The sequence below is a fragment of the Mya arenaria genome, chromosome 1, assembly GCF_026914265.1.
Source record: "Mya arenaria isolate MELC-2E11 chromosome 1, ASM2691426v1".
Lineage (NCBI taxonomy): Eukaryota > Metazoa > Mollusca > Bivalvia > Myida > Myidae > Mya > Mya arenaria.
The window spans coordinates 47,085,877-47,230,055 of NC_069122.1; the positions used below are offsets into that span (position 1 = coordinate 47,085,877).

The window sequence follows — 144,179 nt, forward strand, 5'->3', positions numbered from 1 at the left end:
TCTTCAGGTAATCTTAAAATTCCTATTTTGATATTGTTGTTCTTTTGTTTCATGTCTTAACTTTCCCCAACTCACAAACATAATAATTTATTGATTTAAACAGTACAATTTCAATGTCAATATTTTTGTTCTTATTCTATATTGTATGCGTTTCTCAACATCCTTCTGTGTGTATGTTGTATGCAAATGTGAAAACCCTTCTTTGCCTATGTTGTATGCGTTACTCTATTTCTTTGTTGTATGCATTTCATACTGCGCCTTTATTGGGTCAAGTAATCCATAACCTTTATACGTCTCATATTTGACGTTTTGTCTAACGAGCATATTCTGGGTCCTCCAACCACTTGTTTAAGCAAGCATTTTACTGGTTGTTAAACGGTCGGTGGAATTACCGAAATCCCGAAAATCCCCGTAAATACCGAAAATCCCTTCCATTCTCTGAGGTATATAGCGTTTTCTTTAATACGCCCGGATTTACTACTTTATTGTGTTCGAATGTTGTATGCCGTAATTGTTGGAGGTTGGAGAGGGGTGGGGAAGCCTGGGGAGGGTGGGGGTGGGGGTCGTGGTGACTAAAACCCGGGACCCCCTTTCATTTTCAAAAGTTCGTACAAAAGAAGAGTATGCGAGGAGGTTCTTACGCCGTTCCTTCAAAACTACATTGTGTTTTAGTGGGTTGTATGCTGTATATCTTGGTGGTTGGAGAGGGGTGGGGGAGTCGGAGTAGTTGGGGTGGGGCAAGGAGTGATTAAACCCCGGGAACCCCATTCATATTTCTAAGTACATACACAAGAGTATGCAGTATGGTTTAAAACTGTATTGTGTTTAAGTGGGTTGTATGTCGTGGTTGAGGTTGGTTGGAGAGTGGTGGGGGAGTCGGAGGAGGGGGTGGTGGCTACGAAGAAGTCTCAAATACTACTTTCACATATCTCATTTCAAATTGTAGAGGTAAGGGAGGGTAGGGTCGTACCTTACCGTATACAAAAAAGTATGCGAGGGTGTGTACGCCGATATTTAATACTTCATTTTGGTCGTCCTGCCAAAGTTGTTGGTGGGTGGAGTGGGGTGTGGAAGTCGGACGAGGGGGATGGCTAAATCCCGGGAAGTCCTTTTAATTTCATATATGTTAATGTTTTAACGACTAGTTCAATATCACATTTTATTGTGTTTGATTGCTATTCGTATTTTAAGTATATCGTATATTGAATGTTTTAAAGGTGTATTATTTGTTATTGATATTTCCTGTAATAAGTTATCCGTTTATTTCGTTGTAAAGCGCCTTTGAACGTGTGGTTAAAAATGGTGCTGTATAAGTTAATCGATAAATAATAATTGTGTATTGTGAACAAGTTGTGTGTCGAGAAAGGTGAATAATTGGTATCAAGCGGGAGTTGATTATATCCAAAGTCAAAGTCAAACACGGTTTATTCTCTCATACCATAAACATGGCAAATGAGGTCATATACAAAACATATATACATGGCGGCAGATATAATGTAAATTTCTAACTACAATTCATATGATACCCAATACGAGTATCGGACGGTCATTCACATGAAGCCAGAAAACATTATAGTCAAATCACAATGAATAAGGTTGTATCAATAGTAGAAATATTACCTTTGAATCACTTGTACATAAGAAAGAGAATATCTAACAATTGTGTGCCTAATTTAAACAATTGTTCTTATGTGTATCATAACGATTTGTATGTGTCTCAACTGTTATGTGGAATCGCTTGGTATGTTTCATTGCACAATCTCGCGAAGAAAGAAATGCAAATTGTACAATTTCACATAAATACCATCACTGTACCTAAATAAGAATCATCAACATATTTTAACATTTGTCATGACAATGATAGGAAAGTGTATTTAATGAATAAAGGCTTAATATTAGATTTAATATCATAAAGCATACTATTTAAATTCATACATGAAATATTCGTCTCAATATCGATATGGACATGTCATTGTGAGATATTGGTCAATGTCTGATACCTATCAGTAATGACACCCCGCTGTGACAGATTCTTATCGTGCGGTCAGTACTTGGAACCATGCTGTCACTGATGACTATAATACGATGTGTATTGAACCCCAATGGCGGTCAGGTTCAAAACGGGATGCTCCTGTGAACCAGAAATTAAATCTTGTATTTACACAAAGGAGTATTTGAAGATTAACTTTAAATATTGACTTATAATTATAATAGTTTTGTTCATCTTCACCTGATGTGAATATTTTTTTGAATGTATTTATTATTCTATTTCATATTATGTATAACCTATGTCATACCATGTGTTTGTTTATTTATTATTCATTTGTGGTTAAGAAGATGATGTACGTTGTACAAGTCTTAATAAAATATCTGTTCTGTTCTATTTACACGAAGGCAACAAGTAAGAGTACGCGGTGTATGAGAGAAACATCTGAAGTCGGAATATTTATTTCTTAATGCAATGCAGTTCAAGAGTACATTGCACGTCAGCGTATATATATATATATATATATATATATATATATATATATATATATATGTATGTTTTATCAATTATATTCGTATTGTTCTTGGTATAATAATAGTACAATATAGATTTAGTGAATACATTTTAGGAAAAGCGTTGTAAGCATTTGCTTTTAAAAAGAAAGGCGAGGAATATTTGGGGAATAGTTGAAAGCGAATATGGATTTTAAAATTGGTTAATTAAAGTCGGAACACCTTGAGAACGTGATATGTTAAATTTCACGTGTTTGGTAAAAAGGTGTGAATTCGCAGTACCTAATGAAAGCGCTTGTTGATATATCAAAGTTAGAACCGTGTAATGAGTGTTTGTAGCAGAATTAACACATTGGCATGGCTTGAGCACAATCGTCAGATTGTCAGTATATATAAAGGTGTGTTCAAATATATTGCATGTATGTTGTGTTCACTCTTGTTAATGTCCAAGGCAAATAACACAAGTCAAGGCCCCTTACGCAATGTCGCTGATCAAACAATTCACCTTGAAAACATGGTTGCTCAAAATCATCCATTTGTTCGTTCGGTCATTCATAGCTCCAATAAGAGTCCCTCAATCATACTTTACACTGACGACCAAATGCAGGATTTAAGGAACTTTTGTTGTTCTGGCCAGACTGTCCTTGGCATTGACAAGACATTCAATTTGTGCGACATGCACGTTTCTGTTACTTGTTTTAAGCAGTTGTCAGTGGCACGAACTTCATCCAATGAGCATCCAATCTTCCTTGGCCCTATGTTCATTCATGACAACAGCGACTTTGCATGCTATTGCGACTTTCTTAACCACATCAACGTCAAATTGGACTGTAACCTCGATAGGCTGTTAATAGGTTCAGATGATGAGCGTTCGTTGGTCAACATGACATGTTACAGGCATATTTTCCTCGCGTTTCGCTTTCGAGTCTTTGAGGTACGCATGAAGTAACAACTGTACTTAAAAAATGAAAAAAGGGTGCTTATGTTTTCAGCGATGTAACGGAAAAATCCGATGATGATATTTTCTCCGATTCGACCACGGACTAGGAATTAGGCCGTGGCACATTGAATACGTACTCAAGTGGAACCACACATGTAAACATTGTCACGTGGAACATTGGTGGACTAAAGAAATATAATGATAAAATTCGTGTAAAGCGGTTTTTAAGTTCATTTGATATCATTTGTTTATGTGAAACATGGAGCATGATAACAGGCGAATTCGATAGTTTTTTAGATTCATATTTTCATTTTGATAGTGTTAGATGTATGATAGGTAATGCTAAACGTAATAGCGGGGGAATAAGTGTATTTATTAAGCATTCTCTGTATACATTGAACATATTCAAACGCTTATTTAAGCATTTTGAAGATTGTGTTGTTTTACATGTCAACTTATCGTCATTATATCAATGTAATGATGTTATTATGTATTTCGCATATGTTTCGCCAGAGGGTTCCACATATTACGATAGGAAAACTGATAAAAATGGCATATTACAGTTGTTTGAGCATTTCGAAATTATTAGACACGACTATGCAGATACTTTATTATTATTGTCAGGTGACTTTAATTCTCGTACTAAAGACTTCTTAGATTTTATACCCAATGATAATCTTAACTATGTATTTTGCGATGTAGAATATGAGGGGAGTTATTTTGAAATGCCACGAAACAATAAGGATATGATTCGGGGGAATAATTTTGAAAAAAAACTAGTTAATTTTTGCTGCATTTTTGACGTTCATATTCTAAATGGTAGATTCCCGAGCGATTTAAATGGAGAATTTACATGTTTTTCAAATGATGGTGTCAGTACAGTCGATTATATGATAGCTTCCTCGGACCTTTTTCAATATATTACAGATTTTAAAATGTTAAATGCAGATGATTCTGATCATTTTCCAATCTCATGTGTGTTAAACCTGAAGTCCAAGGAATTATCGCAAACTACGGTTATGACTGATAGCATAAATGCGACTAATGATAGATACAAGTGGCAAAATAATTTGTGTGATACCTTTATAGAAAACATACGTAACTTACTGCATGCTCGTAATGCTCTTATTTTACATTCAATTGACGATGATATAAATCAATGCATAGAAGTACTGACAAAAATATACTATGATGCTGGAAATTGTATGAAAAGCAAAATTAAATATGTGTCAGACCAACCTCCATGGTGGGACGAAGAATGCTATCAACTTAAACAATTAAAAAACACTGTCCTACGTGCATTTCGTCATTCTAATAGTAGCAATGACCTTAAAATATATAAAGATAAGCGCAACGCGTTTAAAAACTGTTGCTGTGTGAAGCAATACGATTATCAATGTAAGAATAGATTTAAATTAGTAAACAGTGTAAACCCAACATCATTTTGGAAGCAATTGAAACTTGGTACAAAGAAATCGAAAGCTGTGTCTAGTATTGCTGCCAATGACTGGCACGATTATTTCAGAAGCCTTCTCTATGATGAAAATGCAGTATTGGTTGATCCGAATAGTGAAAATATTCATGATTTTATAGACGAAAGTGCTAGCACACTTAATGATCCTTTTACTTTATCGGAGGTAGAATCATCTATTTCCAAACTAGTAAATAAATAAAAGTTGTGGGTTAGATGGAATTCCGTCTGAATTTTATAAATATACATGTTCTGATATAGGACCTTTTTTCTTGTTATTATTCAATAAGATTTTGTCAACAGGAGTGTTTCCACAATCTTGGGGACAAAGTATTATATGCCCTGTTCATAAATCTGGGTCAAATACTGTACCAGGAAACTACCGTGGTATATCAATTACAAATACCATGTATAAGATATTTTCTGGTGTTGTAAATAAAAGACTTTATAATTGGGCTGAGCAAAATAATAAGATTGATGAATGTCAAGCTGGGTTTCGTCGAAATTATTCCACGGTTGATAATATATTTTGTTTACAAGCTATGGTTCAGAAATACCTTTCAAAAAAAGAGGACGCTTTTACTGTTTATATGTTGACTTCCGTAAAGCTTTTGATAAAATTAACCACGTAAAACTATTTCAATCACTTCAAAATTTAGGTGTATATGGTATTTTTTTAAGAGTCTTGAAATCTATGTACTTTAACCTTAATTCATGTGTGAGAACAAATGGTGGGGTAACTAATTCGTTTCCCTGTAATATCGGTACGAGGCAAGGAGATAAATCAAGTTCGACAATCTTTATCCTCTTTGTAAATGAGTTATCTGCTCTTTTAAGAGAGAAGTGTGGGTCTGGCATTTTCATCACCAACGATATACCAGATATAATATGTTTAATGTTCGCAGATGACATTGCAAATTGCGCCGAAACAACATTAAAACTACAGCAGCAGCTCATTACGATAGATGAATTTTGTCTTAATTCCGGTATGGAGGTGAACCTTGAGAAAACAGAAATTATTGTATTTAGAAATGGTGGACCTCTAAGGAGCTATGAAAAATGGCAGTTTTGTGAACTTAACGTTAAAACTACTTCAGTTTATAAGTATATTGGACTTCTTTTTACCCCACAATTGTCTTGGACATCAGCTAAAGAAAAGTTGTCGGCTCAGGCACAAAAATCTATATTTGCAATTAAACATTATCAAAAGCCCTTCGGTTATTTCCCAACCAAAGAACTTTTTAAGATATTTGATACCATGATTAACCCTATTTTATGTTATGGTTCTCAAATTTGGGGATATGAGTTTAGTCCAAGTATTGAGTCTGTACATAATGACTTTTGCAGGAAGCACCTTTGGGTAAATAAGACTACGAACACCTGCATGGTTCTTGGAGAATGTGGTAGATTACCATTGTGTACATCATATTTTTCTAATTGTATGAGATATTTTTGTAAATTACTAAGAATGACCAATACTAGATATCCGAAACAATGCTATTTAATGCTTAAATCTCTTGATGAAGTTGGACGAACTTGCTGGGTAAAAAATATTATAAACATGTTGTTTACATATGGATTTGGATATATTTGGATAACTCAAGACGTTGGAAGTGTTAACGTTTTTTTTAACAATCTTTAAACAGAGAATTATTGATTGTTATAACCAAAACTGGTTTGAATCTGTAAATAATTCTGGTCGCTGTTCTCATTACAAAAACTTTAAAACACTGTTGAATGTTGAAAGATACCTATCAGTAGCTATACCATTTAAGCACAAGATAGCACTTTCAAAATTTCGATGTTCAAACCATAAATTGAGAATAGAAACTGGTAGGCATCAAAACATACCAAAAGATGATCGTATATGTACTTTTTGTTATGATAACGATTATAGATTATGAATATCATGCATTTTTTTGTCTGTAGAAAGTATGACAATATAAGAAGACAATATTTGTTTAATTGGTACTCTGCTGGTATAGATTTAAATGACTTTTATAGCCTTATGAAAACAACTAATTATGAGACTCTAAGTAAGTTGTCTTTCTATGTATATCATCTTCTTTTAGAAATTAAAAATTAAAAGGATATACTCATGTTTGGATATATGCTTAAATTCCTTTTCTTGACACAACTCGTATATTGTTTGTTTTATTATGTATGTCACGTATTTTGGGCCGGTGGCCTTTGATTACTTAATAAATTTCTTGACTTGACTTGACTTGACTTGTTTTCAGTTTATGTCCCCCTTTAGGGAAAGCTGAGACATATGCATTGACGTGACATTCAACAGTACTGCCAACAATGTCACACCATTATACCTATCTTTCTAGCCATGGGTTCTTTGTATGCTTTGATTGATAATTGACAGTCATTATACAACTGTTTTGTCAACTCAGTTTTACATCTTGTACATATGTTTTATTTATTTTGTTTTATACACTGAATGTTCAGGCTATCACATGTGTATTTAACTGCTATTATTATACATGCTTTACATTTGCCACAACCCTTGCGCGTTAGTGCTACATTGCTGCTGAAGAGAGCCATTACATAGCTCTCTTACGTGGACTTAAAACATTGCATTTCTGTATGATTACTAACCCATTTAAATGCTGGTGTGCCTTTATGTGAATAGTTCTAAAACGGGATATTAAGGTTTATAGAAAAATGTTTGTAAGCTAGATAGGTCTATATAACAAACAAGGTACAGTTCACGAGTACTGTCATAGTGGCAAGACGGTTGTTAATTACCTTTAATTCGAACATATCACTTTACGGTCATTCCCGTGAATGTTTCGGCAACCTAACTGTTTTCGCAGAATAGGATGATTATTTCAAAATAAGTATTGATTTCGTTCGGGATTAATTGTTGAATGTTTTTAACATTGCATAAGCAGTCCGTCTTAAAATAATACGAAATGGAAGTCCATAAGGGAAGGAGGTTATTTTCAATTAGACCAATTTTTTATGATTTTTTGAAGATGCTGTTGCATTTCAATGTTCTCTGAAGCTGTAGTACGTAACAAATTAGGAATGTGTTGAAACTTCTTCAACTAAATGAGGGTAGGTTTTGGGTGGGGGTGGGGGATGGGCCATGACGAGAGCGCCTCCTCGTGGTGTGGCCTGGATATGGCACGGTGAATGAACAATCTGTTTTTCATCTAAATTAGAAAAATATATATATATAATACAAATCTTTGGTCCAATTCAAGTCCACATTCATCCTGCCATAACTGAACGCTCTCATATGGTCGAAAATTAGCAATATCTATGGGTAAATGGCCTGTCCTTATTATGTCATATGGCCCTCAGTGGTGTATTATATTAAATTTCTTTAATATCGTAAACACTGTTCACGTGCAACGTACTCTTGAACTGCATTAGACTAAGAAATAAATATTCAAGACTTCCGATGTTTCTTTCATACACCGCGTACTCTTACTTGTTCCCTCCGTGTAAATACAAGATTTAATTTCTGGTTCACAGGAGCATTCCGTTTTGAACCAGAACGCCATTGATTGGGGTTCAATACACATCGTATTATAGTCATCAGTGACAGCATGGTTCCAGGTACTGACCGCACGATAAGAATCTGTCACAGCGGGGTGTCATTACTGATAGATAACAGACATGGACCAATATCTCACAATGACATGTCCATATCGATATTGGGACGAGTATTGCATGTAAGTATTTAAACGGTATGCTTTACGATATAAAATATTAGATTATGCCTTTATTCATTAATAACACATTCTTATCATGACCAATGTTAATATGATGTTGATGATTCGTATTTAGGTGCAGTGATGGTATTTATGTGAAATTGTACAATTTGCATTTCTTTCTTCGCGAGATTGTGCAATGAAACATACCAAGCGATTCCACATAACAGTTGAGACACATACAATTCGTTATGATACACATAAGGACAATTGTATAATCAACTCCCGCTTGATACCAGTTATTCACCTTTCTCGACACACAACTTGTTCACAATACACAATTAATTATTATTTATCGATTAACTTATACAGCACCATTTCTATATACACGTTCAAAGGCGCTTTCAACAATATAAACTGACAACTAATTACAAGCAATATCAATACAAAAGCTATTAAACAATCAATGTACGACATATTAAAAATCAGAAAATCAATAAAAAAATATAATGTGATATCAATTGAATTAGTAGTTTGAAGTTAAAACATTAAATATCAATATCTACGATAACAAAATAACTCCAGCCCATGTAAAGTACACAACTTCTGTGTATCTTTATTACCGTCTGCTGTCTTATCAGATCACACATTTAAGTGTCTTGCTGTGCGGTGTCATCCAATACAGTACAATTTTCATAAACGAAACTGAATGAATAAATCTTGTTATCATACTTCGTTGGTTTTGATTACGTTTAAGTCACCCCAACACCCCTCCACCGACTCCCCTTCTCCTCTCTACAACCAACTATGGCATACAAGCGATGACACTAATAATAAGTAATTACTCCCGGCGTACAAACCACCTCGCACACTCGATGTAAAATGAAAGGGGGTCCCGGGTTTTAGTCACCACGACCCCCACCCCCACCCTCCCCAGGCTTCCCCACCCCTCTCCAACCTCCAACAATTACGGCATACAACATTCGAACACAATAAAGTAGTAAATCCGGGCGTATTAAAGAAAACGCTATATACCTCAGAGAATGGAAGGGATTTTCGGTATTTACGGGGATTTTCGGGATTTCGGTAATTCCACCGACCCGTTGTTAAATATTGTTCTCAAAATTACGACTTATTTATCGCTTTAACACTGTTATCCACTGATCCGTGTAAATCTCACTCACATGACTGTTATTTTTTATTTGAAATCTGCGAGTGAAGACTTTTACAGGAATAACATTATTATTAATCATTCAGCAGCTGATCAGATCAGATCAGATCACTGATTCATTGATGATCTTGAACTTTGGTGTTGTATTTTTTTTAACTGATACTGGGTCACAGTAAGTAACTGTCATCCGATAAGATTTTGTGTCTTGTTTAAATATACATGGAACTGTTGTAGAAACTGAGATTTGCCCCGTGCATAATGATCTTGTAAAGAATGTAAAATAATTAAGGTTTAAGTAATCACCTGAATTTAGATTTAAACCAGGTCTTTGAAATTGGAATGAAAATGAGTTCGAACAGATTATATCAGTCTGAGAACTCAACTCTCATGAATGGATTAAATGTTGACCATCAACACTATGGCAGTTCAACCCAGCATGATGCTAACGAGAGTGAGGGATCACAATACACTGAATTACTACGAGGAAGTGTTCCCTGCCCAACTTGTAGAGGTGTTGGAAATATACCAAAAGGTAATAAAAGTTGAACTTGAATACCTAACTGATGCCATTTTAAAAACTTATTCAACCCCAGAATTGGTGCAAATTGTTGTGAGTGGTCTAGTGGTATAGGTGTCCGCCTCTCACCCAAGAGGTTGTGGGTTCGATCCCCATCTGGGGTACTTTCTCATGGCCTCTCATAAAGGACACAGTAGTGGTTTCTGCTAGGGAAACAGACTCGAGAGTGATTCTATAAGCTAAGCTTTCGTCACAATCTAGCTAAAATAAATTTGTATATAAAGATATTCAATTTAATACACTACCAACCATGAGTTTTTTTGTGCAATAATTTTATTTAACATGTTGCCTTATCATTAATAATTTATTTACATTAACAAAAGTTAAACGAGGGCATTGGTAATTTTGATTAGTGCAAATAAGATGACAATAGCTGTCTGAATACTTTTACAGCTGCAAAGCATAATTTTCAGGGAGCAAACTTTGTTTTGACTACGAACCAAGTGATTTGTAGATTACGAGTCAAGTTTGAACGAGTTTAATAAAATTGACAAGAATTATATTTATAGGAAACAAGCCTTTCAAAAATTGACAGCTACCTTGTAAAATTTTATCTTTTTATTCTTTTTTTCTCAATACCCTGCTCTATAAGCATATCCCACACTGTGTTCATTATATTAATTTTGGAATACAACATACATTTACAGCCAATGAAATTGCAGATATGCAATCATTAAAGCATTAGTGCCACTTAGGATTTATTAATAAGAGAAAAAAAGTGAGTATATAACTGATAAGAGTCTCATATAACATCTGATAAATTCCGGAGGTCCACAGGATGCCTTGTCAGGCTTCCCACTGGTGTTGGGCATTGAGCCAATGTGGCGACAATTTTTCAAAATTGGTGAATGTATGATGACAACAATTTTTTTCAAAATATTTTCTTTAAATGATACATGTAAGCTGCGCATATGTAACCTGCATTATAATAGATTCAGTCACTGCAATAAATCAAGCACATGCGCTGTTGTGACAACAAATTCAATAATTTGGGCATGCAGTCACAACACAGTTAAGTACTTCAGAATTTTATGGCTTTTGTGGATTAACGATGACGTCCTTTAATTATGATGGCTCATAGTGGCAAAAGTGTGACATGCTATTTTCAGTAAATCTAAGTCTATGTATAAAATGCAAAAACTTTCTCTACAAAATGTTTAAGGCATTAATCTTAATCAGCAAATGATATATATTAAGTTCTGCCCATTTTCCCTCCTGGAAAAGTATTTATATTCCCCCTGCCAAGGTAAAAAAAAATCCCCCTTATTTTTTTTATTTTTTTGAGGAGCATTGAATTCGTAGGATTAGGTTAGTTAACAAGTTGAAAATAAGAATCATGTTACTATTTTTCCCCAAAACGACAGTATTTTTCCCCTAGGCCTAAAAAAAAATAATTGTTTGGCTTTATATTATAAGAATGCCATTTTCATCATTGGAAAATGGTGTTAAAGTAATCTTCTGTATAAAGCATTCAAGGTTTTAAACTACATATTGAAAATCATTTAAAACAAAAAAAAAAAATTTTTTTTTTTAGTTTTTCATTTTTTTCTAATTGACTATACAGTAGGGTCTGCGCCTATTTGGTAGGTTGGGTCGGGTAACCCGAACCAAATGTATTTTATTTTAAGGCCCTATCAAAGGACCCCACCGTTCCCTTAAAAGTGAAAAAAACACCTGATATTTATTAAAAATAGGCACTCAACCATGCAACATGATTTTAAACTGTAAAATGACTTGCTTATTTTGGAATACCGGCACAATATATATACATGTATAACTTTTGTTCTGTTACAGAGCAGGAGGGTGAACTTGTGGCCTTGATACCGATGAAAGACAAAAGGCTTCGACCTCGCAGAACGTAGGTATTATTTACCTATATGAGTTTATAACAAAAATCTACACCCTAGCGGGAAATGGTCAGGTATAATAGTTTTGTACAACCATTCTACTTAGCAGTCAACAAAATAATTGATACATGTGTACCAGGGCTTCTTAAACTTTGGAACCTCAATCGGTCCGGACCCGGCGACGACCCCCCCCCCCCCCAAAAAAAAAGAAAAAGAAATCCCCACACCACCCCCTCAAAAAAAGAAAGACCTGTTCAATAGTCCAATTTGATAGAAATGTCATACATTTTCGCGACGTCTTTTCTGTCAATATTTTTTGCGATGTGGCAATTTGTAAGAGGGCTCTAGAGCCAGCATAGCCGATTCGTATAGTCATTGATACAAGTTTAATTCATATGAGATTCTCATCGAGTTCTGCGGCGTTTCCAACAAGAAAGACTGCGATCGTAATTAACTGTGGCTGTCGGGAGGCGGTCAGACGACAAAAAGTGAAACAGTATTATGATTTATTTGCTTAATGCTTCTTTAGTGGGTCAACATTCAACTGATAATCTTGAATTATAGTAGTATATCATCTAGATTTATAATCGGGGCAACAAGCTTAAAGTGTGATATCGACAACAATTGTTTCATTACTGCGAATAAATATGACGTAAGCGGCAGACTCCACTGTCAGACTATGTAGTTAATCAAGCGTATCGCTGTTGATATCCTATATATTATTACGTTAATTAATTCGGTATTTTAATGCTTTCACGGATTAACAATGACATGCATTTATCTTTAAAGCCGTTTTTAACCAGCAATGGTTCTTTATAACAATTTAAATTTAACCGTTTTGTAATCAACAAACGGATATCTTGTAATGATCAACGACGACATAGCATATTGCCATGTTAGTCTAAAATGATAGACGTGTTATACGGGATTCTTCAAATCCCTAACGTCTAAACGGGAATGTGCAAAAAACGGGGAAGTTTTAAAAATATTGAAATTGTTTTAAGTGAAGTATTTTATGGTTGAAATTGATCATAAAGAGTTATATTCATATTTTACCATGTTTTAAGTGAAATGTTATTTTGCACTAAACAAGCATTTCATGCATTAAAACAAGGTGTTTACCTTTCCAACAAAACGAAAGTTGACTGACACTGACAACAATTATGCGAAGGGGGACAACTCGTTACAATCGTAAGAACTCTGCCGCCTCCGACAAAGCTTCGAGAAAGACCTCGTTATACAATCGTAACAACTCGGCCATGGCCGAAATGTTCCGAGCGATTTAAAACTGTGCCCTGAAGCCTTGCAGGTGCCCTTCATGTATATATCGTTATGTTTTGACAGAATGAAAAGAAAAAGCCGTCAAACTCATAATTATAAGTTGGATATTTATTTTTTGTGTACTGTATGGAACTAATGTAAAATAACATTATCTGGTAATATTTCTTGTTTTTATGATATTTTATAGAGGCTATATGCTTCAACCCGGAATCCTGATCGGAACAACGAATTACGGACACTACGGACCATGGACATTACGGACCAGACACTACGGACCAGATTTAGGGACATTACGGACCAGATTTAGGGACATTACGGACCAGATTTAGGGACATTACGGACCAGATTTAGAAATTTACGGACCAGATTTAGAAACTTACGGACCATGATTTAAACACATTTTTTTTTTAATTATTCACTCATTAGTTTTTAATTTGTTAATAAATACTTGAATATGAGTGCTCAGTATGACGTTATATCTTCCATAAAACTGTGAAAAATCGCGTGAAGTTCGAATAGATCGGCAGTTAAATCAGTTAAAAGCAACAGAAGATATATGTTCCAAAACAGTTTATTTACCAAAATAAATCGAGCACATATAAGAACACGTGGGTGATACTGGCGGCTGCGGACATCTGGCTACCCTCAAGAACACTGTCTGTTGTTGGCAGTCGCATGATGTGGTCGGGTGGTCGATGTGTGTTTGTTGCAATTCTTGCAAACTGATTTTTAAAACTGGCAATTTCTGTTGCCTTAATTAGTTATAATTGTACCCGTAATTATTGGCGGTATATTACAAAAGAAACAAACATTACAATGACAACCTTTAATTGGCAATCATAAAAGTGTGAAAACCCATTGTAACGGCGCACTTTCAATTAAATCAGATGAAACGGAAAACAAACAAATATGACTATTCAAAGTTTATTTCAGAAAGCAATCGATCACATATGAAAATATTAATATTCACATTTACAATTATAAGATAAACACATATTACGTTCATTATTATTCATTATTATTCGAATTATCATTATACTTTATTAAAAATACATTGATGTTTAACATTGGAATTTCATGGGATTTTTCAGTTACATTAAAGATAATTGTCATACTGAGCACTAATATTCAAGTATTTATTAACAAATTTCAGACCAATGAGTGAATAATTAAAAAAAACAAATGTTTAAAAACAATATAAATCATGGTCCGTAAATTTCTAAATCTGGTCCGTAATGTCCCTAAATCTGGTCCGTAATGTCCCTAAATCTGGTCCGTAGTGTCTGGTCCGTAGTGTCCGTGACCCGGAACAACTACCCACTTTTGATACTAAACAATTTGTACGTGAAGGATTTGCCATATCAAAAATCTAAAAAAAATCCGTCAACGTACAATTATTTGGACTACTATTTTAGACTAGTGCTACCAAAACGCCATTAAAGTGAAAGAAAGAGAGTATGCCTGAACAGGGGTTTTAACCCCACACTTTGACCCACAGTTGACACCACATCTGCATTACTTTAAAAGCTAGCTCAACATTGAGGCTGTTGGAAGTGCCCTATTCAGTTGACACTACATTTCCTTTGTGGAATCTTCATCTATAATATGGACCGATTTTAACAATTAATCAGGAAAGCTGCAAGCAGATTATTAACACATAGTTTGTTTAATTGTGTCTTCTGCTTATACCAAAACACGTGATTAGACCGATTGCAAGCGTCTGCTAATTAACAGATAGGCTATAGACATTCGGAACTCCTCGGCCATTTTTTTAGAAAACAACCGTTGTTTTCAATAAAATGGCCGAGGAGCTCCGAATGAGGCTATAGAGTGATCAGCGTAGCGGAAAAAGCAGCTGGTCGCATCGGTGTCATGGTAACCAAGACACTTTTATGACCTATTGGATGTAGTTTTGAATGTGTGAATGACCCATGAATGTTTGTGTATTACAATTTCTACATCTTTACTGACTTGGTCGTTTTGGACCGAAATTCCATTTTTTTTTAGAAAATTTCAGACCGATTTTTTTTTTACACTTTTTGAAGCTGATATCGGTCTGGCTTGGTCAAAATCGGTCCAGACCGGCAAATTGCCGGTTTTTAGAAGCCCTGATGTGTACCTCTAAAAACAACCAACTAGAGCCCCCAGAAGGTATGTATTAAAGTAAGATTAAATTAATCTTGTGATTTAATGCTTGTAGGGCCTCAAAAAACCCCTGTATGTTCCAAACCTTCCATGTGGGGGGGGGGGGGGGGGGGGGGGGGGCAAATAACTGTCTATGAGAGCCCAAAATAGGTGATAATTGATTGTGATCATTAATAATCAGTCTCTTCAAACTATTATTTTACTAAAAATACATGTGTATAAAATGATTTCTTGAATGTAACATTTATCCAAATGTTTACTATGACAGTACAACAAATAATTCAATTTTTAGCTTGCCGGTCTTTTTTAATATACTATTTGTTTTTGTCGGCATTGTGAAAAACACTTAATGTATGCTGCTTGTGTGACTGAAGAAACATAAACAGACGAGCATTGGTACTCCCTAAGCTGAGCTCTTGTTAAATTAATTTCTCTGTCATTCAATATGATGTGCCATTTGAACTATTTGAGGCATAGAAGTTGTTGAAATAAACATATAAACTGTTTATTAATATGTTTATACCAATATATAGTATTAAAAATACACATTTGTTTTATTTTCGTTTGGTTGTGAAATTTATTAATATGAAATTTGTCCTTATCAAATGAAATTTGTCCTTATCAACAAATCCACATTTTATAGTACATGTGCTTATTCCCAGAAATGCTTATTAAAGCAACATTCTGTTTGGACTTAGGCAGTTAGATATCTAGGCTTTCAATCTCCCCTCTCTCTCCCCAACCCCACCCATCAAAAAAAGAAGAAAGAAGAAAAATACTGATAATGGCACTGCGATACCTTTTTTTCTCAGGTGAATTATGATGCTGAGTGGTTTGGAATTCAGAACTTCTTATATTGTGCTTATTGTGATAACTTTATTTCAAATACAATATATAGGTTGGTTTAGCCTTGCTTTTTGCTGGCAGTTATCTTTCACATACCCTCCCTCCCCCCCCCCCCCCCCACCCCATCTCCCTCTTGATGATATAGCATATTGGTTGTTACATTCCAGGTACATATGGGTGGGTTTGGCCGTGCTTCTCACGCTGGTATTGGCGGGACTTCTCATCTTCTTCATCATGCCACGAAGCGTTGATATTGCATCCAAACGTCCTTATCTGCGTCCTGTTGGAGCTGTGTATGTGAACACTACAGAGGATGTTGTCAACTTTACTGTAACAGTAAGTTCTATTTTAGTGACACAAAACAAAGTTTGGTGTGGGGGAGTATATCGGGTAGAGATTGCCAGTCTGTCTGTCAGTTTTGTCCAGAAGAAAAATCGGTCATGGAAGGGTCAACAGATTTAAATAATGTTTGGTACACAATTTTTACACCATAAAATAGAGGTCATATTAGTCTTTGTTTACAAACTACCAATTTTAAATGCATTTGTGGTCCCTTTTCAACTTAGAATAGGCCAAAAATACAGTGTTCAGACACAAACTAAAAAATTTGATTGATTTACATATTTTCGTTACACATGTTAACACCATCAAATCCAGGTGAAGTTGAACTTTGGTTAAAACCACCAATATTTTATGGTGGTATGGCCATGTTTCACCAAAGAATGCCACACACTAGTGCAAAGGTTAAAGCCTGTTTTAGGGCTAGTACTACTAGTAGTAGACGATTTCAAACATAGTAGCGTTTATGTTAAACATAGTAGCATTTATGTTAAACATAGTAGCATTTATGTTAAACATAGTAGCGTTTATGTTAAACATACTCGTAGTAGCATTTATGTTAAACATAGTAGTGTTAATGTTAAACATAGTAGCGTTTATGTTAAACATACTCGTAGTAGCATTTATGTTAAACATAGTAGCATTAATGTTTGGTGTGCTTCCATTTTATATTGTAAGGATTATAAAAAAATCAGGTTAGTGCTTGATAATCTTCATCTAATCTCACTATTTTTGTTTTGGTGTACATTGTGTAATGTTCTTTAAATGATTTTGAGGCTTTTAAATGAAATTATGTTAAAGGTTATGATAAACTAGTTTAAGGGCAGTTGGCATTTACATTTAAAACTATAGATGGGCAATCAGCTGGATTGTCATTATCCATTAAACTGACTGACAGACTGGCTAAATAATTCGATTTCTCAGCAATTATCATAAAAATTAAAAAAATACATTTTGTGTCATTGCGCATCTAGTAATTAGGTACTAGTAAATAAAATCACACTTATTGCATGGCTTAAGAATAAAATTAAAAAAAGAAGAACTTTTTTGTAGACTTTAACTTTATTTCTGTTTCAAACAAACAGACAAGCACATATATATGTCAAATTGTAAACAGAACAATCAAAAACAAACATTAGATAAACTTTGTGTGAACTTCATGTAAGTCATGTAAAGTCACAAAACTGAATATTCAACGGCCAGCATGATGATTCACTGCCAATCTCTGACTTTAATTAATTAAATGATAACAGGCTCATAAGTGTTTTTACACTATCAGCATGAATGATTAGAAGTACTAAGAACTAGAAATTAAACAACATAATCTGAAGGAAATCTGAAGGAAATGAAATTGACAAATTGTCCAATACTATATTACTAGATAAATTGATAATAGATATAAGAACTGCAGCTTAGCTATCATTCCTCCTCATTTTCCAGGGTAATCCTATGTAACTTCATTAATTTGGTCATTAAATATCCGCTTGTTCAATTGATATTTCGGTGTCCATTCTTTTTCTGGTCAATTATAGTGATTACCCTTGTTTATCTAGGCAAAAGATATTTGAGTGAAAAGAGAAATATAATGAATGGAGATATATTAAACGCGGATTCAGCACCAATTCTTTGATAAATAGATATTGGCAAAATGTCATCCCCAATTGTTGACTTTTAGCCCACCATGATGATAAATCACTTTCGCCCACCACTACTTGTAATTTAATACCAGCCATTCACTTCATACTTAACGCAGTTGTTCAGGACCATCACACAGTCAGGTTACATAACTCCATATCATACTGAATAACTAAACTAAAAGTTTTATGGCAATTTGGGATTTTTACTAATGACTCCTGTACCCTTCATTTAATTGACTTCATACTTCACACAATTGTTGATGGCCATTATACATATATATAGATTACATAACTCCATGTTATCCTAAATACAAATTATGGTCCTTGATCAACTTAGAAAGTTTGGTTAAAGTTTTAGGGCGATTTGGGGTTTTAACTCAGATCTCAGTACCATTCATTCAATGTTTTTCATACTTCACACAGTTGTTCATAGCTATCACACAATTTGGTTACATAGCTCCATATTGTCCTATATTCAGAATCATCTTTTTGGATTCAATATTTATTGCGCTGTCATTAATAATATTATATGACTGAGTATTTATTGAAAAAAAAATCATGTTTAAACAGACTTGATCTACTCTGTAAAATTATTTTCAGAATCGATTCAACGTGTCTAACCAAAACTTCTTCGAAATCAAAGTAACAAGCGTTAAACTGACGGTCCTGTATGATACTCAGGTACGTATGGACTCACTGTGCCATGCCATTATATTTTACATGGAAATTTCATCTATTGAAGTATAAACCTGTGAATGAACTAACAAAATATTTTCCTTGGGTATTATTCAAAATACTGATCTTTTCTCCCGCTACTCTCATAGCTGAAGACCATGAGCGGGATTTATAAACTTATACTTTGTTACAGCTTTCTCATCATTGTAGGTATATCTGTTTGAACCCATAGCTTGTTTATTTTTTAAAGAAAAAAACTGGCCTCAATATTATGTACCAGTCAATTGTAACCATGGCTCCTCCAGGTCCGGGAAATAGCAGGGACTTTGACTTTCAGTCAAGCCAACCCCGGGTAAAATCCCCGCCCTGCGGGGACGAACTGATGGTAAAATCCCTGCTAAATGCCCCCGCACCCAAGGGACCTAGGTAAGGCTCATTCCCCGTTATATTGAAGACAAATTATGAAGACAAATCCACCGCATTCACCCGGCACTGCGGGGCCACCTGAAAGGTAAAAACACGGCCCATTTCCCCAAGTATCCCAGGTATACCCCCGGACCTGGGGGGGGGGGGGGGGGGGCGTGGTTACAATTGACTGGTGCATTATGAAAATACTTCAGTCTTGTCTGAACTGAGAACAATATTTAAATCTTATAGATAGTGTTAATCTTAAAGGTGCCAATTTCTCGAAACAACTTTAGTCTGTTATAAGACGATTAAGCTAAGCTCACTATTTTTGTTCTTGAATAATTTGTGAAATATTTATTAATTTGGAAGGTATTTTATTGTTAATTCAAGTTATCCGTCTGATAATCACGAAAAACTCAGTTTTATTGATCAAAATCAGGTTAAAGTAATAAATTTTGCTAAACAAAATAAGCTACTTAAGTTTGTTAGGCTTAAGAAGTTTCGAGAAATCAGGGCAAGTTGGTTGTTTTAAAATCTTATTTATATTTGTATTTTAATAGCAATATTCTTTAAAGAAATGATTGATTAACCTCTTAATGAGTTGGAAGTTAGGAGCCCTTGCTCCTATGCAAGGCTCTTGTTTAATTTTAAATGGTTGAAATTAAATGGATGCATATTTTTCATTCAGGTTATATCAGAATCGTCAAACTTCACGAATTTGCTTGTACCAATGCGAGGTCAGCGTCAATACTTCATAGACATTCCCATCACCTTCAACTTGAAAAACCAGATGGGATACATGGCGTATGTCAATATTTTATCATAAGAGAATTCTAGATCAGATGTTTTTTAAGGCCCAAGAATAGTATTTGTTTGTTTCTGGTTGATTTTAACCCTTGTTGACATTTAAACACTTAATACTTGATTTACCAAACTTAACTACATAAATAGTATGCTAGGAAAGATAAAATGGAGCGGAAATGTGCCAAGAAAAATCAGGTAAAATCTTATTTTATTTTCAAAATACTATTTCTTGGGTCTTAAAGTCGGCCTCAAAAGAACGTGAAAAAAAATGTCAATAATATTTCTAACCATATACTGTAGTGATTAACTGCATACAATCGACACTGAAATCTGGCAGTGGCGTAGCTACATAAAAGCCTTGTAGGCCCGGCCTACAACTTTTTTCAAAAATTCAAAATATGAATACCCCCAAAATTCAGCAAAAACTAATTGCTACTCAAACATTTTGAACAACTCAAAAGTTTGTTTTATTTTCAAGCAAGTTTTTTTATTTAACAAAGCAAGTTTTGTTTTATTTAAACAACATGCAGGGTGTATTGCTTGGTTTTATTGTAATCATTGCAAGTATTATTGAGTGTGTGCATATGAAAGTCCCCAAACTTCTATGGAATCATCAGGCCTACAAGATTTTTAGGCCCTAGATACGCTCCTGTCTGGTATCAACTATCCTATATCATCTTAAGCAAGGAATACATTGAATTAAAGTTGATATGATAGTATATATTATACTATGCATAGGTATTGCTTACAACAGGTGTATGATAAATAACTTACGGGTTTTCCAGAAATAATAGTCAGATACATGAAACATGATCTCTTCTTTAGCTAAGCTTCTAAATGCTAAGCTATGTGCTATGTCTTCTAAACCTAAAACATTTATTACAAGAATTTAGACAATGACCAAAACCATAACATGTTCAGTTATACAACAAAGTTTAGTTTAGAAAGGCCAAAATCATAAATGTTCAGAACTACGTCAAAGTTTCGTTTTGAAAGGCCAAACTCATAAAATATTCTGAACTACAGCAAAGTTTGCCAGATGGTATTGAATATAATGAAAAATTAAGTAAATATTTTATTGTACATGTATATTCATGATAACAGAATGTAACCTTTTGTGCCCTTTGTTTACAGGGAAAGCTGTTTAAACTCGATTAGATGGGCGCATGAACTGGTCATGATGTTTGAGTGAGTGCTAGGTTTTATGCTGTTATTTTTTTTTTTATTATTAAGACAGTAAGTTATTGGAAAAAAAGTTTCATGAATACAATCATTGCTTAATTGTCTGATATTATTGATAACATATCCCTTTGGAAAACATGATGTATTTTACTGAAGGTGGTAGTCTGGGCTAAACAATATCACCATATTTTTTGTTGAAAAAAGGGCATTACTCATAAAAAATTAAAGTCAGAGTTACAGATCTTGCTATACATGTGTGTATTGTCTCCAGCAACATACACATACTTTATATTAAACATTCCAATAACAGCCTTTTTACTTGCATTGTTTTAAGAGTTAGGTAAAACTGGATTTCTTCCCCATGACTGTTTCATTCTTATGCCAAGCTGAACTTTCTACATGAACAGTTACAATTAACCTTCTCCAATTTTGTCACTTGATATTTTCTCAAGCCTGACAATTTCTCTACCGTTTCCGAACAAACTTGTGAAAAAATTATCATAAATGTTAAAATGTTAACACAGAACAAATAAATATATTGAATATAATGTTATGTTTGTAAATAAAGCAATGTCCAAAACTGTTCCATCCTTATTTTCAGGTTCACCTGTAACTATGAGGTTCTTGGTCACACGGAGCAGTCAACACTTCAGACATTCCAATTTGTTAGTTGCTATAGCAGTGAAAAACCTTCCACCATTGCCCCACCTCTGACTAAACCACCACAAAACACAACAACAACGGCTACAACAACTACAGCAGCAATAACAACAACAACAACCAATGTTACTACTGCTAAAGAACCAATGAGAGTAACTGCACCTTCATGAAATTCCACTTTAACTTGAGTGTAAAGTTTCATTTGGGTATTTGTTCTATCACTACTTTGTAAATAAACTTGACCTTTACAAAAGAATGCTTTAATCTCATGAGGATTGATTTTTGTAAATAATAGTGATTTCATCACATTGCAAATTCAAAACTTTTCTGTGGAAGCATTTTATATTTCCATGGAAACAGGAATTATACTTGGTTGGTCAAAGAAGTCTGAACACAAAAATCCTGAAAACAGAACCTCGATAATTTAAATCAATTTGCAGTAAAACATGAATTATATGCATTTTTTAGCGACAACTTGGATTTAACATGTATCAGGGCTAAGCATTATTTGAATTTTTGATATGAGCAACATTAGGAAATTGCAAAAACAAGATCTGATGAGATAAACTTTGTTGTTACTGTATATTTACATATTGCATTAGTGGTCATTCAATATCATGTAATTAGTGTTTTCCGAAATTGATAAAAAACTAGCCTTGGTAAATTTTTATTAACTTATAACAGGTTTTGTAAAGTATGTATTGAATGATCATGACTGAAGTATCTTATTTATATCATTTTTATCAATTTGAGTATTGACAGCACTATATACATAAAATGTTTAAATATATATTGCACGCATTTTTAATGCTATTTATTTAAGACGTCACATCAAAAATTACGACACTAGATATGTATAAATAATATCCACAAGATGTTTTTTTAAAGCTTGGGACTTACCGTAATTAATATTGAAGTTCATTAATTGTGGAAATGGTAATTTACATATATGTGTATTCATAGCAACACATCACTTTACATTGAAGAGATATAATGATAGCTATTATACTATGTTGGTTAGTCTTGCATTCTAGTGTTTGACAATAAAATTAATACTAACGAAATGGACCGAATTAGCCTGGAAATTTACATTAAACTGAAGGCAACCTGTCATACACGTGCGCTTCAGTGCTCATTTTAAGCCAGTTGTTTTGTGTTTCATGTGAATAGAACTCCCATATATTTATTGGTAGATCTCGATATATGCTGGTCAAATTAATGTTTTTTTTTCCTTTTGAAACTGTTTTTGCTTGTGTATTAAGTGTCCTACTGATTGTGTTATATTTATTTTACTTTTCATCTCTACATATATAAATGGTTAAAGAAATATAATGTAAGTCAAATATTTTTTTAATGCTACTTGAATGACAGATTTGTGAAATTAAAATATTCAATGTGTTGCTGAAATTATATCTGTTGTGAGATGATTGCTTACGGTACTCTTGTCAAAAGTTACTTTCATATTAAGAAAATCTGTTATGGTCATTTATTGGATAAGCCACTGTAATGGGCATACAAATGAAAAATTGGAATGAGGGTTTAAACCAAGATTGGGCCCCTATGGTGTTTTCTGTGAAGTTCATCTGACACTTCGGGATAACTTTATCCATTGTCCCAGTCCCTGTTTGCGTCACACTATTGTTTCCATTGAATAGCGTATCAACGACATGGTTTAGAGTCTTCTAACTAGTTATGCACATTGATCATTGCCAGTATATGACTCCTATTGAGTCTAGGGTGAAACAGTCAAAATCATGGTGACCTTTACCAGGACAATTATGGGCACTTTCATTCCGATCAATATCTTTGGAACAACTGGGTGTAGTCTTAAAATTTGTTATGGTCAGTAGTAGAACCCTTCTGATTTTCGGTGTCAAAGGTCAAGGTCATGGTGACATTTAATAGCAAAATTTAGGGCACTCCAAAATGGTGACACATAAGATTTGCAATATTCTAGTCTATTTTGTTAACAAGAGTTGACACAATGTTAAGGAAATGTCTGCATTTAATCAAAAGGTTCAAAACTGAAATCTTTGTAGAGCACATGTTCATGTTAACATGCATACAAATATTTAGCAAGTTCCAAAGTATGATAATAAATAGTATTTTATAAGTTCATTGCTTTTCCGGGCGTCATGTACTCTTTCTGTACCCTTTCCTTTGTTTTTATGGCATAACAAAATGCTACAAGTGGTGCTTTTATGTATATATATATATATATATATTCTTCATTTAGATTTACCGGTATTGTTTATTGTTGTTTTTCAGGGGGGGGGGAGTCATAGATATAATTAATATATTCACATACAAGATCTGCTTTAATATATTCACATACAAGATCCGCTTATATGAGTCGTTCAGTACAAACACAGGGTTTCAGCTGCAGGGTTATGGTGCTGCACCCTGTCCTTCTTCAACAGCACCGTTCTGCCCTCATGGAGACCAGCATGGGTACCGGTACCCTTCTGCCTTCATAGAAATAAATGCTCAAGACAGTCAAATATTTTTTTGTTTTGTTTAAGACTTATAATTGAAACCTAATATAATTTTCAATTAAACAAAATTTCTTACATTTTTGCGAAATTCATAATGTTGAAATTCATCATAGCCCGATTCAATGTGTCCTTTTTCTACAGCACCCTGTACTTTTTAAATTGTTTAAAACCCTAAAACAATTCTATGTTATTAGTCCCATCACTGTGTATTTTTCATGTACACTGATTAATGATCTTGTTACTTATTTGTGCAGATATTCCCCGGAATGTTATTGTTTAACATAAATATTAAAGATGCACTCTTACTCCCAAATAAGCTTTACCACAATTAATACAATTTTTTTTAATATACCAAAAAAGAATGAATAAATGTTGAAAACAATGAAGGATACCGAGTTTAATTTGAAAGAAAGGTGCAGAAAACAAGGTATTTCTACCTTACGAGACAATAGTAGATCACAGTAAATTTTTTAGCACTCACCAATCATATATTTTTCTTGTTTTCTGCTATTGAATACACAGTTACAATCTTGTTATCAGTAATAAATAGTTTCCATAAATGCATTATCTGGTAAGAAGTTAAGGTTTATCACTCAAAATTTATGTTATACATGTGTATGTAGTGATTTTGATTAAGAGTTTCACTTTAATGAGGAATCATTTTAAGATTCTCATCCTGCTTGAAACTGCTGAAACATGCATTTTTAGATAAATTTTCAGCCTTGTTAAGAAGTGGTAAAATTTTAGCCAAACTGCACATATCTAAATGTACTTTTATAACAAGATTTAGCTAAGCAGGCTATTTTTGTTTGGGTATAATTTAAGTAATATTTCCATTCTTAAGAGTGTTTGGACTAAGTATTAATATTCTTAAGAGTGTTTGGACTAAAAAATTGAAATAATCTATATGGTAGTAACAATATAATCTATATGAAAATCTCGATATGGTAAAATCAAGTCTAAATTTGGTTTGATGAAATAAGCTACTTAAGCAGTTTTCGGGAAATTGATGCCAGGCCCCAATTTCTCGAAAGTTCTTAAGTCACTTATAACACGATTAAGCTAATCTCACTACTTTTGTAGAGATTTAAGACTTTAAATAAATAGGAAATATGTTTTATGATAGTCACAATAAACAATTGTCCATCCATCTAAATTAAATTTAAGTATGTATTTTGGCTAAGTGAAATCTACTTAAGCCTGTTAAGCTAAAGAAGTTTCGAGAAATTGATGTCTGGTGACCTCATATAATTTTGGTTTCATTTGAAAGATTATTCCTTCCTAATTACTAAAGTATAGAATATATATGTCAAAAGAGTGAAAATCAGAAACTCAATCAACAGAATATAAACATTCACTATTTCATCAAAACAACGCAATGTTTAAAACATCTAGATCTGTCTTTCTTATATACAGATGAGAAACTCAAAACTGTTTTTCTGTGGCTTGATTATTATATCATCATGAAGATATGAATGGTATGGCCAGTTTCATGATTTCATGACTGTGATATATATGTATAGTCATTTGTTGAATATTCAGTTTAAGCAGATTTTGTTATTTATGTATAACTTGTGTACATTATTTCTTGTATTTTGCATGCTATGAATGAAATAAAACAAAACAAATATTTTGGGAGTGTGAGGGATTTAATATCTTAGCACAGTCAGGGAATAGGTTGTAAATTCAATTATAGAGGAGTGTAAAATGTTAACAGCTGTATTTGTTCTAGATGAATCAAAACAAGCTCTTGAAACATGTTAACCATGGGTTGAGCATGTGAAAGAAAGAAACACAAGTCTAGGTATAATGTCAAGGTCACAACTCGGGCAAAATATGTGTAGGTACAACATGCAAGTCTAGGTACAATGTCAAGGTCACAGCTCAAGAAAATCATGTGTATGTACAACATGCAAGTCTAGGTACAATGTCAAGGTCACAACTCAAGAAAACCATGTGTCGTGTAGGCACAATGTCAAGGTCATAATAAAGGGGGACTATGTGTAGGTATGCCATGCATGTTCAATGACAAGGTCACACATAGGAAGACTGTGTGTATGTAAGACATGCATGTCTAGGTTCAATGTCAAGGTCACAACATAGGGAGACCATGTGTAGGTAAATCATGCAAGTCCAGGTTAAATGACAAGGTCACAACATAGGGTGACCATGTGTAGGTAAGGCATGCAAGTCTATGTTCAATGACAAGGTCACAACATAGGGAAACCATGTGTAGGTAAATCATGCAAGTCTAGGTTCAATAACAAGGTCACAACATAGGGTGACAATGTGTAGGTAAGACATGCAAGTCTAGGTTCAATAACAAGGTCACAACATAGGGTGACCATGTGTAGGTAAGGCATGCAAGTCTATGTTCAATGACAAGGTCACAACATAGGGAAACCATGTGTAGGTAAATCATGCAAGTCTAGGTTCAATAACAAGGTCGCAACATAGGGAAACCATGTGTAGGTAAATCATGCAAGTCTAGGTTCAATGACGCGGTCACAACATAGGGTGACAATGTGTAGGTAAATCATGCAAGTCTAGATTCAATGACAAGGTCATACAATAGGGTGACCATTTGTAGGTAAGACATGCAAGTCTAGGTTAAATGACAAGGTCACAACATAGGGTGACCATGTGTAGGTAAGGCATGCAAGTCTAGGTTCAATAACAAGGTCACAACATAGGGAAACCATGTGTAGGTAAATCATGCAAGTCTAGGTTCAATGAAAAGGTCACAACATAGGGTGACATTGTGTAGGTAAGACATGCAAGTCTAGGTTCATTAACAAGGTCACAACATAGGGAAACCATGTGTAGGTAAGGCATGCAAGTCTAGGTTCAATAACAAGGTCACAACATAGGGAAACCATGAGAAGGTAAATCATGCAAGTCTAGGTTCAATAACAAGGTCACAACATAGGGTGACAATGTGTAGGTAAGACATGCAAGTCTAGGTTCAATAACAAGGTCACAACATAGGGTGACATTGTGTAGGTAAGACATGCAAGTCTAGGTTCATTAACAAGGTCACAACATAGGGAAACCATGTGTAGGTAAGGCATGCAAGTCTAGATACAATGACAAAGTCACAACATAGGGAGACCATGTGTAGATTAATCATGCAAGTTTAGGTAATATGACAAGGTCACAACATAGGGTGACCATGTGTAGGTAAAATACACATGTCAAGGTTCAATGTCAATGTCACAACATAGGGAGACCATTTGTAGGTTAAGACATGCATGTCTAGGTTCAATGTCAAGGCCACAACATAGGTAGACCTTTGTAGTTAAGACATGCAAATCTTGGTTTAATGTTAGGGTCATAAAATAGCTTTACTTTGTGTAGGTAAAACATACAAGTATAGATTCATTGACAAGGTCACAACATAGGGAGACCATGCATAGGTAAGACATGCATGTCAAGGTTACAATATAGGGAGACCATGTGTAGGTAAAACAAGCAAGTCTAGGTTCAATGTCAAGGTCACAACATAGGGACACAATATGCAAGTTTTATTGTTCAAAATTGAGATCATAACAAAGGGACACCATGTTTTGATACTACATGCAAGTCTAAGTTCATAGTCAGAACATGGGGAAAGCATTTGTAGGTACGACACACTAATCTAGGTTTAATAGCAAGGTCACAACATGGGCCGACCACGTGCAGGTGCGTCAGCAAGTCAAGGTTCAAAGTCACAACATAAGGAGACCATGTGTAGGTAAGACACCAAAGTCTTGAGGTTCAATGCAAAAGTAACAAGCTGGATTTTGAAATCATAATTGGTGCAAACTTTTGTTGAAATGGAAGGACTATTTATGTCGAACCATGACTAGCACCATGATTGATTTATCAGTTGGTGGAAGGTGATATTTTTCTAAATGCTATGGATTTGCTTCAAGACAAGTTCATTCCTTCTAATATTCAAATAATCTGATATTTTCCCCTAATTTTGTTTTGATAAACCAAACAAGAAATGGATTTTTGGGATGATGTGTCAAAACTTATAAGTCAAGGGCTATAGGAACATTAACAAAGGAGTTTATTTCCTGAGCTACTAGTGATACTGGAAAATGGCCGAAACTATAACCCAATAAAAAGTAAACTTGGTACAGCGCGCCGGAATGCTGAAGATCAAGGTCACTGTATTTTTAACAGGCAATACTTAGTCAAAAAAGTGTCATTGACTATCAGTTACTGAGGCAGTTTACCTTATGTTCAAACTTTACCTAGACAGAATGCCCTAAAACACTGTCATCCAGCTCTATCGTGTTTGGAAATTAAATACTAAGTTATTGTCTGCACATGATATAAACCTATTTTTTCAATGAAAAAGGAGCATAACTCGAAGTTACTGCGGAAATTGACCTTATGTTGATGGAGACATATTGCCATTAAATGCTGTCACCTAAGTTTCATCAAGCCAGAGTACACCTAAAGGTATACGTTCTGCTTTTAGTAGGGGTTCAAACATCTGATCATTATCAACCCTTAAAAATAAGCCAAGGGTTAGGATTACCCCTTTTGCAATAGTTTGCAGTCATTTTATGGTACTTCCTACTGTTTTTGATGCAAATATCTGAGCCTATACAATCTTTACAACTGTATTTGTAACTATAGTCCAAAGTTAAAAGCTCTAAATCCGGCTTTCAGGATTAATCCTGATCCCTAGAACCCGTGTAAGGCTACCCAAAAAGCAGGTCCTCCTCAGCTGCAATACCAACCATACATGTACCTTTTTTTCATTACAAACCAACCTACCTCTTTGTAGAATGATTATAGGTACAAAATAATTTGCTTTTTTTTCAGTAGCCCAATACTGTTTTATATAGAACCACTTAACTTCACTTGTACAAAATCTTTTAATAGTATCTATAAAACATCTTACAATGACTGATAAAATATCACACATACATTTCGTACTCATGTACAACTAAAAATCATTATTCTTTGAAAGAAAAAACCAGAACATTTGCTACTGTAAAAACATTAAAGGTGTCTTGATGGCAATTTTTGAAAGGACGTAAATGTTAAATTCACTAAGTTTCCTCTATTTGTAATATATATATATGTATTCCACATTTATGAGAACAATGTGAATTAAATAGAACTACAATACAAATATAAATGCAGAGGTGCAAAAACTGTAAATGATCTCAGTTATACAAAATGGGTCACAAATATCAATAAAACAAACAGCATGATGATCATAATCAAACAGATGTAATAGATTTCCTATCAAAACACGGAACTTTCATTTTTCGACTTCGAGCAATCTACATGAACACAGCTCAGTAGTTAACCCAATAATTTTTATCAATGTGACTGTGCCTTATATGATCAAAACACAAGTATGGTCATTGTTTGTTGGATTAAATCACCAGTCTATCTACGACCTCGTTCAGGATTCAAATTTTCCCAGAATATCTGTATCCCGGAAAAGGAAGTATTCCTGAAACACAGACAACAGTGAAAAATGATTAATAAATGAAAATAATAGTACACAGCAAGGCTCACAATGACAGAATTAATCCCTCTGCTTGTACATGTATGCATTTTGAACCATGACTTCTCTACTTGGTACTAAGCTAGGGTAGATGCACAAAAGAATATTAATTTCAATGCATTTGAATGTTGATCTCATTTTACTTAAATAATCAAAACAAAAAAGCATATAATTTGAGTACAGATTAAATAAAAAAGCTTTTATTCATTGAGTTTCAATGAATAGCTAAGTCGCAACATATTCTTAAGTGAAAAAAGTGCCAAAATATCACTAATATTTTCTTTTTAATATCTGAACATAAATCGTTTATATATATATATATTTAAATCATAAATGCTTTTTTTTAATAATCCATTTAAATTAAAAAGACCCTTTTGAGCATCTAGCTTGACTCTGTACCTTTACATTTGAATGCTTTAGACAATCCTTTTTTTTTTGGTTCTTTATCCAGAGGGCTATGAAAGACATCGAGATATATATATGTCATTGCTCATTGATTTGACCTCCTATGGAATCAGACTTATAAATTGAAGATAAAATGAGACAATCACTGGACAATAGTCTGTTACCTACATTTCATTTGAAACCTGTGATAATAGACATTTAAGTTAACAAAAATAATCATCTACAGCTCTGAAATGGCATGTAAAACAAGTTACCTGCTCTTCAATGTTGACCTTGGTGCCGCCATATTCAGGCAGCAGAACTTTATCACCTACTCCAACACTCACTGGTACCATGGAACCATCATCCTGAAATTCCAAGACATTCTCTAGCTGTTTACCTTTGAATCTTAATTAATTGCAATGACTATACTGCAATAATTTTATACTAAAACTTCCAACTCACCATATTCTACTAATTTCACCAGACTAGTTCCTGATTCCAGGAGTATGTAGTACTGAAATTCTTGTCCTCAAGCATTACCTGATTCGTGTTACATTATATTTCTTAAACCCAAATCGCTAATGAATAATAGGCATTAATTTTGTCAAAGGTTATCAATGTGACCAGTGACTAGTGCTTCCTTCTGTTGTTAAACAGTTGCGAATATTCATTTTCAGGTTGTTTAATATTATGTTAATTAGTGACAAGCAAACCAATTATACAGTCTTATAGCATATATGTAAAAGGCTAACCTTCCTACGCCCTGACCCAATTGCGACCACGGTGGCCTCCAGAACTTTTCCTTGTGCCTTCTCGGGTATCATCAACCCAGACTTAGTCTTCATTTCAGGGGCAAACCTTTCAACAAGAACACGATCAAACATAGGCAGGAATTTCTTGAATGCTCGGGCCTGAAAATAGTGCACAGAACAATTATATGTAAACATCCAGTCCCAATTTTTTTTATTGTTCGAATCCATTTCAGAGCGGGCTTACCAGCAAGGTCCCGTAGAAAAAGATATAATTAAAGGCAATATTAGTCAGAAATAAAATTTACTTGGAACATTTTGTGTTAGTTCATGGGCATGGCCATTAATGTCTTGTAACATAAACATGCATTGTGAATTTGTATATTGTCACTCAAAGTTTCATGTTAAAATCAGTAACAGTTATTAAACAAAAGCCAAGTTTAAGTTTTATGGCCAAACTATCAGGGTCATAGCCAAAGTTAAGCTGCTTATGGATATCTTAACATATTGCCAATATAGCAGCGTAGAAATAAAAAGAAATGATCTTGAATGGTTTAATGCAAATTATGGATGAGGGTTGAATATTTTGCACTTAAATTATAATGATGAAACCAAGGCTATGAAAAATTGACAAGCTAAAAAGTTTTATTAAGTTATTACATCACGAACCTATAAACCATGGATTGGCAACTCTCATCTGTGTTAATGCGATTAGCTCAAACTCACCCGTGCAACTTGATTTCATTCTGAGATCTTACCATGTGGTCATATTCGAGACGTCGGACATATATACATGTAGGAAAACATTAATTAAAATTTACTCAAATGCGCAGTACTTTCATTTGAGTTGATAATAGTCCAATGCAGTCTGATTATAAACACAGTTATTAATTAAAATTAAATCTATAACGAACAAGGCATAACTGTGAGGTTGATTATAGGTATCTCCGTTTGAAGACGAACTGGCTTTAAAAGGACGACTATATGATCTCTAAATAATGATCGATACATCAATTATCCTAATTAATTATTAATTTAATAAGGCACATATTAAGTCTAGTCTAAAATTATAGACGTGTTTTACGGGATTCTTCCAATCCCTAACGTCTAAACGTGAATGTGCAAAAAACGGGGGTGTTTTAAAAATATTGAAATTCTTTTTAGTGAAGTATTTTATGGTTGAAATTGATCATAAAGAGTTATATTCATATTTTACCATGCAAGTGAAATGCTATTTTGCACTAAACAAGCATTTAATGCATTAAAACAAGTTGTTTACCTTTCCAATAAAACGAAAGTTGACTGACACAGAAAACAATTATGCGAAGGGGAACCACTCGATACAATCGTAATAACTCGGCCTCCTCCGACAAAGCTTCGAGATAGACCTCGTTATACAATCGTAACAACTCGGCCATGGCCGAAATGTTCTGAGCGTTTTAAAACTGTGCCCTGAAGCCTTGCAGGTGCCCTTCATGTATATATCGTTATGTTTTGACAGAATGAAAAGAAGAAAAGCCGTCGAACTCAATTATAAGTTGGATATTTATTTTTTGTGTATGGAACTAATATAAAATAACATTATCTGGTAATATTTCTTGTTTTTATGATATTTTATAGACGCTATATGCTTTAACCCCGAATCCTGATCGGAACAACTACCCACATTTGATACTAAACAATTTGTACGTGAAGGATTTGCCATATCAAAAATCTAAAAAAAATCCGTCAACGTACAATTATTTGGACTAATATTAAGTCCTGATTAATACTTCGATAATTTGAGAAAATACAATAACGACAAACTACAAACATATTACATTCGACATGTCAGTGTTATAACATAATTATCAGCAGAGCCGACGGAAATAACTGAAGATCGCCGTTAATCACTGATCAGAGATATTTGCCGAGCGCGCTCTAAGGATTGTGGGTAAATTATTATTTCTTATCCTTTCACCGATATCGGGCAGTTGCCAATCCATGGTTTATAGCTTCGTGATTACATTATATATATTATTGCTATCGACAGTCTCAGTAATTTGAGTAAAACTAACAATGTCACTGTCCGGGAAAACTTCATATTTAATAATTATAATCGAACATATTTTAATGAAAAACAATAAATTTTCAGAACCACAACATTATCAATGTCCAGATAGCCTTAAATTTACCACTTTATGAATTAATTGCATGTGGTGTCGGTCAAGTTGGTGCGAATGACATTGATTACGAAAGCAATGACACATTATGCTCCAATGTTCTTTGTTCTAAATAAATATATACTGTAATAGAATGTTCTCTATTAAAAGCTATCATCACTTTCAAAAATAAAAAGTAAAAAAGCCACAACTCACCATTTTGATTCTGTATTTGGAGCTAGTGACTTGCAACTGACAGTTGAGAATTTTCTAGCGAGCACGTGGTTTTGCTTTGCCGGCGATATGACCTTGAAGGGGACTAGTTTTTAAAATAGGACAGGAAATCGAATTAAATGTTAATAATTATCAATAAGAAACGAATAAGTATAAAATATTATCAAATATAGTATAAATGTTTTAAGAGGCGGGTGTTAAAAGTAAAAATCCTAAATTATATGTTACTTTTTGTTCAAAATTAAAATTATTAATACTTCATCCCGGTCCTGACTTCGATTGCCCTAATTACGCATTTGCAAAACATTGAGTTGCGTCAGGAACAGATTTTAAACTATCGTAGATTGTCATTTCGAAATTATGCATGTTTTTATTAAGAAATATTACCAGCATAACATCGCTTGCGTTATTTGGAAGAATATTTGATAGTTCTCACTTTAATCCGAGGAAAGATCAGTGAGTTTTATATATGCGTTAGCATAAAGGTCAAAAGGTGAAAGTCATGATTTAGGTCATCCTTCTTCTGGAGAGTTCGTAATAACATCAGCACACATTTTCAACAAATATCTTTACTTCTTACATAATTTTAACTGAAGATCTTCTTATTTGTCGCCGAACTTAAAGCAATACGTCCAGGCAAGTATTTTACATTTATTTTAAATGCCAGTTGTATTGTAGAAACGTTAAGAAATAGCTTTTTGAACATGTAAACTAAATTTTACTTGAAGCACGTGTGTGGCAGCCACTACCTTGAGAATGGGCGTTCAGGAAAGTTTTTATCATTGGACATTTTTATGTCTCAATGCAATGCCACAATTCTCAACTGTTAATTTCATGCAAAATTATATAAAGAACTATTTAAGCTAATATTTAAAGTTAATTAACGAACTAGTTGATTAGTGTCACTTGCCAACCACAGGCATCTGAATCATTGTTTGTCACTAAAATATTGTTTAAAACCATTTTGGGTACATACAATGAGATAAACAACACATCTGAAGATATTTAGTGTCTTTGATATACAAAAAAGAAACAAGGTATGTAACTCAAAACTTACCCGATTTCACGGTAGAGTCCAGTTTTATGTAAATTTCTCAACCAACATATAAACAATCTACAGTGAACTCGACAGTTCCGGGTCAGTAAAGAAATAAACGAAGCGTGTCTGTTGAAAAGGAAACAATAGAAAAATTAAACTACATAAATTGATGAACAAATACTTAAACTAGACTCTGATGCTATGAAACACTTGTGTTTCTTTGTTGAAATGATTCATCAGTGTCTGCAAATGGAAGCTGTAAATATGACAGTTTCGGGTCGGACTCGTCACTTCCGGGTCACGTTAAAAATACACATTTCTAAAGGCAGGGGTAATCTCAAACAATGTTTATAATCAGCTGTGAGTAGGATTATTGGTCTCAGTAATTAGCAACACAACAGTTGTTAAAGGAACGGGTCATTTATTTAACATTTTCTTTGAAATTTAAAATTATAACACATTTATTATTAAACTACTGAAAAACAACAAAATATAACTGAATAAACGAACACATTATTCTCTTTACATTTCTCAGTAACTTTTCAAAGATAAATAAAAATAACTTGATGAACAACATCTTTAAATGTATAACTTCATAAAACAAGAAAAACACAATGGTATTTCAATATAGTAACATTATGTACATTTCTGTTTCTGTTTTTTTCGTTCTGAAAAAGTATTCTACTTTAATACAACCATCATTCCAGACCCATGATTCTACCAAAATGATGCATATTTTTTAAAAATGTTTAAACAACGAAAATAGGAAACTAGATACTATTTGCACTTATTAGTCTAGTATGAGATTACAGTATGCATTTAAAATAACCACTGCATTCCATACAGTTAAACTCATTATGGCACAAATTAGTATGCAAAACGATTGAAATTGTATAAATTAGCACTTTTTAACAGTGGTGTATCGTCACAAGCAATAAATCAATAGTAAACAGCTGTCAAAACCTATTTTGCAATGCGTTTACAATTTTGAGAATGTCCCTGATGCTGACCCGAAACTGTCACAGGCTAGCTAGGTCAAGGTATTTGCTGCATTTGTCAAACAAGTTTGACGATGCTAATAAAATTTATGACTCTTATTCAAAAGGAAATTACCTTAATAATAACATGTAAATTATACCTGGATTCCTTAAATTACCAAGACAAACATCGGTTTTTGTTGCGCCTTGTAAACAAAAATATCGCGCATACAGTTTATTTTTGGAACGCTCCAGTCACGCGTATCGTGATGACGACTTCCGGTTTTAAATGACAACATCCGAAATTAAATTGAAATTAGCGAACTGATTGGGAAATATGACTATATATTCAAATGATAAAAATCCTGTATTGTTTATGAATTATAAACATTTTGTTCTCGATATGACCCGGAACTGTCGATGACCCGGAACTGTCGAGTTCACTGTATTTTTAAATTAGTGACATGGAAAGAAGAGTCAATTTCCTTTAAAATGGTGTGAGATATGTTGGTATAACTATATTGTCTTTAGACAAACAAGCATAATTCAATGTCTAATTCTCATGTTTTTCTTTAGTCGGAAAGAGTACAGCAAATTAAAATCTTCAATTTTCCCCGTGTAAACAGTACTGAACACAGACCTATTAACGTTATTTTATGCTTCAGTGTACAGATAAATTAATTCCATGCCATAATATCACGAAAAGACTAACATCACAATGTTAGAAACAACTGTATCAGTCTTTAAACTAAATCCTCTTTAAATTTCGTAGGCACCCGGCCATTTTACCGACAAGCGCCCAGATGATGTCATTGACATGTACATTTAACATCTTTGTACCGGCTTGAATGTGAGCCACACAAGCTTGGATGGGTCAAATACTCTTCTTTGGAGGTTGATCAGAAACATCTGAGCGCTGTCAGGAAAATGTCCGCCTCAAACAAAATTGTAAAGTGGATTTAATTTAAAGACTGATACGGTACTTTCTTAAAACTGTGGTGTTAGTCTTATTGTGATATAAAGGAATGAAATTAATTTATCTGTACACTGAAGTATAAAATAACTTTAATAGGTCTGTGTTTAGTACTGTTTACACGGGTAAAAAATGAAGATTTTAATTTGCTGTACTCTTTCCGACTAAAGAAAAACATGAGAATTTGACATTGAATTATGCTTGTTTGTCTAAAGACAATATAGTTATACCAACATATTGCACACCATTTTAAAGGTAATTGACTCTTCTTTCCATGTCACTTATTTAAAAATGGATTGTTTATATGTTGGTTGAGAAATTTACATAAAACTGGACTCTACCGTGAAATCGGGTAAGTTTGAGTTACATACCTTGTTTCTTTTTTGTATATCAAAGACACTAAATATCTTCAGATGTGTTGTTTATCTCATTGTATGTACCCAAAATGGTTTTAAACAATATTTTAATGACAAACAATGATTCAGATGCCTGTGTTGCCAACCACTCTTTTGCAGACATTCAATGATTTATACATAGAAGAGATTACCTTTGTCTGGTATCAGCAACGTCTGGGTTGTAACTGGCCTGTGCACCATCGGAATTTAAAATAAATTGGCCTAAATGTATATGTTACCCACAAAATGCCAGCATGTCGCAACACCCATGTCTGTTAGTCAAAGGTCAAGATCCCACTTGGGGGTCATTGTTAAATTGCTTTGTTTATATTTGTTTTATACCACAATTTTTTTTTATACTGCTTCAATGCTTATTTAAAACATATTCTTTACCCTAACTTAAAACTTTCCTTTTTACAGAATGTATCGTCTTGCACCAATTACCCGTCTTGTAGCCACTCAACGCATGTCTCTCGTGCGTGGATATGCTAAGGACATTAAGTTTGGAGGGGAGGCTAGAGCCTTGATGTTACAGGGAGTTGACATACTTGCAGATGCAGTGGCGGTAACGATGGGTCCAAAGGTAGTTATTTGAAATATAAGATAAAGTTTATGTTGACCAAGTTGTTTAAATTTTAGACAACAAGACAATTGATACCAGTTGGAGAGTAAATCTGGGACTCTTTTAACAAAAATTGATGATACCTTTCTAATCTGTTTAAAAATTTGATACTTTTTTTCTAAGCAGTAAACTTCAGCTTATTTTAAAATAGACAAGAAAATATGCTAGATACTGAAGGCTGTCTGTATTGCCATATCACATAAATTCTATTGTTGTGTACTATAAGTACTATACCTTTTTGTATAGATGTATTGCTCATGTTGTCGCATAAAGTGGCCGGAGATATTCATTAAATAGTACCTGAGACTTGTACAGACAGGTAAAAAACTGATGGCTATCTTTCTTACAAGGCCATCTGGGGGAATTTGTCACATCTCTTGTTTACCAATGTTTGCAGTTATGACATTGTGATCTTGGCCAAAACCTAAAAATCATAGTAAAATAACCTTAAAAAATTTAAACAGTCTACAGTATGATCTTCCAGGGCCTTTTTCATAACAGTTGGAAAGGTGCTATTTCAAATATTGTTAGGGAAATAATTCTTTTTAAAAGGAGTTTGTAAAAATTGGTAAAAATATACTTAAATTTTGGATTGAGAAGAAGCTGAATTTCAGCATCTGGTTAAGACGGTGAAATGACTCTGACTTTCCATTCGCTGAATTTCAGTATCTGGTTAAGACGGTGAAATGACTGTCTTTCCATTCAATTTATTTATGCATAGTTTTTATGTAATTTTCCAGGGCCGCAATGTGATCCTGGAGCAAAGCTGGGGAAGTCCTAAGATTACCAAAGATGGCGTCACAGTGGCCAAAGGCATCGACTTGAAGGTTACTGGTTGTTTCATTTGATTTCCTCACCTTTAACTTATGTCCCTGTTGATGACATAATATATCTGTTTTTCAGCAATGCACAATTACAGCATCACGTGGCCATTGGCACCAGCCAAAAGATTGCTGTTTATTTCATTTCTTATGTTTAATCGATTCTCTCTGGCTTTATATATTTATTTTTTTTGATTGATTTAGATAGTTGGATTATTTAAAATATTGTATAAACAGAGTTACAGATAATGTTTTTTTTGTGAAAATACGCAATTAATATCATAGAACACTCGATGACTTAATAAAATTGGCGACTAGCAAAACGCATAAGAAAAGGCAGAATTTAAAATGGACGAGTTATGAATTAAGTAAAAGTGCTATTATTTGAATAGATAAATTAAGTAAAAGTGCTATTATTTGAATAGATAAATAATCCAATGATATTGTTTCAGGACAAATTCATGAATATTGGTGCAAAGCTAGTACAAGATGTTGCCAACAACACTAACGAGGAGGCCGGAGATGGGACAACTTCAGCTACTGTTCTTGCCCGCGCCATCGCCAAGGAGGGCTTTGACAAAATCAGCAAGGGAGCTAACCCCATTGAGATCAGAAAAGGTAGCAATGTTATTCAAGGTTTTAAGACAACACATATTAACTGTAGGTTATGTACATATACATGTTAAGTGTAGCTAAAGTACATGAATAGAAAGTCTAGTTGAGGTACACATATTGCCAGGTAAAAGACTTAAATTTCTGAAAGACTTAAATTTCTGATCATATGTATACAATATATTGCATGAATGTGTAATTTCAGAAGATTTGAAGATTTCAGAAGATTTGAAGAGGTAAAACTCGGCAAACTGTTGAATATTGTTATAATTGTTATAGGTGTTATGATGGCTGTAGATACAGTACTTGCTGAGCTGAAGAAAATGTCCAAGCCAGTAACCACACCTGAGGAAATTGCACAGGTAAGAAACACAAACACTGAAGTTATTAATTTATTTATTTTTTGCTCATTGCAAGTTGAACAATTAAGTTTTAATAGCCGCGCCAAAAGAACTTACTCAGATAGTTGGTACACATGACTACCGTTCTGGGTAGAATTGCCAGAAGTATTTTTCATTAATGGACATTTCATCTTACAAGTATTGTGCCCTTGAATATGAGTTTTCCACTTGGCTATATTGTAGTTTGTGGAGTGAACTACTCCTTGTCTAAGAGGTATCTCTCTTATACTTGTCATTACCACCAGGATCGGAAGTAGTGCCTACCTTTCATGACCTACGTCTATTTCATCTTACAGTTATTTTTATAACAACTGACAGGCTTTGTGTTTAACATTTCAATGTGGTTCCAGGTTGCCACAATCTCGGCCAATGGTGACAAATCAATCGGAGAGCTCCTCTCTGATGCCATGAAGAAGGTTGGACGGGACGGGGTCATTACCGTCAAGGTGAGCAGGGGAAATTTGAGAAAATATTGTTTTGTTATTTGTAAGGCCATCTTTAAAAACGGACTTACTGAATTGTTCAAACACATGAACAACTTTCACACTATCTTCCAACTTCTTAGGAGTAAATAAGTTTTTTTTTATATGCTGTTCTCCTGTTAAGAATAAGGTCCTCACTTATTCTGAAGGAAATAATTTCAAACTTTCTGTTGACAAAAGGTTGTATAAATATATATATGTAATTAAATATATATATGTAATTATGCCCCCCTTCGAAGAAGAGGGGTATATTGCTTTGCACAGGCATGTTGGTCGGTCCGTCGGTAGACCAAAGTTTGTCCGAGTGATAACTCAACAATTCCTGGATGTATGGTCATCAAACTTCACATGAAGGTTGGGCCTGACCAGTAGATGACCCCTATTGATTTTGGGGGTAATCGGGTCAAAGGTCAAGGTCACAGTGACCTTTAATAGTAAAATAATTTTAAAGCTTGTCCGAGTGATAACTCAACAATGCCTGCACCCATGGCCCTCAAACTTGACATGGAGGTTGGGCCTGACCAGTAGATGACCCCTATTGTTTTTGGGGTCATCAGGCCAAAGGTCAAGGTCACAGTGACCTTGAATGGTAAAAGGTTGTCCCGAGTGATAACGTGACAATGCCTGCACCCATGGCCCTCAAATTTGACTTGGAGGTTGGGCCTGACCGGGCCAAAGGTCAAGGTCACAGTGACCTTGAATAGTAAAAGGTTTTCCGATTGATAACTCGACAATGCCTGCACCCATGGCCCTCAAACTTGAATTGGAGAATTGGCCTGACCAGGAGATGACCCCTATGGTTTTTGGGGGTCATCTGGCCAAAGGTCAAGGTCACAGTGACCTGGAATGGTAAAAGGTTGTCCGAGTGATAACTCTACAATTGCTGCACCCATGGCCCTCAAACTTGACTTGGAGGTTGGGCCTGGCCAGAAGATGGTCCCTATTGATTTAAGGGGTCATTGGGCCAAAGGTCAAGGTCACAGTGACCTGGAATGGTAAAAGTTTATCCGAGTGATAACTTGACAATGGCTGCACCCATGGCCCTCAAACTTGATTTGGAGGTTGAGCCTGGCCAGAAGATTGTCCTTATTAATTTTAGGGGTCATTGGGCCAAAGGTCAAGGTCACAGTGACCTTGAATGATAAAAGGTTGTCCAAGTGATAACTCAACAATGCCTGCACCCATGGCCCTCAAACTTGACATGGAGGTTGGGCCTGACCAGTAGATGACCCCTATTGATTTTAGGGGTCAAAGGTCAAGGTCACAGTGACCTTGAAAGCAAACTCGACAATTCTTGGACCTATGGTCATCAAACTTGACATGAAGGTTGGGCCTGCCCAGTAGATGACCCCTATCGACTTTGGGGGTCATCAGGCCAAGGTCAATGTCACAGTAACCTTTAACGCAAAAAAGTTAACAAATCTTCCCCCACTGATATCTCAACAATGCCTGAACCACTGATCATTAAACTTGACATGGATGTTAAGCCTGACCAGTAGATCACCCTTATTGATTTTAGGATTCATAGAGCCAAAGGTCAAGGTCACAGTGATCTTGAATGGTAAAAGATTGTCCTAGTGATAACTCAACAATGCCTGAACCCATGGCCTTCAAACTTGACTTGGAGTTGCATCTGACTTGTAGATGACCCCTTATGATTTAAGGGGTCATCGGGTCAAAGGTCAAGGTCACAGTGACCTTGAACGAAAAAAACTTGTCTTGTGATAACTTGACAATGCCTGCACCCATGGCCCTCAAACTTGACATTTAGGTTCCTGGTGACCAGCTGATGACTCTGGATTTTGAGTTCATAGAGCCAAAGGTCATGACGGTCATAACACACTTTATCCTCACACTTTAATGGTCATAATCTTAAAACAGCAACAAATCAGCTGTCATTTCGGTCCATGCATATTTCATTTAATTGTCCCTATAATCCTGACAACATGGCGCTCAGGGGGGGCATAATGTTTGACAAACATCTCTTGTTATAATTAAAGCGCTATAATATTAAATGAATAATTCCAACAATTCCAACTACTTCAGTTTATACTTTCATAAGCGCAGTTTCCGTGTACATGCATTTGTGTGTGTGTGAATGATTTAATATTGAACTTGTAACACTTTCAGGATGGAAAAACCTTGAAAGATGAGTTGGAGCTGATTGAAGGAATGAAGTTTGATAGAGGCTACATTTCACCATATTTTATCAATTCTTCAAAGGGTAAACTTGAACACAATATAATATATATGTATAGTCCATATCTCTGCTTCAAATATTGTTGACTAATGCCCTTTATTTAATGAAAAAACGACAACGGATATCGGGATAAGCATTGACATTCACTCCATGGCGCTCTTATTTTGGTTATTTTGGTATATGCTAAAAGATAAATGTACTATGATAAAGATAAATGTACTATGATAAAATAATTGAATGAAGTTCAGATAGCAAACTTGTTCACTGATAATCGTATTTGAGTTTAATGGACTCCATAATAGTTATTACAAGTAGATTTTGAAGTTTGCAGCTTAGTGAAATTGATGAATGTTTTAACATGCAGCTCATCTGTTTATCTAAGGAAAAGAGTCTTGGTATTGTTATAACTCTGGTATCATCAGCCATGAGCTAGAAGTTCATATATTACTGAGAATGACTAGGTTTAGAATTTTCAAACTTAGTATGCATTTTGGTCATGGGCTGTAGATATTGGTTTTTGGATAAATAGGTCAGTGGTCAAGGTCACATTTAAGGTATATAAATATGTATATAAAATATGACCACTGCCAACAGGCAACACATTTGATTTACAGAATTCCAGTTTTTATTAAATTGAAAAATCATTGTTATAAATTTCAAACGTTTACCTATTTATACCATTTTATTCAGGAGCAAAGGTTGAGTACCAGGATGCACTTGTTCTACTGTGTGAGAAGAAAATCTCAAGCGTTCAGACAATTCTCCCTGCTCTTGAACTGGCAAACCAGGTGACTGTGCAAGATATCTTCTATTTATGTCAGAAAAATATGTATTAGTAATTCGAAAAATATGTTTTAAAGGATAACATATTTAAAGGAAGACAAACTTTAATTTTCACTTCACAACTTCATTAAATCTTCATCATTCTAGTAGTGGATTAAAGGTTAATAAATATAAGACAGTGAAAATTATTAAATAACAAAGCGTCTCTTGGCACATGTATTGTATATTTTTAATTGAAAACAATACTTTTGAGAGCTTAATGAGAAAGTTTATACTAGCAGAAGTTAGTAATTTATTTAAATCATGATTTCTTTCATTGTCTATTAATATTATAAAGAAAATAATTTACCTTAAAAGTACCTATTTTGGAGAGAGGATTGACAGTTTAAAAACTATCTTTCAAGTGTCCCTCTAGCTCGATCTCTGATTTTATGTACCCAAATGAATTGTAATCCCTTTTTTTTTACCAGGCCCGTAAACCTCTTGTGATTATCTCAGAGGATATGGAGGGGGAGGCACTCAGTACCCTTGTACTCAACAGGATCAAAGTTGGTCTGCAGGTATGTGCATATAGTGTTGGTTAAGTTCACCAAATTTTGAATTGATCTCGATCAACTTGTTTTAGCTCCATTGTAATTAGCTTGTGGCTTACCTCGCTTAATTTTTCTCCACTGCAGGTTGTATCTGTTAAAGCACCAGGCTTTGGAGATAACCGTAAAAACACACTACGAGACATGGCAGTCGCCACTGGAGGAGTTGTGTTCGGGGATGACGCCGACATGTTTAAACTGGAGGATATCCAAATGAACGACTTCGGACAAGTAGGGGAGGTCACTGTTACGAAAGATGACACAATGATGATAAAGGTCAGTAAAAAGTATAAAAATTGCTTTTCTATTGTTTTATTTGTGACCTTTAAGTAGCCGTTAAAAGATAAGTACCATGTTGTAACAGTTTTAATAGGACATTTTTTTTTTAAAGTATAGTTAAATGAAACAGGTGGTTATTAAAGCTAAGGAAAACTTAATTTTATCTTAGAATTATGTCAATTATGCAAACATAGAACTAACATATCAAAATTGTAATCAGAATTGGGATTGTTCATCTGATATTACACCTGCAATACCTGAACATTGTAATACTTGAATAAATGTGTGTACAATTATTATATGATAACAGATACAATGAATACTATTCAAATAAATATTTTATAGTATAATGTATCTATTAAACTCATATATATTTAATTATACTCCCGCTAACAAGTTTTGAACTGCGGTATATTAGAAGTTACAATATGGTTGGTCGGCAGTCGCTCTGTCTTTTGCAATAAGTTTGTCATTGTGGATCAAACTGCTTGTGCAGTTTTTTGACAGAATGTTCTGAATCTTGGTACAAATGCTCATCATGAGGTGTAAGCGTGCCGTAGATATTTTGGTCATTTGCTGCAAATTCATTTGTGTTATGGCCCTTGAATTGATTTATTCAAAATCAAACCTCACCACAGGGCAAAGGAGACTCAGCGGACGTTGAAAAGAGAATCCAGCAGATCAGAGATGAGATTGAACTATCTACATCAGAGTATGAAAAAGAAAAGATGAATGAACGACTTGCTAAACTCTCAAATGGCATTGCTGTCCTTAAGGTAAGAATTTCTTTTATATGATGTACTGATAAATAACACATCTATTCTCTTATGTTCTAGACATTAATAATAGGCTACAATTTTTTTTTGTAGTTTTTGTTGTTTACAAGCCAAAAATCAAATAAAGAAACATAAATGAAAAAGGAGGAAAACAGCCATTGTATTTGGCTGAAAAGTTTGTGGACCTTTTATATAAGAACATATATTTTGATATTAATTTATAACTACAAAAAGAATAGTAACCAGCAACTCATCTTAGTTTCAAAAAACGTCTCTATAAAACAAAAAGATTTGGTTTCTGTGACAACAGATTGGAGGCACCAGTGAGGTTGAAGTGAATGAGAAGAAAGATCGTGTGACAGACGCACTGAACGCTACAAAGGCTGCTGTGGAGGAGGGTATCGTTCCTGGGGGTGGCTGCGCTCTTCTTAGGTGTATTCCTGCTCTTGATGGGGTAGCTACAACAAACTCTGACCAGAAGACAGGTATGCGCTGGTGTTTATAGTTTGGCTTGTGTTTGGACTCTTGCAATGCTGTCTAGTGTTTTTAAACTTTATTGGTCTCGGCAACAATCTTGACCAGAGAACTGGTAAGATCCATATGAAGAACTAAACAAGCTGTTGTCTCAGGTAGCCAAGGGACTATATTTGCATGATTTTTGTGCCACTTTTTGATCTTATCGCTGGCAATTTTTTATTAGATGATCATGCTGGTCTATGGTGTTTTGGTGTTTTTGGTGGGGTTAAAGCAGCATTACTGTATATTTGTTTCTTTCCTCGTAAAATGATATAATCCGACATCCATTGTGTATCCTATAACCATTAAGTCTTACATCAGCATTGAGACTAGTGTTTTATTTACTTCCGAAACTAAGCATTGATGTGTTTTCTTAGGTGTGCATATTATCAGCAATACTCCCTGCACAGTCCATAAACTGTATCACAGGCATGAGCCTAGTGCTATACTGAAGAAGGTTACCCGTACGTCATAAACTAAATATATATATAGAAAGTGTTTTTTTTACATCTCAGGTGTGGATATCATCCGACGTGCTCTGCGTATCCCAGCACAGACCATAATCGCTAACACCGGCATTGAGCCTAGCGTTATACTGGAGAAAGTTATAGCCGAGCCGGACAACATGGGTTACGATGCACTAGAGGGCGAGATTACTGACCTTATGAAGAGAGGAATCATTGATCCCACCAAGGTTTATATTGTTTTACATGCTGTAGTGCAAAAAATCTGTCAAAATAAGGTTTCAGGTACATTTCTTGAATAGTGTGGATGGTTTAGATTGAAGATCGGTGTGTGGATTTAGGACTGCTCTCGGATAATTGAATAAAGTATACATTTAGTTCGGATTACCCGCCCCTACCTTCGGAATAGGCGCCGACCCTACCGTTTTTATAGTCAGTTTGAAAAAATATAGTCAGTTTGAAAAAAAAAATGAAAAACTAAAAAAAAAAATATATTTTTTTCTTCTTTTTTTTTAATGTATTTTCAATATGTAGTTTAAACCTTAAATGCTTATACAGAAGAAAGCTTTAACACCATTCTCCAATGATGAAAATGATATTCTTATATTTATTAAAGCCTAATAAAAAAAGCCTACCTACCCTACCTATTTTTGAGAAGGATGTAACCCTAACCAAACAATTTCTTTTTTAGGCATAGGGTGATTGTCTGTCGTCCGTCCGTTGTCATAATTTTCCTTAAAACAACTTTTTCTAAACCACTTGGAACATTTCAACCAAACTTCACAGGAATGTTTACTTGGGAGGTTCTCTTCCAGATTCCTTAAAAAGTGGGTAGATGAAGAACTCTGGTTGCCATGGCAACTAAATGACAATTAAATGATCCTCTAACAAATTTCTTCACTCCAAGTTGTTTCCTAAAAAAACGACCAACAGGGGGCAGGGCTACTTTTCCCTATATATGTCTAAATGGAAAACTACAAAAAATCTCGACAGGAACTGATGGCCCAATTTCAAAATAATTTCACCCTCTCTCAAAAGCCTTCACCCCATGTTGATTCATAAAAAAAACATTGTTGCCAGGTGCAGGGCTATTTACCACTATACGCCTATATGGAAAATCTTCTATTCAGAAACCTGATTGCAAAATATTTTCACAGAAATGTAACTTGGGTGCCCTTTTTTTTCTTTTTCTTTTTTTATAATTATTGTTTTAAAATCATTGAAGGTACCAACTTCAAACTTCATGAGCTTATTCACAGCAAATTGTGATTTTTTGTGAAGAGTTATTCAACTCTAAACCTAGATATTGTAAGAGCATTTTGTATCTTTTTAAACTAACACATATTTGTCATGTTTTTACATGCCTGTTTAAAAAAACTGGACGTGTAATAGTTCCACCTACAGTGTATGGGAGGGCAGACAGGCACTATCTACATGTAGTACGTTGTCTGATCAATAACTTTAGAACCCTTTGTCCAATCATGACCAAATTTGGTCAGAATGTGTATGGATGTGTTTTGATAACTAGCAAATTTGCTGTACCCACCCGAGAGTTATTGCCCTTTAATTACAAAAAAATCTTAAAATTGCTCTTGTCCTATCAATAACTTTTTAAGCATTTGTCCAATCATCACCAAATTTGGTCAGAATGTGAATGGGCATAATTCCTCAGATGCTGTTATTGGCCTTTAATTATCAAAATGTCTAAAGCAGTAAGTTTTACTCAGCTGAGCACTATAGGGCATTCTTGGCCCTCTTGTTTAGTTATATACACGGTGACGTTATTTCCAAATGAATCTTGGTAAGAAATGAATGATTTGACAATGAATCTGAATACATTTATATATATATTATTTCATCAACTATTTGACTTGTTATTCATACATGTACAACAATCTGAATAGTTTATCTCAATTTTCTAGGTTGTCCGAACAGCATTGCTAGACGCAGCTGGAGTCGCATCTCTTCTTTCCACAGCTGAGTGCGTGGTTACAGAAATGCCTAAGGAAGAGAAAGAGATGCCGATGGGAGGTGGAATGGGTGGTATGGGTGGTATGGGGGGAATGGGAGGGGGCATGTTCTGAAGTGGGAAAACCCTAGAAAAATAAAATAGATATTGTGATGCTATATATATAGAAATCTGGAAAACCAGAAAATCATGGAAAACCAGGTGTGATATCTATGAAAATAAGGGGACTGGAGAAAACAAAACTGAACATAGAGGAACAAAAGGTGGGGACTCGTTATGTGTTCAAGTTATTGTTCTGGACATATGAACTACACAGTTGCTCTCGATTTCTACGATATTAATTGATAACTGTGAACTTATTGCTAGTTTTTAGAGATAATATTTATGAATGGATGTATTCACCAGAGTTAATAAAGGAGTTATTTAAAAAATCAACAACAGAAGACAGAAAACTTGATCAAAACTTAAATCCATTGTAACCAACTCATTTCATATGCACCATCATTGCCATTATTTTGTGTATTTGTTACATGATTATGTTAGTGATTGACTGTGTTTGTTATAGAATAGATGCATGTTTTATTACACTTGTTTAATACTACAATTCTACATTCGAGGATAGCTGAAATATTGGAAAAGTTGAATATTTGCAAGGTTATCAAAATGTGTTAATAATTAGTATTTATAGTGTAGATTTCAATTTTCCTTTTTTTAGTGGCATTAAATGTAATTTATATGTATGTGGAAATAACATCTTCCAATTTTGCTTTGGTCATATTTTGTCATACAATTCACGTAAAAATCTAGTTAGTTTGACAACATGGGTTGTAGTATAATTGTCAGTATGATTTTAAATGGTTAGGTCAAATTTACAAATGCTGTAGTAGTCTTTATTTCAGAAAAACAACAAAATGCTGTCAGATAGTTGCTACCTTTGGCAAATCCTGCTGAGTTTTATTCAATGTATACAGGTACCCATCCCATTGGTCAATTTTGTCATATTTTGTGTTAAATATGTAATGACCAATTAAGTAAAATTGAGATAATTACTGATGTACTTTTTGTATGCACATTGGCTCAAATGCTGGATCATAAATGTTTTTGAATGATTTTATATTAAAATATGAGTTTTGAAGTTGACTTGTATTTGTATTATTTCACCTGTATGTGTGTTGGTCGGATGGTTTTTCGGTAGACCATGTCTTGTCTGCACAATTACCCTAGAGCTGTTTAAAGTAGGGCTAACTTCAATGGTAGGTTGCCCTGAACTAGTAGATGACCCCTAGTGATTAGGTAAGTAGGTCATGGTCACGGTTAACCGAGTTGTATGCTAACTTACCGCGCTAGTTCCCTGGACTAGTAGATGACCCCATTGTATTTTTGTGTCAGAAGGTCATGGTCAACAGTATTAGGTTAGGACCATCTAATTTCGGTGATAGGCTGCCGTTGACTTGTTGAATAAGCTTGTTTCATATATATAATTAGCTGAACCAATTGGTGTACTGTTTTAAACGTTTGATGTTGCCCGATTAACGTCAAAATATGATGTCATGATTAGAGTATCGACGCTGGAGACCGTCGACCGTACATTTTGTTGTAGATCAATCGCTAAGTGACATAACATTTGTGGAATTTGGCTTACGCATTGGTCATATATAATATAACATGGTTTCGATGTTGGCCCTGGCAGGTATACTAGAAAGCAACTGGAATTGTCTCACTACGGTAGTTCATGACACGTTCTCCTGGTTTCTTACCAGGAAACGGACTTCCGCATGATCATTTCTATTTATACCTAGTATTTCTATTTTGGTAGAAATATTGCAATGTGCGTTGTTCTCCTTTTCAAAAGTTTGGAGACTTTTTAAGTAAAGCAGTGAATCAAGGTTAAGATAAATCATTGTTTGTTCAGTAAACATTGGTTTATAGGTCCGTGGTGTTTCGTTCAAGATATGATATATTCAGGTTGTTCACAACACAATGGATTTAGTTGAAGTACATTATAATTTATGTATTGTATGCGTTCCCGGGTTTATAGTGATTTTATCAGTGAAATCACGGACCTATAAACCGGGCATAAGTCCGTGTTGAAATTAATATAAAATTTTATTTTCCCTGTTTTGAAATGTTAGCCCGCTTCCGTATCCCAAATCAATCGGCGTCCGTGAACAGTTCAGAAAACTACATTCAACTAATAAGCATTCATGGCTATAAACAATGTTTGTTTCATTAAGGGATCACAATAAATGATACAAGCAGTATTCCCGCCCCGGTTGTTCATTTAGCATTTAGAACATTCATTTGCATAGCAGCTCAAATATCTTTTATTTTTTGTGTTTATCTTTCAACCAGTCAAAAACTAGCACGGAAAAAGAAACAAAATGAATTAGCAAAATTAAATCTAAAATTACAAAGCGGTTTATACAAACCGTATCCAATTTTGACTGGGTTAATATATTCGTATCCAATTTTGACCCGCTTAAGCTATACGGGGAATTTATAGCGATCAATGCTTGAAGAGAACACTGTAAATATTGTATACGAGGACTCATGTAGACGTCGGGCAGGTCTAAGGACACAGTTTATGGGGACTTTTTATGACTAACACTCTATGAACTACATATCTATCTATACGGGGCCTTCCCCAGCACATTTTTTCGTACGCGAACAACGCTGGGGGTGCGTACCGGGGAGGAGGGTGTACGACACCCGTCAGCCTTGTGAAATTGTTAGGCTTTGAAATTATGTTCTGGTGCTATCCAAACACATCAACTGGATTTGTTCGATAATCAGTGAAATACAAATTAGGCGTTTTACTCACCACAAGAACCATTGTTTTCACGATCCGATAATGATTATTCATAGAATCAAGTTTTTTTTTCTTCTGGCAAATCAATGAGATCTCAGTAAAAAGTTTAGTACTGACTAAGACTGTAAAAAATGATTTTTATTAAAAATATGGGCGTTTCCAATTTAAGTCATTTTTGTTTAATGTCGAAAAACGGTTCCACAAATAATCACCAACGATTGAAGTTCCGAGCGGGGATCGATGTGGGTAAATCACTAGTTGCATTTTGTTTCCGATCAATTCACGGCTCTCAAAAGCACCCCGCCACCCCTTTTCTCGAAATATCTTATGCAAAACGAGCAAAACATTTTCTTATTTAAATTAGCCAAATTACTTAATTACTTGGACTTGATTTTACAAAATATTTATCGGGTTTCTAAATGATCAAGGATCATTTTGATCTATTTCATTGTATGTTATAATTATTTTGAATGTTTGAAATGAAATAAATTGAATATGTTTTTTTTCTGTTCGGTCATCAAAAAAGTTTCCTTAAAACTCTCAGAATGAGAATTTTACACAAATTATACCATAACAAAAATAGGGATATAAGGGACTTGAATTTGTCCAAACGAGTAATCTTAGCGTTTACTTATAACAGTTTTGTTTCATCGTCACCGTCAGCATTTTCTAGATAATACAGCTTATCGAATTAACAATTTGCAGTATATATTCATTAACTCGACGACCTCTATGCGTGTTTAATATACGACAAGCACTCTTTATCATTTAAAGCGCTTGTAAACCATGGCCAATACGAAACAGGGCTAGATTTTGACCCGCTCTATACACTATCGATCTATCGAACAGGTTAACCGTATTTGTATTCGGTGGCTGTATTCTTCATGACATTAGCTTTAGCCATGTTTAACAATAGATCCGATTAGTTAGGCTCTTGGACACTTCATATAAAGTGACATTTTATAAATTCGGACCGCCAGAGAAGTCACCATGAACAACGGTAGGAACTATATTTTATTTCTGATATTATTATTGTTTTATTATAATTCGAAACTGTTTAAAGTATTCTAATATTTATGGTTTAATCGGTTATGTATCGAAATGAAGTGCCTTGAAGATTTTATAGAACATTTTATTTTAAAAATCATGTGCAAAACAAATCATTGTCGTTAAATGTATGTGCGTCTTTTATATCATATGATATAATTCAACTTTAAAATCAATACATGCACTTGTAATTACAAACCTAAATTTTGAGTGATAAACCTTTAACTACTTACAAAATAATGTATTTATGGGAAATACTGATAACAAGATTGTATAACCGTAAACTTAATAACTGAAAACGTACAAATATTTAATGACTGGTGAGTCCTAAAATAAGTTACAGTAATCAACTAACTATCATCAGGTAAAATACCGTGTTTTATGCATCTTTCTTTTAAAATTAAACACGGCGTCCTTCTTAAGAAGTATTGGTTTCGATATTTATTCATCATTTTCGTTAAATTAAAACAATTGTATTAATTGCGGTACTTCTCATTTGCGAGAAAGAGCGGCATCTAGTTCAATATCAGTGATTTGTTGATAAAGTGAGACATTTCTGCATGCCGTCGTAAAACCGTTGTTTTTATGTCACTCTGTAATTAAATACTAAAACCAGTTAGAATACTTGGTTTAAACATGATTTATAGTAAAGTGTAAGGGTTCATAGTCATATCAATTTTCGGCTTTAGTTGTCAGATTATATATTCGTGGCGAGAAAAAATATAATGCTGCTTTACAATCAGTTCGAGTACTTGGTAAAACACGCTTAGTACTCTCTATACATGTTACCTTTTTAAATGTATGCCTGCACATGCAACTGTACTCAACCGTGCTTACCTGTATTTATTACCATCCTCAATTTCACCCGTATATATTACCTTTCTCAACCTCTCCGGCTGTACCTGTAACCGTTCTCTTCCTCTTCCTCAACCTCTCAGGATGTACCTTTAACCGTTCTCATCCTCACCTGAATATGTTACCTTTTCAACCTCTCCTGTACCTGTTACCGTTCTCATCCTCACCTGTTACCGTTCTCAACCTCTCCTGTACCTGTTACCGTTCTCATCCTCACCTGTTACCGTTCTCAACCTCTCCTGTATCTGTAACCGTTCTCATCCTCACCTGTTATCGTTCTCAACCTCTACTGTACCTGTAACCGTTCTCATCCTCACCTGTTACCGTTCTCAACCTCTCCTGTACCTGTAACCGTTCTCATCCTCACCTGTTGCCGTTCTTAACCTCTACTGTACCTGTTACCGTTCTCATCCTCACCTGTTACCGTTCTCAACCTCTACTGTACCTGTCACCGTTCTCATCCTCACCTGTTACCGTTCTCAACCTCTCCTGTACCTGTCACCGTTCTCATCCTCACCTGTTACCGTTCTCAACCTCTCCTGTACCTGTAACCGTTCTCATCCTCACCTGTTACCGTTCTCAACCTCTACTGTACCTGTAACGGTTCTCATTCTCACCTGTTACCGTCCTCAACCTCTACTGTACCTGGTCGGTACATGTGACCGTCTTCTACCTCACCTATATATGCTACCTTTCTCAATCTGGTCGGTACATGTGACCGTCTTCTACCTCACCTTTTCATGTTACCTTTCTCAACCTGGTCGGTACATGTGACCGTCTTCAACCTCACCTATATATGTTACCTTTCTCAACCTGGTCGGTACATGTGACCGTCTTCTACCTCACCTTTTCATGTTACCTTTCTCAACCTGGTCGGTACATGTGACCGTCTTCAACCTCACCTATATATGTTACCTTTCTCAACCTGGTCGGTACATGTGACCGTCTTCAACCTCACCTTTTCATGTAACCTTTCTCAACCTGGTCGGTACATGTGACCGTCTTCAACCTCACCTATATATGTTACCTTTTTCAACCTGGTCGGAACATGTTACCGTCTTCAACCTCACCTATATATGCTACCTTTCTCAACCTGGTCGGTACATGTGACCGTCTTCTACCTCACCTTTTCATGTTACCTAATCAACCTGGTCGGTACATGTGACCGTCTTCAACCTCACCTATATATGCTACCTTTCTCAACCTGGTCGGTACATGTGACCGTCTTCTACCTCACCTTTTCATGTTACCTAATCAACCTGGTCGGTACATGTGACCGTCTTCAACCTCACCTATATATGCTACCTTTCTCAACCTGGTCGGTACATGTGACCGTCTTCTACCTCACCTTTTCATGTTACCTTATTCAACCTGGTCGGTACATGTGACCGTCTTCAACCTCACCTATATATGCTACCTTTCTCAACCTGGTCGGTACATGTGACCGTCTTCTACCTCACCTTTTCATGTTACCTTATTCAACCTGGTCGGTACATGTGACCGTCTTCAACCTCACCTATATATGTTACTTTTCTCAACCTGGTCGGTACATGTGACCGTCTTCAACCTCACCTATATATGCTACCTTTTTCAACCTGGTCGGTACATGTGACCGTCTTCTACCTCACCTTTTCATGTTACCTTTCTCAACCTGGTCGGTACATGTGACCGTCTTCAACCTCACATTTTCATGTTACCTTTCTCAACCTGGTCGGTATATGTTACCATTCTCAACCTCATGGATATATGTTTCCATTCTCAACCTCATGGATATATTTTACCGCCCTCAACTTGGAATTATTACATAATACATTAGGCAATTTATCTAGTTGCAATATTAAATAATCGTGGCTAAACAAATCATGTACAAGATAAATATCACACAAAGCCTAATAAAGGTACAATCAATTCAGGCAATAGGTTGTATCAACTCGAAAATGTCTAACTTCCTGTAACGCTAATATGGGATTCCAGCGCAAATTGTTCTTGAAAACCATTCTATAACCTCCTATAGAAAACGACAAAATGAATACTATTTTGAACAATGTTAATATTTTGGAAGTCTCTGAGAAGCTCTTGGGAAACCTATTAACATTAACAGCATCAACTTGCAACATGGGAAGAGTATGTCTGGGTAACTAAGAAACCTTTGCCCGCCCGTGTGTCATCCCTATTTCCTTATACCGCCAGATGTCGGGCCTCATCACCCATAAGCTCCTAAACAATGATGTATAGAAACACGTGCGATATCGAGTTGTTCAAGTGTATGATATCGCTATATGTTCTTCGTAGATAACAAATTTGATCATTCATATGATGAACTTACATAATATAGCAAACTTTCACTCCAAACATTTTCTTGTAAAATTAAACAATCAGTTGAATCGATGTTCATCATCCTCGGCCCCCAGCGTATCATAACCTACACGTATATAATATCATATAGGTTATGATACGCTGGGGTGCCGAGGATGATGATCATACTAATACTATAAAATTTAACTTTAAATTTAAAATTTAATTTGTTTGCACTATCAGAGATTAAATCTTTTGACAACTTTTGTTATGTGTTGTCTTGGAACAAGTCAATTTGTGCGAAAATGCATGGTAACCAATTATATAATACTCACCAAAAAATTAGATCGCAGATTTTTATATATAAGTTCAAAAATTGATGTTTTATGCATTTTTCTTAAACCGTAAGTAACGGTTTAAACCATAAAATATTAATTTTCGAACGGAAATACGAAAATCTACGATCTACGATTTTTTCCAGCAATCTTATATCATTCTGATATGTTCGGGGATTAGATATTCTTAGAAACAACAGATGACCGTTCACTAGCTTTATTCATGATAGTATATCTTCCGGAAGTCCCGGTATCATATTACATGCACATACATATAGAGTGGCTACTGAGGACACAACATCCCTCCTCAATTCAGATTGAATGTTATTTGAAAAATATTAATATAAAAACAACAATCATTAACTAAAAGTAATACATGTATGTTATAATTATAATACGAATATATCAAAACTTAATATTGCAAACCACATCGATAACTTTGCAATTGATAATTAGATTATTAACATACTCTGGTGGAATTGATTCTGTGAACTTAACTATAGTGTTTACGGGTTTACAGATAATAACGCAAAAATTTGCTCTTTCCAAGACAAAAAATAAAAAAGTTGTAAAAATGGTAACTCTGTGAGAGTGCAGCTTTAAGAGGCGAAGTCTTGTTAAAATATGTGCAAGATAAACCATTAAGGCGCCAAACTACCCACATTCTCTCTGTACGAATGTCACTTTTTGGAGTGTCACGATTGAAATGTCTTATACAGTATTAACTGTCTGGTTGTGTCGAAATCAGGGTATGCGTTTTCATGAAATAAAAACATAACTTAAATAACGTGCTCGATGTTGACTTCGCCCTCATCCGATAAATTCCACCGGATTGCCGGCAATCGGAACTCCTCGGCTAGTATCAAGATATGTCTATCTCGAAGCTTGCCGGAGATGGCCGAGTTGTTACGATTGACTATTCTCAATTAACTATTTATTTCCGGGAACTCGATCTATTTATATGGCAGTATTGATAAATTGCAAGTTGAAAATTGTGCTTGATGTTGAACTGGTAGGCTGATTTACGTCACCAATAAAATCGAGGGTGGACGATATATATGCATTTTGTAGTGATAAGATGTTATTTAACTATCAAACCATACGAAGGAAGTGATATTATGATATCTAAATTCTGAAATAATTTAGATTTTTACTAGTTCTGTATCTGAGAGGATTATATTCAGGAAAAAAATCTCTGGTCTCAAGAGGTAGGTAGAGGTAGAGAGAAGGGGGTGGGGGATAAACATGTTTATAAAAAAAGACAATACTGTAATTAAGATCAAGGGTTGTATTCATAAAGCAGCTAAGTGGAGATTTAACTTAGTGTTTTTTTTACAGCGACTGCTTTATGCATCATTTAGACCCATTGTCATATTTTTGTGTACTTTGTTAATTTATACATCGAACGAGACATGGCCATGTTCGTCAGAAAAAAAACGCCCTATGGTAATGTTCCTTTAATTACATGTCTCCTTAAGGCTTTGTCTTTGATAAATGCCATGTATTAACGCATTGTCGGTAGATTTAACCAACGAAACCCAATCGTAACAACTCGGCCATCTCCGGCAAGCTTCGAGATAGCCATATCTTGATACTAGCCGAGGAGTTCCGATTGCGTACACATATGATATCATATAGGTTATGATACGCTGGGGTGCCGAGGATGATGCTCATACTAATACTATAAAATTTAACCCTTTTTGATTTGTTTTTAAGAGATGTAGCCTTGTTAAAATATGTGCAAGATCCACCCTTAAAGGCTAAAGCGCCAAACTAGCCCCATTCTCTCTGTACGAATGTCACTTTTTGGAGAGTGTCACGATTGTTCAAAATGTCTTATACAGTATTAAACTGTCTGGTTGTGTCGAAATCTATGGAAGGGAATATCCGCCAGGACATTCATACTGCTAAATGACATTGTGATGTTATTAACTTGCTTATGAGTTCTGCAACATGACAACTGCATTTTAGTTTCTTACATTTGATGTACAAGCAATTCATCTTTCCTGCTTCTTATTGTTAAGGAAACAATCCTTTCATGAATATCATTCATTCTTGCATGATATTGACAAGTGCATTCAACCTTTTTGCTTGCTTACTGCAATATTGAAATGTTTATTTATACTATTCATAACTGCATTCTATGTTTTTCTTCGCGCCTACTGAATGTAACGAGCAATTATTAACTTCCTTGTGGATCTTTCGTATTTCTTAACTTGATTGTTACTGCCTTTTGGAATTTACATTATTCATGTTTGCAGCCATTTGGTTCAATACAACGAAAATTTTATTCTGGTAAGTGCATTATAACATTACAGGGAACCAATAAAAATGTCAAATTCTAGCGCAAATTACTATATACGGGAGACCACTCTCGACAGCAAATTCAGGTGTTCGGCAGTTTCCGTGGGTTAAACGGTGAGAGAGTCCAAACTTACCCGTCTACTTCCGTACTTGTGTTGTTACTGGGTGTGTTTTCGTTGGAAATGATGATGCGGGAAGTTTTGTCTTTAAATGAGTTATTATCAACAAACGAATAGATCGTTCGATTGGAATTACAGAACATACACTACTACTGACTGACAGGGATATATCTTGTCGGCAAAGGTAATTTTACAAACTTTAAAAGCCTTTTCGATGCCTATTTCTTATTGACAATTTCTGTTTTCATACGGAACACATTATAGAAAAAAAAAAAAATATGATAGAAATCAATGTGTGACGTTTTATGAGTAGTACTACTCTTACCTTAGACTTAGTCAGTTCGTACCCTAGTCATCTCATATGCTGTTTGGTCAACTGTTTCTTGAAAGTTGGATATATGTGTGTTGATTATGCACCAGTCAATTGTAACCACGCCCCCCACCCCCATGGTCCGGGGAATAGCAGGGACTTTGACTTTCGGTCCAGCCAAGCTTAGGCAAAGTCCTCACCCTGCAGGGACAAACTGCTCGTGAAACCCCCGCCAAATGCCCCGCACCCAAGGGACCCTAGGAAAGGCCCATTACCCACTATATTTGGCGGGAAGACAAAACCACCGCAGTCACCCGGCACTGCGGGGCCACCTGGAAGGTAAAAACACGGTCCTTTTCCCCGGCTATCCCCGGTATACCCACGGGCCTGGGGGCCCGTGGTTACAATTGACTGGTGCATTATTATGTAGTGTTAAATTATATACCCATGTACGTGTTAAATAAACAATGCATTTCATACTATTAATTATAATTAAATTTGTTATTAGGAGCTGGTCATGGACCTTTGCCGTCCTTTATCCAGAGCCTTCCACAGCGATGGCAGATATATTGCTGCTTGGATCAACACTTGACCACGCCGTTGAGTCCAGGATCTCAGTGGCAGCCATGACAACATCAACAGAATGACATCTGCATACATTTTGCACCTCTTCCTTGTGTAAGAATAAACTTTCCAAGACCTCAGCATCAACATTTCTGTATTTAAAACTAAAAATAATAACCTGTTTAAAACATATTAGTTTATAAATAATTATATACAGACAAAGTAAATTATATCATTTGTTTCATAAATGTGTTTTATTTTAAATGCTGTAAACGCCATAGCTTCATACCTGTAAAATTACTGTTTAATGATAGTCTGTTTAATCATTTAATTGTATATGGGCAACATTTGATGTAACATCACTTAATGGAATTTTTTTACAAAAAGTCATTGTGAATATGAACAGTTTTCAAATGAGTACATTTAAATTGCAGGCTGTCAGACTGAAACATCTCTGACAGAATGAAGTGAATGAATCCCCAGGATTGTTCCTCAGGAAAATCTCTTCAACCAGCTGTTGACAGTTTGCATGCTCTTTGGATGGAATTACCTTAGCTTGGCTTCCAGAGAATCTGTTATTTAAAAAAACTGGGCTGCTTTGTGTTATTGATTTATTGACCTTAAATGTAATTTATATGTATTTTGCCACTATTGTAAAAACAATGGGCATATACACTAGCATATGTTTGCAAACAGACACATTTTATTTTTGTAAATATCTTGAAAATACATTTTGTAGGTTGACCTCAGACCATGAAAGATTAATGGTAGGTTATCTTTGACCAGAACATGACCAGTATTGTTTTTAAAGTTTGTTGGTCAAAGGTGATGGTCATGGCAAACAGTGGTTATTCTGCACAATGACTCTTAAATTATTTGACCTAATACCATTGATATTTAGTGATTGGTATATCAGTCCAACACATATGTAACAGGGTCCTGCTGAAATTCAGCAAGAGCTTATAAGCATTGCAAATCATTATTTGTGCATGTAACTGTAAATACTATTACGCTTTGTGTCAGAAACTTGACCATCACAAATTAGGGTCATTGTTGATCTTATCTTGTTTCATTATTTTGCATGTTTTGTCTCAGAAGCATCCTTCATTTAAGATTAAACAATAGAACAGATCTCAATTGTGTGAAAAATTGCTGAAAATTTTAATTTTCTTAAAGCCTCTATAAGTAACTTTTGTAGCCATAAAACATCGATTATCAATTCAAGGGGGTGAAATAAAAAGGTTCTATCTGCTTCTTTATTTAATGTCACTTGGAACCTTTTTGCATTCGCCCATGTTATTGGAAATTTAAGAAAAAACTATCTGATCTTTTGACAGCAGTCATATATATCACTGTTTTCTAGACATCTAGCAAAAAAATACCTCATTCCAAGACAATTAAGATGTCAAATCAGTTGATCCGGCTGTGAGAGAGCAGCTTTAAACAAAGACTATATGATATGTTATGTTTCAGAGCCAATGTTTTTGTATAATTATATAAAAAGTTTTGCATTTACATGTTATTAAATCTGTGTAATTTATTCAACTTGCTTATTATGTCAATATTGTAAAAAGGTTATAAAATAGGCTAAATATGCACTATGCACATGAATTGTTTAAAATCACCCTGAGCCTCACTGCAAACATTTAAAACTGTATAATTTTCATCTCTGAGAGAGAGGCATGTGTCAAAAGGTTGCGCCCTTAATCATCCTCTCTTATATCAATTCCTGCTTGTATTTAATACAAGGAAATCACTGGTATAAATTAATAGTAAAACATTCTTTATGGTCAAAAGTCAATATTACAGTCATTGCTTTTTAACCAAATTATTTTAATAAATTTATGCAAGATCTTTGCACATACTGACAGATAATTGTCTTAATTAGTTAAATGAACAATAAAAGGTTAAAATGCAGTCATATTTGACTGACTTTTAAAAAAGCCCAGTGTACAGCTAAGGCGAAATGTTTTTTTGTTTGTTTCCACAAACCTGACTGATCACTATTTTTTCTGCTGGACCTACACTTTTTTGCTGTAGTATGTATTTGTTTTCTTAATTTCCCCCAAAAAAACGTGTTTTTTAGTGAACATGTAAAATTTTAACCATGTTGACAAGCTTGACCATTTGAAGAATAAGGAGGCTGTTGGTGTTCAGTTCAAGGTTTGGGGCAAGTTGGCATTTTCACTAAAAACTCCAATACCTGTTACACAGTTGTTTAGGACCATCACACTACATGTACACCCTATAATCTTCAAAGATATTCCAGGTAGTCATGATCAACTCTTCAAAGATACCTCAGGTAGTCATGATCATCTCTTTATAGATACCCCAGGTAGTCATGATTACATTTTCATAGAAACCCCAGATAGTCATGATGAACTCTTCATAGATACCCCAGGTAGTCATGATCAACTCTTTATATATACCCCAGGTAGTCATGGTCACCTCTTCATAGATACCCCAGGTAATCATGGTCACCTCTTCATAGATACCCCAGGTAGTCATGTTCACCTCTCAAAGATACCCCAGGTAGTCATGATCAACTCTTCATAGAAACCCCAGGTAGTCATGATCACCTCTTCATAGATATCCCAGGTAGTCATGATCACCTCTTCATAGATATCCCAGGTAGTCATGATCAACTCTTCATAGATATCCCAGGTAGTCATGATCAACTCTTCATAGATATCCCAGGTAGTCATGATCAACTCTTCATAGATATCCCAGGTAGTCATGATCAACTCTTCATAGATATCCCAGGTAGTCATGATCAACTCTTCATAGATATCCCAGGTAGTCATGATCAACTCTTCATAGATATCCCAGGTAGTCATGATCAACTCTTCATAGATATCCCAGGTAGTCATGATCAACTCTTTATAGATACCCCAGGTAGTCATTATCACCTCTTCATAGATACCCCAGGTAGTCATGGTCACCTCTTCATAGATACCCCAGGTAATCATGGTCACCTCTTCATAGATACCCCAGGTAGTCATGTTCACCTCTCAAAGATACCCCAGGTAGTCATGGTCACCTCTTCATAGATACCCCAGGTAGTCATGGTCACCTCTTCATAGATACCCCAGGTAGTCATGATCACCTTTCAAAGATACCCCAGGTAGTCATTATCACCTCTTCAAAGATTTCCTTTTGTAACGATGCAGTTGTGCAAGCATACTTTAAGACTACGATCCAATAGGCTGGTCGAGGGGAGATCAATGCAAACTGTACATGGATGGTTTGTGTGGTAAGGAGCCCGCTTTTTCAAGGGAAAGTTCTGTGATTAGTTAAACAACAGGTCAAATTGCCGATGGTGTTAGCAAAAGTTAGTGTTTTTTCGATGTATGAAGTTGAATGATAAGCCATAGCTGTTAGACTTTAAAGGAAATTCACTTGGTGGTTTAAGCCTGAACAAACGCCAAGATCAATCAATGCTTCAGATCCTTGATCTAACGTGATTTGCAAACAGAAGTGTATAATAGTTACTGTGTACTTTCAGAAGAATTAATTTGTGACACAATTTACATTAGTTCCATTTTATGTTGGTATTTCCATGCAGATAAGTAACCATACTTGTATGAAAAACTATTTCTTAATTTCACCAAGCATGGAAAACTACCTACAATGGAAGTGTTTTTTGTCACAGATCAATCATGTCATCAAAAATCCACACAATTCTTTCATATTGTTTCAATCTTCTCTTCAACTTTGGCCCATTTCAGATGAACTTTTTTCAAAGCACAGTAAAAAAGACCTTCATCATATAGTTTCTTGTAATTCCTCAGATGAATCCAATTCTGTTTATCTAGTAGTTTCTTCATATAATTTCAATATTCTCTTTAATTTTGGCCCATTTCCGATGAACTTTTTTTTTAGAGCACAGTAAAAAGACTTTCACCATATAGTTTCTTGTAATTCCTCAGGTGAATCCAATTTTGTTGATCTAGTAGTTTCTTCATGTAATCCAATCTATTTTTGTAGATCATCTTCTTAATTTGATGTTCTTGTAATATCTCAGGTTAATCCAATTGTTGATCTAGTAGTTTTCTTCACATAATCCAACCTATTCTTGTAGATCTCTTTCTTAATCCAATGGTTTTCTAACATTTTCTCTACATGTAATTCCATTTTCATGTTTTTTCACTAACTTAAAAGTTATCTGTTTCTTTACACAACCAGTTAAGACTTTCTTTCAAGTCTTTACTGATTCTAACCATATTTCTTACATAAATCCTGTGTATTATCTGTAGACTTCAAAATCAAGCAACATTATTTTAATTTCATAGTTTTTTCAACTGAATCAAACTTAACATAACTTTTGAATCCAAAATCCAATCTTAGGTCAATGATTCCAGGTATTCAGTTGATAAACTGCATTTTTTAAGATTTAAAACTTCACATCAGGGGTCATCACCATAACTATTCATATGAAGACATATATACCAAGTTTTCTAGATGCAGTCCTTTAAAGTGAATCGCTTATGTTTTTGGACCAAAAAATTAGTTTTCTCGGTATTGCATCTGAAAACACTTATTTTATCATTATTTTATGATATAAAAATTGCAGAAAAAAATACAGTGATTAAAACAGTGTTTCGGTTTAAGTGGGGTTCGAAACCACGCTGGTAAAACCAAGAAAACAGTAGAAAACAGCTGGCTAGTCCACAAAACCACCAGGACTTTAACAAAAATGGTGGATATGTTGACCTGTTAAGGAAACATTCATAATATCATGTGATAACATGACTAATGCGTTTGAAATTGTGTTCATCAAAACGATATTTGAGCAAATATCAACATTTGCTGAAGGTTCCAGCTTTTGGTAATTTTGTTTTAACACTCCTTATGATTTGCCACTCTTTATTTCGGAATTAATTAAAAAAAAAAGTGCATTTAACTAATCATGAGCAGGTCACTTTAAAACATATCCCCTAGCAATGGTCACCAGTATAGAAATAGACGTCGGCAACAATCGATAGTGAAATTAGAACAATCGATTATGGAAACAAGGGACGTAGTCGCTACTGACTTATTTTCTTTTTCTGGTTAATTCTAGTTAATGTTGAAATGTAGAGGTGTTACTATATGCTAATTTATTTAGTCAGATTCTAAACAAGGCAGTAAGTCACTACAGACCTTATTTCAAATTTTCTTTGTAACTTAACTACTAAAGGTTTGGTTCTCAACTTCTCATGTTAATGGTTTAATTAAAAGAGGTTGTAACAATTTAGTTTTCTCAGTTTTTTGAAAGAAAATTTCTTGCAAAATTTCTTGCAAAACATAGAATATTCAACTGATTGTTGTTATTCTTGTTACTGACTGAATAATAAAGATTATTATAAAATGAAATAATATTATGCACCAGTCAATTGTAACCACGCCCCCCCCGGTCCGGGGAATAGCGGGGACTTGGACTTTCGGTCCAGTTAACCCCGGCTAAAATCCCTGCCCTGCGGGTACGAACAGATGGTAAATTCCCCGACAAATGCACCAGCACCCCAGGGACCCTAGGTAAGGCCCATTCCCGGTTATATTTAAAGCGAAGACAAATTTACCGCATTCACCCGGCACTGTGGGGCCACCCGAAAAGTAAAAACAAGGCCCATTTCCCCGGTTATCCCCGGACCTGGGGGGCCGTGGTTACAATTGACTGGTGCATAACCTGTTAGTGTATCATGTATGGCTATGCTCTACTGAACAGATTATTTGCATCAATGGCTTAATTTGGTAATATTATGCACCAGTCAATTGTAACCACGCCCCCCCCCCCCCCCCCCCCCCCCCCCCCCCCCGGGTCCAGGCCCGGGGAATAGCCGGGACATTGACTTTCGGTCCAGCAAACCCCGGGGACAAACTGATGGTTAAACCCCGGCTAAATGCCCACACACCCCAGAGGCCCAATCTCCGCTAAATTTGGCGCTATGACAAAACCACCGCGGTCACCCGGCCCTGTGGGGGCACCTGGAAAGTAAAAACAGGGCCCTTTTCCCCCGCTATTCCCGGTATACCCCCGGACCTGGGGGGGGGGACCTGCATTAATAACAAATATGAAAATATGTGATACCGTTCTTCCAAAATTCTTTGTACTCGGACACAAACAACAATTTCTTGAATTTCCAACTCCTGTATTTTCTACCCTCATCACATGTGTAGTCACAGAAATCTTTGACGTAATTATGTAAACAAGCATCTGCCAAAATACACACTGTCGTTTACTTAAATCCACACTGTCTCTAGTTATTTACGAAAACCCTCAACTGTCCGAATTGGGGTCCGATATGTTCACAGTGTTTAATTATCTGTTATTGATACTGAACATATTTCTCTTCCTGACTAGGTTTTAACATTATTGGCACAATTAAATTGCATGAATTTTGCCAAATGAGCTTACCTAAATACTGATTCTTGATTGCTTTCGGTTTGGTGTTTTCGGTTTGTTGTTTGGTTGTGGTCGAATCCGTCTGGTATTTTTTTTCTAAGACACCGCGCATGGTTCATCGATTTTACGGAAACTGCCGGAAATTCTGGTTCCCAGCGTTATATGAATTACATATTACAAATGGTAAAGGCTCATTTGATTAACTTCATGTTGCTTAGTGCTTACTTAGTATTGTTTTCGCCTTGCATAACTTTCAATCATTTAATGCCTAAACTACTATTACTTGATATCTAATAAATATATACGTATAATTACATCCAGCATATCAAAGAGCACAGCTACGCAAGTGAAGATAGCAAAAGTAAGAATCCATTTGACAGATTTATGAATTAACAGGGACCTATATACAAAACAACAACAACGGGCAACAACTAAATGTTAACATGCATGTGTCAGTTTTAAATAATGGAGGAACGATTTAATCAATTTCACAAAGTAAAACGTACAAAGCAATAAGAACTTGTTCGTATAAACATTTTAAGATGGCACAGAATGTATGCATTTGCCATTTACACGCAAGAATATGTGATTCACATACATCAAATAACACAAGGCAATATGCAATTGTCATTTAGCAGCATGCATGTCCTGGCGGATATTCCCTTCCATAGAAATCAGGGTATATGCGTTTTCATGAAATAAAAACATAACTTTAATAACGTGCTCGATGTTGACTTCGCCCTCATCCGATAAATTCCACCGCACTGCCGGGTTAAGTTTCTCCATACTATTCTTAATAAACTATTTATTTACGGTAACTCGATCTAGTTATGGCAGTATTTATACATTGCAAGTTGAAAATTGGGGACCGTGAAAAGTGTGCTTGATGTTGAACTGGTAGGCTGATTTACGTCACCAATAAAATCGAGGGTGGACGATATATATGCATTTTGTAGTGATAATACGTTATTTAACTATCAAACCATACGAAGGAAGTGATATTATGATATCTAAATTCTGAAATAATTTAGATTTTTACTAGTTCTATATCTGAGAGGATTTTTAACAATATATTCAGGAAAGAAATCTCTGGTCTCAAGAGGTAGGTAGAGGTAGAGAGAAGGGGGTGGGGGATAAACATGTTTATAAAAAAGACAATACTGTAATTAAGATCAAGGGTTGTATTCATAAAGCAGCTAAGTGGAGATTTAACTTAGTGTTTTTTTACAGCGACTGCTTTATGCATTATTTAGACCCATTGTCATATTTTTGTGTACTTTGTTAATTTATACACCGAACGAGACATGGCCATGTTCGTCAGAAAAAAACGTCCTATGGTAATGTTCCTTTAATTACATGTCTCCTTAAGGCTTTGTCTTTGATAAATGCCATGTATTAACGCATTGTCGGTAGATTTAACCAACGAAACCCAATCGTAACAACTCGGCCATCTCCGGCAAGCTTCGAGATAGCCATATCTTGATACTAGCCGAGGAGTTCCGATTGCGTACACATATGATATCATATAGGTTATGATACGCTGGGGTGCCGAGGATGATGCTCATACTAATACTATAAAATTTAACCCATTTTGATTTGTTTTTAAGAGATGTAGTCTTGTTAAAATATGTGCAAGATCCACCCTTAAAGGCTAAAGCGCCAAACTAGCCCCATTCTCTCTGTACGAATGTCACTTTTTGGAGAGTGTCACGATTGTTCAAAATGTCTTATACAGTATTAAACTGTCTGGTTGTGTCGAAATCAGGGTATATGCGTTTTCATGAAATAAAAACATAACTTTAATATCGTGCTCGATGTTGACTTCGCCCTCATCCGATAAATTCCACCGCACTGCCGGGTTAAGTTTCTCCATACTATTCTTAATAAACTATTTATTTACGGTAACTCGATCTAGTTATGGCAGTATTGATCAATTGCAAGTTGAAAATTGGGGACCGTGAAAAGTGTGCTTGATGTTGAACTGGTAGGCTGATTTACGTCACCAATAAAATCGAGGGTGGACGATATATATGCATTTTGTAGTGATAATACGTTATTTAACTATCAAACCATACGAAGGAAGTGATATTATGATATCTAAATTCTGAAATAATTCAGATTTTTACTAGTTCTATATCTGAGAGGATTTTTTAACAATATATTCAGGAAAGAAATCTCTGGTCTCAAGAGGTAGGTAGAGGTATCTAGAGAGAAGGGGGTGGGGGATAAACATGTTTATAAAAAAGACAATACTGTAATTAAGATCAACTTAAGGGTGATATTCATAAAGCAGCTAAGTGGAGATTTAACTTAGTGGTTTTTTTACAGCGACTGCTTTATGCATTATTTAGACTCATTGTCATATTTTTGTGTACTTTGTTAATTTATACACCGAACGAGACATGGCCATGTTCGTCGGAAAAAAAACGTCCTATGGTAATGTTCCTTTAATTACATGTCTCCTTAAGGCTTTGTCTTTGATAAATGCCATGTATTAACTAGTGATGTTCCGATGATCGGTTATAATCGAAAATCGATTGGTTGGGCCTGAAATCGGCGGCAATCGATTGTATTTGGTTATAATCGATCATCGAAAAAAAAAAATTGAAAAAAATATAAGTAGGTGTTCAGATGTTATCTTTAACAAAATGGCTGATGAAAGCCACAATGAGCAAGTAAAAATGAACTATTTTTTATATAACACTTAATAACTTTAATCATAGACATAACGTATATGCATAAAATGATTAAGAGTTTAATAATGTGCATTAAACTAAACTTCACTTTAGGTTTTATCTAGTATTTAAAAAAAACAAAACGATTGTACTATCGATACTCGGTTACTTGAGTGGAACCGATTATCGATAGTAAAACTGGAACCGATTCCCAACACTAGTATTAACGCATTGTCGGTAGATTTAACCAACGAAACCGCGCAGTGTGCTTCATTCGGAACTCCTCGGCCATTTTTATTAGGTTGTTTTCATTTAAAAGGCTGAGGAGCTCCGAATGAACATGTGACAATTCCCGCAATTTTATTTCCGGAAATGACGTCATACTGAGAAAATAAATCGAATTAATAAGTAAAATGTAAACACAAACCAGCAGTTGACTTATTTCGGAACATTATCTATAGGTTACGTTCCTGAAAAAATGCTTATTGGTCATTTTAATATCATTTAAACACCTGAATAAACATAAGTATGTGAAAGGTAGTAATCATCACACGCTACTCGCATGCTACGGGAACTGCTGTATGATTTAAAATGTCCAAGCAATGGTGGAAAAAAACTTGATAGGCTTATGACAATTAAATAGAAAGGTCTACAAATATCATTAGAATGAATTTAGGTATGTATAACTGTAATGTAGATTGTTAAAAAGGTCAAACTGGTTTTTTAGAAATCGTACATTATCAATTCATATAATATTGAAGGCTTATTTCCGCCCCCCCCCGGTTTGTACTGTACTCTTAAGTTGTTAGTCCATATAAACAGCGGCTTCAGAGTTTTTGACAATTTTTGCTTTAGTGTTTAGAGAACAGAATGAATATCCAAAGGTTAAAAAAAGTTCCTTCATTGTGCATTATTGTGGCTACAGAAAAAAAGTTCCATACTGATTTGATTTGATTTAGCCAATAAAAGGATTTTGAAAGTATACATGCATGTATATGGCATAAATGCTAACCACAACAAGCGGACACACAGAGCACATCTGCCAATAGAATCTGTTTTGCGTTATCTCAACATAATAGTAACATTTTTTTTTCATTTTCCACGTTTATAGGACGCGTGGGTCCAATGGAGGTTGGGGAGAATATTGAAGGTGAACAGGAAATGACATCACCAATTAATGGTGGGAATGATATTCAGGAGTCAAACACAGAAGCGAACGGCACTGTTGTCGAAAAAAAGGTGCAGAACGGTGAAAGTAAACAGATGTCAACAAAGAAGTCAAAAGACGAGACTGCCGTTGTCGTGGCAAACGGTAACGGACTTCCGCCTAAGAAAGGGGAAGAGTCGGGTTCAGGCGGCTCGAGTGACACTGGAAGTGAGAAGTCTGATGAAGAAAAGAAAGATGAACCCATGGTCGGCGTGTTTGAACTGGTAAGGCGGTATTACGTTTATATACTACTGGTAGTCTCAATACATGTATGTCAGTGATTGACTGTGTGGTAGGAAAATGGTTGTTTAAAACTTGTTAAAAACCTGAAGGGAAACAGTATTTGCTGCTTTCAATAAATTTACTTTTTAAATTGTAAGAGATGATGAACAATTCTGCATGTAATGTGTTGTATAAAAGCCAAACAGCTTTATTTATTTTATTATGTCAGGCTCTCCATAAATGCCCTGATAAGAACTATTTTACAAATAAAACATGCCTTAAGCAATATTATGGAATTCTTAAATAATATTCGCTAGATATTTTATGCAACTATATATAACACCTTTTTTATATATTTTTTCATCAGTTCCGTTACGCGACAAAACGTGATGTACTTTTTATGATCATTGGGACGATCTGCGCGTTGGCGCACGGGACAGCGTTCCCTCTCATGATCATAGTCTTCGGGGAAATGATTGATCTTTTTGTCAACTCGGGGTTGTTTAGTGGCGTAGTTCAACAGCTGGATGACTTGGGAATTTTAGCCAACCTTACCTACACGCAAGCTCAAGTTATAGAGGATCCAGATCTGCTACAGTGAGAACACCTAGAAACTTAGTAGTACTGTTAAATCAGTATAGTGACAAAAAAGTTATATATTTAATATTTTAATCACTTGTTATTCGTTGACATACGTTAAATGTCACAAAATGGTTATACCTGTAGTTTTACAAAATCATGATCGCATATATACAGGTCTGTTTTTTTTCCAAGGCAGTCAGACCGTCTTAGCGAAAAAATAAAAGAATGTTTTTTTCAAGATAAATCCAAGGTCCACTAAGGGTGCTAACCAGTATACATCAAATATTTAAATTTCAGATCTCATCTGACCTATATAGAAACCACTGATGTCAACAACACCATAAATATGCAAGTCATTCAAGATGCCATCGACAATGATTTGTTAGAGGTCATGCGGAAATTTGCCCTTTATTACATAGGTGAGTATCTGAAACTTAGTTACTCCCCTTTTGTTATATCAACCCTTACATCAGTTGTTTCCCTTAGTACAGATAATTCTATTGTAGGACAGTAAATGACACACAATTTAAAAATAAAATGAAAGTATCTAATTGATAAAATTACACAATTATGTTAACTAGTGTAATTATTTTGGCAACCAGTAATACTTTTAACAGCTGTACCAGTACAAAACTTGTTTTGGGAAAACATGTTTATGCCAACTTATTATGTTACCATTTCCTTCAACAAGATTTTATTTTATTAAATATCATATGTTATGCAATAGTAACTGACTTGGCTCATCGCCCAAGTTATTGAAATAATACAGGAGCCTGAAGCTTGAAGTGACTTGTATTATTGCAATAACGAAAGTTTTGCAGCTGTGTTATTACTGTTTTGTTCCATAATAGTCATGGACATCATTCAGTAAGTAGCCTGCATGTAAGACTAGGTGAATATCGTTGTATTTAAATTATTTAAATTAACTTGCAACTAATTGCAAGGTGAGGGATCTGCCAATGAATGAACACAACATAGAAAATATTCTAACATCTAACAAAATGGTACTTGTAAGTGTTTTAATTTACCTTTCGGTTTATTTTTTCAGGTATTGGGTGTGGTGTGATTGTGTTAGGATATTGTCAGGTCATGTTCTGGATGGTAGCATCAGAACGCCAGACCCATCGTATTCGCACCAGTTTCTACTCGAATATCTTGCGGCAAAACATTGGATGGTTTGATACCAACGAATCAGCAGAGCTAAATTCTAGATTAACCAAGTAAGAAGTCTTGAATCATTCATACATTTAGTTTGCAGGGATGGATGCAGGATTTGACATTGCGGGGATGTGTGTGCGGGGTGGGGGTGGGGGTGGGGGCTTAATTTTGGGGTGCAACTCAGAGTTACATTTGATATGAAGGATTTTGGAAGGGATACAAAGGAAGAGTCCTAGTTACAACCGCCCTTGATGATAATCTTCTTTGTTTTAACAAAAGATTATTTTAAATCGAAGTCAAAATGCATTTGTGTATCCAGGGTTACCTTGCGACTGAAATAGTTTAAACTTATTTACCTTACAACGATTGTGAAACAAGTATTCACAACATCATATTATTCACTGTCGTTGTCACGATGTTACATGAGAGTGTGGTCTTGTGTTGTGGGGTGTACCAAGGGGGAACCCACTCTGGCTAGGTGACCACAAACCAAACTCACATGCTCCCAGGCCAGGACTCAAACATGGGTCACCTTAGTGAGAAGCGAGTGCATTAACCACTGTGCTAACCAGACAACCTTAACCTAAACGCGACTTAAATATTCATAGTTTAACAGTATATTTAAATCTGTGTGGCTCAGCATCATGTCAAGTAATGTAGAGACCAAGCTTGAAATACATGCATTATTTAAACTTCAAACAGGCCCCCTTCTTCACCCTATCCCCCCAAAAATAAAATAAATGAAAATAAATAAATAATATAATATACATGTTCAACAATGCTATTATCCTAAACAATATGTCACTATTGATTTTGCGTTTTAATAGCTAAAACATAACAAAGCTAACCTTTATTTTCAGTGATATCTCCAAAATACACGATGGTATAGGCGACAAGATCGGAGTGTTTTTCCAGTGGATGTCTGCATTTGTTGCCGGATTCACTGTAGGCTTCGTGTATGGCTGGAAACTCACTCTGGTTATTCTCGCAATCAGTCCTCTATTAGCCGTTGCAGCTGCTATCATGTCCCAGGTTGGACTTTCATTATTCACTTGTAATTTTTAAATACCTTAAAGCTGCACTCTCACACTTTTGACAACTTTATTATTTTTTGTCTTTGAATGAACCGATCTTTGCGTAAATATTTGGAAACCAGTGATATAAGACTGTTGAACAATATCTGGTCACAGTTTTTAAGATTTACGTTTGAAAATTGAAGTTTTGTGGCTATAAGTGTTACATTTCAGAAAAAAATATTCTGAATAAAACATCAATTTTTTTAACATAAAAATGAAAAACTGTGATCTCATCCTAAGACAAAAAATAAAAAAAGTTGTCAAAATGGTTCATCTGTGACAGAGCAGCTTGAAACCATTTTATAGTAAAAACATAACCATAAAAAGATATAAAATTAAATCATACCAGAATATTAAATTTAATATTTTCTCAAGTATATTGTTGCTTAGTCATTTTGGATTTTTTTTAAGCATTAGAATTTTTCTGCCATTTCCCATTATTCTTATGTTTTATATTTGTTTATGCACATTTTTATTTCTTGTTGTCTGCTTATGTTTCTTGCATTGCAGGGCTTTGCCTTGATTCAAAATAGAAGTTGAAACGGTTGTTTTTACAATTCGCCTACTTCGCCTTTTTACTTCTTGTTTGCTCTCTTGAATACATGACTAAATGCATGTTTTGAGTTCCAGGTAACTTCAATAAGGTGTTCTAAAATTGAGGACATTTGCATCAAAAACAGTAGACAGTACCCTGAAATGAAAATAAATGACTTAGGCAACTATTTCAAAAGAGGTCTAAGCCCCTAAACCCTGCTTTTGCCATGAATCCCTCATACTCAAACAGATCCTCATTTCTTTTCAGGATTGACATTTATCAGCTGTTCAAGATCACATGCCTTTTTACATAAATCTTATATGTCAGTCACTGACAGTGATTCCAAGACTAAAAAGCAGACTCCAAACAAATAATGGATCACTCACATATTATAAAGTTATTTTGGGGGTCAAGATCCTGATTTATTTATGTTACTATGATGATGATGAATATCATTTCTATTCTCTAGCTTGTTGGTATGACGTCAAACCTTGAGCTAAAGGCGTACGCCAAAGCTGGAGCAATTGCAGAAGAGGTGTTGGGTGCCATACGCACTGTTGTAGCGTTCGGAGGGCAGAAAAAAGAGTGTGAAAGGTAAGCCAGGTAGTTAATGGACATTAACATGGTGGCTTGAGCTAGAACACACCAGCAGCCAATTGTATAAAACTCGGATAAGTTGTCCACAGGTTATATTTCGGCTAGTGAACACTTTTCAATGATTTGATTGGTTAGAAAAAATTATTGGATAAATATTGACCAATCGATAAACATTTCGGATAACTTTGACCAAACCAAAAAGATAACCGGTTTTATACAATTGGCTGCTGGACTCTTGATTTGAATAGAATCTGAAATTTGATCATTTTGATCAAATGTTTTTCTTAATGGCCCTTAAACCCTTATTGGCATCATACTATTAAAACTGCAGGGACAAGCCCAGCGATTAATCCAAGCTCCTTATAATGCTCCATGGGAGTCTAAAACACATCCGTAGCGAAACACAACAGTCTTGTGTCTAAAGTTCAGGCACACTAAATGTTTTGGCAAAACAATGTAGAAGGTATCATGTTTTAAACATAAAATTTGTAAGACCAATACTTTTGTATTCTAAATTGGCTTGTATTCGAAAGTATTGGAAAGTATACCATTTTAATACATTTTAAAACTTGTTTTGTGTTAAACCAATACTTTTATCATCTCTTTAAAAGTTTCAATTACATATCAAAAACAGCATTTTTCTATGACACTGTATTGCCTAAAATCATAAAGGACAAAAGAGTGCCTTTTTATGGCATTTACACGATTGTTCTTCTAACCCTCAGATATGACATACACCTCGTAGAAGCACGAAGTCTGGGGGTTAAAAAAGGCCTGATCAACGGCATATCGCTCGGGGTTGTATGGCTGATTATGATGTGTGCTTATGCTCTGGGCTTCTGGTACGGAGCCAAACTGACGAGAGATGAGCCCGAAAACTATTCTGTGGGAACCATGACCATTGTACGTATAATGCCAAGATGTTACAGTAAAATGGTTCCGTCTGCTTCTAATGAAAAATATCAGTTTACCAATGTTTACTATTGTTTAAATTATGTTGTTGTTTTTTAATTTTAAACATTTTAAATTTGATTAGAAAAAAGGCCTTTTGAACTTAAACAATTTGAATTAAACACAAGATAGATTCTCAACCCAGGCCTCTCCCTGTTTAACATATCTGTTTGCCATCTAATGTACATGATTCTATTTTAGGTGTTTTTTTCTGTTTTGATTGGTGCGTTTTCTCTTGGCAATGCCTTGCCTAATATCCAAAGTCTTGCCACGGCAAGAGGTGCTGCCTACACAGTCTACAACATCACAGCTTTGGTAAATAGACAATTGTTTATCAGTGATCTCTAACATTGAATTAATCTTGTTAAAAGTCTATTCATTTGTTCGGTCCACAATTAATAAAAAGCTTGGTTGGCGTTTCCATACCAACATTTTAAGGTGTGGTAAGGTAAGTGTTTTTTCTTTCTTGCTCCATAATTCCATCATCAAAAATCATAACAAAAATTATGACCACCAGAAAAATAAAAATAACTTTTGATCAGGAAACACCTAAAACTATTTATAAAATTGTGGCCTTATTCTAGCGATTGATGTAATTAGTATGAATAATATGTACAATTCTGGGGCTTGGCACAAGATGGATGTAACATGTTATGTCAGTCCTTGATTTACTAATGATAGATGTTCTTGTGTTGTTGAAGTGTCAGTGATAAGGATATTGTTATAATGGTATGCTACATGTATCACATTCAGGACCCTCCAATTGACAGCTATTCAACGGAAGGGAAGAAGCTTGAAGGTTTCCAAGGGAACATTGAAATACGCGGAGTGGAGTTTCGTTATCCCTCAAGGCCAGAGGTCAAGGTCAGTGTGTTGATTTAAGTTCAGAATCATATTTTTATCATTGTTTTATTTATGAATAAGTATGTGATAAACTTTCTCTTGGTTGATAGGAATTCCTGCTCGTGACTTATAATCAGCTCAGATTCAATGGCTTCATAGTCAATAATTGTATGGTACTTGACATGATGCATTAGAAGTGGCTTTAAGTGGCACTGGTTTGTCAGCAAGATTAGATTATTATTTAACCTTACAGATTCTCCATGGGGTGAACCTTGAAATCAAGCGTGGTCAAACGGTGGCACTTGTTGGGTCCAGCGGGTGTGGAAAGTCTACAATCGTACAGCTATTGCAGCGCTTTTATGATCCAGAAGCAGGGCAGGTAGGTTAAACTGTGCAATCACCAATAATTTGAACACAGCAACTGCATCAATAATGAAGTTGATCTCATTTTTTAATGCTGTGAGAGCACAGGAGGCAAGTGCTTCATGGGAAATTTACTTGCATGCTCTCCTTTGTTCACACTCAAATCAAATGAAAGTTGTACTTATATTTATGTTAGCAATGTTGTTAATTTTAACAAAGCTCTAAACAATTTGCCCCTTGATAGCTATTAAGTCCATGTCTCTGTGTTTTGTTTTGTAACAGTTATTGATAGATGGAGTTGACTTGAAGGACATAAACATACAGTGGTGGCGAGAACAGATCGGTATTGTTAGTCAAGAGCCAGTCCTCTTTGGCACAACCATTGCAGAAAATATCAGGTACGTGTATTTCTCTATGTCTTTTAAACATTCTTACTCTATTTTTTCTTCAAATTTTACAATTCCAGTAATAGATAAAATGTACTTTTTCAGAAAAAACTATCTTAATAAAAAATATTTTATTAACCATTCATACTGAATATTGAATTTAATTGGAAGGGTTTAACTTAAATGATATTTCATGAATCACTCAGGTCGAAAATATGAACACAAAATCCATAAAATTGACCAATTTTTACGAATGATTAAATAAGTGTGTGACAAACTTTAATACCTTGCAAAATTTAAACAATCGACAGGAGATTTACAAATTTAGTTAAATGTATGTATACACAGACAGATGGAAAGAAGTTCTTATTCGGAGCTCTTGTTGTAGATACGGGCGCCTGGGTGTCAGTCAGGAAGAGATTGAAGATGCTGCAAAAGAGGCCAATGCTCACAGCTTCATCTCGGAGCTGCCCGATGTAAGAGTTATAGATAATTTTGATCCATTTAAGTCATTACTGATCAAAGACCATTTTTGGGGACAATCTCTTTGCTAGATATCACTTCTCCTAGACCTTAAAAATGCTCATCTAAATCAGTTGTAAAAGGAGACTTGTATATGGAATATAAAAAATAAAAATAATTCTGACAAGAATGAAGCATTACCAGACAGAAAGTAAAGTTCATATTTACATGTAATTATCAACCAAGGAAGCGAAGCAAGACTATTTCGTTGAAGGTTTAGTTTGCTACATATATTTATGCAGCCTGCGAGGCTTATCAGATAAATAGGAATCACAGTGTATTTGGAAAAAAACGCCAAGTGTCTGCTCAATATATGAAGAACACCTTGACCTTGTTGGACAGTTGATCATGAACAGTATATGACCACTATTTAATTTAAAGTCAGTAGGGCAATGGGCTATAGTAGCCCCTTTTACTATGAGGTTTGTTTCTATTTATTAGGGTTAATTTTATCTATTGCCTTTGAAATATTGAAATAAGTTGGATAAAGCCCATTACATGTATTTTGTAGAAATATGAAACCCTAGTTGGTGAAAGAGGGGCCCAGTTATCAGGAGGACAGAAACAGAGAATCGCTATTGCACGAGCCCTTGTGCGTAACCCCAAAATACTTTTGCTGGATGAGGCAACATCTGCTCTTGACACAGAAAGTGAAGGAGTGGTGCAGGACGCCCTGGAAAAGGTGAGTGAGCATATATAAAACTCAATGTTTTGAGGCTCTGTTATTAAATATATGCATATGAAAAACTAATAAATCTTGAAACTATTCCGAGACGCTGTTGAAACCAGTAGTTATTTTTAAGAACTCTGTTGGAAAAATTGTTTAGAATTTGGTTGGAAAATATCTTTAAAAAAAGTGAGTTTAAACATTTTGTACATTATTAAATTTAGAGATATTAAAGCAAATTCATGCACTTTGTATACAAGCTTAAAACTGCCTTATATTGTAATATAAATATATTCTTGTGAACACCAAATTTTTCTCATGGCTACATAACTTCTGAAGTATTTGGTGCTTGATCTAAGTAATATATCATGATTTTACATAGAAATAAACAACCTCTTTATATATTGTAAAAACAACAATATTCTGTTAATTTCCTTGTTTTTAATTTTTTTAAAGGCAAGTCATGGAAGAACAACTATAGTGATTGCCCATCGCCTCTCCACCATCAAAACAGCTGACGCCATTGCTGGTTTTAAAGATGGCCTCATAGCAGAGAAAGGCACACATAGTGAACTCATGGCAAAGAGCGGCATCTACCAACAGCTAGTGACACGACAGGTGATATTTTGGGTGCATTTTTCTTAAGAAGTTACCCAGTTGTGTTGCTCAATTAACAACGCTTAATTCTGGTAGTTTTTAGCTTGTCCGATGCAAAATGTACTTATTTAAATTGTAATTTCTAGTATGTCTTGTATATACATACAACAAAAGATACATCTTCGCACTGTCTTTTAGAACCATCATTTACTCATTTTTTAAAATGATAATTTTTTTCTCGATCTTCATATTGGGAAAGCTCAATATTCATATCTGGACAGGTCGATCTTCATATCGGGACATCTCCATATTCATATCGGGACAACTCGATATTCATATCAAGACAGCTCGATCTTAATATTAGGATAGCTTGATCTTCTTTTCTTCATATCGGGACAGCTTGATATTCATATCAAGACAGCTCGATCTTAATATTAGGTTAGCTTGATCTTCTTTTCTTCATATCGGGACAGCTTGATATTCATATCGAGACAGCTTGATCTTCATATTGTTTATGTGTTTTTTCTTTCTTTTTTCAGAGCGCCAGGACGGCAGATGGTGAGAAATTCTTTCTTTTTTTAAATTGTCTGTCTTTAAGTAAAAATATTGAGATATTGGTAAATCCCTTACATCTGTGTATAACAGGAAAATTGGCACTCACGCAGGTGTTGGTACATATGTGTGCTTGCAATGCGCATAGATTATAATATGTAAAAATAATAAATTAATAAATAACTTTTGGGTTATGTCCCTTTGTCAATGCAGAAAATTTGATGCAAATTGCTTTCTCATAAGCTTGAAGATAAACTTCAATGACTCCCCTGTAATTTACTATGAATGTGACATTGTCTTGTTCAGCTGTTTATTTATGAGAATGTGTTTTTATTTATGAGAAATGAGTTTGTATTAATGAGAATGTGTGTTTATTTTACTTGCATTGCATTTGGATACGTAATCAGAACTGGGTAAACTTTATTTATGATTACTCTTGTTGTCATTATTGTGTTTTTTTTTCAGTGTCGTAAATATAACTTTTTTCATCTGATCCTCATGAAACTTGGTCAAATGTAATCACAATATTTTGTTGTAAAAATTCCTATTTATTGGTGTATATCCCAAATTTATATGCTAATTTCGGTGATTGTAAATTTGCTTTCATCTTTCATGTCTATTGTTTTATAAGTTAATGTTTTTTGTAAAAAATCAAGAGGAATTGTCATGGTCTTGGTGGAGTCATAACTGTGTTTTGGGAGCAGCATTGTTAAGGTGCAAGATATATATCTGTTTTTTAAATGAATATTGTTTGAATATTCAAATGAAAATTTGCACACAAGTTACCAGAGACAATGTCCTCATGTATAGCAATGCCCATAATAACTTAAACAAAGCAGCATTAAGTGTTTGCTCACACTCATTTCACAATCTTATTACTTTCATTTCTCCAACTTTAAACATACATTTTCCATCCATTTTCCTATTAAACTTGAATCTTACATTTCTCAAACTTTGAACATACATAGTCCAGTGTGTGTATACCATGTGATCAATTGCGTCATAAATGCTACGCCCGAAGGTAATATTTTGCTTCGAATGAAGACTTTAAACAAAGATAACTTCACAATTTTGTCACCATTTTAAATGAAACATAGTGCAGTCTACACCGCTTACGGAGTCACACCTTCGGTCTTTCACCAGAGTTTGATTGAGAGTTTAGTTTCTTAAAACACTTGGACAAACCTTTTCACAATACGGCCCTCTGGCATAGCACTGTCAAAACATTATTTTGGAAACAGGTTTGTGGAAGTGTTTGATGAATCTAATCACCTTATCAAACTCCTGTAATAAAATGAAGATGGGGCTCTTTAAGAGGCGTAGACTGCCCCTTGTACTATTTGAAATGGTGTAGTAAAAGAAAAGTTATCTTTGATTTATGTCTTTATTTTGAAGCAAAATGATGCCTTCCAACGTAGCATATATGAGGTATTTTATCACATAGTATACACACACTGTAGTCTATATTTCCCAAACTTTTAAATCACATCTTTTAACAAACATTTTACCAACTTTTAACTTACATTTCCAAAACTATAACTTACATTTTCCCCAAACTTTTAACATTCATTTTACTCATCTTTAAACATAATTTTTCTGCATTTGTTAACATCTACATTCACATTTTGCCAGATGATGAGGCTGAGCAATTTGAAAAGGCAGACAAAAAGAAAAGTATCCCAAATCTTCAGCGGCAGAAATCCGTGCACTTAACTCCTGTTCATGAAAAGAAAGCCTTGGAGTCTGGTGAGAAGGAGGCAGAAGATGGAGAAAAGGTGCATTTCTAGGGGATGTTATGTTTGTTCATTTGCAAGTATTGTCATAGTTTTTTTGCTGTTAGAGGTGTCATCGTTGGTGGTTTAAAACTTTAACCATGCCATATTAGACTCAGAAGACATAAAACTTCACACGTCATTGACAATACCCTGTTGTTCAGCAGTAACAATCTTGTCTGGCAATTCAGAGGTCACAAATCAGGGGGATCAGAAGATCCAATCTTGCTGTCACTCAAACTCAGTTTCTCTCATTATATTCTCTATTATGTTTCCTTGATTTTTTTTATTTAAATAATTTTTTCTTCATATTATGTTTTTGTTTGTTAATGAAGGACAATTTTTTTAAAATGTTTTATATTTAAATTCTTCATAACCATTGGTTGTAGGCCTCTAAAAGGACGCTCACAGTCTTCATGTTTTGGGGTATTTTTTTCAGGAAAAAGAGAAAGAAGAGGTAGATTCGTCATTGAAGCGAATCTTGACCATGAACTCCTCAGAGATTCCATTCATTCTGATTGGCTGCTTCGCCAGTCTTATCAATGGAGGAACCATGCCCGCTTTTGCCATCATATTTTCCGAAATCCTTGGGGTAACTTGCTTTTAAAGGCGGTGTATTAATTTAACATTAAACTCTTTTTTGAAAGAATATCATGTTTTTTCAGCTATTCAAAATAGACTTAAGGTGGAGTGCTTGTTTTCGTATAGACCGGTTTTGTCACAAATACACAATGCTTTTGTTTTGCAGGTGTTTTCTGAGCCTGATCTTGAAAAGCAGAAAAAAGATATTGTGCTGTACGCTATGTTGTTTGTTGGCCTCGGTGTGATAAGCTTTTTTGCATATCTATTGCAGGTAAGTGTCGGGTATGTGTGCATATTGTTTAGATATTGTAGAGTAGGATTGTATGTTAAAGTATTAAAATATTATTGTGTTCAATGCATTAGTGTTGAGATATTTCAATCTATAGGTAACCCAATCAAGTGTTCTTAAGATTTGGTTAAAAAACAAAAAATCCTGAATGTAACTACCCATTATACTGGTATGTTTGTCTGCATAGGAATCAGAAATTCATATGTTAAATGACTTGACCATTAAATAACATCATTATTGTGACACATGCAAAGCATGGCAAACAGATTGGGGTTACTTTATCTGCCAGCATTGTTGTCATTGAGGACGGCAGTTTCAGCAGTGTCAAACAGTTGTTTCCAATCGATTACTTTTGAACGACTTGTTGTTGTCCTTATACTTGGTATGAACATTTGTTATGGTCAGTAGATGACCCTTTTGATTTTTTGGTCAAGAGGTAAAAGGTCAATGTTTTATTAACTTTTGCTCTCCTGACAGGCAACACATTAAATATGCAGATTCCTGTTAACTTTTTATACCCGTACACATGTATAACAAGTGTGATAATTTTGATGTGATTTCATGAAAAAGCATTAAAAATGTAAGCACTTTATAGCAATGTTTAATGTATTTAGCTCCATTTATTTTAGAAAACATGTTTAATAAACTCAATCTTGGATGACCATTCATGTCATATCCTTTATCTACAGGACTGTTTCATCTCTACTAATAGACTTTTACATCTCTACTATAGAACTTGCATCTTTACTACAGTATGGTTACATCTCTGTTGTAGAACTGTTACACCTCTACTATAGAACTATTACAGTCTATTATATCTCCTCTTGCAGGGTTATATGTTTGGAAGATCTGGAGAATACTTGACCCTGCGACTGCGGTCCGCGTGCTTCAAGGCCCTGCTAAGACAGGAGATTGCCTACTTTGATGATCATAACAACAGTGTTGGTGCCCTGACCACTCGCCTGTCCACTGATGCTTCTCAAGTTCAGGGGGTATGTCATTTTATATCAATGTAAATCAGGAACATAGTGAGTGATATGGACAGACAACGCATGTCAATAAAATTGCAAAAGCAAAAAAAATGATTGTCCGTATATTGAAAAAACTGGAGAAAATGGAAAGGTTCAAAGTGAAATGGATTAAGGCCACTTAATCAGTTACGTTTGCATAACATCAAGATGAGTATAACTATGGTCCTTTTATCACACAATATAAATTGCGGCTTCTAAAAACTTTACAATTTGCCGGACGATTTTGACTTTGCCAGACCGATTTCAGTTACAGTAGATGGCTAAAAAATCGGTCTGAAAATTGTTCATTATATATGTATCCTATCTTGGAAATAAAACTAAGGAATAAATTATTAATTATAACACTAGCAAAGTTTTAAAGCTGCACTCTCACAGCTTGACCGATTTGACCATTTTTTTTGTTTCAGAATCAGCTGATTTATGCATCAATGCTTTCAATTTAGTCATATAAGATAAATCGCAATAGAACAGGTTTCAATTGTTGTGCTATTTTTTTGAATTTATTGAATGTAAATATTAAAACCTGCGGTCTGATGGTTTATCAGCAGTCTTATTTCACTGTTTTTCAGGCATTTTCGCAAAACTTGGCTCATTTCTAGACAATTTTTTTTATAAAGTTGTCAAAACGGTCAATCTGTACAAGTGCAGCTTTTACATTTAAACCATATATTGCAGGCCTCCGGTGTAAAGCTAGGTTCGACAATCATGGCCCTGTGCAGCGTTTTGACGGGAGTAATCATTGCATTTGTGTACAGTTGGAAACTGACTCTCCTCATTATTGCATTCTTGCCACTAGTCGTGATAGGAGGAGCACTGGAAATGCAGATGATGCAAGGTGCTGCTGGAAAAAATAAGGAAGCACTAGAGGCTGCTGGGAAGGTGGGTGATAATGTCACATTCTGTTTATGTTAATGTCACTTTCTTGCCTTGTATCCATACCTTACTAACGCTTATAAACTTGATGAATCTCTCTCTTTTTAAGGTGCTCAATGCTTTTCATTACTTATAACTTTAAATTATTTCTATTCTAAATATCGAAGATGCTTGAAAGATTTTTATTTTTTTAAACTAAATTTAGTTCAGCAGATTATCCTAATGCTTGCAGGTGGCCATAGAGTCAATTGAAAACATACGAACAGTAGCGTCACTGACACGAGAAGACATGTTTAGGAAAAAGTTTGGAGATGAACTAGACACCCCTTATCGAGGTGCCCTGAAGAAAGCCCATGTAATAGGGATTTCTTTCTCCATGTCGCAGGCGGCCATGTTTTTTGCATATGCAGCCTCATTCTGGCTGGGTGCTTACCTCATACAGAAATCAGAAGTTGATTATGTGGATGTTTTCAAGTATGTTTAAGTGACAATGTGTATAATTTAACTTGATAGACAAATAATTTACAGTAGTAACAATATCAGTTAAACCCTGTTGGCTCGAACTTGCTTGGCTAGATTTCCTTGTTGGCTCGAACTGGATCTAAAGGAACAATTTCTTTAAACTGAATGTAAGCATTCCCACTTGGCTCAAACTCCCGGAGGCTCAAGCTATTTTCGCCGGTCCCTTGGAGTTTGAGCCAACTAGGTTTGACTGCAGCATGAATTAACATTGTTTACAAAAAAAAATGTTTTATGCAAAAGTGGCACATTTCTTGTAAAACAATATATAAAGCAGTTTTTAATTTGCTATTTGTTTTTCTTTGAAACAATATTAATGATATGCAAATGCTTTTCATATAGAGCCTTCTCAGCTATTATATTCGGAGGTATGGCAATTGGAAATGCAAGCTCATTTGCACCCGATGCTGGGAAAGCAGAGGCGTCTGCCAAAGAGATATTTCGACTTCTCGATAAAAGACCAGAAATTGACTCTGAGAGCACAGAAGGACAAGAACTAACTCAGGTATGTTAAACAAAATTGTTTATGAACCAAAGATGTGTTAAGTTTGTTTTATTTCAAGAATGTGCTTTTTTATCACTTTCAGAAAAGTTGTATTACTGAATCATGACATTGAATGACAAGTAAATCGTCTGTAGATGATAATGACAAGTTCAGTTTCATTTTGCAGATAATCAAGGTATCAAATTGTTCTCTTTGATTTCCAGTACAACAGCAACATCCAGTTTACAAACGTAACCTTTCGGTACCCAACGCGTCCGGACACCCAGGTTCTACAGGGGCTGAATCTTGATGTTGGGCAGGGACAAACTGTGGCCCTCGTTGGAAGTTCCGGATGCGGGAAATCAACTACTGTGCAGCTCACTGAGCGTTTCTATGAACCTGAGGGGGGCTCTGTGGTATGATTTTTTGCTTCTGTGTTTTAGAAAAGTAGAAGACAAAGTATTGTCAGTCTTAACAATGTTATCATTAACTTGAACCTGGGTCACATCTAAAAATAGTAGAAGATACAGTCGAAACCCCATTGGCTGGAACTCCCAGGGATTGGCAAAAATGCCTCAAGCCTCAGAATATTTGAACCAAGCGGGATTGTTAACCTTCAGTTTAAAGAAATCGGTCCTCTACATCAAGCTCGAGTCAATGCGGAATTCGAGTCAATGCGGAATTCGAGCCAAGTGAATTCGAGCCAAGTGAATTCGAGCCAACGGGGTTCGATTGTATTCAATTAACACATGGTACATTATGTTGCCTGTGATAATACGCACATGTAAAGCAAGGCCAGTAACTTTGACCTTTATGATTATAAAGCTTTGGCACTCACTGAAACAACAGCTCTTTTGTTAAATGTTGAATTTGGCATTTTCATTTTATAAAATAAATGCCCATATCTCTTGACCTACTTATCCATTTTGGCCCACAATCAAACGTGAATGTGATCTAATGGTCAAACATGTTCTTTCTAAATATGATTAGGAATGATGAATAAATGAACATGCTAGAGTGTTCTCAGTGTTAAATATGGCATATTTTATAAATCAAGGGTAATAACTCTTGACCTATAGATCAGATTTTGCCCATACTCAAAACTTGGAACTTGTTCAGAAATGTGGTTGCTAGAGGGGTTATAACCACCACAATTGTATTTATGTGAATTTTATGTTGAATTTTTTTCAGTGTCTTGATGGCCACAACCTAACAGACCTGAATCTACAGTGGTTACGGTCTCAGATTGGAATCGTGTCTCAGGAACCAACATTGTTTGACCGGACGATCGCACAGAATATTGCGTATGGTGACAATAATCGAGATATTCCAATGGACGAAATCATTGCTGCGGCAAGAAAGGCCAACATCCACGACTTTATTGCCAGTTTACCCGATGTAAGAGAAATGCTTTTCATATTTATCACAATTGTCATGGTGTCAGATTTTATTGTTCTTATATAAAAAAAAACTTTTTTTTATAATATGTATAATAATGATATCATTATAAGGGTTATCAAAACCTTACAAAACTCTCTTACTGGCTATTGTTATATTGGACTGAGGGAACAAGCACATGATGCATATTATGTTTTGCCTGTGTAAATCATTTTGCTTACAGTGTTATTCAAAGGGCTACAATACAAACACAGGCGAGAAGAGAGCTCAGCTATCTTGAGGTGAAAAATAGCAGGTGGAAATTGCATGAGCATTTACAGGTTATAACCACAAACTTAGTTTTTTTCTTCTTTAAAACTAAGTGAAGTATTTCTCTAATCTTTTACCGGCAGGGATACGATACAAATGTGGGTGAAAAAGGTGCCCAGCTATCCGGAGGTCAAAAGCAGCGTGTCGCTATTGCACGAGCCCTCGTGCGTAACCCTAAAATTCTTCTGTTGGATGAGGCCACATCTGCTCTTGACACAGAAAGTGAAAAGGTAGTTTACATTGTTATTCGATAGACCAATATTCCTCTGGTAAATTTTGGGATTAGTACAATAGGGATTACTGTAATCCATTATGATAAAAACGTCAGCAAAATTTATGTCTGTTTAATTTGATTTTGACATTTGCAACTTTTAAAAAAAAAATTCTTATCTGTTAAATGTATCATTCTCCAAATACATCAGACAATACAGCAACTATTCTTGCGATTAGTCAGTGACAGTTATGATCTTATTACAAATCAATTTCCAGATTGTCCAAGAGGCCTTGGATCGTGCGCGTGAAGGTCGCACATGCATAACCATTGCCCATCGTCTTTCCACCATCCAAAATGCGGACAAAATCTGCGTGATCCGGCATGGCGTTGTAACGGAGCAGGGCCGTCATAATGAGCTCATGCAGAAACAGGGATTCTACCACAAACTGAACATGGCTCAGGCCAGAAAGAAATAGTCCCTGTGTCTTAAAATTGTGATAGAACAAACTGAAGAAGTTGTCCTGGAGCATACTGGTATTCATTTATCTTTACAAGCTGAAAATGGCTATGGCTATAAGGAACAGTCCTAGAGTCATAAAACTGTAAAAGTGAAGAAATAGATTGTGAGGGAAATTAATTTCTCTTCATAATCAGAAGATAGCTCCACCTAAAGAAATAGTCTAGCTGGACAAAAAACTACTGTACCCATTCCTCTGATACATTGAGCATTTTAAATGTTTGATCAATTTTATACATTTTTACAATGTGTCTTACATTTATTCGATGTGTCTTGTTATATGAAAACGGTGATGATAGCTATTGTGTTTAATATGTCCTATTTTGCCCTTTTACAAATTGTTGTGACATCTCGTCAAGGTGCATATGATAACTAACAATTAACAAGCACAAAGACAAAATTTTGCATGATCAAGAATTTTCTTTGTTATATTGTGCTAGAATAACTTATCAAATTGGAAGTTTTTGTAACCAAATTCTAATAGATATATCTTCTGAACAATTTGCTTTTAAATAAGTATTTTTGCTACTCAAAATGATAAATGGTAATTTGAAAATATGATCTTATGATAAGTTTGTTTAGAAGACAAGACATATAACCTTGAAGCTGCTAGAAACAGTAGCCAAGGTTTGTTTCATTTACATATCAAACTACCGTATCTGTAGCACTTGTTTGTGTCTGTTTTTGGCCAAATGCTAAGCTGTTAAGTATGGTTTATTTCTTATAAATTACCAAAGAAGCATTACCAGTGCGCTCTGGCCCTATAATTAGCATTGCCAATTAATTTATTTTTCTTCATTGTTTTTAGAGTTATCTTTTTTACTATTTTGGGTGAGTTATCTTTCTTTGTTCTTTTTGTGTTGTCTTGCCTTGTCAATATAGTTATTATTTATAAATTATCTTTCTCGTTTCTTTACTCATATTCAACGTGAACATATATTTTCAATCATAGGACTGTTAGTGCACCATATTTACATGTACAAGTTCCTTTTTTGGTACATTGTCTTAGTGTCAATGAATTAACAAGTAACATTTTAGGCTAAGTCAGGAGTGCCTCTGGGCATATTAGTGGTCAATATTATATTTTGTCCAATGAGAAGGCACTATTTTTCAAGTTTTCCAATACATTTATTTCAGTAAATCAGCAGTTATTTACTTTTATCAGTTGAAGTAGTAGATGTAAACAGTGGCTGGCCCAGTTAGTGGTAGTTCACACAATAAAATGTAGACCTTGAAATGACCCAAAGATGATAGTATCTACTTACACAAAATAAATGGCTATGTAACTATGTGACAATATATTTTTGTATGTACATACTAATAATCTTTAACCTTTACCTCGAAGCATTAGTTTTGATTTTTTGCACATGGAAGGGGCTCAGTTTTGTCAGATCTGCTTTTTGTCATTGTTGATTTTAGTCAATTTCAGGAGTATATTTTGTGATTCTTAATTGGTTTTGGTTCAATTACCAGGTTCAAAATTTCCAATGCCATTCTTAAGGCATAAATGGTCAATTGAATATTTTGCCAGACTTTATAGAGAAAATGTAATCTACAGTAGTGAGAAGTAAAATTATCGTGTAATTTGGACTGTAAACTCTTATGTTAAACATGCATATATTACAAACTTGGTAACGTAAGATCAAGGGGACCAAATGTGACAATTTCCTTGGACTAAATTCCATGCCATCTAGTAATTTTTTAAAGTCTGGGAAAGATTTTCCTGTTCAAATGAATGTCACTTTCTAAAATAAGTGGTTTTACAATTTGAAAGCTTAATGCGCTATATATAGGTTTTTATCTTTTTGAATGTTTATTTATGGTGTTGAAGTTTTGTGTATATTACTTTGTATATACATACATATTGCCCTGTACTTGTGCACATCTTTTTAAACTGTAAAGTTTATGTATGTTTGTTGACAATGTTTGAAATAGAGTAGATCTGTTTGATACTAAAAAAAACACCCTAAATCATACAAAACATTGTGAGCTTAATTAACAAGAGTGCTAATATTTTTTATATATCATATATTATGTTTTCCATTTGTTTAATCTGCCTTATACCAGTTATTGTATTAATTAAAATGAATTATGTTGTGCTTTAAAATTTTAACTATACTTGTTAGGGAATCCATTTCACCTTTATTTGAACAAATCCTCACTGGCAATATGCTAGGCCCCTGATCTTAAAATCTGTATAAGATTGATAATGTATGCTTATCTTAAGAATGAATTAAAGTGTCCTTCATACTAAGAAAAAGCCTTTAAATGACAGTCACTGTACCAATAATTCATCCACTTTCGAAAATTGTCGTTATTTGAAAAAAGAAAAAAAAAACACTTAAATTATTTTTTTCTATTTTCTACAAAATTGAATATGTTGCTCTGTTTAAATAGTATATTTGGGTGATATCTTTACCATTATGTTGAGTGGTAAAAGACAATTATAAATCCACGGCAGTCAGAGATGTGGCACAACCAGGTGAAATTTTCAATATTGCTGAGAAATTGATCATTTCAGTTATTTCTATTTTGAAGCTTTATGTAAACACAACCTATCATTTGCATGAAAAACAATCATTTTGAAAATGCCAAAGAAGGGATTTCAAAGGAGGACGAATCTTAGTTAGGGGTGAAAAAGTAGTTCCTAACCAGCATCGTATTTTTAACCCTGTATTCATTATCACACGGCATTGTCAAGTCATCTGAGCATTGTTTGTAGTTTTGTACGTTTTGTTGAATAAAATATCCAACAGAATCTTTACTGCGTTATATAACCAAGACTAGAAAATATGTTGAATTCTAATGTGCGATAAATGTCCTGTTTGATGCACATGCTCCAAAAGAATCACAGGAAGTCTTTTCATGGGTCTATTATCTTATTCTGCGACTTAAAGAATGCACACCCTAACTACTTAAATATAATGCATTTTGTTCTAACAAAAAGCATAACATCGAAAAGTATGACATTGATGCCATTTGTTTATGGCACTCTTGCTTGGGCTGCTGACATCTTGCATTTAAAACCATACACTATCGTGTAATTTAGGTTACAAACCACCTACATTGATAACGGAGTGAAACATTTCCATTTTTGTCGAAAGTTGTTTATTGATATGTTGAAGCCACTTGTTCAGCAGACAATTTTTGTAGAGCCAGTGGTTTTCACAAGGGCACTTCTGTGTCTGTGCGTGCATCCCTTCATCCTTACTGAGCCTTGTCCTGGCTGTATCTTGACCATGCATTTTTACTGGGTACGATTTTAAAAAAAACTTGCCATGAAGGTTCACCATGATGAGGAGGCGTGTTGTGCACAAGACCCAGATCTGTACTTCAAAGGTCAAGGTAACCGTATTAAAGAGGTCAACCTTTAAAATGATCCTTGTCCGGGTTTGTATCTTGACCATGAATTGCAGGATTTTCAAAGAAACTTGCTGTATCTCAAAAGTCAATTTCATGTTAAGAGGTCAAAGTTTGGAAAGCTTACTGCTGATAGTACTGTCTTTTGTCCACTTTGGGCCATCTCTTAACCAATCATTATAGGATTTCCTGGAAACTTGACATGACAATTCATCAAGCGAAGACAGCATGTTGTGCACAAAACACAGGTCTGTTCCTCAAAGGTAGAGGTCACGCTTAGTGGTCAAAGGTTGAAATGATCCTTGTTCGGGCTGTGTCTTGGCTGAGCATTACAGGATTTAAAAAAAAACAAAACTTGTCATGAAGATTGACAACTCGGCAAACCTCGTTACAGGCTTATACGCGTGGCCTCGGGTCGGATTTTTTTAATCCTTTCTGGAAACACATGATAGATACTTATAGTCTGTGTCAAAGGTTTATTCAACAGGTTTCACATGTCACCATTTGGCATCTAGTATTGATTTACACAGCAGGGGGTGTATTCAGCATTGTTGCAGCAGGTGCCTACAGCTGATTGGTCAGTTGCAGGCTTTCAATCCTACCTATCATCTCAATGATGGGTAATTGTGACAACTTTTGTGGGCATTTGATATTTATGATTCAAAACATGACTGATCATTGAATTTAGCAGATTTTAAACAATTTGCAGTATAGGAATTTTTTCTGATTTAGCGTGAAGGGTTGTTAAAAAGAAACGTGCCTGGAGCGTCTATTAAGACATTTTCTTGATTGGGTAGCCCTGAAAACAATTAATGAGGCTGAAGGCTGTTATGAACAATTTTTGAATTGTTGAAAAAAAGTTAATGTCATTGTTATAGCCTTGGTGGTGTTGTGCTTAAACTTTAACCTCGACAATATTGCAAAAGCATTTAAAAATATTTGCATCAAGCTCAAAACGCCATGTTGCCAGTGACACAGGTGACAAGGTCGTTGACTCTGGCTTTAACAAATGTTGTTCTATACCCCTTAATTGCCTGAACGCCATATGTTACCAGTGACATATGCGCATGTGTAGCAAGGCCCTAAACTTTGAATTGAATACTAGTTGATGTTTGCCTCTTGTTTCTCTTGTAAAAACAACAACACAATATTAAGCATTTGTTTGAGCTGCTCTCGTTTTAATGATCTAGTGATTTTTTATAAAACATAGAATTTCACAAAATTGCAGCCCTATGGGTAGTAATAGACTTGGAAATGTTGTCGTGTGATATTGAAGGCAGACATATATGGGACTCAGGACAGCTGTAGATAGTCCTGAGAGGTGTGGTTTGGACAGACCAGAGAGCTATTTTATCAAGCATCCTTGGGGGGGTGGGGAAGATAAATTTTTGAATGGTCATATGTAAATCAAATCTTTGTGTTCATCCTTATACAAATTCACATATATTTACCAGTATTTAAGTATAATAACCTAGAGTAGCTGAATCTGCCAGGGCTAAGAGGCTACAGGGGTAAATGATAACATTGCAGCCGAGACTTAGAGGCTACATTGCTGCCAGGGCCTAGAGACTACATTGCTGCAAGGGCTAAGAGGCTACATTGCTGCAAGGGCTTAGAGGCTACATTGCTGCCAGGGCCTAGAGACTACATTGCTGCCAGGGCCTAGAGACTACATTGCTGCCAGGGCTTAGAGGCTACATTGCTGCAAGGGCTTAGAGGCTACATTGCTGAAAGGGCTTAGAGGCTACATTGCTGCCAGGGCCTTGAGACTACATTGCTGCCAGGGCTTTGAGACTGCATTGCTGCAAGGGCTTAGAGGCTACATTGCTGCCAGGGCTAAGAGGCTACATTGCTGCAAGGGCTTAGAGGCTACATTGCTGCAAGGGCTTAGAGGCTTCATTGCTGCCAGGGCTAGAGGCTACATGGCTGTCAGGGCTTAGAGGCTACATTGCTGCTAGAGCCTAAGGACTGGATAACTGTGAAGACATAGAGGCTACATGGCTGCCAGGTCCTAGAGGGTACATTGCTGATAGGTCCTAGAAGCTACATTGCTGCCAGGTCCTAGAGGGGACATTGCTGCCAGGGCTTAGAAGCTACATTGCTGCCAGGGCCTAGAGGCTACATTGCTGCCAGGGCCTAAAGTCTACATTGCTGCCAGGGCATATAAGCTACATTGCTGACAGGGCCTAGGGGCTGTATGACTGTCAATACATAGAGGCTACATTACTGCCAGGGCCTAGAGGCTACATTGCTGCCAGGGCCTAAAGTCTACATTGCTGCCAGGGCTTATAGGCTACATTGCTGACAGGGCCTAGAGGCTGAATGACTGTCAAGGCATACAGGCTACATTGCTGCCAGGGCCTAGAGGCTGTATTACTGTCAAGGCATAGAGGTTACATTGCTGCCAGGGCCTAGAGGGTACATTGCTGCCAGGGCCAAGAGGCTACATTGCTGCCAGGGCTTATAGGCTACATTGCTGCCAGGGCCAAGAGGCTGTATTAATGTCAAGGCATAGATGCTACATTGCTGCCAGGGCCTAGAGGCTGTATTACTGTCAAGGCATAGAGGTTACATTGCTGCCAGGGCCTAGAGACTACATTGCTGCCAGGGCTTAGAGACTGCATTGCTGCCAGGGCTTAGAGGCTACATTGCTGCAAGGGCTTAGAGGCTACATTGCTGAAAGGGCTTAGAGGCTACATTGCTGCCAGGGCCTTGAGACTACATTGCTGCCAGGATTTCGAGACTGCATTGCTGCAAGGGCTTAGAGGCTACATTGCTGCCAGGGCTAAGAGGCTACATTGCTGCAAGGGCTTAGAGGCTACATTGCTGCAAGGGCTTAGAGGCTTCATTGCTGCCAGGGCTAGAGGCTACATGGCTGCCAGGGCTTAGAGGCTACATTGCTGCTAGAGCCTAAGGGCTGGATAACTGTGAAGACATAGAGGCTACATGGCTGCCAGGTCCTAGAGGGTACATTGCTGATAGGTCCTAGAAGCTACATTGCTGCCAGGTCCTAGAGGGGACATTGCTGCCAGGGCTTAGAAGCTACATTGCTGCCAGGGCCTAGAGGCTACATTGCTGCCAGGGCCTAAAGTCTACATTGCTGCCAGGGCATATAAGCTACATTGCTGACAGGGCCTAGGGGCTGTATGACTGTCAATACATAGAGGCTACATTACTGCCAGGGCCTAGAGGCTACATTGCTGCCAGGGCCTAAAGTCTACATTGCTGCCAGGGCTTATAGGCTACATTGCTGACAGGGCCTAGAGGCTGAATGACTGTCAAGGCATACAGGTTACATTGCTGCCAGGGCCTAGAGGCTGTATTACTGTCAAGGCATAGAGGTTACATTGCTGCCAGGGCCTAGAGGGTACATTGCTGCCGGGGCCAAGAGGCTACATTGCTGCCAGGGCTTATAGGCTACATTGCTGCCAGGGCCAAGAGGCTGTATTAATGTCAAGGCATAGATGCTACATTGCTGCCAGGGCCTAGAGGCTGTATTACTGTCAAGGCATAGAGGTTACATTGCTGCCAGGGCCTAGAGGGTACATTGCTGCCAGGGCTTAGAGACTACATTGCTGCCAGGGCTTAGAGACTACATTGCTGCCAGGGCTTAGAGGCTACATTGCTGCCAGGGCTTAGATACTACATTGCTGCCAGGGCTTAAAGGCTACATTGCTGCCAGGGCTTAGAGGCTGTTTTACTGTCAAGGCATAGAGGTTACATTGCTGCCAGGTTCTAGAGGGTACATTGCTGCCAGGGCCAAGAGGCTACATTGCTGCCAGGGCTTATAGGCTACATTGCTGCCAGGGCCAAGAGGCTGTATTAATGTCAAGGCATAGATGCTACATTGCTGCCAGGGCCTAGAGGCTGTATTACTGTCAAGGCATAGATGTTACATTGCTGCCAGGGCCTAGAGGGTACATTGCTGCCAGGGCTTAGAGACTACATTGCTGCCAGGGCTTAGAGACTACATTGCTGCCAGGGCTTAGAGGCTACATTGCTGCCAGGGCTTAGATACTACATTGCTGCCAGGGCTTAAAGGCTACATTGCTGCCAGGGCTTAGAGGCTGTTTTACTGTCAAGGCATAGAGGTTACATTGCTGCCAGGGCCTAGAGGGTACATTGCTGAGAGGGCTTAGAGACTACATTGCTGCCAGGGCCTAGAGGCTGTATTACTGTCAAGGCATAGAGGTTACATTACTGCCAGGGCCTAGAGGGTACATTGCTGTCAGGGCCAAGAGGCTACATTGCTGCCAGGGCTTATAGGCTACATTGCTGACAGGGCCTAGAGGCTGAATGACTGTCAAGGCATACAGGCTACATTGCTGCCAGGGCCTAGAGGCTGTATTACTGTCAAGGCATAGAGGTTACATTGCTGCCAGGGCCTAGAGGGTACATTGCTGCCAGGGCCAAGAGGCTACATTGCTGCCAGGGCTTATAGGCTACATTGCTGCCAGGGCCAAGAGGCTGTATTAATGTCAAGGCATAGATGCTACATTGCTGCCAGGGCCTAGAGGCTGTATTACTGTCAAGGCATAGAGGTTACATTGCTGCCAGGGCCTAGAGACTACATTGCTGCCAGGGCTTAGAGACTGCATTGCTGCCAGGGCTTAGAGGCTACATTGCTGCAAGGGCTTAGAGGCTACATTGCTGAAAGGGCTTAGAGGCTACATTGCTGCCAGGGCCTTGAGACTACATTGCTGCCAGGATTTCGAGACTGCATTGCTGCAAGGGCTTAGAGGCTACATTGCTGCCAGGGCTAAGAGGCTACATTGCTGCAAGGGCTTAGAGGCTACATTGCTGCAAGGGCTTAGAGGCTTCATTGCTGCCAGGGCTAGAGGCTACATGGCTGCCAGGGCTTAGAGGCTACATTGCTGCTAGAGCCTAAGGGCTGGATAACTGTGAAGACATAGAGGCTACATGGCTGCCAGGGCCTAGAGGGTACATTGCTGATAGGTCCTAGAAGCTACATTGCTGCCAGAACCTAGAGGGGACATTGCTGCCAGGGCTTAGAAGCTACATTGCTGCCAGGGCCTAGAGGCTACATTGCTGCCAGGGCCTAAAGTCTACATTGCTGCCAGGGCATATAAGCTACATTGCTGACAGGGCCTAGGGGCTGTATGACTGTCAATACATAGAGGCTACATTACTGCCAGGGCCTAGAGGCTACATTGCTGCCAGGGCCTAAAGTCTACATTGCTGCCAGGGCTTATAGGCTACAATGCTGTCAGGGCCTAGAGGCTGAATGACTGTCAAGGCATACAGGCTACATTGCTGCCAGGGCCTAGAGGCTGTATTACTGTCAAGGCATAGAGGTTACATTGCTGCCAGGGCCTAGAGGGTACATTGCTGCCAGGGCCAAGAGGCTACATTGCTGCCAGGGCTTATAGGCTACATTGCTGCCAGGGCCAAGAGGCTGTATTAATGTCAAGGCATAGATGCTACATTGCTGCCAGGGCCTAGAGGCTGTATTACTGTCAAGGCATAGAGGTTACATTGCTGCCAGGGCCTAGAGGGTACATTGCTGCCAGGGCTTAGAGACTACATTGCTGCCAGGGCTTAGAGACTACATTGCTGCCAGGGCTTAGAGGCTACATTGCTGCCAGGGCTTAGAGACTACATTGCTGCCAGGGCTTAAAGGCTACATTGCTGCCAGGGCTTAGAGGCTGTTTTACTGTCAAGGCATAGAGGTTACATTGCTGCCAGGGCTAAGAGGCTACATTGCTGCCAGGGCTTAGAGACTACATTGCTGCCAGGGCCTAGAGGCTGTATTACTGTCAAGGCATAGAGGTTACATTACTGTCAAGGCATAGAGGTTAGATTACTGCCAGGGCTTGAAGGCTACATTGCTGCCAGGGCCTATAGGCTGTATTGCTGCCAGGGCCTATAGGGTACATTGATGCCAATGCCTACAGGCTGTATTGCTGCCAGGGCCTAGAGGGTACATTGCTGCCAGGGCCTATAGGCTGTATTGCTGCCAGGGTCTAGAGAGTACATTGCCGCCAGGGCTTAGAGGCTACATGGCTGCCAGGGCTTAGAGGCTACATTGCTGAAAGGGCTTAGAGGCAACATTGCTGCCAGGGCCTAGAGAGTACATTGCTGAGAGGGCCTAGATGGTATATTGCTGCCAGGGCCTAGAGGCAACATTGCTGCCAGGGCCTAGAGGCTGTATTACTGTCAAGGCATAGAGGCTACATTGCTGCCAGGGCATAGAAGCTGTATTTCTGTCAAGGCATAGAGGCTACATTGCTGCCAGGGCTTAGAGGTTACATTGCTGCCAGGGCCTAGAGGCTATATTGCTGCCAGGTCCTAGAGGCTATATTATTGTCAATGCATAGAGGCTACATTGCTGCCAGGGCCTAGAGGCTACATTGATGCCAGGGCTTATAGGCTACATTGCTACCAGGGCCTAGAGGCTGAATGACTGTCAAGGCATACAGGCTACATTGCTGCCAGGGCCTAGAGGCTGTATTACTGTCAGGGCATAGATGCTACATTGCTGCCAGGACCTAGAGGCTACATTACTCTCAGGGCCTAGAGGCTGTATTACTATCAAGGCCTTGAGGCTGTATTACTGCCATGGCCTAGAGGCTGTATTACTGTCAAGGCCTAGAGACTGTTTACCTGTCAAGGCCTAGTGGCTGTTTTACTGTCAAGGCCTAGTGGCTGTATTACTGTCAAGGCCTAGTGGCTGTATTACTGTCAAGGCCTAGAGGCTGTATTACTGTCAAGGCCTAGAGACTGTTTACCTGTCAAGGCCTAGTGGCTGTTTTACTGTCAAGGCCTAGTGGCTGTATTACTGTCAAGGCCTAGTGGCTGTTTTACTGTCAAGGCCTAGAGGTTGTTTTACTGTCAAGGCCTAGAGGCTGTATTACTGTCAAGGCCTAGTGGCTGTATTACTGTCAAGGCCTAGTGGCTGTATGACTGTCAAGGCCTAGAGGCTGTATTACTGTCAAGGCCTAGAGGCTGTTTTACTGTCAAGGCCTAGTGGCTGTATTACTGTCAAGGCCTAGTGGCTGTATTACTGTCAAGGCCTAGTGGCTGTATTACTGTCAAGGCCTAGTGGCTGTATTACTGTCAAGGCCTAGTGGCTGTATTACTGTCAAGGCCTAGTGGCTGTATTACTGTCAAGGCCTAGTGGCTGTATTACTGTCAAGGCCTAGTGGCTGTATGACTGTCAAGGCCTAGAGGCTGTATTACTGTCAAGGCCGTGTGGCTGTTTTACTGTCAAGGCCTAGTGGCTGTTTTACTGTCAAGGCCTAGAGGCTGTATTACTGTCAAGGCCTAGAGGCTGTATTACTGTCAAGGCCGTGTGGCTGTTTTACTGTCAAGGCCTAGAGGGTGTTTTACTGTCAAGGCCTAGTGGCTGTATTACTGTCAAGGCCTAGAGGCTGTTTTACTGTCAAGGCCTAGTGGCTGTATTACTGTCAAGGCCTAGAGGCTGTATTACTGTCAAGGCCTAGAGGCTGTTTTACTGTCAAGGCCTAGAGGGTGTTTTACTGTCAAGGCCTAGTGGCTGTATTACTGTCAAGGCCTAGAGGGTGTTTTACTGTCAAGGCCTAGAGGCTGTTTTACTGTGAAGGCATAGAGGCTACATTACCCCTCGAACAGAAGGATAGCATCCAGTCCACACATAACAATCCACAACTTTCAAACACTTTATACCGATTAGACTAAGAAATTGTCTGTAGAACGCTGCTGTATAAGGCTACAGTCAGTAACAAAAGCTTCGAGGCTACATAATACAATGATATTTATTAAGACTCCACATCTTTTGACCACTTTATAGAGATTAGGTAAGTTAGCTATCTGAAGACACAAGTCTGTTCCCTGAAATTGGGGTATTACATGAATCATCACAATCCAACAACTATTAAACATGAGCCAGTAAGCATCTTGAGAACACTCCAGTCTGCTTGGGCTTAGAGTTGACATGAATGAAAAGTAATGTATTCAGTATTCACCATTCACATTTCTGGCAAGTCATTGATTTAAAAGAAGCTCCCATCTGTTGCTGTGAAAGTATAACATAATAATTTCTTAATGAAACTTATAACATCTTTCAGGTCTCAGCATCTTTACTTTATGAATCGATCAAGTTGCTAAGAGACTATATGCCATTCCATCTGCCGGGTATATAGAAATTCTATGTTTTGTTCAGTCTCAGCACCTCTCAAACACTTTATACAGATCGGGCAAGTTAGCTATCTGCAGGACGGTCGTGTCAGTTGCCATGGGTTTGGGTGGGTAGAAAAAGGTTCGCAACGCCGGGTAAAGAACATGTTCTACGGTCCATCGCCACGACGATCTCTCTTCACCGTCATTCTGCAATGTGAGATTTACAAGAAGAGAACAATGGATAAAGCACCAAATATAATTTTGATCAATAATTTTACAAATATTTTTGCCAGGGTATTTGGGCTTAAAATTCAATTTTGTCCTATAAGATATGGTAAATTTGTTTACATTTGTGGAAGTTTGCTTGTTTTTCTTTTACAGGTTTTGTTTCAGTTTTGACCAAGATTTAAGTTACTTTATGATGCCGACACTGATGTCAGTTCCTGAATAATAGAAAAAACGGTAGCCTTTTTTTAGCTAAACTTATCACAGCTAGTTTTTACATTGTACAAACATTGATACAATGTTACCATTTTCACTTGAGTATACAAACATACAAATATATTCACCTTTGAGTCTACTGCAGCTGTGCTCGAAGCAAAGAGAGGTTTTCTGACTGCATAAAATGAAGCCATTTCTCGGGAAAATGACTCAAAACATTCCTTCTCCCCTTCCCAGTCAACCTGAAGTTAAAACAAAATATTCTGTCAACAAGACATGACATGAAAGGGATCTTGATCTTGATGGCCACCAACCCAAATGCAATCTTCATCACTAGTCCTTATTCTTATTGAGCAGGAACTGATTTTTTAATTTTAATATCAGAACCCTAGACCCCATTTTTTTTTTTAAAGTGGCAGTTTAAACAAAAGTGGTAGATTTTGTAGGGACCATGGTAGCGTGGTAGAAGGGTCTCAAAAGCAGTAGATATTATCTACCACCAGTTGAGTTCACATGTGTTAAAATACACTCCCAGAGTTCTTCTTTGCATGAGCTTGCTAAACAATATCATCATGATATGGGTTTTTTTTCCAAAAATTCCTTCGTTATTAAGGAGAAACAGCTTTACAGTGTTTAGTAACAACTTCCTGTATCCTTGAACCCACTAACTCTAAATGCAATTCAAATATGAAATATGCATCACACAACACGCTATGTTTAACTCTATTGACTGAAACAGTTTTTCTATGTCCAGTAACAATGACATTGACCTTGCTGACCTGAGCCTACATGTACCAAGTTTTATCACTAAACATTGAGCAGAAACCATTATTTTCAACTTTCAGCAGCAGGGGCCATGACCTTGACTCATCCAACCTTAAAATCAATCACAAGTTACAACTCTTAAACTATTATTTCTATTCTTAGTAACAGCAAATTTGACCTCAGCCCACCAAACCAAAATTAATCCAAAGCAATATCTTGATGTCAGCTGCCCACATACCTAAGTTTGTCCTTATATGTCATCTTCATCTCAAGATAAGGAGGGAGGAAACTGCCAAGATAAGGAGGGAGGAAACTGCCAAGATCTGAATCTTATAACAAAGATTTTTCTATAAAACAATCTGGGCTATGACCTTGTGGCTTGGAATTTTTGGAATGTGGTGGGCAAGGATAAGAATCTTTAAGGACATATCAAGATGAAAATTTGTAATACATAAACACCACAACAATATCCTACATCAAAAGTATAACTCCTTCAAAGTCAATGACCGGAGTGACTTTTAATATTCAAGTCCATCTGTTCAAATGATATGAACTATTTAATATTCAAGTCCATCTGTTCAAATGATATGAACTATGTCATCCATCTGTTCAAAGGATACAAATAATATCATCATGACCTTTACCATAAATATAATCTGATAAGACACATACAGTTCTAAAGTGGAAAAAACAAGATGTCACCTTTTTCAGGTTCTTGAACTTTATAGCCATATATACATGTGTAGCAAACAAAAGGTTATAGCTTGTGTTTATACTGTTATGGCAGGGTGCTGCACCCTGTCAATGTATGTTAGCATCCTTCTGGTCTCATTGAGACCAGCAATTCTACCCTGCTGCATTCATGGAATTAAATGATTAAGATAATCAAATATTCCGTTTGTTTAGTCAAAACTTATGATATGATTAAAAATATAAACAAACATTACATTATTGGCAGTTGGCACCAATGCTTCTTCAATTAAACACTATTCCTGACATTTTCTGTCAAATACATAATGTTCAAGCTCTTCACAGCCGTACAGTTAACCATGTGCACTTTTCTTCCTTAGAATCCAATACCTCTTTTGCAGCTTTCTTCCCACTGTTTTTTTTTTAAACCCTAATAAACTTCAAAATGAAGCCGATCAAAATAATACAGAATGTTGCTAATAAGTTTAGGGACTAAACTGGGTCTTAGCATTAAATAAAAGGTTTTTAAAAGCTAGAATATGCCTGCCTACAGCACCCATCATCATCTTTACAAATACCATTTCTTATGGAAAAGAGACCATACTGTATGGTACTTTGTTTCCCTTATCCCAGTACTGTACCTAAACAGGAAGTGAGTGAACTAAAGTTCAACACTAAAGCGGCATAAGTCTGGTGTTCCAAAGAAATCCATCTGACAATTGAATCCACTTAAAGGGACTGTACACCAGAATGGAACCAAAAAAAGTTTTCTGTAACGAATCTCAGGAAAATTATTTAATAGAATGTTTTACTCTTTGATATCATAATTGTAAAAAAATACCAAAATGTAAAAAAAAATCGAGTCGGGAGACCGGGTTCGAACCAGGGTTGCCAAAATTGCAGTCCAGTGTTGTATCCACTTTGCCATGAAGCCTTCACCTAAATTGTTGGAATATCTAAGCTATATACCTAACTTGGTAATATCATGTGATAACACTGACTAGCCAATCATGCATAAGAAATAAATTCTACTAGGTAGACATATCTTTTTTAATGGAAAAATACGAAAAAAACAGCGAAAAATAAATCAATTGTAAACTTGTGGTACTTCAGTTAGTAAGTTTCAATGCATTGTATGTATCGATACCAAGTTTATGTCAGTTTTCGACAATTTTCTTTTTCCCCCCGCTATTTCATCATACGGAGTACAGCCCGTTTAATGCTCTAAAGTAGCTTTTGAATGATATATTATATTTTTCAAACTAAGTCTGGGACACGTTTGTAAACTTCAGTACATTCAGATTGTCCTATTCCAGTACAGATGATTCATTACTAAATGTAGCACTTCCATAAGGAAAGTAATTAGTATTCTATCTCACAGACACATGCTAGATTCCTGTAGTCTTGGACACTCCGACAACTGTGGAACCAAACCATATACCAATACAGTTGTCTGATCAGCCTTAAATAACCTCAGTGGCCAGTCCAAAATGAATCATTGAAACCATTACATTATCTCCGTGGCAAGACTAAATTGAACAGTTTAAACCATTGCATTACCTCAGTGGCCAGTCTAAAATGATTAATTTAAACCATTACAAAACCTGGGTGGCCAGTCTAAAATGAATGTTTTAAACCATTACATAACCTCGAAGGCCTGTCTTAAATGAATAATTAAAACCATTACATATATTAAACCTGGGTGGCCAGTCTTAAATGAATAATCTAAACCATTACATATACTGGGTTGCCAGTCTAAAATGAATAATTTAAATCATTACGTTACCTCGGTGGCTATTCTAAGAACCAGCATGGGCAGCCCTTCAAGGTCAGGCACGTAGTTGTCCAGCACGAGGGGTAAGGTACATAGATTTCCTGACTGCAATGGGTTAATATTAGCCTATTTAAAGCTGCACTCTCACAAAGTGAGTGTTTTGATAACTTTTTTATGTTTTGTCTTGGAACAAGCAGTTTTTTGCGTAAATATCTGAAAACCAGTGGTAAAAAACTGATAACAAAAGATCAGAACGCAGGTTTTCATATTTCCTCTCCAAAATTGATGTTTTATGCATTTTTCTTAAACCGTTAGTAACGGTTTAACAGTTTAAGCCATAAAACATTAAATTTGGAATGGAAATATGAAAAAATGCGATATGATCTTTTGTAAACAGTCTTACATCACTGGCTAGCAGATATTTACACAAAAATTTGCTAATTCCATGACAAAAAATAAGAAAAATGGAAAACGGTAAATCTGTGAAAGTGCAGCTTTAACCCTTTCCCTCATGTCAAATCAGCCATATTAGGCCTGCCACTGCATGGCTTATCAGTACATTGATAACCAGAAACCAATAGATAATAAGCCCCTATAAGTACCCCTACTGCATAGGAGATTATTGGAGAATATTGAAAAATTGCCCCCTATGCATTTCTAACTTATTTTTCTAGTATTTCTTTTGGTTTAATCAATTATAGTTCAATATAAAGTTTGTAGGTAAATGAATTTCCAATCCAGTGGTATAATTTTTATTATGTTGTCTAAATTATTTGGTTGAATATTTATAGAGAAACACAACTCCTGTGAAAAATTGAAGATGTTTCAATTGATTTCATATTATACTATATTTCCAATGACACCTATGCATAACAACTTTAATATTTTGTAGAATTTCTTTTGATTAAAATAATGTTAGAAATTAAAATAATGAATATAGTATTTGTAGTGTATTAAATTTCGAATCTAGTGATCATAGTTTAATCTAAAAAGGTTTTGACAATAAACAAATATTCAAATCACAGAAATCATGCATTGTTAAAAAATAAACACAATTTAATTGGGCAAACAAGAAATGTTATTTCAGATTCATTGTTCTCATAAATAAAATTTGCATGTCCCTTGTTTTGAAATTAATTGAATAAAATAATTGTAAATATCAAAATAAAAGTCTGGGTCTGCTACTGGCAGTTTTAAAAACTTTGGGAACGTACTAGATGTTGCCCTCAACAAGCCGAACAACTCGAATTTTTAATAGTCAGAATCCCTATTTAAACAAAATTACCATGAAGAAAGTCATTTCAATAAAAATCAACTGTATTGAAAAGTAAGTGTATTTGCCTGATTCTTGGACTTAAATTATTCTGTAAATGACTAAAGATTTCGGTAAAATGCAGCTTATTTCTCTGCATTTGTAGTATCAGTAATATTTTGTTTCCAGCTTGGCTGCTGACGTCTTATTGTATAACCAATACTTAATCATTATGATTGAACATAAAACATATTTACGCAAATAAATAAGATATGATATCAAATATGATGAGAAGAAAATAAAACAAGGTAATTACATCAATAAAAAATATTTCATTTTTTCATAATTGAGAATCAAAGCAAAAATGCTTATTCTTAGGCTCTCTTCTTATTGTTTGAGCTGGACTTCTTTTTATAAAACCTCCCTACCATAGACAACTATTTCTTTGTTCATCATTATTGTACAAGGGTATAAAAATGAATACATGGCCTTCATGTTATATAAGTTATATATGGTAAGACAAAAAATTATAAGAGGACGGAATTTTTTATCCTATTTTTTTTTTCAGATGGTCAAGTAAACTCAAGTTATCATTATATCCGTATATGTTATGGGCCATGATACACCTTTAAATGGTAGCTAGGCATTTTTACAATAAGCTTAATAATTTAACTACATCTGTAGTCAGCATATACAAACATACAATAACAAGAGCACCATAAGTGGTTTCCAATTTTCATGTGTTTTTTTGCTGTCATTCAAGGAGCATACACAACCATCATTTAAGCCAGAGTTACGGTATGGCACTTGGTTAAGTACGAGTTTGGGTATATTGTCACCGGTGACATATACAGACTTTCAACATTTTGAGTTAAAGCCAAGATTAAAGTATTTAAATGAAATAGCAAGAACTGTAAAATCAAGGCTATGACCATATCTCAACATTCTTTTGTTAAAAAACGACAGCAACAATATTTACAGACAAGGCCTGAATCTTTTCGATGGAGAAATAATCAAGCAGCATATCAGCCTTGGATAAACTCGAGCATAGGTCCACTTATGACCCATTCTACAATGTCTATAAACTAAGATTTTTTAAAACAATAAATTCTGCTCATATCAAAACTCTACCTTATCAATTTCCATGGAGAATTAATCAAGCAACAGGTCCACGCTCAACAAGAGGACATTGGTAGTGCACACCGCCATGTCTTTTCGTGACTAATCTGATTGTGTTTATTTTGCTTTTTCTATTAACCAAGAATTTTTCTAACAATGACTCCAGCTAATAACAAATAAACTCCACTTTATAACAAATAAACTACACCTTATCAATTTCTATGGAGAAGTAATCCAGTAGCAGGTCTGCCTTGGATGAGAGAAAGTTGACGATGTACGAGGCCAGGTCTTCCCGCGGCCCATCCCCATCTGTCCAGCCACTCTCCTCCATCTCCAAGGCCATCATGGCAAGCTCATAGATCGGGGCTGGCTCCTGCAGAAAAACACGTTGATTTCCCATTATGACTATTTTCTATAGAGTTCTTGCACTTCAATGACAAAATATCACATCTTCCTTCCACTTCTTATTTACTGAAGTTTAAACTTATCCATTTCACAACGAATGTGAAACAAATTTATACAACATTATATCAATCACTCTCATTGACAAATTGTTACGCAAGAGTGGTGTTAAATGTTGTAGAGGAAATCTAATGTTGTAGGGGTAATTTTAAGACAACTTGCGAGTGTTCCTTCTTTCACTTACCGAAAGTCGAAGGAGACCAAAGTTGCCGAAATCAAATACAAACAGCTGGTGGAACAGTTCCTCGCTGGAAAATACAACAGTCTTCAAGACTCCCATCAAACATAAATAGATAAACACTAACAACTTTTAATTACCCAAAATAAGTCAAGCGTAAGTTTGTTGCCATTCAAAGCAAAGTCTTGAAGGTCTATGAACAAATCTTATATAAAACTAACACCTGCAATCTTCAACAAGAGTGAAACGACTTGTTCTGGCTATGTAAAATCATAACTCAAGAGTGTGGTCTAAGTTTGATGGGAATTTGGTAGCCATTTCTCTGATATGGCTTAGTTTGTTTTACCGCTTTAATATCAATCAATATTTCTTCAAGGTCATGACAAACAAGAGCACTGCAGACAGATGCAAATACTCGTCTGTTTTCTTTTCACTGGTTGATAAAGGGGAATCATTCAACTATCATTAATGTCAGAGTTACGGTCCCTGAAACCCATGTCCATATTTTCATTGGTAACATGTGTACCAAATTTCATGAGAAATACTTTGTATGGCCATGGTTAAATTTTTTAAATGAAGACTTTTATAAGAGCATTTAGAATTAGATAATACCTTGAACCTTTTCTTTGAAACACAAAGAGTTTAACATTTACATTATCCTTTGCAAAACAGGATTTCCAAAAACTAAAGTTAGCCTTGAGGAGACATATTACCAAACAAAACAGGAAACAATTTACCTGAGTTTTGTGGTATTGACTAAAAGCAGTTTTGTCTGATGTTGTATCAAGGCAAACTGTTCATCCACACATCCAACAAACACATGGTCGGCAAACATTTCCCGCACTCCTGGTGAACAAATAAGACCAACAAGTAAATATTTACACTCATACATGGTCCTCAATCCATCAAGGGGCATAATGTGACAAACATTTCAGCCAGAGTTATGGAACTTGCTTCAAAAATGAACATGAGCACCAAGTTTCAGTTTACTTTCTTAAAGGATTTTGAGTTATGGCCAAGTTTTTTTTAAAATTTTGATGACGACACCAAGGCTATGACTGTCTCTAGACTTTTTTCATTGAAAAACACACTTGAAAATAACTTCAACCCCATACAATTTCTAATGATTTACCAGCCTGAAAAACAGCACCATAAACTGATGACATAGCTCAATCCTTTCCTTGGTTAAACATTTATGAGTCATATATATGTAATTATAGAAAGTATTTAGCTCGAGACGGTACTTTAATATTCAAAGGTTCAAACAGGAGACCAGTGGGTGGCCTGAATGGTGCAAGACAGAAAATGACAAGCAGTCATATATGCAAAAAATTTATGACAAAGAAGGTATACTCTTAGACTATGACAGGATATGCAAAAATTCAGGCCTTCGATCCTTGGCAAAGCTGATGCTGAACTCCTTCTGGGACAAGTTTGGCCAACGTACAAACCTAGCACAGACGTCTTATGTAACATTTTCATTTTGCCTTGAAATACAATTTAAAGAGTTTGATGAAAACATATTTAAGATATTCTAAGTTTTAATCACATTTGATTGTTTACACAATCACCTTTTTAACACTAAGCAGGTACAAGCACTCATCTGGGTTTTTTTCACCAAAAAGGGGAAAAGTGAACAAATATTAAAATTTCATGTTAATACATGTACCTTAAATAGGTTTTTAGTTATGCCTGTGGTTATGCATTCACACCTAACGCTTGCTTGGGTGAGTTGTATAGCTCTTATTCTTCGAAAGGTCGAGATGAAAATGAAGTACCTGAATGCATGTTGTTTTTAATTGCCTTCTGGAGATCTAGCACACTGGTAAGGCGAATTTCTCGTCGTTTTGGTTGGCTGCCACATTTAGGCAGGGACACTGGACTACTGCTGCAGAGATAGGAAATGGTGAAACTATTGATCCTTCAACAAACACATGAATGATACTATTTTCTGACATATCTTTAACTGCAAGTTTCATGAATGCTTTGGCCAAGGTTAAAGATTTGCACAGCAACACCAACGCTATCACAAAACCTAAACTTTATTCCTTGAAAAACAGACAAGCTTATATAATCAACAGCTTGAAATTTGGAACAGAAAAAAATTCTCCCTTTGCTTTTGTGACTGCAAAAGTGAACCAAAGATACAAAGTTAGATGAAAAATCAGGAAAATACTTGAGAAAGTGATTTTCAAAAAAGTAATAAAAGACTATAGTGATGACATATCAATCACTAATTCAAACCCTTGAGGATGAATAGCATTGAAATGAATATAAGTTGCAGCCTGCAGATAATAATAAATTTATAGTCATACATGTACCTATTCTTATTTGATGTGGTTGGTTTGTCAATATCCATTTCTTGATTTCCACTGCCTTGGGAATTTTGATTGGCTTCCGGAGCTTCATTTTGATTGGTTTGTTCCAGTGCTGCATTTTGATTGGTTGATTTCTGAGCAGTGTTTTGATTGGGTGGTTTAAAGAATGCTGTTAATTTCTGATCTTTACTGTCAGTTCTGACCATCTGATGGGCATATGGCTTGTTTGATGATTCTGTTAATAATATCAAATTCATGTTAAGTGAAAACCTTTAACAAAATATAAGATTTAACTGAGAATTTAACAGCTACCATACTTGTCCTGATGGATGTATCTAATTGGGTTCATACATCTGTAAGGCCATTTAAGGTTCTTAACTATTCAAATTTATCTCAATTCTAACATATCAAAAAAACATTGTCATTATTTAGGGACATAATACTTCTACTAAAAAAGAGCGTTACTTCAAGCCAGAAGATACAAAGGCATGATCTGATTTACCTGCTGCAGAAGACTTTGCTACTTCCTTGTCAGTTTCAGGAATGCTGGTCGCCCCAGGCAACAGAGCCTGTACAAAGTATGTTCTACTTGAGTTACACCCTAGCAGGCGAGTTTCTATAACCTTCTGTACTCCCTCTATGATTGCATCTTCATGTAGGAAGCGTACCTCGTGTTTTGTTGGGTGAACATTGACATCAATATTCTGTGGAGCTATTTCCAAGCTGAAAAAGTACAATTCACATATGATCATAATGTTTCATCTCTGAATTTTTCATTGCATTTGGAAGCACTCTAAAATAATTATCTATTCAAGTAACTCCCTTGTTCTCAAATTAGAACGAATATATCATTGAAAAATTAAACATATATTATGATAATTCTTTCTAATCTATGGGGTCCAAAGCCTAGAGACTCTACGTAAATTATGATGATAATTTTTTGCATTATAAAATATGTCAAAATATTGAAATAATTATCATAATTAATATTTCCAAAATAACAAATATTCCAACTTCTGCATTTCATTAAATTGTTCTCATATAGTTAAACTGTGATAAGTTGAGGATGCCAGAGTGCAACCCAAAACCTCCAGTTATCTGAGGCTTAGAGTTTTCCCCAGTTTCCATTTCTGTCCTGATGAAATGCCTTATTTTCAAGTTTTGAAGACAAAACACATCTAGTAGTGTTATACCAGATTTCAAATTTTCTTTTTCAAATTCTTCACTTTTTTTATTTCATCATTAAAAAGGAAAACTACATCAGTTCCTTAACATTTTTTTGTATTATTACATAATTGATGAGAAGGAATTCTTCTTGCAGGGTAGGATGTTCATGGGTGTGTAAGCTTATTTATACTCGCACTCGGGCCTTGCCCATTCAGCGAGTGCTCCTTTAAGATTGTTAGTCACAAGAGACCCCCATTTAACGTCCCTCCCGGAAGCGGATTAGTTTTTTTTAGTGATGCGACTGGGGATCGAACCTGTGACCCCTGGATTGATAGTCAAGTGTGTTACCTCAAGACCACGGATCCGCCGGATGTTCAACTGTTAAGGTAGGGTTTTATTCATGTGTTAATTACTCATTAACATTTTTTTACAATTAAATTCTCATCATTATCTTCTCACAACCACCTCTTCAAATGTCTTTATCAATTAATACCGGTCAAGCGTAAACGATAAATATCAGTTTCCACACCTTATTCATTTTCTTTATGTCTGTCAATTGTTTATTTTGGAATGCTCTTTAGGGAAAATGTGTGAAATTATGACATTGAGTTATTTATAAGCCTGAGCATTTGGACAGGCAATGTTGCTTAATTGCTGCATACAATGTATTTAATATGAAAATAGAAGGAAGAGAGGTCGGGACTGTGCCACAACCTTGACCAACCAGCAGTTTTCGAGGTATCGCCTGTTCAAGTAATTGCAGTTTTACTGTATATAATATGGAATAATTATTTCCTTTTTACATAACTTAAAATATTGTATCTTAATTTTATATACAACATTTGATACATTTTATAATTTCCCCTTTTGTTTTCAATGCTTCCTAACACCTAACTGTTGTCACTATATTTATCACCTTTATGCTTCTTTGTCCTGGCTTATCAGTTAGAAATAGGCTGACATATTAACACAATCATTGCAAGCTGTGATAGCTACAAACATGACAAAGAGTCTTAGACAATTTCAAAAGCAACCATAATTCTAGCTTGAGTAAAACTCTAAGATGGCAAGATTGCTGGTGACAACTAAGCCTCAAAGACAGTTTTACACCCATGAGTTCTGAGTCCAGGGGTCAGTTCAATAAAGTTACAAACTCTCATTGGGGTATCTGTCATCTTTAATCACAGGTATGTTGTTTTACACTGTTTCTGTTTTAATATTATTTAAAATAAAAAGGTTTTTTTTCAAATTATCAATTGAGGATTTTTGTATTTATCCTTCATCTCAAAGGCTACATGTAAACATAAAATGAAAATTTTCAAATAAGATTATAAGTATCTTCCATGGCCGAGAGTGTAAGACAGGTTCATTCCGACCCGAACGTAGGGTGTTTTGCGGAAACGAGGTTTACCGAGTTTCTGCAAAACACCCTGTGCGAGGGTCGGGATGAAACTATCTTACATGAGCGGCTATGGTAGATGCTTTTTATCCCACCTCAGTTAAACAAAATTAAGTAAAAATGTATTTTTTCCTGGAACTCTTTTGTACTAAGTGAAAATAATTGCGTATGGATATGCGATAGCATGTGGTTGTCAAGGATATGCACGCAGCGATTCGGTTATGATAACAGTCAATTCGATCTTTAAATAGTTCAGAGGAGAGTGACGCATTATTTCTTGAAATGTGCGTGAAAACTGTTTTATAGTGACATTTGAAGCGAGAAATAATTAATTAGCATTCTAAATATTGCCACAAGACAAGGTTTCCATGATGCGTCAGACGACAGTCTTCAACAAGGGAGGTAATTATAATGTGACGACCGTTAAAAAGGAGTTCCATACGGGCATTTTAAGAATAAGATAAGAATATCTAGCATGGTTAAATTATTGGATCTACTTATCTGAGGTGGGAGAAAAAGTGAGTTATAATATTTATTGAATATAATCATTTTCATTGTTAAATAAATTTCAAGATATTTAAAGTGTAACTAATATCATAAATAATGTACTATTACATTAATTATCACATTAATTATCTATTATTCTTAATAACATGTTAATCTTACCTGAGGTAGAGGAATGGATGAGTGTGTTTCGGGAGATAGGCCTGGTAAACAAGATCTATAGCCTTCTTGAGGGCACTTGACTCTACCAGTCTATCTATAAAGAATGGCATTTGAATGTTGAGTAATGATATGAAATATATATGTTGTAAAAATTTGGGAACTGCTTACTAATGTTACAAAATGATTGTCAACCTTTTTATAATTACTGATGCAGACAACACGTTTTTGTATTGTACAGAGAAGCAATGGAGAACAATCAATAATTATCAAAGAAATATAGGTCTTGATAAAGCAATGTTTTTCATACATGCCATATTTCTGAGAGGCTTCCCAAGGGATTTTGGTCTGAATTCCAGGGGATTTTGATATTACACCAGGGGATTTTTATGCAGCGAAATTTTGCGCAATATCTACATTTATGATACAAGAATAAATACAGAAACATACTCTAATTACAATATTTTTTTGACTAAGTTATCATGGTCCTTCATGGAATTTCACACTCATAATATTATGGATGCTTTCCACTGTCAACCTTGAGCTACATGTAGTTTTTATTTATTTTTTAATATATTTTTTTATTTATTTTTTAATTCCAGGGGATATGGATACCCGGGCGGGGGACCAGGGGATGGGTCAGAATGCCTGGGGGGATTTCCCCTCCGCCAGGGATATGGCATGTATGGGTTTTGAATATGGTCAAAGTTTTTGCAGTACAGAGGTTCCCTTCTCAAAAAAAAATACACTTTTTACCAAAACGCGCTTAAAACGCACTAAAAAGTGTATTTTTCCTGCGTTTTTCTGAAAAAGTGTATTTATTCTGCGTATTTTTATGAATAACTGCGTAATAAGTGTATCTTTTCTAAATAAGTGTATTTTTTCTGCGTCTCTTGTTAACTGAAGTGCGTTTTTTGTGTGAATAAGTGCGTCTTTTCTAACAGAAGTGCGTTTAAGTGTATTTTTTCTGTCAATAAGTGCACTTTTTATACAGAAGTGCGTTAAAAGTGAATCTTTTAGGTTTTCGTTTTCAGCAGAGTGCGTTTTAAGTGGATCTTTTAAGGGAAAAGTGCGTCTTTTATTTTGTTTCTTTTTTTACCACCAATAAGTGCGTTTTAAGTGCGTCTTTTATTTTGATATTTTTCTGACCACCAGTAAGTGCGTTTTAAGTGCGTCTTTTTGTTAAGAAGTGAATCTTTTACTTTTTTTAATATTAATGTGAATCATGCCCTTCTCAAAATAACATTTATGAAATACACACATAAATACAAGAATATGAATGAATGAATAAATCAACCAGTAAATAAGCATTTTATTATTGATCAATATACCTTCAAAATAAAAAAGATAAAATAATGAAATAAAAAGAAAGATTATTTTAAAAATCAAAAATATATTATAATTTCTTATTTATTGTGTAATCAAAAGAACACATTTTACTTATAGGCAAGAATCAATTGCATGTAATTACAACATTTATAGAATTATTATTCCTTAAGTTTCTTGTAATGACTACCAAATTCTTTGTCATTTCCTTTCCAATTTTACAACATGCATGATAAGCCTGATCTTATCTGATTGTACCAAGGACCAATTAAATCTCAGCATTTAGGGAGCCAATTTCAAATCAAAGCTACTGGTAGCCATTTTGTTGGGATTTCATTAAAAGAATATTGATGATGTTTTAATTAATAAATGGATTTACACCAATAAAACAAATTAAAATTAAAGGGATTAGTGAAATAAAATAATGATCATTAGATCAGGTAAATATGAACTATGATTAGAAACATGACAATACCACTATTTGATGATTTGTGATAAACTGACATGTGAAAGCACTCAGGTCATGGTATGTATTCTTTATTTCAGTTGTTAATTTCACTGTTTTGACGCTTGACTACTTGTGGGACTTTTGTTTGTCAACTTTCAATCTAGTGCACATATTTTAATAAACAAGAGATGTTTGTCAAACATTATGCCCCCTGAGCGCCAAGTTGCCAGAAATATTTGGACAATTGAATGAAATATGCATGGACTGAAATGACAGCTGATTTGTCATTGGATGCATATGAGGCAGGTCATCTACTGGTCATACCTAATCTTCATGTCAAGTTTGATGACCATAGGTCCGGGAATTGTTGAGTTATCACTCGGACAAGCTTTGGTCTTCCAACAGACCGACCGACATGTGCAAAGCAATTATATAACCCCTCTGCTTCGAAGGGGGGCATAATTAAACTAGATGTTCACTGAAAACTGATACTTCAACTCATGCATTTAGTGACATATAAATTTCTACTGTCTACTATATAAGAAAATAAAATATGGACAATCAGAAAACCTTTTTTCAGCTTACAGTCACACTGACCTTGACCTTTGACCCACTGACCTCAAAATCAATAGGGTTCATCTGCTGGTCATGACCAATAAGCCTACCTAGTATGAGGTCCCTGGGTCAAAGCGTTCTCAAGTTATTGATCGGAAACCGTTTTTCATGTTAAGGTCACACTGACCTTGACCTTTGACCCACTGACCTCAAAATCAATAGGGTTCATCTGCTGGTCATGACCAATACACCTACCAAGTATGAGGTTCCTGGGTCAAAGCGTTCTCAAGTTATTGATCGGAAACCGTTTTTCATGTAAAGGTCACACTGACCTTGACCTTTGACCCACTGACCTCAAAATCAATAGGGTTCATCTGCTGGTGATGACCAATACACATACCAAGTATGAGGTTCCTGGGTCAAAGCGTTCTCAAGTTATTGATCGGAAACCGTTTTTCATGTAAAGGTCACACTGACCTTGACCTTTGACCCACTGACCTCAAAATCAATAGGGTTCATCTGCTGGTGATGACCAATACACATACCAAGTATGAGGTCCCTCGGTCAAAGCGTTCTCAAGTTATTGATCGGAAACCATTTGGTATTCCGACCGACCGACAGACAGACAGACAGACAGACAGACAGACAGACCGACCGACATGTGCAAAACAATATACCCCACTTTTTTCAAAAGGGGGCATAATAACAATGCTGGTGTAGATAGTAGCTGGAAGTAGGATTATTGGTCCCAGATAGTAGATGTAGTTTTAAAACTCTATAAAGATGCACTTGTTTTTATCCTTATATATGTTAATATAATATTAACATATTAAGCAGAAATTGCCATGTTTCCATAAATATGCACACTAGCACCTTTAAAGTCATACAAATGATTACAGTGTTGGTTTTTGGAGGGGTCATAAAACTGTCATCTTCCACATGGCTTACCAGTTATTGGAAACTGGCCAAATTGGGTCAATCAATTTAAGTACTAACAAGAGATGTTTGTCAAACATTATGCCCCCTGAGCGCCAAGTTGCCAGAAATATTTGGACAATTGAATGAAATATGCATGGACTGAAATGACAGCTGATTTGTCATTGGATGCATATGAGGCAGGTCATCTACTTATGATAACTTAAGAAGGCAAATAAATGCCCAACTAAAATAGTAACATAAAAGAAAATCATTTCTATACAAACATTTATACATCAATCCCAATCATCTGTGCATGCATTAAAAAAATATGGACAATCAGAAAACCTTTTTTCAGCTTACAGTCACACTGACCTTGACCTTTGACCCACTGACCTCAAAATCAATAGGGTTCATCTGCTGGTCATGACCAATACACCTACAAAGTATGAGGTCCCTGGGTCAAAGCGTTCTCAAGTTATTGATCGGAAACCGTTTTTCATGTAAAGGTCACACTGACCTTGACCTTTGACCCACTGACCTCAAAATCAATAGGGTTCATCTGCTGGTCATGACCAATAAGCCTACCTAGTATGAGGTCCCTGGGTCAAAGCGTTCTCAAGTTATTGATCGGAAACCGTTTTTCATGTTAAGGTCACACTGACCTTGACCTTTGACCTCAAAATCAATAGGGTTCATCTGCTGGTCATGACCAATACACCTACCAAGTATGAGGTTCCTGGGTCAAAGCGTTCTCAAGTTATTGATCGGAAACCGTTTTTTCATGTAAAGGTCACACTGACCTTGACCTTTGACCCACTGACCTCAAAATCAATAGGGTTCATCTGCTGGTCATGACCAATAAGCCTACCTAGTATGAGGTCCCTGGGTCAAAGCGTTCTCAAGTTATTGATCGGAAACCGTTTTTCATGTTAAGGTCACACTGACCTTGACCTTTGACCCACTGACCTCAAAATCAATAGGGTTCATCTGCTGGTCATGACCAATACACCTACCAAGTATGAGGTTCCTGGGTCAAAGCGTTCTCAAGTTATTGATCGGAAACCGTTTTTCATGTAAAGGTCACACTGACCTTGACCTTTGACCCACTGACCTCAAAATCAATAGGGTTCATCTGCTGGTGATGACCAATACACATACCAAGTATGAGGTCCCTCGGTCAAAGCGTTCTCAAGTTATTGATCGGAAACCATTTGGTATTCCGACCGACCGACCGACAGACCGACCGACCGACATGTGCAAAACAATATACCCCACTTTTTTCAAAAGGGGGCATAATAAAGTCATTACTTATTTAAAATATGATACCCTGTTTTATTCCAGAGCTGTCAGGAATCTCTAGATTTGACAAAAATATAACAAAAGATTCTTGAGACTGTCTTTTTCCAATTTGTAGCTTACAGTTTCATGATTTTCTATCAATTATTTTTGCCACTGAGTAAAAGGTTATTTTATTATTGCTAAATTTTACAAATATGTACTTGTTTGTCTGACTGTAAATACATTACGGTATGTCCAGTTACAAGGTGTCATGTTAAATTAATTATGAGATATTTTTTTTATATATGTAACACAAACTCATGTTTAGGAAATTTAAATGAAACAAAATCAGTATTTATTTATTCAAATGTGTTCCATTTTTGATGGTTCAATATATTTATATATAAATAATATATTAAAAGTGTCCATTTTTTATTTTTGCAAAAATGGACACTTTTAATGCAGGTAAAATGCACCTGAGTGAATTTGTGCTCTTTTTTAACACAGAAAAATGCTCTTTTAATGCAGAAAAAAATGCACTTTTAACGCATTTTTTTTCCATAAAATTTGGGTGCAAAAGATTCACTTTTAATCAGTAAAAACGGAAGTGCGTTTTAAGCGCGTTTTTTAGGGATCAAAACGCACTTCTATACTGAAGTGCGTTTAACTGCGTTTTTAACCCAAAAATGCGCACTTAAAACGCAGTTGAGTGCGTCTTTTCTAGAAGTGCGTTTTTACCTCCAAAAAGCAAACTAAAAACGCACTTTCAAGAAGTGTGTATTCTTTCTAAAAAAAACGCACTTAAGTGCGTTTTAACTGCGCTTTTTGGAGGTAAAATACGCACTTTCAGAAAAGACGCACTCAACTGCGTTTTAAGTGCGCATTTTATCAAAAAAAATGCGGTTTAAACACACTTAGTGCGTGTTTTTTGTGTAAGTTCGTTTTAAGTGTATTTTTTTGTTAAAAAACACACTTAAAATACACTCAAGTGCGTTTTTAGTGCTAAAAATAAGCTTAAGTGCGCTTTTCTGTTCAATTTTATTCACTTTTTACGCACTCGGTAAGAAAAATACGCTTAAAACGCAGTGCCAATACCGCTGCGTTTAACGCGCGTTTTCTGCACGTTTAACGCGCGTTAAACGCGCGTTTTCCGCACTTTTTTGAGAAGGGTTTTGCATTACTACTATATCAGTTAACTAAAAACAAAACACACACAAAAAAATACCGGACAAACAAGCTTAAGATACACCAATACTCACTCACCTTACCTACAGTCACATTATTAGTAGTAACAATTAATAAAAAAGAATATTGAACTTCCTTACGATTAATGATAAGAAGGAGTGTGCCTTTCTTCATGTTGTAGTTGGCATTTGTGACAAATCCATGTAACTTATAAGACAACCTGTCGTCTGTGTGCTCCACTTCCAAAAGTTCCCTGAAAATAGAAAATCACAAGGCCTTATTACAGATCCCTGTACATAGAAAGTACCAGGCCATGTGAGAAGAAAACAATACCAGGTCTTCTCATGCACCCCTGTGAATTAGTTTTCCTGGTAATGCATCTGAAAACACATATTATAAAACTATTTTACTCTATGATGTTGAAATTGCAGAAAAAAATTCAATCATTATGTAAAAATGTCATTTGGTTTTAGTGGGGTGTGAACCCACACCGGTAAAGTAAAATAAATAAATAGAAAACCAATGGGCTAAAAGGATGGATATTTTAACCTTTAACCAATCGCTCAAAGCCGTTAATAATGCTATTGAAAATTTTGGTTCAAAGACGATATTTGAGAAAATATCAGCATTTGCTGAAGGGTTCCAGCTTTTGGTATCTTAGTTTTAACTATCCTAATGCATTGCAACACACACTTTATTTCGTTATACAAAAAAAGGTATTTAACAAAAACAATGGAGCAAGTTCCTATAACTAGAGATATAAATAATTTTACGAAGGCTCCTGTATACAGACAACACCAGGCCTTTTTCATAGGCCCCTGTAAGCAGACTAAATATCTATGCCTTATTTATAAACCCCTGTAAACAGACAATAACAAGCCTTTTCTATAGAACCCTGTAAAAAGACAATATAAGGCCTTATATTTAGACCCCTGAAAACAGACAATACCAGTCCTTTTATGTCTACCCCTTTAAACAGACAATACCAAGTCTTTTTCATAGGTCCCAGTAAACAGACAAGTCATAGGCCCCTGTAAATGGACAATAACAGGCCTGTTATGTAGGCCCCTGTAAGGTACAATACCAGACCTTTTATGTAGGCCCTTTAATCAGGCACTATACCTGGCCTTTTATGTAGCTCCCTGTAAAAAGATAATACTAGGCCTTTTATATAGGCCCCTGTAAACAGAAAACAACAGGCCTTTTATATAGGCCCCTATATAACACCAGGCCTTTTATATAGGCCCCTGTAAACAGAAAACAACAGTCCTTTTATATCGGCCCCTGTAAACAGAAAACAACAGGCTATTTATATAGGCCCCTATATAACACCAGGCCTTTTATATAGGCCCCTGTAAACAGAAAACAACAGGCCTTTTATATAGGCCCCTGTAAACAGAAAACAACAGCCCTTTTATATAGGCCCCTATATAACACCAGGCCTTTTATATAGGCCCCTGTAAACAGAAAACACCAGGCCTTTTATATAGGCCCCTGTAAACAGAAAACAACAGGCCTTTTTATATAGGCCCCGGTAAACAGAAAACACCAGGCCTTTTATATAGGCCCCTGTAAACAGAAAACACCAGGCCTTTTTATATAGGCCCCTATATAACACCAGGCCTTTTATATAGGCCCCTGTAAACAGAAAACAACAGGCCTTTTTATATAGGCCCCGGTAAACAGAAAACAACAGGCCTTTTATATAGGCCCCTATATAACACCAGGCCTTTTATATAGGCCCCTGTAAACAGAAAACAACAGGCCTTTTTATATAGGCCCCTGTAAACAGAAAACACCAGGCCTTTTATATAGGCCCCTGTAAACAGAAAACACCAGGCCTTTTATATAGGCCCCTGTAAACAGAAAACACCAGGCCTTTTATATAGGCCCCTGTAAACACAAAACACCAGGCCTTTTATATAGGCCCCTGTAAACACAAAACACCAGGCCTTTTATATAGGCCCCTTTAAACAGAAAACACCAGGCCTTTTATATAGGCCCCTGTAAACAGAAAACACCAGGCCTTTTATATATGCCCATGTAAACAGAAAACAACAGCCCTTTTATATAGGCCCCTGTAAACAGAAAACACCAGGCCTTTTATATAGGCCCCTATAAACAGAAAACAACAGGCCTTTTATATAGGCCCCTGTAAACAGAAAACAACAGGCTATTTATATAGGCCCCTGTAAACAGAAAACAACAGGCCTTTTATATAGGCCCCTATATAACACCAGGCCTTTTATATATGCCCATGTAAACAGACTATACCAGGCCTTTTTATTACATAGGCCCCTGTAAACAGACAACATCAGGCTTTTATAAAGGCCCCTGTAAACAGAAAACACCAAGCCTTTCATATAGGCCCCTGTAAACGGACAACACCAGGCCTTTTATATAGGCACTTGATAGGCCTTTTCCATAAAAAAAACAACCTTGGATGGTTGCCAGTACATCATTTCAATTAGTTCCCAGTGAAGTGAAATTAAGAATCCTAAGAGCAAAGTCCTCAGGTTTAATTGCTAAATTGAAATTAATTTGTGATCTACTCATGGCATAGTTAAATCTACAGAATGATGACACTGTAAACTGTTCATATTCATCTGAGGTTGTTTTTGATGGAAAATGGCCGATGTGTTCCGATGGGTACCATATATATAGTGTACTACACACCACCATTTATCACCAACAAATTTAGACAAGATATTTATCATTTTACTGCTTGTCAGAGGGGCTAAAAAATGACATGCACTTTTTTTGTCTATTGGACAAGTTGGGTAGTTATGCTATAATGTACACTAAAACATTTTAAGGCTTTGACAAAGTCTTTTGACAAAATCAAAATTGTTTCAGAACAAGAATGCTAAGATGGCCCTATATCGCTCACCTGATTAGACAAAAAATAAAGTTATTGATAAAAAAGTACATACTTTACACCCCCGCTCTACCTCCTCAGGTGAAAATATATTATTTCTCGTTTTTAAAATAGGAGTCTTAAAACATAAAAAAGTTACAAAAAGCCAGAACTCTTACAAAATTTATGTTGAAGTTATATAACAACAGAGCACATTGTAACTGTGAAAAAGTTCATGATGTTAGATGTTGATATATATTCAATGATTGTGAAACAATAAATTATTCATAAAAAGGATAAAAAATAAATAAATAATAAAAATAAAAATTTTGATAAAAGGATCACATTAAGAACATTCTGTGTAAATATTTTAAAATAATGCCAATGGTTTCTGAAGAGAGGTTTTTCATATAGACATATAGTGAAAACTGCCCTGCCCCTGGCAGCCATGGTTTTTCTGAATCACAATGGGGTGAAGGAATTTGATACTTGGTCGCCTAGGGAACATTTCATTGAATTAAAACAACATGAAGCAGAGGAATTTGATACAGGGTCACCTCAAAAGCATTTCTGTAAAATTATGTCAAAATTGGACCAGAGGTTTCTAAGCAGTTTTTCCTTTCTGTTGCCATGGCAACCACAATTCTGCATGGAACCATTTTAATTGATTAGAACACGAGGTAAAAGTATAAACATTTTTATCATATATATATATTTTATTATAGTTGGGTAACTGGTCACAACAGCTTACTCCAAATGTCAATCTATCTAAATTTGTATTTTAAAAGCTAAATTTGAAATATCAGTTCAGCTCCCTGAGGGCAATGTCCTAAATCCAATATGTGAAGGAAAATTTTGTAACCATCCAAAAGTAAATCAGAAACTTGGTTGATTTTGATATAAATACAAATCAACAGCAAAAAATGAACATTAAAGGGACTTTACCTTTTAGTTAATTATAATTTGTTTTATTATTAAGTATCGTCAAGTTAATGCATACTTTGATAAGATTTACCATTGACGTTTTTTTCATTATTTTGGATTGTTGGGATAAGAGTGCGATTGTGCACACAAACTGGTGTAAACCCCCAATAAATTTACATTTTACTGACCGTTCCAAAGCGGTTACCTAACAATCCTTGATAACCATACCAAGAATATAACAAGAGCACCGCGGAGTGGGTGCCAACGCTCGTCTGTAATTCCAAGTCGAAAAGGGGGGATAACTCAATATTAATTAAAGGCAAAATTATATGACCTGCTATAAACATGCATAGTGTTAATAGGAACACGTGTAGCAAGTTTAATGTGAAAATGTTGAACGGTTTTTGAGTTATGAGGTAAGGTTAAAGTTTTTGGACGACGACGACGACGCAGACGCAGACGACGCCGACGACGCCAAGGCTATCACAATAACTCGACTTTTTTTCTTCGAAAAACAGACGAGCTAATTATGTACTGTGTTGTTTGTGGAGTTTTGTGCTGTTGTTCCATGTTTCTGGTTTGTGATAGTTTTTGTGTTCTATGTCTTTTGCGTTGACCCTGTGCCATTAAACGGGGTTCATGATTAAACTTTCGGGTACTGGGCTTGTTTCTGTTGTTTTTCCATATAATTACTGTTCATGGTTAATAGGGCCAAACATAAAAAAGTGATGAAAAATGTGAAGAAAATCTTGCCAAAATGATAAAACATCATAAAAAGTGCAAGTAAGAACACTTCAGGTATTTATTTCTTTTGAAATTCTGACAGAAAATTCTCTGTTTGGCCTCAAAAGCTTCTTCATAAAAGTGAGTTAAATCACTCAATTTCAACTACGTTTCAAAAAAAATGTTGCCCGCAATAAATCTGTGAATGATTCCCTTTAAAAGTCACTGGCCCAGTTTTTAAACAAGAGGCCCAAAAGGGCCTATGCTCTACTGGCATGGCTTTTGTGGTCATATCAATCCAGAGCATGTATGTATGGGTAATAGGCAACAGACATACAGTCGAAACTCGTTGGCTCGATATCTCATGGTTCGATATCCTTGTTGGCTCGAACCAAATTAAAAAGACCGATTTTTATATACTCTTTGTTCATATAAATTTCGATCGGATGGCTCGATATCTTGAGGGTCGATATTTCTCCACGCTCGAAGTCGTTTTCGCGGTCCCAGACAAGAATTTCACACTTTGATTTGTTTGCTTGGGTCGATGTCATTTTCGCGGGTTCAGTTAAGAATCTCACACCTTGATTTGTTTGATTGGCTTCATTTAGCACAAGGTGCTAATCGATTAAAATTGCTTGACTGATATTATAAATATTATCGAATTTAAATGGTTAAACAGTTTGAATAAACATGCCATCACTTTAAGTTCTGTCTCTATCCATCCCTAAATTACTATGCATTTTGATATAACTTTTAAGCTATGTTTGTGTTACCCACTGTTTATTTTCGCATAAATGTATTTTTATTATAAATAAAAAAATAATATGATATTTCCTAATAATCGAATAAGTCATATTACGAAATTTAGGGTGCGTTTCGACTGTATAGTTTATGTTTTGTGTTGTGGTTACCTGAAAACGTAGCACGTTCAACATCTGAGCCCAGAAAGTATTGTAAGCAGATTAGTTGCATTAACTATTTTAATATGTGCCAAGTAAAAGTCATCTGACAAAAAAAAAATGCTTTCAAAACTGTACTCATAGTAAAAATTTCTGTAGTTTTAAAAGTTAAAAAAGTTGGTCAAAAAGTCAAAGTCAAGGGCATCCTAGGACAACATTGATCAATTTAAACAAACATTCACAATCAATTGTGCTGAGATGGATGCACGAACACACAAAAAGATTTTCAAACCTGTCCAGATTTATGTTTACCAAACCTGTGAACCCTGGGTGTGGCCAGTAATGACACCAAGTGCATAACTTAAACATTCACAACCAATTTTGTTAAGATGAATGCGCAAACTACAGAACTTCAAGCTAAAAAACGGCCTTTGGGCTTTCAACAAGAACGAGTAATTCACAAAATCAACTGCAGAAGCAAAAAGCAAATTGTCTCTCAAAATCCTAGACTTGCAAATTGTCTCCCTTAACTCTAGACTTGAATTTACATGTACATGTAAACTTGGCTAAAAATAGAATTCGCTCATGCAGACCTGGCTAAAAATAAAAAGCATTTCTTTAAAACTTTCATGGCCAATAATCTAGGCATTCATGGGCGGATCTTGCTGGTTGTTGAAAGGAACCGAGCTCTAATGGATACCTAGATACTGTACAAGTTTCATCGAGATACAGTCAAAACTGTATCGTGTTCACAAGCAATAATGTTTACAGACGCACAAACGCATGACCGCACGGACGCACATACTACGTACACATTACCATCGCATAAGCTCTTCTGGCCTTTGGCCAGTACAGCTAAAAATGTTAACGACGTTGTTAACATCATCATTGTTAACTTTTAAATCTTTGCTACTCTGGATGTTTCATGGATACACTTGTGATCTGCCGTATTTCTAAAAAGCTGTACTGGTTTTATCCGAATGAATGAGCAAATCATCAAATATTTCACCTTTTAAAGTTAACAAATATGTCGCTAGTCATGTTATTAACTTTAACAAAGTTTTAAACAATTGGTTCATTGAAACATTGTAATTCTAACTGCAGGATTTTTTTTATTTTTCAAAAACTGTGTCATTTTTCTTACATTATATCACATATAGCTAAAATCGAATATATTTACATATAAAACCTTACCAGTCCAACTACAACTATAAAAAGTCTCGAATTGACTTGCTCAGAGCAATAGTTTTTGCTGAAACATATTGTAAAAATGATTATAAATAGGTTTCTATATTTAAAATCAGTAAAATATTCTGATCACTTTGTAACAGCTTGTATATTTTAGTTATCTAAAGAAAGCAAGAAAAGTTGCATGTTGCGAGGGATTATTCGTGCGGATTGTGAAAAACCTGGATATTTTTATTAATTGGGTATTATTTATTTTAGAATTATAGCTGTTAACAAGTTAATGCAATAATAATCTGTAAAAGTGCAATTTCTTTTTTTTAATCTGCACTCTCACAGAATCTTTTGACAACGTTTTTTTTGGAGTCTTGGAACCAGCCAGTTTTTGCGAACATGCACGGAAACCAGTTATATAAGACTGCTGACAAAAAATTAGATCAGAGATTTTTATATTCCAGTTCAAAAATTGAGGTTTTATGCATTTTTCTTAAACCGTTAGTAACGGTTTAAGCCATAAAACATTAATTTTTAAACGGATATATGAAAATCTGTGATCTGATCTTTTGTCAGCAATATTTTATCATTGGTTTGCAGATATTTACGCAAAAATTGCTCTTTCTAAGACAAAAAATAAAATAGTTGTAAAAACGGTATAACTATGAGATTGCAGCTTTAGAATATATGAATGGTGTATTTTATATAACTACTTTTTATACTTTTATTGTCATTAAAATGATTCTTATATATTATTTTGGGACAGTGTATCTTTGAACAAAAGTCAAGCACATCTGATCAGAAGGGCTGTCTATATATATATATGTGTACAGTTGGAACCCGTTGGCTCGATATTGCTTTGCTCGATTTCTTTGTTGGCTCGAACTTGATATTAGGGTTAGTTCTTTTTACTCTATGTTAGCATTTCTGCTTGGCTCGATATTTCAAAGGCTTAAAGTATTTTGGCCAGTCCATGACGTATCGAGCCAATGGGTTACCACTGTATGGACAGTCCTCATTGTTCAAACAATGTAATAATCATCGTGACTCTAAAATTGTATTATTTTGTGTGGTTGTAGTGACCAAGTGTGATATTTGATATAATACATTTTGTTCATTGAATTAATTATAATTTCTTGCCCCTTTTAAAACTTGACATGTGGTTAATGTAATAGATACAGTAGTTTTTCTTCAAAAGAGTCATAATAAAAATAACTCTGCTTTTTGAAAAAACTTTTCTCCTACCTCAGACAATTAGATCCAAAACATATTGTTCCTATGACATATTTTGTTCTGCAAGTGCATTACAGTATGACATGACAGTGTATCATAAGAATATGATGAATCATGATATATAAAATAATACTGCATATTCAAAAAGTTTAAGATTGTCATATAAATAAATTTATGTGAATACATTTTTTCGTACTTATGTCTAAAAATACTTCGCAAACTTAACCCTGCTAAAAAAACAACCCTGAATACTACTAAAATCCCCCTGAATTTTCAGCCTTTCTAAACAAATGGTCTCCAGAAATATGGCATGTATGCCCGATCGTTCCGTATACTGTATATAACTTCATGCCCGCAAAAATTACCATTTTTTTAATATTTTTTTTACGTTTTCAAAAAATGAGGTGCGATAAATCGGCAGAACAAAACATCAATTTGGTGTGGCCTTATGATACAAGAAATTCAGACTTCCCCATGGATTTATTAATAGCTTCAATTTTCCATTCACTAATTTACTTATTTGGGGCCCAGTATGAGTTTTTTTAATCATTTTTAGCTTTCTATTATTTGTCACTGAATAAATGTAACCAATAGTTTTATTTTACCATAAAGAAATTTCCTTTGGGCCTAAAAGTGAATGGAACTTGAATATAGCAGTGAAAATTATGTGTGTATTGTTTATGTTAGAGCAATATCAGCACAATTTCACTAGGTTGTTTGATTTGAACAATATTTATTTAAATAACAATATTACATCAGCATATTACTAGTGTACAGGAAAAAGGATTGAAGAAATAGCCTAGAGCTAATATTAAAACTACTCTCCCTAACAGCTGTTCAACTTCCCTAAATTGTGTTAAAGGGACTAGACACCAGATTGTTAAAAAATCGGCAAAAACCTCAAAACAAGCCTAGAATGGTCAATACGAGCTAGTGCAAGGCCGATAATACGTCACTTTACATGTTTAAAAGAATATTTTGATGCTGTCTCAGCTGAGTGTACCCGTTTAAAAATAGCTCATAATGGTTTCCCAGTTTATAGTGTGTATATTGATGATTAGTACAGATACATATACCAACATTAAATTAAACCTACTGGTAATAAGTGGTAGACAAACTGTTTAAATTCAAATTGGAAAGATACCCCAAAACTGTGACAGTTACATGTGTTATAGAGAGTTGATACATCAGTCAGTATGATTCAATGTACAGGGGTGTAGAAATGGGGCGGTAAAATCACCCAGTAACTTTAGCATCTTCACCCGGCTAATTTCCTTGCATCAACAAAAATAAAATCTGTTCATTTTTGTCATGTTTTTATGATTACATCCGTTTAAAACCCTGATTGTGTTCTTAATTTTGGGTTTTCCAGCATTTCGCATACAATACGGCATTAGCTTGATACATGACATCATTTTCACATCCCCCTCTGTGATGTTTTGAAGTACTATATTTTGGTTTCCCAGCATTCTAAATACAACACAACATTATCTGTTATTATTACAGTCAAACCTGGTTGAACGGTCACCTGCTTAAAAGGGTCACTCAAAATTCCTCCCCCATACGTTTTTACTTTATAAAGTATGTGCATTAAGCGGCCAACTGTCTAACGCGGCCACTAATATTTGTCCCCGTAAAGCCATAAAAACACTAATTAGCGGCCACTTATCCCTAGTCACTGACACTTCCGCAAGTAATGTTTGCCAATACACACCTTAAATTGATACTGAAGTTGATGGAAAAAAACAACAGTCTCGGATATTTCCATCGTCCAATGAAAATGCCTATAACATCACACGATGACCATGCGTGTTTACTTATCGAAAGATCATGTTTATAACACCTCGTCGAATGTTTCGATCAGAATTGACACACTTAATGAAGATATTTTAATAATTACGAAGATAATTGTCAAATACCGACAAAGAATGCCGGATATGATAATTATCAATTTACAGTTTGCATTGTCACTTGATGGTGTGAAACGAGTTACGATGTGTATTCATTTCCGTATTAATTTTCAAAGTGCTCGGCTTGATACTTCTACAAACGGATACTTACATTGCATTGTTCGTGATATTCTTTTTAATTTTAGTTATGGCTGACAATAAAATAAATCAGAAGTGTTCTACTCTAAAAGAACGTGTCGAGTGTATTAAATTATTAGAAAACCGTAGTGCAAGAAGAACTTGTTTTTTTCTACATTTGCATTCAACCTTCTTTAATGGTACTGATGATACTGATTGTGGGGTGAGGTGGCGGTTAAGATACATAATCGACCTCTGTTTGAACAAAGCCAAAGTGTCAGAGAAGTCCAATCTGGACTAAGTGGCCACCTGTAGAAAGCAGCCACTTTTACCTTTTCCCAAAAGTGGCCACTTAATACAGGTTTGACTGTATTTATGATACATCAATTTTTCAAAAAAAGATGAGTCTCAGAGACCTAGTTTTGATGACCTACATTCACAAACGTTTAAGACAATGGAATAAAATCTTTTACACAGAATTGTTAACACAGCCCACCCACTTTCGCTATTCTTTTAGCCATAATATTTCATTGAAAAATCCAGCAAAAATAAGAAACAGCTGCGCACGTGCTTATAAATCACAAAATATATCCATGTTTATCAAACCATGTGACTGCAAACAAGTAATTATTTAATGATGGCCTGTTGACACTTTTGCAGAGCAATGACTTAGAAATTTGCCTAAAGGCCTTTACTGAAAAATTGCTACAAGTTATAATACATTTTATTTTAAGATAAAATTAACACAAATCAAAGTTGTTATGTGTCAGACTTGCTTGCAGGTGAATTGTTTCTTATATTAGCATTTAATTTCTTTTGACATATATAAGATCACATCCTTGATCACAACTTTCACACACATTTTCACTGTTGACAAAAGACGATAAAACAGCTTTTTACATGAATTTGCTTCTCAGTGGCTTTAATGGTCTTGATGACAGTAAACGTCTTAGTGTCTTTAGTGGTCTTGGTGGCCTGAATGGTAATAGTGGCAGTAAAGGTCTTAGTGGCCTTAATGGTCTTGGTGGCCTTAATGGTCATGGTGGACTTAATGGTCATGGTGGCCTTAATGGTCTTTGTGGCCTTAATTATCATGGTTGACTTAATGGTCTTGTTGGCAGTAAAAATCTTAGTGGCTTTAGTGGTCTTGGTGGCCTATATGGCTATAGTGGACTTAATGGTCTTGGTGGCAGTAAAGGTTTTAGGGGCTTTCATGGTCTAAAATGTCTTTAATGGTCTTGGTTGCTAGAAAGATCTTAGTGGCCATAATGGTCTTTGTGGCATAAATGGTGTTGGTGGCTTTAATGGTCTTGCTGGCCTTAATGGTCTTGGTGGCAGAAACAGCCTTGGTGGCCTTAATGATCCTGGTGGCGAAAACAGCCTTGGTTGCCTTAAGTTAAAGGTCTTTTTGGTCTTAGTGGCCATAATCTTGGTGGCATTAACTGCCTTAATGGGCTTGGGGGCTTGGTGGTGGAAAAGGTCTTGTCTGCCTTGGTGGCTGCAAATGTCTAAGCAGCCTTAATAGTCTTAAAGGTATTGGTGGCCGTAATGCTTTTGGTGGCTGTAAAGGTCTAAGTGGCCTTAATAGTCATGAAGGTCTTGGTGGCCGTTATGCTTTTGGTGGATGTATAAAGTCTTAGTAACCTAAATGGTCATGGTGGCCTGAAAGGTCTTGGTGGCCTTTAATTGTCTTTGTGGTCTGAAAGGTCTTGGGGACCTTTATTGTTTTAGGGGCCTTAATGGTCTTGGTGGCCTTTAATGGTCTTGGTGGCCTAAATGGTCTTGGTGGCCTTAATGGAATGGGTGGCCTAAATGGTCATGGTGGCCTATATTGTCTTGGTGGCCTTAATGGTATGGAAGGCCTAAAAGGTCTTGGTGGCCCTAATGGTCTTGGTGGTATAATTGTCATGGTGTTGTAAATTGTCTTGGTGGCCTTAATTGTCTTAGAGGCGTAAATGGTCTTGGTGGCCTTAATGGTCTTTTTGGCCCTTATGGTCTTGTCGGCCTTTAAGGTATTGGTGGACTGAAAGGTCTTGGGTGCCTTTGTTTAAGGGGCCTTAATGGTCTTGGTGGCCTTAATGGTCTTGGTGGTGTAAATGGTCTTAATGGTATGCGTGGCCCTAATGGGCTTGGTGGCCTTGTGGTCTTGGTGGCCTGAAAGGTCTTGGGGGCCTTTATTGTTTTAGGGGCGTTAACAGTCTTGGTGGCCTTAAAGCTCTTTTGGGTGTTGGTGGTCTTGGTGGATGGAAAGGTTTTGGTGGCCTTAATGCTCTAGGCAATTCTCTTGGCCTATGAAAAACATAGCTCCAGCTGATATTTTATCTGCCATGCTATGCAGGTGACACACTTACTCCAGCTGTTATTCAATGTTGATGACATGCTTATAACTTGTTTATATGGTTAGGCTGTCAAGTGAACTTCTTTTAAAAAGTAGGAGGAAAGTCAGAATAAAATGTACCAGAAAGTAGGAGAAAAGTCGGAAAAATAAGGAATTTGTACGAAAAAAGTAGGAGTTTTACATACCTTTGGGCAGAACTTTGTATTTCTCACAAACATAAATTGCAAACTAGAATACATCTTGACGAGACTGCATAGACTGGTCTTTTGACTCACATTTTGCCACAGACCCCCAGTCGGCTCCTCCAGTCTGCACAGTCTCATCAAGATGATTCCAGTCTTCTATGCACTCCCAATTGAAAAGATCCTACACATATACTACAAATTTCTAAGTATTAATTAAATACACAACTTGAACCAAAAAAGTAAGAAATTTCAGGGGATTTGGACCAAAAAGTAGGAAAAAGTAGGGAGAAATATAAAAATAAGGAAACTAAGGAAAAAGTAGGAAAAATTAGAACCGCTTGACAGGCTGTATGCTAATAATGAATGCATTTTAGAAACTTCTAGTTATATACTGGTTTGGGACCACATGTTGGCCTGTACCAAATATTCACACACCATGTAAAATCCTTGTTTACCAGTTCCAGTATGACTGTTTTTCATACAAATAATAATTCATGTTCAAATAAAGCTTCAAAAAAGGAAAAGGAAAAAAAAATATTGGAATTTCAGGTTGTGTCATATTCTTCCAGTGGGAGATGATCTTTTTTTACCACTCAACAAACTAGATTTTTTTTTATCCCAAAATACTCGTTTAAACAGAGCCACATGTTATATTTGATAGAAAATAGAGAGATGTATCATATAATGTTGTCAATCATACATCTTTTATATGAGCTTATTTCTTTTTAAATAATTACAATTTTATAAAGTGGGTGAATTGGCACAGTTCATGGGTATTTTCAATGGATTTTACTCAGTATGTTTGGCTCAAGAATCCATTTTTAAAAATTAAGCGTACAATATAAATCTTACATCGTATAGATTTTAGAAATTTAGCCTAACAACTTTCTCGCTGTGTAATTTCATTATTAAACATTCAATATTTCTCCAATTATTCAAGAAAAACTTCCATTTTTCGGTCGAAAAGAGGTCACTCCCATGTAGAAATACACCATACAAGATACAAGAATCTTTTTATAAAGTAGGGTATATGATAACAAGAAACATTAGTTCAATTACCTATTTTCTGACATGAATAACAACCATACATAACATAACATATCAATGAACTGGTGACCTGAATTAAAAGCAAATAGTTTTAAATAGGTTATATATTGGAAAGAGTATATTGTAGTTTAAGTGAATTTTTAAAGAATGTTTTTTTTTATATGAGTACTCAAGTAGTAAATTAGTATTTGAGTACTTGGAGCACTTGGACCATCCATCAAAAACTTGAGTTCTCACATACTCGTTGCCATCCTTTTAAGTATAAATTAAGGATTATAATAGTAAACATTTTAAACAACAAAGTTGTGAGTAGCATTATATTAAATGTTACATTTTTTATTTTTTATTTTACTTTAGCTTGCTAGATAAAAACTCTTTGGAAAGTATTATTGCTAGGATGTACTGAATTAATTATTTAAATACAACTAGATTTTGCTGACATTATCAGAAACAGTAGAGTACAAAGACATGGTTGCTCCCTCAGTATGATTCAGTTCATCCCTTTCTACAGCCAACCATCCAAATCTCTGCCTGGCCATTATCCTGACAATTTCAGCTTAGTATTACCACTGTGTAAGAATGTTAATTGAAAATTAATAAAAACTTCCCAACACCTTAATGAAAACTTCAAATTTAAACTTGCCCATGAAATGAATACTAAATGAATACATAGTATGCCAAATCAAACATTATTATGATGACCTGTCAATGTTGGACACACATTATGGACGTTCGAGTTCACGAGTCCTTGGCTCAGAGTGGACCAGAAGCTTGACAAGAATGCTATTATAATGAACCATCATAATTAAGGTCTTAATTATCCTTTTCTGTGTCAGATCATTTATATAAACAAGATTTGAGTGAAAATAGCAAAATTGGTTCAGATTTGCACAGTCAGTTTCTTTAAAAAAAAAAAAATTGAAACAAGAAAAAAATTACATACTAAATTGGTAAAAAACAGTTTTAAGGCAAGATGTATCCGAAATTGATCTAACAAATTTGCTGGAAAATATAAACAAAAATATATAATCAGGTAATAAACAGTTGTTGCATGGGCATTTGTGTAACAGTCATAACTGTTGTCCCTCGGTGTCAGGGATGACTTTGTGAACTGTTGCCCTTGACCTATCGCTGTCGGGACAACAGATCAGCAGTCATCCCCTCCACCTCAGGACAACAGTTTTGACAGTTACACAAATGCCCATGCAACAACTGTATACTGTTAGATACACAACACAAGTTCCATGATCATAACTGCGGCACAAGTTCCATGATCATAACTGCAGCACACTTCATGAGGACCTGCTAAAATCTATTTGTAGATCTATTTGAAAGTCATTGGCAATAAGCTGTGACCATTGATTAACTAAAAATACCACGATGCTACAAAACCAGGTGTTTTTTATGGGCAATAGGAAAATATAACCAATTAATTTCTTGCATTAGTTAGAAAAAAGCAACAAATTTTCTCTTTACATAACAGACATAACTGAACATTTCTCTTGTTAAGTATCTTAGGTATGTATTTAGTTTCTCTGCAACATTCATAATATGTTTCATGATCTTGACCCCACCACCCTCAAAAGCAATTCCAAGCTAGCTTCTATTTTCAGTAACAGTGACCTTGACCCCATCCACCCAAAAATGCAATCCCTTGAGCTGGTTATTCTACTTGATCATTTAGACCACACACCCCTAAAAAGCAATCCCAAGCTAAACTCCATCAATATCCATCAATCCTAACTTAAGTAATAAGGTTGAAACCATTTTTCTACTTTTAGTTACAGTGATCTTGACATTGACCCCCACCCCCACAAAGGCAATCCCAAGCTAGCTCTTCACATAAGCTACCTACACACCATTAAGTTCCATCAATATCGATCAATCCTAACTTAAGTAATAAGGTGGAAACCATTTTCTATTTTTAGTAACAGTGATCTTGACCTTGACCCCCCACCCCCACAAAAGCAATCCCAAGCTAGCTCTTCACATAAGCTATCTACAGACCAAGCTAATTCACTATCCATCAATCCTAAATAAAGGTATTTGTCAAAATCCATTCTTCTATTTTAGTAACCTTGACCCAAACCCCCCTCAAAAGTAATTATTGAGTAACTCCACTCCCAAGTTCCATCAATATCAATTAATCCTCACTAAAGTTATTGACTGGACATTATTTTTCTAATTTTAACACCTCCCTAAAAAGCAATCCCAAGCTAGCTTTTTACACAAGCTACCTATATGCCAAGTTTAATTACTATCCATCAATCCTTACTAAAGTAATTGGGCAGAAACCATTTTTCTATTTTTAGTTACATTGACCTTGACCTTTACACCACCCCACTCACTAGCAATTCCAAGCTAGCTCTTTACATGTATAAGCTACCTACACACCAAGTTTCATCACTATCCATCAACCCTAACTAAAGTTATTGAGCGGAAACATTTTTTTTTCTATTTTTAGCAACAGTGAAGCAATCCCTAGCTAGCTCTTCATATTAGCTACCAACAATCCACGTTTCATAAGTATCCCAAAATTCTAACTTAAGTTTATATATTGGGCAGAAACCAACTCTTAAGGACGGCCGCCCAAACATGACATTCTCATTCTAAAAACCTGGTTTTTCAAAATATATCTGGATAAACTTAAATATTTGGACAAGTGCAGTGGGTTTCATTCTTCTGTTCACAAACTCAATTATAGCAATTTTATCAATTTCAAAGGGCCATAATCCAGTCATGTATGGGTTTATCTGAATTGTTTTGATAGATATCTATCTACTGTATAAGTTTGAATGAGATACAATCAAAACATTCACAAATAATTGTTTAAGGACACATGGACAACGGACACAGTGCCATCACATAAGCTCTTCAGGCCTTTGTTCTGCTAGAAACAACAACCCCAGACAATTTAAAAAACAATATTTGCCCCCATTCATAATGCAATGCTTAATAAACTCATAATTTATGATAATGATTATATTCAAATTTGTTTTTTTACTTTTCAGCCATCGGCATAATGAGGACATTTTGGCAAGTTTTGACATACTGACAACCTCCCCTAGTGACATGCACTCGAGACGTGATGCGAAGGCAAGGCGTTGTTAGATAGAACCACACAAGAGCCCTCTAAGCAGCGAACTGATTTCAAAAAACACTTCTGGTTAAAAAATGAAATAGTTTACCAATAGAAAGGCAGGAGAGGTAAAACCCACCTCCAGAAAGTCTGCATGATTTCACAGTTTGTTATTGATGAAGATTTTCAATGCAACTACCTGAATCAAAATAGGATTATCTGCAAGGTATCAAAAGTCTAGCCACAACAAACTAGGAAGCGCACCATGCTATTTTAAGTACTATTGCATAGGAATTCACTTCACAGCCCTTGATATCTTATAGCTGATAGATCATAACGCTGTTGATGCCATGATTATGATATGTAACTTTGGAGGATTTATCAAACCTGATAAACCTGATGAAAAGTGTGCCCAAAGCCCAAGATCAAAGAATTATGCCATAAAAGTGATATAGATTCCATTATAAATATTTGTGCCATGAAAACGACCTTGATTCCATTTTTAAGAATTGTGCCATGAAAGTGACCTAGATTCCATTATGAAGAATTGTGCCATGAAAGTGACATTGATTCCATTGTAAAAAATTGTGCCATGAAAGTGACCCAGATTCCACTATAAAGAATTGTGCCATGAAAGTGAGCTAAATTTCAGTATAAAGAATTGTGCCATAAAAGGGAGGTAGTTTCCACTATAAAGAATTGTGCCATGAAAGTGAGCTAAATTTCAGTATAAAGAATTGTGCCATAAAAGGGAGGTAGTTTCCAGTATAAAGAATTTTGCCATGTAAGTGAGCAAGGTTCCATTGTAAAGAATTGTGCCATGAAAGTGACCCAGATTCCATTATAAAGAATTGTGCCATAAAAGTGACCCAGATTCCAGTATAAAGAATTGTGCCATAAAAGGGAGGTAGTTTCCACTTTAAAGATTTTTGCATATAAGTGAGCTAGATTCCATTATAAAGAATTGTGCCATGAAAGTGACCCAGATTCCATTATAAAGAATTGTGCCATGAAGGTGAACTAAATTCCAGTATAAAGAATTGTGCCATAAAAGGGAGGTAGATTTCACTATAAAGAGTTTTGCCATGTAAGTGAGCTAGATTCCATTATAAAGAATTGTGCCATGAAAGTGACCTAGATTCCAAGTTATAGAATTGTGCCATGAAAGTGACCTAGATTTCATTATTCAGAATTGTGCCACTAAAGTGACCTAGATGCTAGTAAAAAGCATTGTGCCATGAAAATGAGCTAGATTCCATTATAAAGTTTTTTGCCATAAAAATGAGCGAGATTTCAGTACAAAGCATTGTGCCATGAAAGTCAACTAAAATTCCATTATAAAGAGTTGTGCCATGAGCTAGATTCCATTATTCAGCATTGTGCTATGAAAGTGAGCTAGATTCCATTATAAAGAATTGTGCCATAAAAATGATCTACCAGTTTTGCTAAACTTGTTTTATAAGACTATTATATAAAGATAAATTGCTTTTTGAGCACCTTTAACAAAAAGGTTAAAATTCAGAATCCTTGGATGGTTCTCCCATAAAAGACCAATCATTTTGGAAGCTCTATTTGGGCAATAAAAAAATCCAATCAGAAGTTTATGAGCCATAGTTTAGTAAACCAAGTGTTTAAGTAAGTTCAACAAATTAAGCTGAAGGTGGAAATTAAGGTATAGAAAAAAATACTTAAAAAAAGTTAACTCACTTATACCTAAGACTCAATATATAGCAAAATATACAAAAATCAAGAAAAAATATAAGGATTTAAAAAAACAAAAAGGAAGTGAAACAGACCGACTTATCAAAAGGAAAACAAGGAAAGAACATCACAGTGACAAAAACATAGCATCAGCTGAATAAACAATATAGTGTAATAGTATCTCTGACTTTAATGGTCGATATTTGTGTAAAACTGTTCATATAATAATCACGGACAAGTTGCCCAGTTGACCAGAAATAGCCCTGAACACAGGTTAACTGGCTAGTTTTATTATGAATAGCAATTATTTAGTCATTAATTACTGTGATATTCATGACACTCCTTCACTCCTTCATAAATATGATATATTATGAAAACAGCTAGCAATGGTCATTCTTAAGAAAATGGTCACTTGTCAAGGTTACCATGAATTTAAAGAATTATAAAAATTGTTTGACTGCTTTTTGTGAGATATACATTATGAAATCAGTTTGTATATAATTTCAGTAAAACTGTTAAACAAAATTGAAAAAAACTGTTCTCTCTGCAATGAACTGCTAAAAATGAAATGACTGATTACCTAATTAGACATAATTGCAGAAGAATTTAGTGCCGCTTAAATATTGTGACATTTGGCGGGAAATCATCAACCTTATCACCAAATAACCCAATTCTGTTGGATCTTATTAATGAATTATGGAATCTGTAACAGCACAATGAAAAAAGGAAAATAATCAAATAAACCTTCTGGCTATATCTACACATCCAGGCTTTGAAGTAAGCGGGAAAAAGTAATATATTTAGACAGGTAATTTTCAAAAACAGTTTAAAGTGATCAAAATTTTCAAGAAAAAAAAACAAAGTGGGTGTGAAATAAGTGACTACAGAGGGCAATTAGATGGATACAGAGAGGCTCAGAGAAGCTATGTTTAAAATGTTCGACGACCATGAGCTCAACCTTAACACCACAACTTAAAAATGGACTAGAATTTCTGGATGACACTTTACCTTCTTTCAACTCAAGCGGTGCCATTCACCTTCCACTAGATGGCTCAATTTCAGGAGTTAATTTTCCTCCTTTACCAAAATTTGACGTAAACATTCTTCAATCAATTCAATTTTCAAATGAAAGCAATACTGCCAACGGAAACTATACTTTTGACATTGAGGCATTACTAAGGCAACTAAATAGCAGTGACCTTGACCTTGATGTTCTTAGAAACCTCACTGGGGAGTTCCCCTTATGGCCGTCCTTGCAGCCTTACAGCCCTCGAGAAAAAGCGGAGAGGTTGCTACAGCAACCAGAATATATTGTTATATTACTGTTGTGCCTCGTAGCCTTGGTGACCAACATCGTGTCAATAGTCGCCACATGCCACATAAGGGGATCACTGACCATGCATCTGAAACTGATCATAAACCTCGCTGCCTCAGACATCCTCATAGTCTTTAGCATACTGATTCTCATAATAAATAAGATCTTTAACACGCCACCAGAAGTCGGATCAAAGCCGGAAGACAGACTTTTAAATGCGTGTTTCTTTGCCAGCGTGAATTCAGTGAACATAATGTCATATTTGATAGCACTGTTAAACTTATTTGCAATGGCTCTTGATCATTATATTGCAATAATGATGCCTTTACGTTACAAACATCTTATGTCAAAGAAGAGGGGCTATGTGTTCATTAGTTTACTGTGGATTATAGCTACGATTGGAGGATTTTCTAACTTTTTCATTGGTTTTATTGGATATGAAAGACATGAACTGTTCAATTTCTGTGAATATATAATGGATGACAGTTACCATGGTGAAATGCTCATATTTGGAGTTACAATAGTATGCCTTTTCGCGATTGTCGTTATATACACAAGGATTTTTTTTGAAGTGAAAAAAATACAAGCTCTTGCCATGCTAGTGCCAAATTATTCTCTCCACAATAATAAAGCTATGATAACAACATTAGTCATTATAGGCGCATTTACGATTTGTTGGTTACCCAACTGTATATTTCAGATAACTATGATCGCTCAGATTCAATTCAACAAAAAAATTGTGTACAAACTCTTTAGCAAGCTCTTATTAATAAGCAAATACCTCCATATCCTCCAACTAGCAAATTGCACTGCCGATCCGATTATATATGCAGTACGGCTAAAAGTGGTGCAAACCGGTTATCGGAACTTTCTTGCACACATATGGGGCTCGTACAAATCCATGAAATCCAACATACACAGGAGAAACAGTATTAAATCATTCAAAGCTGGTTACCGGCCTTCATTCTTCAAGCAAGGATGTGACATAGAACTTTGTGATATTGACACAGATAAAAAAATGTCCATAAACCATGAATCAGACACTCCAAATCCTGACTCTCAATTCAGCAGTGGGCCGTTTTTTAAACTTTCTGACGAGAGCGATGTTAATGACAATGATTTGGTAACAAAGGTGCTTATTCATCATTTTTCGTCGGAAAATCTCGCCAATGGGTATGAAGAAACTGTATTATAGCACAATGATATTATCATTATTATTCCGTCAGTATAATATTTCACAGTATTCTGAAAGAAATAAAAATTCTGACTGTATTTGTGTGAACTGTCTTGTCTATTTTTAAAGGGGACTTGCTCATAGAATTTATGTTGGGGGTATTTTCCTTAATTTGTTCAAAATGAAGACTAAAACTGTGTGAGTCTCTCGATGTCATCATAGTATGACATACCTTGTATCAATGCTTCACAAAAAAATCATGATCTTTTGCTTTTAAATGTGTCAAAACATGAAAACATTCAGTCTGATTTTTTTTATTAGAATGTTTTGGTGAAAAACAGCAAAGATAATTTCTAACATATAACTAGGAATTTCAATTATGAACAAGAGCTGTCACAGTATGTGACAAATGCCTCCGAATGTGACATTGACCTACGAACAAGGTCAGTACATGAAAAGTTGATCCTGCCTTTACGTGTCAAATACATATGGCAAGTTATTTTAAATTGCCTCTGAAGATAAAAAAAAAATACCACCAATACTTGACAACCTACACAGTTATGTCCTTATATTCAGAATTCCCTTGTGAATAAACACTTAGTGTATCTTTCACCTTAGAGGTAGGGACATGGGTCTTGCACACGACACGTCGTCTTCGTATGTGGAACACATGTAGCAAGTGATTTTAAAATCTGTCCATACAAGGGAAAGTAACAGCCCTGACACGACAACCTATACTCTATGTCCTTATATGCAGCACTCCATTGTGAATAAACACTAAGTGTGACCTTGACCTTTGAGGTAGGGACACGGGTCTTGCACGCGACACGTCGTCTTGGTATGTGGAACACATGTGGCAAGTTATTTTAAAATCTGTCCATACAAGGGAAAGTTACAGCCCGGACACAACAACCTATACTCGATGTCCTTATATGCAGCACTCCATTGTGAATAAACACTTTGTGTGACCTTGACCTTTGAGGCAGGGACACCGGTCTTGCACTCGACACGTCGTCTTGGTATGTTGAACACATGTGGCAAGTTATTTTAAAATCTGTCCATACAAGAGAAAGTTACAGCCCTGACACGACAACCTATACTCTATGTCCTTACATGCAGCACTCCATTGTGAATAAACACTAAGTGCGACCTTGACCTTTGAGGTAGGGACACGGGTTTTGCACGCGACACGTCGTCTTGGTATGTGGAACACATTTGGCAAGTTATTTTAAAATCTGTCTATACAAGGGAAAGTTACAGCCCGGACATGACAACCTATACTCTATGTCCTTATATGCAGCACTCCATTGTGAATAAACACTAAGTGTGACCTTGACTTTAGAGGTAGGGACACGGGTCTTGCAGGCTACACGTCGTCTTGGTATGTGGAACACATGTGGCAAGTTATTTTAAAATCTGTCCATACAAGAGAAAGTTACAGCCCGGACACGACAACCTATACTCTATGTCCTTATATGCAGCACTCCATTGTGAATAAACACTAAGTGGGACCTTGACCTTTGAGGTAGGGACACGAGTCTTGCACGCCACACGTCGTCTTGGTATGTGGAACACATGTGGCAAGTTATTTTAAAATCTGTCCATACAAGGGAAAGTTATAGAGCCGGCCGGCCGGCCGGACGGACGGACGGACGGACGGTGCGATTTTAATATGCCCACCTTCGGGGGCATAAAAAAGTGGTTGTCTCCCCAATTGTGTGGTCTTAGGTAAGAAATAATCAATGATGGACATGAAATTTGTACTTTTGGACTGGAGATGAACAATCACAGCGGTCATCTAATGGTCATGACCAACCTGCATACCAAATATGAAGTTCCTGGGTCTAAGTATGAAGCTCCTGGACCAAGTGTTCTTTATTGATTGAGCGGAAAGAAGAGTACCAACAAATTGTTTTTCACCTCAAGGTCACTGTGACCATGACCTTCTGACCTCAAAATCAATAGGGGTCATCTACTAATAAAGACCAACTAGCAAACAAAGTATAATGTTCTTAGCTGGGAACAAGCATTCTTCAGTTATTCAGTTGAAACGATTTTTCCACCTCAAGTTCACCATGACCTTGACCTTTGACCTACTGATCCCAAATTAATAGGGGTCATCTACTTGTCATGACCCACTGGCATACCACTTATGAAGTTCATGGGTGAAAATGTTCTTTAGCTACTGTTTTCCCCTTAAGGTTACTATGACCTTGACCTTTGACCTACTGATCCCAAAATCAATAGGGGTCATCTACCAGTTATTACCAGTTGGCATGTCAAGTATAAGATTCCTAGGTGCAAGTGTTCTTTAGTTATTTAACAGGAAAACGTTTTTTCACCTCCAGGTCACAGCAACCTTGACATTTTGACTTACTGATCCCAAAATCAATAGGGGTCATCAACTAGTCATGACCAACTGGCATACACAGTTAGAAGATCCTGGGTGCAAGTGTTCTTAAGTTGTTGAGCCGAAACAGTTCCTTCAAATCAAGGTTTTCATGACCTTGACCTTTGACCAATCAAAATCAATAGGTGTCATTTAATAGTCATGACCGACTGGCATAACAAGTATAAAGTTCCTTGGCAAGCATTATTTAGTTATTAAGCAGAAAGCACAGTCATTGTTTTTCACCTAAGGTCATTGCAACCTTGACCTTTGACCTACTGATCTTTAAATCAATAGGGGTCATCTACTAGTCATGACCAACTTGCAAAGATTATAAATATAAAAAAGATTACTATTATCTATTTCTTAAAACACTTTTTGATGTAAAAGTAAGGACAATGTATCAGTGGAAGAAGATAATGCCAATAAAAACAGTGGCAAAAAAAATGTAATGAACTGAAATGCAAAAAAAACATGATTGTAAATAAAAGCCTGCAGAAAATAAAACTGTCTCGGTTCAAATTGAATGTTTTTTCTTATAGTTTCTAGTTTATATTGCACATCAAACGATAATAAATGTAATTGTGGAAATAAGTGCAACTTATGAAATACCATAAATGTCCTATTAAATGTGCATGCCCTGATAGACGCACAAGGGGTCTTTTTCGTAGATCTATTATCAGATTATGTGACATGAGTAAAGGATACATTAACCCTAAACTCCAAAAAATTATATTTCTCCCTAATCATTCTTAAAGCCCCCATTTTAAAGCACCTGTTGACATCATGCACATACTGAAAAACCTAACTCTATTATACACAACGACATTCCTGATAAAATTGTTGAAAGATTTATATTGATATATTGGAAATTTTTTACTAATTTACACAGCAGGGTATGTTAACAGCTATGATGCAGCAGATGCTAATCATTATTTCATGTTTTTGAATCAAATTTAGCGGATTTAAAAAGTTGCTGAATAGGGAAAATAGGTTCTTTTTAGTCCGTAGAGTTCTCAAAAAGACACACACCCTGCACTTTTAATAGGACATATATGGTAAGATCAGACGACATTAATAACTCAAAAATACTATAAGGTTTCCATTTTGAAAAGAAAATGTCTTACACAGATGTGGAAAGCTTTTACATGGAATGCTGGCCTTACATTCAAATGCATGATTACTTCTGTGTTAATGCAGTGAATATCTCAGTGCTTTCAGCGCTTTGATCATTAAAACTTTTTGAGACTGGGCCTTGCTTGGACAATATTTAAAGGGTTGGTTTACCGAAACAAACAACAATTTTATGGCCTTTAAAAGTCTTGAAGATTATTCATTATCCAATCACGCATTACCTTGGCTTGTGATTTACAAGCTGTAGATTAAAAATAGATACAAATTGGACCATAAAACACCTAAACGATGACTGTCATGACACTGAACAATAATTAGACTTTTCCAAAAAAAAGAACTTCTTTACATAGATATCTAACCCCACACAGGTCTAAGGTAGGTTCAAGCATCCTTTAACAATTTCTGCCATTCATTTGAAAAAAGTATGAATCTGACAAAATAAACATTACAGGAAATAGCTGTCATGGGGGACTTATGAAAAGCCATGGCTAAGATATGCAGCCAATACGAAAAACATTATTTGTGACTCAGGTGGTTGGCCGCTGACCACAGAAATAATTACTACCCCCGCACAAAAGCTTGACATAGTTTGTTATTGATTGAATATCAAAAGACCCCTGTTTTTTTATTTTATGTTTTACAAACCTGCTGCTCTAAATATCTCCAATTTGGATTTACATGAGCACATGATACAAACTTGGTTTGGGACTTTTTTGTATGCCCAACTTTATGGGACTTGTACTTATTATTTCACTTATATTCTTACTTATATAATCATTGAATAAATATTGGCTTGTGTAAATGCACGAGTCCTTTTCAATCCAATAGCTGTTAGTGATTCTTGTCCCATAAAAGAACTCCGGATTTGTGAGAGCGCAAAATATAAAATTGTTCTTTTATGAAAGTTAACAATGCTGCTAGTTACAACCATGTTAATGAATATTTTTACAAACAGGGAAGTGACAGGCTTGATTAATACATCACCTATATATAGATTCATAGCTTGTCAACGAAGGCTTTTTTCACAACATTGTGGTCATCCATCTCAAATTCTGACAAACAACTGTTTAATAACGTGATTGTACAAATATAGATAAATTATTAACATAACAGAGTCTTCTGGTCATAAACAGACTATAATGATTTGCCAATTTCCTTATACAGAAATTATCTGTACATAAAATCTATTGCTTTATCTTATCAACAATAAACACATATATATGGTAGTTGATATAATATATATTTTGAATGCTCTGCAACAATAATAAAAACTCCAACACAAAGATTGTATCCTCACGATCTCCCATCACAAACACATAAGCTCATAAGCATACTTGTTAACTGTAGAACATACATGGCAGCTCATACACATAGATTTTAGCCCAACACATAGATGTAAACAGCCCACATACATTTAAGCCCATACATGAACATGTAAGCTTACCACGTACATGTAAGCCCACTCACATACGCATAAGCCCACACACATACATGTAAGCCTACTGATATATATGTAAGCCCACACACATACATGTTAGCCCACAGATATACATGTAAGCCCACACACATACATGTAAGCCCACACACATACATGTAAGCACACAGATATACATGTAAGCCCACACACATACATGTAAGCCCACAGATATACATGTAAGCCCAAACACATACATGTAAGCTCACACACATACATGTAAGCCCACACACATACATGTAAGCCCACAGATATACATGTAAGCCCACACACATACATGTAAGCCCACACACATACATGTTAGCTCACACACATACATGTAAGCCCACACACATACATGTAAGCCCACAGATATACATGTAAGCCCAAACACATACATGTAAGCTCACACACATACATGTAAGCCCACACACATACATGTAAGCCCACAGATATACATGTAAGCCCACACACATACATGTAAGCCCACACACATACATGTAAGCCCACACACATACATGTAAGCTCACACACATACATGTAAGCCCACACACATACATGTAAGCCCACAGATATACATGTAAGCCCACACACATACATGTAAGCCCACAGATATACATGTAAGCCCACACACATACATGTAAGCCCACAGATATACATGTAAGCCCACACACATATATGTAAGCTCACACACATACATGTAAGCCCACATATATACATGTAAGCCTACACATACATGTAAGCCCACACACATACATGTTAGCCCACACACATACATGTAAGCCTACACACAAACATGTAAGCCCACACACATACATGTAAGCCCAAAGATATACATGTAAGCCCACACACATACATGCAAGCCCACAGATATATATGTAAGCCCACACACATACATGTAAGCCTAAAGATATACATGTAAGCCCACACACATACATGTTGGCCCATACACATACATGTAGGCCAACACACATACATGTAAGCCCACACACATACATGCAAGCCCACAGATATACATGTAAGCCCACACACATACATGTAAGCCTAAAGATATACATGTAAGCCCACACACATACATGTTGGCCCATACACATACATGTAGGCCAACACACATACATGTAAGCCCACACACATACATGTAAGCCCACAGATATACATGTAAGCCCACACACATACATGTAAGCCCACAGATATACATGTAAGCTCACATACATACAGGAAGCTCACAAACATAGATGTAAGCCTATACACATTAATGTAGGCCCATACACATACGTGTATCCCATACACATATATGTAGGCTCACATACATACATGTAGGCCCATACACATACATGTAGGCTCTCACACATATATGTAGGCCCATACACATACATGTAGGCCCATACACGTACATGTAGGCCCATACACATACATGAAGGCCCATACACATACATGTAGGCCTTCACACATACATGTAGGCCCATTTACATACATGTAGGCCCATACACATACATGTAGGCCCGTACACATACATGCAGGCCCATACACATACATGTAGGTTCTAACACACTACATGTTAGCCCATATACATACATGTAGGTTTTAACACACTACATGTTAGCCCATACACATACATGTAGGCCCATTCACATACATGTAGGCCCATACACATACATGTAGGCCCGTACACATACATGCAGGCCCATACACATACATGTAGGCTCACACATATATATATGTAGGCCCATACACATACATGTAGGCTCACACACATACATGTAGGCCCATACACATACATGCAGGCCCATACACATACATGTAGGCTCACACATATATATATGTAGGCCCATACACATACATGTAGGCTCACACACATACATGTAGGCCCATACACATACAAGTAGGTTCACACACATATATGTAGGCCCATTCACATACATGTAGGCTCACACACACATAAATGTAGGCTCTCACACATACATGTAGGCACATACATGTAGGCCCATACACGTACATGTAGGCAGACACACATACATGTAGGCCCATACAGATACATGTAGGCTGACACACATACAGGCCCATACACATACATGTAGGCCCATACACATACATGTAGGTTCTGACACACTACATGTAAGCCAATACACATACATGTAGGTTCTAACACACTACATGTTAGCCCATACACATACATGTAGGTTCTAACACACTATGTGTTATCCCATTCAATACATGAAGGTTCTAACACACTACATGTTAGCCCATACACATACATGTGGTTCTGACACACTACATGTTAGCCCATATACATACATGTAGGTTTTAACACACTACATGTTAGCCCATACACATACATGAAGGTTCTGACACACTACATGTTAGCCAATACACATACATGAAGGTTCTGAAACACTACATGTTAGCCCATACACATACATGAAGGTTCTGACACACTACATGTTAGCCCATACACATACATGAAGGTTCTGAAACACTACATGTTAGCCCATACACATACATGAAGGTTATAACACACTACATGTTAGCCCATACACATACATGTGGTTCTGACACACTACATGTTAGCCCATATACATACATGTAGGTTTTAACACACTACATGTTAGCCCATACACATACATGAAGGTTCTGACACACTACATGTTAGCCAATACACATACATGAAGGTTCTGAAACACTACATGTTAGCCCATACACATACATGAAGGTTCTGACACACTACATGTTAGCCCATACACATACATGAAGGTTCTGAAACACTACATGTTAGCCCATACACATACATGAAGGTTATAACACACTACATGTTAGCCAATACACATACATGAAGGTTCTGACACACTACATGTTAGCCCATACACATACATGTAGGCTCATACACATATAATTATGTTGGCTTACATACACACATGTCGGCTCCTACACATATATGCAAGCTCATACACATGCATGCCAGCCCATACACATATATGTAAGCTCATACACATATATGAAGGCTCATTTACATACATGGTATACCATACATATAATTGTAGGTCCATACACATACATGTAATACCATACATATAATTGTTGGCTCATGCACATATATGTAAGCTCATACAAATATATGAAGGCCCATACACATACATGAAGGCTCATACACATATATGTCATACACATATATGAAGGCTCTAACACATACCTGTAACTTAATTTTATCTAAGCTCTAATGCATACCTTGCTACTGCTGGTCCGAATACTGTGCGGATGTTGTCAACATAGCTGGAGTTAGTTGGTGTCCGTACATCCGCCATGCCTTCCCCATGCTGTAAGAGAATGAGGGTTTAATTTAAATCTTATTTGTGACTTGATCTGTGAATTTAAACCCTAACTTTGCCTAATGACAAAGGATAAACAATAACTAAAAATTACTGCACCCAGAGTTATGGTTCCTGTGCACTGCACTTTTCCTATGTGAGGTTTATCTGCATATGAAGTTTGAAGTCCATATCTCAAAAAGAAGTCAATACATCAAAGACTTTTCAGGTTATGTTCTGGGCAAGATTGCCCGCATTGCCAGGAAGCAAACACCCCTTCCATC

General features: G+C 35.8%; 6 protein-coding genes and 1 long non-coding RNA gene across 12 annotated transcripts in view; 5 read left to right on the forward strand and 2 right to left on the reverse strand.

The window, feature by feature from the left end:
• Window positions 1–9,687: 9,687 nt before the first annotated feature.
• LOC128232508 (transmembrane protein 106B-like) lies at window positions 9,688–26,275 on the forward strand. Its single transcript, XM_052946095.1, has 7 exons — window positions 9,688–10,284; window positions 12,124–12,187; window positions 16,616–16,784; window positions 19,025–19,105; window positions 20,196–20,311; window positions 21,446–21,499; window positions 22,095–26,275. Exons 1-7 carry the CDS (start codon window positions 10,092–10,094, stop codon window positions 22,321–22,323), a joined length of 906 nt encoding a protein of 301 aa, XP_052802055.1. The 5' UTR covers window positions 9,688–10,091; the 3' UTR covers window positions 22,324–26,275.
• A 3,233-nt stretch (window positions 26,276–29,508) lies between these two features.
• Window positions 29,509–36,450, reverse strand: LOC128230875 (10 kDa heat shock protein, mitochondrial-like). Its single transcript, XM_052943306.1, has 6 exons — window positions 36,334–36,450; window positions 34,735–34,842; window positions 33,660–33,762; window positions 31,306–31,464; window positions 30,826–30,918; window positions 29,509–30,112 (listed from the first exon to the last, which is right to left on the reverse strand). The coding sequence occupies exons 3-6, from the start codon at window positions 33,660–33,662 to the stop codon at window positions 30,062–30,064; spliced, it is 306 nt and encodes a 101-aa protein (XP_052799266.1). The 5' UTR covers window positions 33,663–33,762; window positions 34,735–34,842; window positions 36,334–36,450; the 3' UTR covers window positions 29,509–30,061.
• On the forward strand, window positions 34,164–48,716 carry LOC128230865 (60 kDa heat shock protein, mitochondrial-like). The gene is made up of 14 exons (XM_052943300.1): window positions 34,164–34,313; window positions 37,482–37,644; window positions 38,424–38,510; window positions 38,957–39,122; window positions 39,396–39,478; window positions 39,868–39,963; window positions 42,130–42,223; window positions 42,890–42,987; window positions 43,453–43,542; window positions 43,660–43,848; window positions 44,490–44,627; window positions 44,938–45,112; window positions 45,659–45,837; window positions 47,530–48,716. Exons 2-14 carry the CDS (start codon window positions 37,483–37,485, stop codon window positions 47,689–47,691), a joined length of 1,719 nt encoding a protein of 572 aa, XP_052799260.1. The 5' UTR covers window positions 34,164–34,313; window position 37,482; the 3' UTR covers window positions 47,692–48,716.
• A 2,529-nt stretch (window positions 48,717–51,245) lies between these two features.
• On the forward strand, window positions 51,246–88,278 carry LOC128226240 (ATP-dependent translocase ABCB1-like). 4 transcript variants are annotated; one of them, XM_052936153.1, is made up of 27 exons: window positions 51,246–51,385; window positions 68,386–68,705; window positions 69,071–69,300; window positions 69,583–69,704; window positions 70,334–70,505; window positions 71,304–71,475; window positions 72,524–72,648; window positions 73,377–73,554; window positions 73,804–73,917; window positions 74,356–74,466; window positions 74,699–74,824; window positions 75,091–75,206; window positions 75,583–75,670; window positions 76,228–76,398; window positions 76,840–77,001; window positions 77,520–77,538; window positions 79,165–79,307; window positions 79,744–79,896; window positions 80,053–80,157; window positions 81,006–81,167; window positions 81,882–82,085; window positions 82,312–82,553; window positions 82,941–83,103; window positions 83,307–83,498; window positions 84,274–84,480; window positions 84,873–85,019; window positions 85,279–88,278. In XM_052936153.1, exons 1-27 carry the CDS (start codon window positions 51,376–51,378, stop codon window positions 85,477–85,479), a joined length of 4,155 nt encoding a protein of 1,384 aa, XP_052792113.1. In that variant the 5' UTR covers window positions 51,246–51,375; the 3' UTR covers window positions 85,480–88,278. The 4 variants fall into 4 exon arrangements, with proteins under 4 accessions (XP_052792113.1, XP_052792320.1, XP_052792249.1 ...); XM_052936360.1 differs by lacking the exon at window positions 51,246–51,385 and adding an exon at window positions 55,970–56,125; XM_052936289.1 differs by lacking the exon at window positions 51,246–51,385 and adding an exon at window positions 65,536–65,701.
• On the forward strand, window positions 56,878–59,754 carry LOC128226523 (uncharacterized). The gene is made up of 3 exons (XR_008259693.1): window positions 56,878–57,524; window positions 58,159–58,328; window positions 58,649–59,754. It is a non-coding gene; the product is annotated as an uncharacterized LOC128226523 (long non-coding RNA).
• An 8,159-nt stretch (window positions 88,279–96,437) lies between the features above and the next one.
• The window catches only part of LOC128234024 (DNA mismatch repair protein Mlh1-like), a 59,684-nt gene continuing 11,942 nt past the window's right edge, over window positions 96,438–144,179 (reverse strand). Inside the window, exons 8-19 of one of the 3 annotated variants that reach the window (XM_052947977.1) lie at window positions 143,816–143,904; window positions 115,077–115,189; window positions 109,230–109,323; window positions 106,500–106,720; window positions 106,001–106,232; window positions 105,458–105,564; window positions 104,417–104,525; window positions 103,686–103,749; window positions 103,248–103,412; window positions 100,681–100,773; window positions 97,568–97,681; window positions 96,438–97,205 (exon numbers count right to left, since the gene is read on the reverse strand). In XM_052947977.1, coding sequence (XP_052803937.1) covers window positions 97,044–97,205; window positions 97,568–97,681; window positions 100,681–100,773; window positions 103,248–103,412; window positions 103,686–103,749; window positions 104,417–104,525; window positions 105,458–105,564; window positions 106,001–106,232; window positions 106,500–106,720; window positions 109,230–109,323; window positions 115,077–115,189; window positions 143,816–143,904 — 1,563 coding nt within the window. In that variant the 3' untranslated portion in view covers window positions 96,438–97,043. Of the gene's footprint in view, window positions 97,206–97,567; window positions 97,682–100,680; window positions 100,774–103,247; window positions 103,413–103,685; window positions 103,750–104,416; window positions 104,526–105,457; window positions 105,568–106,000; window positions 106,233–106,499; window positions 106,721–109,229; window positions 109,324–115,076; window positions 115,190–143,815; window positions 143,905–144,179 lie in introns of all 3 variants that reach the window. The other 2 variants (XM_052947969.1, XM_052947986.1) reach the window with 2 other exon arrangements.
• Window positions 121,700–135,663, forward strand: LOC128234041 (melanocortin receptor 5-like). The gene is made up of 2 exons (XM_052947998.1): window positions 121,700–121,769; window positions 131,360–135,663. Exon 2 carries the CDS (start codon window positions 134,076–134,078, stop codon window positions 135,636–135,638), a length of 1,563 nt encoding a protein of 520 aa, XP_052803958.1. The 5' UTR covers window positions 121,700–121,769; window positions 131,360–134,075; the 3' UTR covers window positions 135,639–135,663.

Excerpts from the sequence above, each read along its gene's own strand:
- LOC128232508 (XM_052946095.1), top strand. The coding sequence starts at position 10,092 with ATGAAAATGAGTTCGAACAGATTATATCAGTCTGAGAACTCAACTCTC. Across the intron at positions 10,285-12,123 it reads TGTTGGAAATATACCAAAAG|AGCAGGAGGGTGAACTTGTG; the intron begins GTAATAAAAGTT and ends GTTCTGTTACAG. Across the intron at positions 20,312-21,445 it reads AACCAGATGGGATACATGGC|GGAAAGCTGTTTAAACTCGA; the intron begins GTATGTCAATAT and ends CTTTGTTTACAG.
- LOC128230865 (XM_052943300.1), top strand. The coding sequence starts at position 37,483 with ATGTATCGTCTTGCACCAATTACCCGTCTTGTAGCCACTCAACGCATG. Across the intron at positions 37,645-38,423 it reads CGGTAACGATGGGTCCAAAG|GGCCGCAATGTGATCCTGGA; the intron begins GTAGTTATTTGA and ends GTAATTTTCCAG. Across the intron at positions 39,123-39,395 it reads CCCCATTGAGATCAGAAAAG|GTGTTATGATGGCTGTAGAT; the intron begins GTAGCAATGTTA and ends TAATTGTTATAG.
- LOC128230875 (XM_052943306.1), bottom strand. Across the intron at positions 30,919-31,305 it reads TTGGGTCAGGGCGTAGGAAG|GATGATGGTTCCATGGTACC; the intron begins GTTAGCCTTTTA and ends TTGGAATTTCAG. Across the intron at positions 30,113-30,825 it reads AGGTCAACATTGAAGAGCAG|GAATACTTCCTTTTCCGGGA; the intron begins GTAACTTGTTTT and ends TCTGTGTTTCAG.
- LOC128234041 (XM_052947998.1), top strand. The coding sequence starts at position 134,076 with ATGAGCTCAACCTTAACACCACAACTTAAAAATGGACTAGAATTTCTG.
- LOC128226240 (XM_052936153.1), top strand. Across the intron at positions 83,104-83,306 it reads AAGGACAAGAACTAACTCAG|TACAACAGCAACATCCAGTT; the intron begins GTATGTTAAACA and ends TTTGATTTCCAG. Across the intron at positions 85,020-85,278 it reads TTGACACAGAAAGTGAAAAG|ATTGTCCAAGAGGCCTTGGA; the intron begins GTAGTTTACATT and ends ATCAATTTCCAG.